A 137,060-nucleotide genomic window follows, 5' to 3' on the forward strand; every position below is an offset into this window, starting at 1 on the left:
TCCTCATGGTGCAGGCATGTCTGCAGGAGTGCTCCTGGGCACATTAACATCTCTGCAGCTGCCTCCTGGAGCACAGCACCAGACCCCCAGGGGACACTGGGAGTCTTCAGTGACCATGGGAAGGCAGCTGGAAGGGGACATGCCCAGGGGGGATCCCTCCCAGTGCTGCAATAACTTTGGGTGTTGGTACAAAACCTTGCACCTTCTTGGCCACTCCAAGTGTCTGTGCCACCCTCCTGCTCTCCTCTGAACATGTTGGTGTGCCCAGCTCCTGCTGCCCCTCCTGCCTGATGGGTGCCTCTCCTCTGGGGCATCTTGGTGTGCCCAGCTGCCCCTCCTGCCCGTTGGATGCCACCAGGCCCATGCCATGTTGCTTTGTGCCACAGGTGCCAGGCTGCTGCGCCTGCTGCCAGCCGACTACGCGGATGGGGTGTACCAGGCGCTGCAGGAGCCGCGAGTGCCCAACGCGCGCCAGCTGAGCCGGGTGGTGGCACAGGGCCCCTCGGGGCTGCCCTCCCGCAGGAACACCACGGTGCTGGCTGTCTTCTTTGGTAAGAGCTGGGGCCTGGCATGGGGGCAAAGCTCACACAACTAGGGAACCGCTTGGGCTGGCAAAAGGCCTCGGGGATCAACGAGTGCGAAGGTTGGCACAATGCCACCATGGCCAGAACAGGGCCAGCGAGGGGCTGAGGGCACTGGGAGAGCTCTGCTATGGGGAGGGGAGCAGGCAGCTGGGGTGGTTACCCTGGGGAAGAAGAGGATGAGTGGCATACAGGTGGTAGGTGTCAGGAGGATGAGGCCAGACTCTGCTCAGTGACAGGTGCTGGGCACAAACCTGACCATAGGAAGTTCCATCTAGCCATGAGGTGGGACTTCCTGACTTTGAGGGTGGCAGAGCCCTGGAGCAGGCTGCCCAGAGAGGTGGTGGAGTCTCCTTCTCTGGAGACTTTCAAGACCCACCTGGATGTGTTCCTGTGTGCCCTGCTCTGGGTGACCCTACCCTGGGTGACCCTGCTCTGGCAGGGGGTTGGACTTCCAACCCCTGACATTCTGTGATTCTGTGGCGGCCACCAAACCATGGCCCCAGGTGCCATGGCCATAGGGTTCTGGAACACCTCCAGCCATGGGGATTCCACCACCTCCCTGGGCAGCCTGTGCCAATCCCTGACCACTCTTGCACTAAAGAAATTTTTTCCTCCTCTCCAACCAAACCCTCCCCTGGCACAATTTCAGGCCAGTTCCTCTCCTTCTAGTCTCTAGTCTCTAGTCTCCCTGAGACTAGGCAGCAGAGCCCAACCCCCACCTGGCTCCAACTGATTCTCAGGGCTGGAGAAGCCCTTTCAGATCCTCCAACCTCACCCTCCCCTGGCACAATCCCAGGCTGTTTCTTCTTGGTCTGGGTAGAAAGTAAGTTGGTTTCTGGCACCCCAAGGGCACAGATCAGAGCATTCCTCAGCTACCTCTTCCTGGCAGACTCACACCCAGGAGATAAGGCCTTGGGTATCTCCATACCAAAGTGCTGTCCAGCCAGGAGGCTTTGCATGAAGCTTCAGTGACTTGTGGCAGGTGCCCCAAGTGCTGCTGTTTGTCCCTTTGGGAAATTCCTCCTTTGTCTGGCAGCAGAGGTGCCCACAGGGCCTGATAAGAGCCATGCCCAAGGGAGTGCTGGGCACCACTGCTGCAGGGCAGCTGGAACAGATCTGCCTTCACCCAGGGACACAGCTGGGGCTTGGTTCTGCAAGCCCAGGGATGTCTCTCTGTGGGCAATAATCACAGAATGCCAGTTTGGAAGGGACCCCAAGGATCATCTGGGCATAGAATCACGGAGTCCTAGAATGGGTTGGGTGGGAAAGGGACCTCAGAGCTCATCCAGCTCCCAGCCCTGCCATGCCCAGGGACACCTCCCACCAGCCCACGTTGCTTGAGGCCTCATCCAGCCTGGCCTTCAGCACCTCCAGGCAAGAGGCAGCCACAGCCTCCCTGGGCAACCTGTGCCAGTGTCTCCCCACCCTCACTGCCAACAATTTCTTCCTCCTCTTCAGTCTCCATCTTCCCTCTCCCAGCTCAAAGCCATTGTCCCTCAGCCTGGCACTCTTAGCCCTTGTCCAAAGTCCCTCCTCACCTCTCCTGGAACCCTTCAGGTCCTGGAAGGCTGCTTTGAGGTCTCCCTGGAGCCTTCTCTTCTCCAGGCTCAACAGCCCCAACACTCCCAGCCTGTCCTCATATAGCAGAGGTTCTGCAGACCTCTGATCATCTTGGTGGCCTTCTCTGGACCCTCTCCAGCAGCTCCAGGTCCTTCACCAGTCCCCCCAGCTGCTGACCTTGTGTCCCTGGCAGGTTTCCATGTGCTGTTGGACATCCTGGGGACAGAGGAGGCTGGCTGCCCTGCTGAGTTCCTGAACATCCACATCCCAGCTGGAGACCCAGTGTTCGACCCTGCAGGCACTGGAGGCGTGGTGCTGCCCTTCCAGCGCATCAGCTGGGCACCAGAGACAGGGCAGAGCCCCAACAGCCCCCGCCAGCAGGTAGGGCACCTCCCCTTTGCTCTTTGCCTTTCAGCTGAAGTCCTCTGCACCCAGCACTGGGCTCTGAAGCAGCCAAAAGGGCAGCTCCAGGGCTGCTTTCCTGCAAAGCAAACCTGTCAGGTGTGTGTGAGCCAAGTGCACAGGGACCACGTGCTGGGCTGCAGCCAGAGGCGTGTGGGCAGAGGGCAGGAGAGGGGATTCTGCCCCTCGGCTCTGCTCTGCTCAGACCTCACCTCCAATCCTGCCTCCAGTTCTGGTGTCCCCAGCAGCAGGAGGACACAGAGCTGTGGAGTGAGTCCAGAGGAGGCCCCAGAGATGATCCCAGGGCTGGAGCAGCTCTGCTGTGAAGCCAGGCTGAGGGAGCTGGGGGTGGTCAGCCTGGAGAGGAGAAGGCTCCAGGGGGACCTCAGAGCTGCCTGCCAGTGCCTGAAGGAATCCTGCAGGAAGGCTGCAGAGGGACTTCTCCTGAGAGTGTCCAGAGCCAGACCAAGGGGGAATAGGTTGGAGCTGAGGTAGAGCAGGGTTAGAAGAAGTTCTTTGGTGTGAGGGTGGTGAGACTCTGGCACAGGATGCCCAGGAAGGCTGTGGCTGCCTCCTGCCTGGGGGTGTTTAAGGCCAGGCTGGATGAGGCCTTGGGCAGCTGAGTCTGGTTGAGAGGTGTCCCTGGGCATGGCAGGGGTTGTATTGGATGACCTCTGAGGACCCTTCCAACCTGAGCCACCCAAGACAACCTCCAAGGTGCTGCTTCACACTCAGCAATCTTTGTGGTTACCCCAGGTCAATGCTTCTCTTGGCCAAAGACACTCTGATGGCACCAGATCTGCCAGTGCCATCTCTTTGAATGCAAGTGTGTGCAGCTGGCAGGGTTTATGGAGGGCCCAAGAGCACAGCAGGAGCAGTTTGCCCTCTTCTTTGCCTGCCAGTTTTTATCATTGCAGTCAAAACAAACAAAGGCCTGGGAGAAAAAAAAAACAGTGACAACTTTGAGTGCAAGTGGTGGTGAACTTCCCTGACCACCTGGGACACTTGGGTGGCTGTGAGGTTAGGACCCACACTGCCAGCCACCACTTCTTAGCCCTGCCAGTCCCTGCAAGGCTGAGCTGGGGTTGCCAGAAAGTTGTACAAAGCTGCTCTGCACTTCAGGCATTCTGGAAAAAAAAAAAAAAAATCCAGATTTTTCCCCCCAGTGCCCTCACAGTTTGCTGTGCTGAGGTTGGATGTCTGCCCAAGCCAACCTTCTTCATGCTGGAGAGCTTCCCAGGTTGAGAACCCAAGCCCATATCATTTCTTCTTCATGCTGGAGAGCTTCCCAACCATGGAATCATAGAAACATAGAATGGTTTGGGTTGGAAGGGACCTCCAAAGGTCACCCAGCCCAAGCACTACACTCACAAGGGACATTTTCCCCTAGAGCAGGTTGCTCACAGCCATCTCCAGCCTCACCTTGAGTATCTCCAAGGATGAAGCCTCAATCACCTCCCTGGGCAACCTGTTGCAGTGTTCCAGCAGCCTCCTGCTGCAGAACTTGTTCCTCACATCCAATCTCAATCTGCTCTGCTCTCATTTCAAACCATTGCCCCTGGTCCTGTCCCTGCAGGCCTTTGGGAACAGTCCCTCTGCAACCTTCAGGTACTGGAAGGCTGCTCTGAGGTCTCCCTGGAGCCTTCTCTTCTCCAGGCTGAACAGCCTCAACTCTCCCAGCCTGTCCCCACGTGGGAGTTTCTCCAGCCCTCTGATCATCTCCATGACCTCCTCTGGACCCTCTCCATCAGCTGCTGCTCTCCCTGCTCTGGCTGCAGCTTAGCACACAGCTGGCTCTGGGCTGCCAGGGACCATTGCTGGCTCCTGGGGAGTTTGTCACCAATTGACACCCCCAAGGTCTTTTCCTGCAGGCTGCTCTCAGCCACTCCTCCCCAGCCTGGATTTGTGCTTGGGACTGCCTTGAGTCACACTGAAAAGACTGACAAAGGCTGTTTCAGACTCAAGAAAAGGCTGTGCCAGACTCCAAAAGGCTGTTTGGTTTGATGAGAGCATTTGGCAGGGGAAGTTGCTCCAGGTGCTGCCAGGGCTGTGGTGCTCCTTGTGGCACAGGTGGTGCTGCCAGGGCTGTGGTGCTCCTTGTGGCACAGATGGTGCTGCCAGGGCTGTGGTGCTCCCTGTGGCACAGGTGGTGCTGCCAGGGGTGCCTTCAAGCCCCTTGCAGCTTGCTCTGCCCTGCATAGGGCCTCCCAGATGGCTGCTTCAGAAAGCAGTTTGGAAGAGCTCAGCCCAAGCTGTCCTTGTGTAAGTGCCATGCCTGCCAACCTGGCACTAATCCCTGCACCCTGCAGATCTGCACCCTGAGAGCTGTCCTCAAAAGAGGGGGTGCAGGGGGAGTGCTGTTTTGCCAGCCCACAAGGCCAGGAGGTGCAGCTTCCCCCTGAGCCCACACTGCCTGCTGATGTCCTCTCCTGTCCTTCCTGCCTGCCCCAGACCAACGCAGTGACAGGCTGGCTGGATGGCAGTGCCATCTATGGCCCCTCACACGCCTGGAGTGATGCCCTGAGGAGCTTCTCCGGGGGACAGCTGGCAGCAGGGCCCGGCAGGCAGCTGCCCAGGCAGACAGACGGCAAGGTGCCCATGTGGAGGGCACTGGATCCATCCACAACACAGGGGGGCCCAAAGGGCATCTACGGTAAGGCTGACATCCCCAGAGGGCATCCAACGCCTTGGCTCCACCCCTGAGTGCCAGAAGGTGGAGAAGAAGGGCACTGGAGATGAGATCAGAGGACGCGTGAAAAAGGGAGGTTGCAGAGGGTGCGCCAGGAAAGGAGGCTACAGAGTGCCCTAGGAAAGGAGGCTGCAGAGTGCCTTTAGGAAAGGAGGCTGCAGAGTACCCTAGGAAAGGAGGCTGCAGAGTGCCTTTAGGAAAGGAGGCTACAGAGTGCCCTAGGAAAGGAGGCTGCAGAGTGCCCTAGGAAAGGAGGCTGCAGAAAGAGGCTGCCCTAGGAAAGGAGGCTGCAGAGTGCCTTTAGGAAAGGAGGCTACAGAGTGCCCTAGGAAAGGAGGCTGCAGAGTGCCCTAAGAAAGGAGGCTGCAGAGTGCCCTAGGAAAGGAGGCTGCAGAGTGCCCTAGGAAAGGAGGCTAGAGAGTGCCTTTAGGAAAGGAGGCTACAGAGTGCCTTTAGGAAAGGAGGCTACAGAGTGCCCTAGGAAAGGAGGCTGAAGAGTGCCCTAGGAAAGGAGGCTGCAGAGTGCCTTTAGGAAAGGAGGCTACAGAGTGCCCTAGGAAAGGAGGCTGCAGAGTGCCTTTAGGAAAGGAGGCTACAGAGTGCCCTAGGAAAGGAGGCTACAGAGTGGCCTAGGAAAGGAGGCTGCAGAGTGCCCTTGGAAAGGAGGCTGCAGAGTGCCCTAGGAAAGGAGGCTGAAGAGTGCCCTAGGAAAGGAGGCTGCAGAGTGCCCTTAGGAAAGGAGGCTGCAGAGTGACCTAGAAAAGGAGGCTGCAGAGTGCCCTAGGAAAGGAGGCTGCAGAATGCCCTAGGAAAGGAGGCTGCAGAGTGCCATTAGGAAAGGAGGCTGCAGAGTGCCCTAGGAAAGGAGGCTGCAGAGTGCCCTAGGAAAGGAGGCTGAAGAGTGCCCTAGGAAAGGAGGCTGCAGAGTGCCTTTAGGAAAGGAGGCTGCAGAGTGCCCTAGGAAAGGAGGCTAAAGAGTGCCCTAGGAAAGGAGGCTGCAGAGTGCCCTTAGGAAAGGAGGCTGCAGAGTGCCCTAGGAAAGGAGGCTGAAGAGTGCCCTAGGAAAGGAGGCTGAAGAGTGCCCTAGGAAAGGAGGCTGCAGAGTGACCTAGAAAAGGAGGCTGCAGAGTGCCCTTAGGAAAGGAGGCTGCAGAGTGCCCTAGGAAAGGAGGCTGCAGAGTGACCTAGAAAAGGAGGCTGCAGAGTGCCCTAGGAAAGGAGGCTGCAGAGTGCCCTAGGAAAGGAGACTGCAGAGTGACCAAGAAAAGGAGGCTGCAGAATGCCCTAGGAAAGGAGGCTGCAGAGTGCCCTAGGAAAGGAGGCTGCAGAGTGCCCTTGGAAAGGAGGCTGCAGAATGCCCTAGGAAAGGAGGCTGCAGAGTGCCCTAGGAAAGGAGGCTGCAGAGTGCTCTAGGAAAGGAGGCTGCAGAGTGCCTAGGAAAGGAGGCTGCAGAGTGCCTTAGGAAAGGAGGCTGCAGAGTGCCTAGGAAAGGAGGCTACAGAGTGCCCTAGGAAAGGAGGCTACAGAGTGCCCTAGGAAAGGAGGCTGAAGAGTGCCCTAGGAAAGGAGGCTACAGAGTGCCCTAGGAAAGGAGGCTGCAGAGTGCCCTAGGAAAGGAGGCTGCAGAGTGCCTTTAGGAAAGGAGGCTACAGAGTGCCCTAGGAAAGGAGGCTACAGAGTGCCCTAGGAAAGGAGGCTGAAGAGTGCCCTAGGAAAGGAGGCTGAAGAGTGCCCTAGGAAAGGAGGCTGCAGTGTGCCCTAGGAAAGGAGGCTGCAGAGTGCCCTAGGAAAGGAGGCTGCAGAGTGCCCTAGGAAAGGAGGCTGCAGAGTGCCCTAGGAAAGGAGGCTGCAGAGTGCCCTAGGAAAGGAGGCTGCAGAGTGCCCTAGGAAAGGAGGCTGCAGAGTGCCCTAGGAAAGGAGGCTGAAGAGTGCCCTAGGAAAGGAGGCTGCAGAGTGCCCTTAGGAAAGGAGGCTGCAGAGTGACCTAGAAAAGGAGGCTGCAGAGTGCCCTAGGAAAGGAGGCTGCAGAATGCCCTAGGAAAGGAGGCTGCAGAGTGCCTTTAGGAAAGGAGGATACAGAGTGGCCTAGGAAAGGAGGCTGCAGAGTGCCCTAGGAAAGGAGGCTGCAGAGTGCCCTAGGAAAGGAGGCTGAAGAGTGCCCTGGGAAAGGAGGCTGCAGAGTGCCCTTAGGAAAGGAGGCTGCAGAGTGACCTAGAAAAGGAGGCTGCAGAGTGCCCTAGGAAAGGAGGCTGCAGAGTGCCCTAGGAAAGGAGGCTGCAGAATGCCCTAGGAAAGGAGGCTACAGAGTGCCCTAGGAAAGGAGGCTGCAGAGTGCCCTAGGAAAGGAGGCTGCAGAGTGCCCTAGGAAAGGAGGCTGCAGAGTGCCTTTAGGAAAGGAGGCTGCAGAGTGCCCTTAGGAAAGGAGGCTGCAGAGTGCCCTTGGAAAGGAGGCTGCAGAGTGGCCTAGGAAAGGAGGCTGAAGAGTGCCCTAGGAAAGGAGGCTGCAGAGTGCCCTAGGAAAGGAGGCTGCAGAGTGCCCTTGGAAAGGAGGCTGCAGAGTGACCTAGGAAAGGAGGCTGCAGAATGCCCTAGGAAAGGAGGCTGAAGAGTGCCCTAGGAAAGGAGGCTGCAGAGTGCCCTTAGGAAAGGAGGCTGCAGAGTGCCCTAGGAAAGGAGGCTGAAGAGTGCCCTACGAAAGGAGGCTGCAGAGTGCCCTTAGGAAAGGAGGCTGCAGAGTGCCCCAGGAAAGGAGGCTGCAGAGTGACCTAGGAAAGGAGGCTGCAGAGTGCCCTAGGAAAGGAGGCTGCAGAGTGCGCTTAGGAAAGGAGGCTGCAGAGTGCCCTTAGGAAAGGAGGCTGCAGAGTGGCCTAGGAAAGGAGGCTGAAGAGTGCCCTAGGAAAGGAGGCTGCAGAGTGCCCCAGGAAAGGAGGCTGCAGAGTGCCCTTAGGAAAGGAGGCTGCAGAGTGACCTAGGAAAGGAGGCTGCAGAATGCCCTAGGAAAGGAGGCTGCAGAGTGCCCTAGGAAAGGAGGCTGCAGAGTGCCCTTAGGAAAGGAGGCTGCAGAGTGCCCTAGGAAAGGAGGCTGCAGAGTGCCCTAGGAAAGGAGGCTGCAGAGTGCCCTAGGAAAGGAGGCTGAAGAGTGCCCTAGGAAAGGAGGCTGCAGAGTGCCCTAGGAAAGGAGGCTGCAGAGTGCCCTAGGAAAGGAGGCTGCAGAGTGCCCTAGGAAAGGAGGCTGCAGAGTGCCCTAGGAAAGGAGGCTGCAGAGTGCCCTAGGAAAGGAGGCTGCAGAGTGCCCTAGGAAAGGAGGCTGCAGAATGCCCTAGGAAAGGAGGCTGCAGAGTGCCCTAGGAAAGGAGGCTGAAGAGTGCCCTAGGAAAGGAGGCTGCAGAGTGCCCTAGGAAAGGAGGCTGAACAGTGCTCTAGGAAAGGAGGCTGAAGAGTGCCCTAGGAAAGGAGGCTGAAGAGTGCCCTAGGAAAGGAGGCTGCAGAGTGCCCTTAGGAAAGGAGGCTGAAGAGTGCCCTAGGAAAGGAGGCTGCAGAGTGCCCTAGGAAAGGAGGCTGAAGAGTGCCCTAGGAAAGGAGGCTGAAGAGTGCCCTAGGAAAGGAGGCTGCAGAGTGCCCTAGGAAAGGAGGCTGCAGAGTGCCCTGGGAAAGGAGGCTGAACAGTGCCCTAGGAAAGGAGGCTGAAGAGTGCCCTGGGAAAGGAGGCTGCAGAGTGCCCTAGGAAAGGAGGCTGCAGAGTGCCCTAGGAAAGGAGGCTGCAGAGTGCCCTAGGAAAGGAGGCTGCAGAGTGCCCTAGGAAAGGAGGCTGCAGAGTGCCCTTAGGAAAGGAGGCTGCAGAGTGCCCTAGGAAAGGAGGCTGCAGAGTGCCCTTGGAAAGGAGGCTGCAGAGTGCCCTAGGAAAGGAGGCTGCAGAGTGCCCTAGGAAAGGAGGCTGCAAAATGCCCTAGGAAAGGAGGCTGCAGAGTGCCCTTGGAAAGGAGGCTGAAGAATGCCCTAGGAAAGGAGGCTGCAGAGTGCCCTAAGAAAGGAGGCTGAAGAATGCCCTAGGAAAGAAGGCTGCAGAGTGCCCTTGGAAAGGAGGCTGAAGAATGCCCTAGGAAAGGAGGCTGCAGAGTGCCCTAGGAAAGGAGGCTGCAGAGTGCCCTTGGAAAGGAGGCTGAAGAATGCCCTAGGAAAGGAGGCTGCAGAGTGCCCTAGGAAAGGAGGCTGCAGAGGGCCCTAGGAAAGGAGGCTGAAGAGTGCCCTTAGGAAAGGAGGCTGAAGAGTGCCCTAGGAAAGGAGGCTGCAGAGTGCCCTAGGAAAGGAGGCTGAAGAGTGCCCTAGGAAAGGAGTCTGCAGAGTGCCCTAGGAAAGGAGGCTGCAGAGTGCCATTAGGAAAGGAGGCTGCAGAGTGCCCTAGGAAAGGAGGCTGCAGAGTGCCCTAGGAAAGGAGGCTGCAGAGTGCCCTAGGAAAGGAGGCTGCAGAGTGCCTAGGAAAGGAGGCTGCAGAGTGCCCTAGGAAAGGAGGCTGCAGAGTGCCCTAGGAAAGGAGGCTGCAGAGTGCCCTAGGAAAGGAGGCTGCAGAGTGCCCTAGGAAAGGAGGCTGCAGAGTGCCCTAGGAAAGGAGGCTGCAGAGTGCCCTAGGAAAGGAGGCTGCAGAGTGCCCTAGGAAAGGAGGCTGCAGAGTGCCTAGGAAAGGAGGCTGCAGAGTGCCCTAGGAAAGGAGGCTGCAGAGTGCCCTAGGAAAGGAGGCTGCAGAGTGCCCTTAGGAAAGGAGGCTGCAGAGTGCCCTAGGAAAGGAGGCTGCAGAGTGCCCTAGGAAAGGAGGCTGCAGAGTGCCCTAGGAAAGGAGGCTGAGAGTGCCTAGGAAAGGAGGCTGCAGATGCCCTAGGAAAGGAGGCTGAAGAGTGCCCTAGGAAAGTAGGCTGCAGAGTGCCCTAGGAAAGGAGGCTGCAGAGTGCCCTTAGGAAAGGAGGCTGCAGATTGCCCTAGGAAAGGAGGCTGCAGAGTGCCCTAGGAAAGGAGGCTGAAGAGTGCCCTAGGAAAGGAGGCTGCAGAGTGCCTAGGAAAGGAGGCTGAAGAGTGCCCTAGGAAAGGAGGCTGCAGAGTGCCCTAGGAAAGGAGGCTGCAGAGTGCCTAGGAAAGGAGGCTGAAGAGTGCCCTAGGAAAGGAGGCTGCAGAGTGCCCTAGGAAAGGAGGCTGCAGAGTGCCCTAGGAAAGGAGGCTACAGAGTGACCTAGGAAAGGAGGCTGCAGAGTGGCCTAGGAAAGGAGGCTGAAGAGTGCCCTAGGAAAGGAGGCTGCAGAGTGCCCTAGGAAAGGAGGCTGAAGAGTGCCCTAGGAAAGGAGGCTGCAGAGTGACCTAGGAAAGGAGGCTGCAGAATGCCCTAGGAAAGGAGGCTGAAGAGTGCCCTAGGAAAGGAGGCTGCAGACTGCCCTAGGAAAGGAGGCTGAAGAGTGCCCTAGGAAAGGAGGCTGCAGAGTGCCCTAGAAAAGGAGGCTGCAGAGTGCCCTAGGAAAGGAGGCTGCAGAGTGGCCTAGGAAAGGAGGCTGCAGAATGCCCTAGGAAAGGAGGCTGCAGAGTGCCCTAGGAAAGGAGGCTGCAGAGTGCCCTAGGAAAGGAGGCTGAAGAGTGCCCTAGGAAAGGAGGCTGAAGAGTGGCCTAGGAAAGGAGGCTGCAGAGTGCCCTAGGAAAGGAGGCTGAAGAGTGCCTAGGAAAGGAGGCTGAAGAGTGCCCTGGGAAAGGAGGCTGAAGAGTGCCCTTAGGAAAGGAGGCTGCAGAGTGCCCTAGGAAAGGAGGCTGAAGAGTGCCCTAGGAAAGGAGGCTGCAGAGTGCCCTAGGAAAGGAGGCTGAACAGTGCCTAGGAAAGGAGGCTGAGAGTGCCCTAGGAAAGGAGGCTGAAGAGTGCCCTAGGAAAGGAGGCTGCAGAGTGCCTAGGAAAGGAGGCTGCAGAGTGCCCTAGGAAAGGAGGCTGAAGAGTGCCCTAGGAAAGGAGGCTGCAGAGTGCCCTTAGGAAAGGAGGCTGAAGAGTGCCCTAGGAAAGGAGGCTGCAGAGTGCCCTAGGAAAGGAGGCTGCAGAGTGCCCTAGGAAAGGAGGCTGCAGAGTGCCCTAGGAAAGGAGGCTGCAGAGTGCCCTAGGAAAGGAGGCTGCAGAATGCCCTAGGAAAGGAGGCTGCAGAGTGCCCTAGGAAAGGAGGCTGAAGAGTGCCCTAGGAAAGGAGGCTGCAGAGTGCCCTAGGAAAGGAGGCTGAAGAGTGCCCTAGGAAAGGAGGCTGCAGAGTGCCCTAGGAAAGGAGGCTGCAGAGTGCCCTTGGAAAGGAGGCTGAAGAATGCCCTAGGAAAGGAGGCTGCAGAGTGCCCTAGGAAAGGAGGCTGCAGAGGGCCCTAGGAAAGGAGGCTGAAGAGTGCCCTAGGAAAGGAGGCTGCAGAGTGCCCTTAGGAAAGGAGGCTGCAGAGTGCCCTTAGGAAAGGAGGCTGCAGAGTGCTCTAGGAAAGGAGGCTGCAGAGTGCCCTAGGAAAGGAGGCTGCAGAGTGCTCTAGGAAAGGAGGCTGCAGAGTGCCCTAGGAAAGGAGGCTGCAGAGTGCCCTAGGAAAGGAGGCTGAAGAGTGCCCTAGGAAAGGAGGCTGAAGAGTGCCCTAGGAAAGGAGGCTGCAGAGTGCCCTAGGAAAGGAGGCTGCAGTGTGCTCTAGGAAAGGAGGCTGCAGAGTGCCCTAGGAAAGGAGGCTGCAGAGTGCCCTAGGAAAGGAGGCTGCAGAGTGCTCTAGGAAAGGAGGCTGCAGAGTGCCCTAGGAAAGGAGGCTGCAGAGTGCCCTAGGAAAGGAGGCTGAAGAGTGCCCTAGGAAAGGAGGCTGCAGAGTGCCCTAGGAAAGGAGGCTGAAGAGTGCCCTAGGAAAGGAGGCTGCAGAGTGCCCTTAGGAAAGGAGGCTGCAGGATGCCCTTAGGAAAGGAGGCTGCAGAGTGCCCTTAGGAAATGAGGCTGCAGAGTGCCCTTAGGAAAGGAGGCTGCAGGATGCCCTCATGAAAGGAGGCTGCAGAGTGCTCTAGGAAAGGAGGCTGAAGAGTGGCCTAGGAAAGGAGGCTGAAGAGTGCCCTAGGAAAGGAGGCTGAAGAGTGCCTTTAGGAAAGGAGGCTGAAGAGTGGCCTAGTAAAGGAGGCTGCAGAGTGGCCTAGGAAAGGAGGCTGCAGAGTGCCCTAGGAAAGGAGGCTCTAGAATGCCCTAGGAAAGGAGGCTGCAGAGTGCCCTAGGAAAGGAGGCTGCAGAGTGCCCTAGGAAAGAAGGCTGCAGAGTGCCCTAGGAAAGGAGGCTGCAGAGTGCCCTAGGAAAGGAGGCTCCAGAATGCCCTAGGAAAGGAGGCTGCAGAGTGCCCTAGGAAAGGAGGCTGCAGAGTGCCCTAGGAAAGGAGGCTGCAGAGTGCCCTAGGAAAGGAGGCTGCAGAGTGCCCTTAGGAAAGGAGGCTGAAGAGTGCCCTTAGGAAAGGAGGCTGCAGAGTGCCCTAGGAAAGGAGGCTGCAGAGTGCCCTAGGAAAGGAGGCTGCAGAGTGCCCTTAGGAAAGGAGGCTGCAGAGTGCCCTAGGAAAGGAGGCTGCAGAGTGCCCTTAGGAAAGGAGGCTGCAGAGTGCCCTTAGGAAAGGAGGCTGAAGAGTGCCCTAGGAAAGGAGGCTGCAGAGTGCTCTAGGAAAGGAGGCTGAAGAGTGCCCTAGGAAAGGAGGCTGCAGAGTGCCCTTAGGAAAGGAGGCTGAAGAGTGCCCTAGGAAAGGAGGCTGCAGAGTGCTCTAGGAAAGGAGACAGCAGAGTGCTCTTAGGCAAGGAGGGTGCAGAATGCCCTAGGAAAGGAGGCTGTGGACATCTGGGACATGTGGGGCAGGAGTTTTGTTGGGGAGTAGGCAGAATCCCAGCCCAGGAAGGAGGAAGATGAGTGCCCTGGGTAAGGCTTCCCAGCAGGGAGGTGCTGTGCCCTTGGGACACTGCATCCCTGGGGTGCAGCAGGTCACCTCCCAGCCAGTTCCCAAAGACCACGCAGTGCTGGTGCAGGCCCAGCTCTGGGGCAAAGGGGCAGCCAGTGATCAACAGCTGCTCAGCTTGCTTGGACCTCTTCACCTGCACAAGCTCTGGTCCATGCTGGGAGCCTGCTGGTGCCCCTCACTCACTCCCTCAGGCTGCTCATCCCCCTGGGGAGGGAGAAAGGCTGACGGGCCAAGAGGATGCTGGGTTGCAGCCACCAAAGGGCTTCCCCAGCCACCAAAGGGCTTCCCCAGCCACCAAAGGGCTTCCTCAGCCACCAAAAGGCCTCCCCATCCACCAAAAGGCTTCCCCAGCCTCCAAAGGGCTTCCCCAGCCACCAAAGGGCTTCCTCAGCCACCAAAAGGCCTCCCCATCCACCAAAAGGCTTCCCCAGCCTCCAAAGGGCTTCCCCAGCCACCAATGGGGTTCCTCAGCCACCAAAGGGCTTCCACAATCACCAAAGGTCTTCCCCAGCCAGCAAAGGGCTTCCTCAAGCACGAAAGGGCTTCTTCAGCCACCAAAGGGCATCTTCAGCCACCAAAGGGCTTCCTCAGCCATCAAAGGGCATCTTCAGCCACCAAAGGGCTTCCTCAGCCATCAAAGGGCTTCCTCAAGCACCAAAGGACTTTTTCAGCCACCAAAGGGCTTCTTCAGCGTCCAAAGGGCTTCCCCAGCCACCAAAGGGCTTCCTCAAGCACCAAAGGTCTTCCTCAGACACCAAAGAGCTTCTCCAGCCTCAAAGGGCTTCCCCAGCCACCAAAGGCCTTCTCCAGCCACAGGCAAAGCTAGAGCCAGGGGTGGCACCCCCCACTGATGGCCCGGTGTCCCTTGTAGACCTGGGCAGCGCCTGGGGGAACGAGAGCCCTTTCCTGCAGGCCCAGGGCATCACCTGGTTTCGCTACCACAACCACCTGGCAGCAGGGCTGGCACGGGCACACCCCTCCTGGAGTGACGAGGACCTCTTCCAGCACGCTCGCAAGCAGGTCATTGCCACCTTCCAGGTGAGGGCTGAGACCCCCCCGGCCCTGCCTGGAGCCCCTACCCCTCTGCTGCCCCTGACCCAGCTGCCCTGTGCTCTAGAACATTGTGCTGTACGAGTGGCTGCCCACCCTGCTGGGGACACGCATCCCAGACTACCCAGGTGAGTGGCATGGTGGGAACAGGGCTGGGGGCAGCAGATGGGGTGGGAGAGAGTCCTGGGCCACCTCTCCCTCCAGCCTGGCTGCTGGACCATGGCTGTTGCCCCCCAGGTTACCAGCAGCACCTGGACCCCAGCCTCTCACCCGAGTTCGTGGTGGCTGCGGGGCAGTTCCTGGCCACCATGGTGCCACCGGGCGTTTACAAGAGGTAGGGCCCCGTGCCAGGGCAGGGGGGTGTCCAGGGTGGGGGTGGTGGCTGGGGATGGTCCCTGTCCCTTCCCCAAGCCAAAAACTGCCACCTTGGCCAGAGGCTGTGGGTGCAGCCCTTCTCTGCTCTTGCAGAACCCCGAGGTGCCAGTTCCAGAGGGTTCCTGGCCCCAGTGGCTCCTTCCCAGCCGTGCGGCTCTGCAACAGCTACTGGAGCAGAGAGGTAGGGGGCAAGGGTCCTGGGGTCCTGAGGATGGGGCAAGCTGGCTGGGGGCTTTCATCCCTTGCCCTGAATCCTGTAGGGGTTGTGAAAGGGAGATGGGGTGCAGAGCATGGCAGCACACCAAGGGGTGTGAGATCCTCCCCATCCAGACATCCCCAGGTGCCACTTCCAGCTGCCTCGAGGCTCAGACCTCCAGGTTGAGCTGGCTTGGAGGAAATGAGCCTGGAAGAAGTCGCCAGGTCCCCCTGCACCCAGGGTCTGCACCCCTGTGGGTAGCAGTGCAGGAGTGTGAGGCTGCCCCATGCCCTCAGCCCTGTGGGAGTCACCTGCTCCTCCCATCTGCCCTCATCTGCAGCAGGGAGACGCCATGGAGGTGGACAATCTGCTGCTGGGGATGAGCTCACAGATCGCAGAGAGGGAGGACCGCATCGTGGTGGAGGATCTGCAAGGTCTGCTGCCCTCCCTTGCCCTGCAGCTGAGACAGGGCCGGGGGGGACCCTCTCTCCCGGGGGTGTGTGGGGGCTGAGGTGGGGACACAGGTCCCAGTACCTATGACAGCAGTCCCCAGCCGCACACCCAGGCCAGCTGCGGGCTGCAGGGCACACCGAAGGTGTCCGTGGGACCACCCTGGCGAGGGCACTGCGGTGGTCTCCGCCTTCAGCGTGGCCCTCAGGAGGGGGAACGAGGCCAGCCCGGCAGCGGTGCTGCTGGGTTTGCTCCTCCAGCTCTGCCTCGGCGCTCAGCACAGCCTCCCCTGCCCCCGCAGATTTCTGGTACGGGCCCCTACGGTACTCCCGCAGCGACCTGGTGGCCAGCAGGCTGCAGCGCGCCCGCGACCTGGGGCTGCCCACCTACGACCGTGCCCGGAGGCACTTCGGCCTCCGGCCCCTCCGCAGCTGGATGGACCTCGGCCCCCACCTGCCGCCGCAGGTAACGGGCAGCAGCCCCGGGCACAGCAGAGCTGGGGGGCAGCAGGCACGGGGGCTGCCAGGTAGCAGCAGGCACTGGGGCTGCCAGGCTGGCTCCGGCAGCAGTGAGGGCAGAGGGACACCAGGGTGCATCCTGTGCCTGCAGGGTTGCTCTCCTGGGGCACCTGCTCATGGATAAAGGTCTCCTGCCCCTGTGATGCCCTAGGGCTGCTGCTCAGCTGCTCCAGTGCAAGCCATGAGCTGCAGGGTGCGTGGGGCTCAGCACCCTCTCGGCACACAGAGGTGGTGCCTGGGAAACAGAATCACAGAACTATCAGGCTTGGAAGGACCCCAAGGCTCATCCAGGTCCAACCCCCCTGCCATGGGCAGGGACACCTCACACCACAGCAGGTTGCTCACAGCCACCTCCAGCCTGGCTGCAAAAACCTCCAGGGCTGAGGCTTCCACCACCTCCCTGGGCAACCTGTGCCAGTCTCTCACCATCCTCATGAGGAAGAACTTCTTCCTAACATCCAATCTGAATCTCCCCACTTCTAGTTTTGCTCCATCCCCCCCAGTCCTATCCCCACCTGACACCCTCAAAAGTCCCTCCCCAGCTTTCCTGTAGCCCCCTTCAGTTACTGGAAAGCCACAAGAAGGTCTCCTTGAGCTCCTGCTGCGGGTCCCCAGGACTGTGCGCTGCCCTGGCAGGGTTGCCTCTGCTCACAGTGTGCGCTGGGTGTCCCTGGGCAGGTCCTGGAGGAGGTGGCTGCCCTGTATGCCAACAACACAGCTGGGCTGGAGCTGCTGCCCGGGGGCATGCTGGAGGCTGACAGTTCCCTCTTCAGCGCCATCATCCTGGAGCAGTTTGTGCGGCTGCGGGACGGTGACAGGTTTTGGTTTGAGAACTCCCAGAACGGGTAAAGGCCTCTCCTCTGGCAGGCAGCCTGCCCACTGCCCTGCCAGCCCCACACAGACTAGAGCCCAGGAGGCCTCCCCTGGCTCCCTGGGCTCCTCAGAGGGTGCAGGGATCGAACCCCTCCTGCTGCCAGGCGGTGACACCCTGGGGCCACTGCCTGGCCCCCGCTGTGTCCCCAGGCTGTTCACGGAGCAGGAGGTCATCAGGATCCGGAACACCTCCTTCCGGGATGTCCTGGCTGTTGTCACCCAGGCAGAGCACAGCCAGCTCCAGGCAAACGTGTTCTCCTGGAGTGGGGGTGAGGGCAGCCTGCAGGGAGCCCACAGCACCAGCAGGCCAGGGGGGAGGGCAGAGTCCTCCTGGCGGGACAGCTGGAGCCTTGGTGACAGTCACAGAGGGGTAGGGGTTGGCAGGGACCCCTAGAGACTTCCACCACTAGGGGCTGGGGCAGCCCTGCCCTTCTCAGATAGGTGAGCTGCAGGGGGCTGTGCCACCCACCAGGCACAGCTGGGATCATGGAGTCACACAATGGGAGGGGGTGGAAGGGACCTCCAGAGATCATCCAGTCCAACCCCTGCCAGAGCAGGGCACCCAGGGCAGGGCACACAGGAACACAGCTGTTGGAAAGCCTCCAGAGAAGGAGACTCCAAACCTCTCTGGGCTGCCCCCTAAGAGCTGGAGTTCATCTGCAGCTCCCCAGTGCTCCCTGGGTCACCTGGTAGTGAGCTCCAACAACAGAGAGGTTCCTGGGGGTGATGGAGGTGAGGTGGGCAGGAGGTCCATGACACTCACAGCTTGTCTCCTCCCATGCAGGGGACCCCTGCCCCCAGCCCCAGCAGCTGACAGCTCAGCACCTGGCCAACTGCACTCCCCTGGTGGTGTTGGACTACTTTGCCGGCAGCGGCGCCGGCTTCGGGCTCACCATTGTCCTGCTCTGCTGCCTGCCTCTAGGTTTGCCTCTGGTTCCTCACCTCTGCTGCTGGGGAAGGGGCTGAGTGCCCACAGACCAAGCACCTCCCAGCAGGGGGTGGGCACTCCCGAAGTCCTTGGGCACCAGGAGGGACCTTTGGTGGAGCAGCCCTGCCTTGAATGAATCCACGGTGGGGCTGGGGAGGGAACAGGACTCTGCCTGCCCTGGCCATGCCAGGGGGGCAGGAGCCCTGGGTTGTCTCAAGCTTTCTTCTCCCCTGTGTCCCCAGTGACCCTCCTGGTGGCCTGGGTGGTTGCTGCTCTCCGCAGGAGGGACTTCCAGAGGCTACAGAAGAGGCACAGCTGCAGCATGCACAGGGAGGTGACCAGCGAGGCCATGCAGGGTGAGGGGGCACTGCCACTCCACTGGTGGCATCTGCTGTGCTGCTGCAGCCAGGCTGCATGGCGAGGCAGGGCTGGGCAGCAGGGCAGGGAGCACAGAGAGGTGCTGCAGCCTCCCTCCTAACCAAGACCTGGCCAGACAAAGCCTTGAGCCTGACCTAGCTAGTCCTGCTTTGGGCAGGGGGTTGGGTGGGAGACCCTTCCAGCCCCAGTCCCTTCCAGCCTGACTATCCTGTGACCCTCTAACCCCAACCCTCTCCACATTCCACCTTCCCTGAGGGAAATCTTCACAGAGCAGTTGCAGCAGCAGCTCCAAGACAGGGACTGCAGGTCCTTCCTCTGGGCACTACAGAAATCCTCCCTCCATGCTCCCTGCTCCATCTCCCTGCTCCCTGCTCCTTGCTCCCTGCTCCTTGCTCCCTGCTGTGTGCTCCTCCTGCACCCCTGGGCTGAGCTCTACTCCTGGCAGACCATCATTTCCCCTCAGCTTGCCTGGCCAGGAAATGCCTCCCGAAGTGCAGCTCAGTGAGGGAGGTGCTGGGGTGCACGGTGCCCAGCTGAGTGCTGTGCTCTCCCCCGGCAGCCATGGAGTGGCACGGCCCCAGGACAGACAGAGCTCTGGTCTACATCCAGCTCCAAGCCGACAGAGTGCTGAAAGTGCTGGACGGGAGAGGCTCAGTGCTGCGCAGCATCAGCCTGGGAGCCCACCCAAGGGTGGAAGTCTTCCTCTCCAGCAACAAAGGCAGCAGAGCTCTGCTGCTGAAGAGCCCCAAGGAGTATGACCTGGTGAATGCCATGGGGCCTGGGCTGGGATTCCTTCCCCTGGAGCCTCCATGACCCCTGCTGCTCATCACAGCCCCCCCAGCAGGGTCACACAGCCCCCCCCCAGCAGGATCACACAGATTCTCCAGCAGGGTCACACAGCCCCCCCCGCCCCGAGCAGAGTCACAGAGCCCCCACAGCAGGGTCACACAGCCCCCCCAGCAGGGTCACACAGATCCTCCAGCAGGGTCACACAGCCCCCCCCCCCAGCAGAGTCACAGAGCCCCCCCAGCAGGGTCACACAGATCCTCCAGCAGGGTCACACAGCCCCCCCCCCCCCAGCAGAGTCACAGAGGCCCCCTAGCAGGGTCACACAGGCCCCCACAGCAGGGTCACACAGCACCCCCAGCAGGGTCACACAGCCCCCCCCAGCAGGGTCACACAGCCCCCCCCCAGCAGGGTCACACAGCCCCCCCCAGCAGGGTCACACAGGCCCCCCCAGCAGGGTCACACAGCCCCCCCCCAGCAGGGTCACACAGCCCCCCCCAGCAGGGTCACACAGGCCCCCCTAGCAGGGTCACACAGCCCCCCCAGCAGGGTCACACAGCCCCCCAGCAGGGTCACACAGACCTTTCACTGTGGTCACACAGACTCTCCTCTGTGGTCACAGACCCTCTGCTGTGGTCTCACCACCCCCTGCACCACCCAGCCCTGGGCACTCTGGGTTCCTGAAGGCCACACCTTGAGTGCTGTGTCCAGTTCTGGGCCCCTCAATTTAAGAAGGACATTGAGAGACTTGAATGTGTCCAGAGGAGGGCAACAAGGCTGGGGAGGGGTCTGGAGCACAAGCCCTATGAGGAGAGGCTGAGGGAGCTGGGACTGTTTAGCCTGGAGAAGAGGAGGCTCAGGGGAGACCTCATTGCTGTCTACAACTACCTGAAGGGAGGTTGTAGCCAGGAGGGGGTTGGTCTCTTCTCCCAGGCAACCAGCACCAGAACAAGAGGACACAGTCTCAAGCTGTGCAGGGGAGGTTTAGGCTGGAGGTGAGGAGAAAGTTCTTCACAGAGAGAGTTGTTAGATGTTGGAATGTGCTGCCTAGGGAGGTGGTGGAGTCACCATCCCTGGAGGTGTTCAAGAGGGAATTGGACGTGGCACTTGGTGGCATGGTTTAGCAGTCATGAGGTCTTGGGTGACAGGTTGGACTTTGATGATCCTTGAGATCTTTTCCAACCTTATTGATTCTGGGATTCTGTGGTGTCTGTGCCCTCCTGATCCCCACCAGGTTTGGCTGGCAGCGTGGAGCTGGTGGTGAGCAGCAGGTCCATCCCATGCCAGCTGAGCCATTTCTGGGGGGGGCCTTTTGCAGGTGCTGTTCTTCAGTCAGGAGGCAGAGAGGAGGATCTTCCTTGGGAAGCTGCAGGGCTGCCTGGAGGGCAGCAGCCTGGAGCTGCAGCTCTTTGAGATGAAGGAGCAGAGCCTGCTGAGGCTGGCAGTCACCCAGCAGCAGAGGAAACAGCTTCTGGAGACTTTCTTCAGGCACCTGTTTGCTCAGGTGTGTGCAGGTGTGGCAGCCCCTGGGGCAGGCAGGGACGTGCTGCTGTGGAGATTCAGCTGTTCCCAAATAGGTGGTCAGACACCCACAAGGAACCTGCCCAAGCCTTGGGGACCAAGGGACCTTTTCCCTTGCAGGGGACAAAGGGAGCTGTGCTCTGGTGGTGAGCTAAGAGCCTGAAGATGCAAAGAGGCTTTGGGGTGATGTCCCTGAGGGCTCCACAAGGATCTGCAGGGCTTAGTGGGGAAGAAGTCACACTGTGCAGGACAGGCAGGGGACTTCCCCCTGGGATCTGCCAGGGGATTGTGCCAGGAGAGCCCCCGGGCTGTGTGCTGGGAATGAATGCCAGCTGCTGTGCCCAGCACTCAGGGCACCTTCTCTGTGGGCACAAACTGCAGGTGCTGGAAATCAACAGGTGTGATGCTGGGGAACTCGACTTGGAGTCCTCCCAGAAGGCCAAGGAGTCCCTGGCGTGCGAGCTGAGCAGGGCTGAGTTTGCTGAGGCCCTGGGCCTCAAAGCCCACTCCATGTTCGTGGACTCCATGTTCTCCCTGGCCGACAAGGATGGCAATGGCTACATCTCCTTCCGGGAGTTCCTGGACATCCTGGTGCTCTTCATGAAAGGTGGGAGCTGCAGCTGGCACTGCCCTCATCTGCTGCCCCACATCATGCTGCCAGGCTCTGGCAGCACTGCCAACAGGGTGAAGGGCAAGGTGCAGCCAGCAAACAACCCCCAAGCTGCAAATGCCCTTCATTGGACACCCCTCAACTGCAGATGCCCTTCATTGGGCACCCCCAGCTGCAAATGCACTTCATTGGGCACCCCCCAGCTGCAAATGCCCTTCATTGGACACCCCCCAGTGCAAATGCCCTTCATTGGACACCCCCCCCAACTGCAAATGCCCTTCATTGGGCACCCCTAGCTGCAAATGCCCTTCATTGGACACCCCCCACTGCAAATGCCCTTCATTAGGCACCCCCCCAGCTGCAGATGCCCTTCATTGGACACCCCCCACTGCAAATGCCCTTCATTGGACACCCCTCAACTGCAAATGCACTTCATTGGGCACCCCCCAACTGCAAATGCCCTTCATTGGACACCCCCCACTGCAAATGCCCTTCATTGGACACCCCTCAACTGCAAATGCCCTTCATTGGACACCCCCCACTGCAAATGCCTTTCATTGGACACCCCTCAACTGCAAATGCCCTTCATTGGGCACCCCCCACTGCAAATGCCCTTCATTGGACACCCCCCAACTGCAAATGCCCTTCATTGGACACCCCCCAACTGCAAATGCCCTTCATTGGGCACCCCTAGCTGCAAATGCCCTTCATTGGGCATCCCCCACTGCAAATGCCCTTCATTGGGCACCTCCCAACTGCAAATGCCCTTCATTGGGCACCCCCCACTGCAAATGCCCTTCATTGGACACCCCCCAACTGCAAATGCCCTTCATTGGGCACCTCCCAACTGCAAATGCCCTTCATTGGGCACCCCCCACTGCAAATGCCCTTCATTGGGCACCTCCCAACTGCAAATGCCCTTCATTGGGCACCCCCCACTGCAAATGGCCTTCCCTTAGGACAGCTGCAGCTGAGCTGTGGGGCAGGACAGTCTGATGATGCCTTCTGAAGGAGTGCCTGTGAGAGGAGCTGCCTCTTGCCCCTCAGACAAGGCTGCTCTGCCTCTTGGGCATACCATGCTCTGTGACCTTGGAATGTGATCAGAGAGTGATTTGGGCTGGAGAAGGGCCCCAAGCTCACCCAGTCCAATCAGCAGCCCACCCCCACCATGGCCACCAAACCATGGCCACAGGTGCCATGGCCACGGGGTTCTGGAACACCTCCAGGCATGGGGATTCCACCACCTCCTGTGCCAATCCCTGACCACTCTGGCACCAAAGAAATTTTTCCTCCTCTCCAACCTAACCCTCCCCTGGCACAATTTCAAGACATTTCCTCTCCTGATATCACCTGAGACTAGGGAGAAGAACCCGACCCCCGCCCGGCTCCAACCTCCTCTCAGGGTTGGAGAAGCCCTTTCAGATCATCCAGTCCCACAGTTCTTTTGCTCTGCCAAGGCTGGGGTAAGCCATGGCCCTCAGCACCACAGCTCTCCCTCTTGGGAACACCTCCAGGGATGGGGAGGCTCCCTGGGAGCCTCTTCTAGGGCTTGGGAACCCTTTTAATCAAGAAGTTTCTTCTCATCTCTGATCTAAACCTCCCCTGGTGCAACTTGAAGCCATTTTCTCTCATCCTATCCCTTGCTCCTTGAGAGATCAGCCCCCAGCTGGCTCCTCTCAGGAGCTGTAGAGAGCAATGAGGTCTCCCTCAGCCTCCTCTTCTCCACACCAAACCCCCCCAGCTCCCTCAGCTGCTCCTCCCCAGCCCTCTTCTCCAGACCCTCCCCCAGCTTTGCTGCTGTCTGACAGCATCTTCACTGATCCCATCAGGATCTTGCTCTTACTTCTCCTCTCTCCCTTTCCCACCAGGCTCCCCAGAGGAGAAGTCCAAGGTGATGTTCAGGATGTATGACATTGATGAGAATGGGTTCCTCTCCAAGGAGGAATTCCTGAGGATGCTCAGGTACCTGTCCTCACCTCTCTGGGTGTAAGCACAGAACAGCTTCCAGAGCTGAGGCCCTTCCTTCCCCCAGGGTGCCCCCCGAGAGCCCAAGGGCTCAGCACTCACAGCCGAGAGCCCAACCCCTCTGCGGCCGCGGGCTGGGGCTCTGCCCTGTGCTAGCTGAGGGAGTGCCCAGTGCCCACCTGCCCTCCCTGCTGCAGGTCCTTCATCGAGATCTCCAACAACTGCCTGTCGAGGGAGCAGGCGGAGCAGGTCACCGAGTCCATGTTCTGCGCCTCGGGCTTCCAGGACCGGGACGAGCTGACCTGGGAGGACTTCCACTACATGCTGCGGGACCACGACAGCGACCTCCGCCTCACCCAGCTCTGCGTCAGAGGTCAGTGCCCCGGCGGCGCTGGGCCAGCCCCGGCCCCGCCGGGCGGCTGCGGCCCTGCTGGGCTGCTCCTGCTGGGCTGCGGCCCCTGCCGGGCTGCGGAGCTGCGTCTGATGGACTGTGGCTGCCGGGCTGCGGTGCCTGCGGGGCTGCACCTGCCGGGCTGCTCCTGCAGGGCTGCACCTGCGGGGCTGCACCTGCCGGGATGCTCCTGCAGGGATTCCCCTGCCGGGCAGCTCCCAGCTCTTGTTCCATCAAGCCCTCCAACCTGACAGCATGGGGCTGTGTCTCCACGTGTGGCACACCTGGGCGGGTTCAGGGCCTCTCCCCACTGCAGCCCTGCCCAGGGCAGGTGTCTGATCCCTGTCCGTGCGTCTGGCACGCTCTGAAGGGACGTTTGTCCTTATGGCTCCCCAAAGGTGTCCCCGAAGTGTTCAAGCAGAACTTGTGCAACCGTGTCTCCTTCATAGAGAGGAAAGAGCCCAGGAGGTAAGCTCTGCTCCTCAGCCCTGCTGCTGCTCCTCCTGCTCAGCTGCTCACCCACCCCTCACTTTGCCCCTCCAGCCGACTGCGCAGACCCCCAGCACTGGGAGCAGGGTGGGGATGACTCTGCTGGGATGTGCCCATGAGCAATCTGGGCACTGCAGTGGGGCTGCTGCCCTTCTTCTTCACTCAAACCCAGGCAAGGGACCTAGCTCCTGCAGAGCCCCCTGCCCTCCACTATGTGGGGATGGGATTCTCTCCTTGGTTCTCAGAGGGCTGGGTTACCTCAGGGAGAATCCAGCCCACGGATGACACAGAGAAAGGCTTGCAGGAGGCAGCTGGGCACCTTCTTGGCTGAGCCTGAGCTGGGAGGTGGAGAAATAGGGGGGATTTTGCCAGGCCCTTCCTGCAAGTTCAGCCTGGGGCCAGATGTGGCTCTGCCTCCAACAGAACCATCTCAGAGGAGGAAGAAACCCCAAGCCCAGTGTCCATGCACAGCTGTGTGGAGCAAGAAGGGCAGGAGCTGAGGAGGAGACCAGGCAGGAGGTGAGCTGTGCCCTCACTGGGTGCCACTCAGGCTGCTGCTGTTTCTCAAGTCTCTGTCAGGCTGGGAAGCCCTCTAGTCAGCTGGCACTGCTGAAAGCAGCCAGCATGCCCATGGTGGTGGTGCAGGGTAGGGAGGGGATAGTGAGACCATCCTGCAGGAGACGCCCTGGCCCTCAGTGCCTGGCAGGGGAGATCAATCCCCTCCCTTGACCTGCAAGGAGATTCTGTCACCCAGCAGCTCTGGAGGCTGTGACTCTGGAGAGTAGTGCTCCTGTCCCCGCAAAGCCTCTGTGCCTGGTGCTCTTTTCTTGCCCTGTCCCTGCCCTTGCCCCTGCCCTTGCCCCTGCCCTGGCCCCTGCCCCTGCTGGGGCACATCATGGCCTCTTGCTGGCCAAGGAGCTATGGGCACAGCCCAGTCCTGGTGCTGCAGCTGGGTCTGGGCAGCCTCCCTCTGTGGAAAACCATCAAGTGGCCAACTCCAGAGCCTAGGGTAGTGGCTTTCAGAGTTCACACTTTGGCCACAGAGAAGGCTTTGCCTGAGCTTCTATGCCCCATGAGATGCTGCTGGTTCACCTGTGGGCTGCCTGCAGAGCCTTCAGGAGAGGCTGTGGTCCCCACAGCTGTGGCAGCAGCAGGGACCTCTACAAGGAAGCGGTTCCATGCCAGGATGTCCTGATTTGACTTAATAGCTCCAGAGACCTTCCCCTACCCCAGGATCTGTTTGGAGGGTTGAGCATTGCTGTGAAGATTATCTCCTGAAGCCCTCAGCCATGGTTATGAGTCACAGAATCACAGAACAGTCAGGGCTGGAAGGGACCTCAGGGCTCATCCAGTTCCAAGCCCCCTGCCATGGGCCAGGACACCTGACACCAGAGCAGGTTGCTCACAGCCACATCCAGCCTGGCCTTAAACACCTCCAGGCTCACTTCTCTGCACGCTTGCTGCCAGCCTGTGTGGCCTGCAGGTGACCTGAGCTCAGTTCTGGAGTTCACCACCATGGGCACGGTGCCGCACGGGGAGCAGGACCCCAGTGTGGGCAGCAGGGTTGGCACAGCTGCCAGTGACCTCAGCCCCCCTGTGCCCACCAGGCTGAAGCAGTACCAGCTGCAGCTGTACACAGAGGCGTGGCGCAAGAGGCTGGAGAGGAGCAGAGCCCAGCAGAAGCTGCAGGAGCTGAAGCGCTTCGTGGAGAACTATCGGCGCCACATTGCCTGCGCCGGCATCTTCTGTGCCCTCACCGCTGGCCTCTTCGCAGAGAGAGCCTACTGTGAGTGCCACACCGGGCACGGGCTTGGCAGGGCCTCCCCAGAGCAGCCACAGCCACCCCCTGCCGCAGCAGCACCACCCAGAGCAGGGCACACAGGGACACAGCCAGGGCAGGCTTGAAAACTCTCCAGAGAAGAAGGCTCCACAACCTCTCTGGGCAGCCTGCTCTGGGCCTCCAGCAGCCTCACACCAAAGAACTTTCTCCTCATAGAATCATAGAATCAGTCAGGGTTGGAAGGGACCACAAGGATCATCCAGTTCCAACCCCCCTGCCATGGGCAGGGACACCTCACACTAGATCAGGCTGGCCAGAGCCTAGACATTGATCAGATTCCCTCTCAGCCTTCTCCTATCCAGCCCCAGGGCTCTCAGCCTGTCCTCACCAGGCAGATCTTCCACTCCCTTCATCATCCTCATAGCCCCAGACATAGAGGGGTGCCTGGGCTTGGCTTCTCAGAGCTGCTGCTCGCATGGGGCATGCTGGGGTCCCAGCACAGCTTTAGGCAATGGCCTTGGTCCTCCTCTGCAATAACCAAAGGGCTGCTGAGGTTGGAAGGGACCCCCAAAGAGGTCTGGTCCAATGCCTTGCTCAGAGCAAGGCTAATTGCAAAGCTGATCTGGGCTGCTGAAGGCCTTGTCTGGAGAAGGTCTGAAGAGCTCTGAGGTTGGAGGTGCCAGCACCAAGCTGGGCCTGTGCTGGTTTCTGTCCATTCTCCCTGTGAGGGGATTTGACTTCCCATCAGCTGGGAGTTTCCTTCAGTGGAGCTCCTGCTGCTGCCTCTCCTCCCTGCTGCTGCCTCTCCTCCCTGCACTCTGCAGCCCTGGGCAGAGTTTGGCTCTCTCCCCTCTCTCACACCCCTTCAGTGCTTGCAGGCAGCCACAGGGTCTCCCCTCACCTGGCTCCTCCAGCCTGCTGAAGCCATTCCCTCAGCCTTTCCTTGAGGACACTCCTCCAGCTCCCACCCATCCTGGTGGCCTCCACTGGGCTGGTTCCACTCTCAGGGTGCCCAGCTGAGGGCACAGTAGCAAGGTGCATGTTCAGGTGCCTGGCAGAGGAGCTCAATCTCCTGCCTTGACCTCCAAGGAGGTTTTGCCACCCAGCAGCTCTGGGGGGGCTCTGAGAATCGTGGCCCCAGCCCCACGCAGCCTCCTTGCCTGCTCCTCTCTTCTGGGTGGAGCCACACAGATGGCTGTGCCCTGGTGCAGGCAGGGTGGTGACCCCCAGCAGCAGGCAGTGTCATAGATCACAGGATCACAGGTCAGAGGATCACAGATCACAGGGTCACAGATCACAGGTCACAGGGTCACAGAGTCACAGATCACAGGGTCACAGGATCACCAGGTCACTGGGTCACTGGGTCACAGATCACAGGATCACTGGGTCATAGGATCACTAGGTCACAGGGTCACAAATCACAGGGTCACAGGATCCCTGGGTCACAGGGTCACAGGATCACTGGTTCACTGGGTCACAGGGTCACAGATCACAGGATCACAGATCACAAGGTCACAGATCACAGGATCACTGGGTCACAGGATCACTAGGTCACAGGGTCACAAATCACAGGGTCACAGGATCCCTGGGTCACAGGATCACAGGTCACAGGATCACAGGGTCAGAGTGTCACAGCTCCCAGGATGTTAGGGGCTGGAAGGGACCTCTGGAGATCTTCCAGTTCAACCCCCTGCCAGAGCAGGAGCATAGAACCCAGCACAGGTCACACAGGAACACATCCAGATGGGGCTGGAAAAGCTCCAGAGAAGGAGACTCCACAACCTCTCTGGGCAGCCTGCTCCAGGGCTCTGTCACCCTCCCAGTGCAGAAGTTCCTCCTCTTGCTGAGCTGGAACCTCCTATGCTGCAGTTTCCATTCACTGCCCCTTCCCTCTGCCCCCAGACTACGCCTTTGCCTCCCCCCGCACCGGCATCTCCCAGGCCACCCTGGTGGGGATCATCATCTCTCGGGGGTCTGCAGCCTGCATCTCCTTCCTCTTCTCCTACCTGCTGCTGACCATGTGCCGCAACCTGCTCACGGCGCTGCGGGAGACCTTCCTCAACCGCTATGTCCCCTTCGACGCCGCCGTCGACTTCCACCGCTGGGTGGCCATGGCAGCCCTGCTCTTCTCGGGTGGGTGGCTGCAGGGGGCTGTGCCACCCACCTGCCACAGCGGGGGCAGGACCACCACCCCCTCAGGGCACAGCATGGAGTCATGGAGGCACAGAATGGGAGGGGGTGGAAGGGACCCCCAGAGATCACCCAGTCCAACCCCTGCCAGAGCAGGGTCACCAGGGCAGGACACACAGGATCACAGCCAGCACCCTCACAACAAAGAAGTTTCTTCTCATGCTGGGGTAGAACCTCCCAGGTTCCAGCCTGTACCCACTGCCCCTTGTCCTGTCCCTAGGCACCACCACACAGAGCCTGGCACCTTCCTCCTGACAACCACCCCTCAGATATCCATAGGCATTGATCAGGTCCCTTCTCAGCCTTCTTCTCAACTAACACCCCCAGGGCTCTCAGCCTCTCTTCCCAGGAGAGATGTTCAGGGCTCCCCCAACCATCCTTATAGCTCTCTGCAGGGCCAGGCAGAAGCTCCAAGTGCCTTATGGAGCCCTCGGAGCAGGGAGGAGGAAGGGGCACTGTGTGGTGGGGCAGGCTGTGCCACACCTGCCTGCCCAGCCAGGTGACACTCTTTGTCCCCCGGCTCCTGTCCCTCGCAGTGCTGCACACCGCAGGCCACGTGGTGAACGTCTACATCTTCTCTGTCACTCCCCTCAGCGTCCTGTCCTGCCTCTTCCCCAGCACCTTCACCAACGATGGGTAGGTGACGTTGCAAACCCAGCCCAGACCGGCCTGGGCCTGGCCAGGGAGGGAAGTGGGCACCAAGCAGCTTTGCTGTGCCATGGGGCACTCAGTCTCCTGCCCCCCTCCAGCTCCCAGTTCCCACAGAAGTACTACTGGTGGTTCTTCCAGACCATCCCAGGTGAGACCAGCCAGCAGGGCAGCCCCGCGGTGCCCACCCCTCTGCCCAGCCCCGTGGGGCTGCCCTGACCCCGCCTGGGGCCTGCCAACCGCGGCTGTGTGTGGCAGGCATGAGCGGGGTGCTTCTGCTGGCGGTGCTGGCTGTCATCTACGTGTTTGCCACCCACCACTTCCGCCGGGTCAGCTTCCAGGCCTTCTGGCTCACTCACCACCTCTACCTGCTGCTCTATGGCCTGGTGAGGCCACCGGGCACTGCCAGCGCCTCCTGGGCACGGCTCAGGGCATGGCAGAGCTGCATGGCTCACAGGGGAGCCAAGGAAGCTGGGTGCTGCCAATAGAGTAGAGTGGTGCTGCCCAGGGAGCTGGGCAGTGCCAAGGGTGCTGGGTGGTCCCAATGGAGCTTGGTGGTCCCAATGGAGCTCAGTGGTCCCAAGAGTGTTGGGTGGTCCCAATGGAGCTGGGTGGTCCCAATGGAGCTCAGTGGTCCCAAGGGTGTTGGGTGGTCCCAATGGAGCTGGGTGGTCCCAATGGAGCTCAGTGGTCCCAAGGGTGTTGGGTGGTCCCAATGGAGCTGGGTGGTCCCAATGGAGCTCAGTGGTCCCAAGGGTGTTGGGTGGTCCCAATGGAGCTGGGTGGTCCCAATGGAGCTGGGTGGTCCCAATGGAGCTCAGTGGTCCCAAGGGTGTTGGGTGGTCCCAATGGAGCTCAGTGGTCCCAAGGGTGTTGGGTGGTCCCAATGGAGCTGGGTGGTCCCAATGGAGCTGGATTGCCCCAAGGGTGTTGGGTGGTCCAAAGGAGTTTGGTAGTGCCAAGGATGTTGGGTAGTGCCAAGGATGTTGGGTAGTGCCAAGAGAGCTGGGTGTTGCCAAGGGAGCTGGGTGGTGCCAGGACAGTTGGGTGGTCTCAAGGGATCTGGGTGGCGCCAAGGGAGCTGGGTGGTCCCAAGCCTGGCCCCCTGCTGCTGGCATGGTGCCAGCAGAGCCGGCAGGGACAGCGCTGGGCAGTTTGTGAGGGCTCTGCTCGGTGCCCAGATCCTGGTCCACGGCAGCTATGCGCTGATCCAGCAACCTCGCTTCCACCTCTACTTCCTGGTGCCAGCCCTCATCTATGGTGCAGACAAACTGCTCAGCCTCAGCAGGAAGAAGGTGGAGATCAGCGTGGTGAAGGCCGAGCTGCTGCCCTCGGGTACTGCCACCCCGCTTGCCCACACAGCCCTGGCACAGAACCCCAGTGGGTGGTGGCGCTGGAGCAGCCTCCCTGGCCCGCTCCAGGCCTCAGCGGTAAGGAGGCCTCCATCCCTGTGTGCCCCAGGGGTCACCCACCTGCGGTTCCAGCGCCCGCAGGGCTTCGACTACAAGTCTGGGCAGTGGGTGCGGGTGGCCTGCACGGCGCTGGGCACCTCCGAGTACCATCCCTTCACGCTCACCTCTGCACCCCATGAGGACACCCTCAGCCTGCACATCCGCGCCGTGGGGCCCTGGACCACCCGGCTGCGGGAGCTGTGCTCCCCCGACAGCCTGGCACTCATGGGCACCCTGCCCAAGGTGAGACCCAGGCCCCTTCCCGAAGGGCAGCTCAGCTCCAGGGCACACCACCCAAGGTGGGCCCTGTGCCCCTTCCCCAGTGGCAGCTCATCCCCAGGGCACCCTGCCCAAGGTGAGCCCTGTGCCCCTTCCCCAGTGGCAGCTCAGTTCCAGGGCACACCACCCAAGGTGAGCCCTGTGCCCCTTCCCCAGTGGCAGCTCATCACCAGGGCACTCTGCCCAAGGTGAGCCCTGTGCCCCTTCCCCAGTGGCAGCTCATCCCCAGGGCACCCTGCCCAAGGTAAGCCCCTGGGCATGATGCCCAAGGTGAGCCCCGTGATGCTTCCCTGGGGGCAGCTCAGTCCTGGGGTCCCGTGCCCAAGGTGAGCCCCATGCCACTTCCCTGGGGACAGTCCAGCCCTCATGGGCACGCTGTCCAAGGTGAGCCCTGTGCCCCTTCCCAGCCCAGGCTTGTGCCCATCCCGAGGCACTTCTCTGGTCCTGAAGGCAGCCAAGGGCTGGGCAGGCAGAGGCAGGAGGTGCTCTGCTGACACTGGGTCCCTTGCAGCTCTATCTGGATGGGCCCTTTGGGGAAGGGCACCAGGAGTGGCACAAGTTCGAGGTGTCGGTGCTGGTGGGAGGGGGCATCGGGGTGACGCCCTTCGCCTCCATCCTCAAGGACTTGGCCTTCAAGTCGTCCATCAGCTGCAGGCTGCTGTGCAAGAAGGTAAGGGGCAGCATGCGGGAGACAGGAGCCCTGCCCAGACGCCTCCTCCTCAGGGGCTCCACTCCTCCGCGATCCCCCTGGGGAGGAGCATCCCCCCCGGGCAGCCCGTGAGCCTGGCACCCCCCTGGCGCAGATCTACTTCATCTGGGTGACTCGCACCCAGCGGCAGTTCGAGTGGCTGGCAGACATCATCCGCGAGGTGGAGGAGACCGACCGGCAGCAGCTGGTGTCGGTGCACATCTACATCACGCAGCTGCCCGAGAAGTTCGACCTGCGCACAACCATGCTGGTGAGCCCGGCCCCGGGAGGCGCCGTGCCGGGCCGTGCCGAGCCCAGCCGGGCCGTGCCGAGCCGGGCCGTGCCGTGCCGGGCCCCCCTGACCCGCCCTGGTGTCTCCCGCAGTACATCTGCGAGCGGCACTTCCAGAAGGTGCTGAACCGGAGCCTGTTCACCGGCCTGCGCTCCATCACCCACTTCGGGCGCCCACCCTTCGTGCCCTTCTTCAGCTCCCTGCAGGAGGTGTACCCCGAGGTCAGTGCCGTGCTGGGCACAGGATGTGGGGCAGGCACCCAGCGCGGGGGACTGGTGCCAGCCTGTCCCCGAGGTCCTGGGGACCTTAGTGGCATCCACACCGAGGAGCAGGGCAGAAGGGGCATGAACCCCACAGTCCCTCTGGAGCCAGGAGGAGCTGCCAGGGTCGGCAATGCCCTGTCACCAACCACCCACCTCCTGCTCTGGCAAGGCCCACAGCTGGCAGACACCGGGGGGGACCCCATCCTTCCTCCATGGCCCCAGCAGCTGTGTGGGGAGGTGACAGCCTCCCCAAAAGATTCCTCAGGCTGGGAAGGACTTTCCAGGCAGTACCCATGCCCAAAGCTGCCAGAGAGCAAGGGGCCAGGAGGGTTGGAGCTTGGAGGAGAGCTGGTAGTGCTGGGTGCCAGTGGTTTGGGTGCCCCCTTGGCCAGGGGGTTTGGTTGGGAGGAGAGCTGGTGGTGCTGGGTGCCAGTGGTTTAGGTGCCCCCTTGGCCAGGGGGTTTGGTTGGGAGGAGAGCTGGTGGTGCTGGGTGCCAGTGGTTTGGGTACCCCTTGGCCAGGTGCAGAAGATCGGAGTGTTCAGCTGCGGGCCACCCGCAATGACGAAGAGTGTGGAGAAGGCCTGCAGGCAGCTCAACAGGAAGGACCAAACCTACTTTGCACACCACTATGAGAACTTTTGACCCCCCCAGGCTGCTTTACCCCTGCTGCAGGCTTTGTGGGAGCTGTGCCCTCACCCCCAGCACCTCTGCAGCAACGCTTCGGGTGGCTGTGGGCCTGGGATCCCACCCCCCCACCACCCCCAGCTGCAAGCCTGGATGCCAAGGCCAACACAGGGCACACCACTTGGCATCCCTAGTGTGAGCCCTTGAGCCCAGGACATCTTGCTCCCACCCACCCAGGCTGCCCAGAGAGGTTATGAAGTCTCCTTCTCTGGAGACTTTCCAGCCTGGCTGTGTTCCTGTGTGACCTTGCCCTGGGTCTTGCTCTGGCACTCTGGACTCAATGGTCTCCAGAGGTCTCTTCCACCCCTTAACATCCTCTGATCCTGTGATTGCCTCAGCCCTGTGCACAGCTGTGGGCTGCTGGCTCCCATTCCAGAGAACCCAGTGCTTCAGTTAAGCTCCTGGCAGTCTCGACAGGGCTCTGAGCAACCTGCTCCAGGGGAGGATGTCCCTGCTGAGTGCAGGGGGCTGGACTGGGTGACCTTTGGAGGTCCCTTCCAACCCAACCCAACCCAACCCATTCTATAATCTCTGCAAGACAGAGCTTGAGCTCTGCCAGCTGGTTTGGGGAGTGTCTCTCGAAGGGCTTTTGGGAACAGCTCGGTGCCTGCACAACCTCTGCCCCATGGCCTGGTGGCACACACGTGGGATGGGCTCCCCAGTGTCCCTCTCCAGCTTCCCTGGGTGTGCCCCAGGCCCTCTCTGTGCCCCAGGCCCTGCCTGTGCCTGCACTGGCTGATGCTGCTGCCAGCATCACCGTCCTGCAGCCAGGGCTCACTCTGCTGGTGGCGCTGGGCTGCCCTTGCTGCAGGCTCAATAAAGCTGATTGACCTCTTGAGACACCTCCTGGGCTCCTGCTCCTGGCTCTGGCTCACCTGGAGGCTTGCAGGTGGCCTCCTCCCTCACACCAGAGTGTCCACAGCCCATGGGGAAATGGTTAAACAGGAGCACAGCTCCCCTGCTCTGCTGAGGAAGGTGAGGTGCAGGTGCATGAGGAGGAACTTCTGCACTGTGAGGTCCCAGAGCCCTGGAGCAGGCTGTCCAGAGAGGTTGTGGAGTCTCCTTCTCTGGAGCCTTTCCAGCCCTGTCTGGATGTGTTCCTGTGTGACCTGTGCTGGGTTCTACGCTCCTGCTCTTGAAGATCACTAGAGGTTCCTTCCAGCCCCTAACACCCTGTGTGTGTGTGACACAGGCTGGAGCCCATGCACAGCCCCATGGACTGTGTCCTACCAGCCCCAGCACCCCCAGCAGTGCCCCCACAGGGACACTGGCACCAGCTCCAGTGTATGAACCGTAGGAATGACTTTGGCCCTTGGAGCCCCCAGCAGCACAGGGAGGTCTCTGTGTCCCAGTCACAGCAGGGGCTTGCAGTGGGCAGGGCCCCCCCAGCAGGGGACTCAGTGGCACAGAGTCCCAGGTGTCAGTAAGGCCTGGGTGATGCTGCCAGCAGCTGGGCAGCCCTCCCTGCCCAGCCAGGCAGCCACAGAATTGCTTTGGTTGGAAGAGATCTCCAAGGTCTTACCTAACACTGCCAAGTCCACCACCAAGCCCTGTCCCTCAGCACCACACCTACAGGTCTCCCAAATCCTTCAGGGCTGGGGACTCCACCATTTCCCTGGGCACCACATGCCAGGCATTGGCAACCCTTTTGGGGATCAAATTGTCCCTCCTGGACAGTCTGGACCCTTTCTGGCACAACTTGAGGCCATTTCCACTTGCCCTGTCCCTTTCTACTTAGGAGGAGACCAATCCCCACCTGGCTCCAGCCTCCTCTCTGGGAACTCTAGAGAGCAATGAGGTCTCCCCTCAGCCTCCTCCTCTGCAGGCTGAACACCCCCAGCTCCCTCAGCTGCTCCTCCCCATCCCTCTTCTCCAGACCCTTCCCCAGCTCTGTTGCCCTTTTCTGGACCTGCTCCAGCCCTCAGTGTCCTTCCTGCAGTGAGAGGCCAGCACAGAGCTCTCAGCAAAGGGGATCCCAGCAGCTCCCAGCCAGGCTCTGCTCACCCTCACCCCAGTGTGGGGCCATGCTCCTGGGGGGCTCTCCCAGCCCAGGCTGTCAGGACACCTCCCCAGCTCCCTCCCAGCAGGACTTTGGCCGCTTTCCCTCCTGCCTCTGGGAAGTGCCCCTGGGCTGTGCCAGTGTGGCCCTGCTGCTTTCTACCTCTGCCAAGGCTCCTTGGGACACCTCTGCAATAAACCCAGGTGTTGGTCTCCACCTGCCTGGGTCATTAAAGGCTTCATGGTCTCAGCAGCAAGGAGCTCACCCGCAGCCTGGGGAGACCCCACAGGTCAACAGCTGTGCAGAGTCATAGAGAAAGGGATGGGCTGGAAGGGACCTGATCTGGTTGAGGATGTCCCTGCTTGGTGCAGAGGGGCTTGGTCTGGATGACCTTCAGAGGTCCCTTCCAACCCAGACCATTCTGTGATTCTATGACTCTGTGACCTCAAAGCTCATCCAGCTCCAACCCCTGCCCTGGGCAGGGACACCTCCCACCAGCCCAGGCTGCTCAAGGCCTCATCCAGCCTGGCCTTCAACACCTCCAGGCAGGAGACAGCCACAGCCTCCCTGGGCAACCTGTGCCAGTCTCTCCCCGCCCTCACTGCCAACAATTTCTTCCTTCTCTCCAGTCTCCATCTCCCCTCTCCCAGCTCAAAGCCATTATCCCTCCTCCTGGCACTCTCAGCCCTTGTCCAAAGTCCCTCCCCAGCTCTCCTGGAGCCCTTCAGGCACTGGAAGGCTGCTCTGAGGTTTCCCTGCAGCCTTCTCTTCTCCAGGCTTGAACAGCCCCAACTTTCCCAGCCTGGCCCCACAGGGGAGGTTCTCCAGCCTCTGACCATCTTGGTGGCCTCCTCTGGACCTTCTCCAACAGATCCAGGTCCCAGGGCCCAACACCACAGAGCCCTCCAAAGCCTCCCCCTGCCCCAAGGCTCTGCTGGACACAGGCAGCAGGTGAGTTGTGTTTATTGAGGACAGCTCAGTACCGGCCCGAGGGAGGGAATGATCTCAGTGCTAAAATTAAAGTGCCTGTAATCAAAGGTCAGATCTGCAACCTCCTATCTCATTAGTACCTTGTTAGTACCCTGTTAGGACCTCCTTAGGACCTCTTCATGGCTCACAAGCTCAGCAGGAAGGCCTGACAGCCCCAGTCAGTGGTACAACCCTTGAGTGATTCTGGCCCTTCTCAGCCCTGCTCCCCTCCATGTACGCTGCAAGCTTTGGTCCCCAAGAGCAGCTCCAGCTTGGGGGCCATGCAAGGACAGGGTCTCTGTGGTCCCAGTTTCCCTGCAGACACACAGCAGCCTGCTCTGCAGTGGAGCTGCTGGGCTGGGGATGACAGAGCAGGGATGACAAGTCCCAGGCCCTGGGCTTTGGAGCTGCAGTTTGCTAGCAGCAAAGAGCATGCAGGGAATGAGCCAAACGTGCAGGCTTTGTTCCACACGCTGGTCCACAGGCCCTGAGATCCTGGGACCAAGGGCAGGTGCAGCTGGAAGGTGCAGTACTCATGCAGAGCTACCCCAAGATCAGGGATTGCCAGGTGGGGAGAGGTGCAGCAAGCACAGCCCCAGGGCAGCGCTGGGGCAGGAAGGTGGAGTGCCAGCAGCTCCATCCTCCCTTCACCCCTGCAGCTGCTGACAACCTCCTGCAGCACACCCACCGTGAGGTGGACAAAGCTGGTGGGCACACAGGTGGTTTTGCCCCAGAGATGCCAGGCTCCTCTGTGCCTGGAGTCTGCTGGGGGGAGCCAGTTGTGTGCACCATCACCTAACCACCACCACCTGCAGCACTCTGATTCCAATCGTTCCCTATTGGTTCTCCCACCCCAATTAGCCACTGATTTCCCAGCTCTGTTAGAGGGCAGCCCCTGCCTGAGGTGGCGTGGGCACACCTTGGCCTCCCAGGGCCTCACGCTTCCCATCCCAGGCAGGTGGAGTCAGGGGAGGGAGGGGCTGGCACCGTGGGCACTTCAGGGGTTCAGGTCAGTGGGGTCACACTTCAGCATGACCTTGACCCCCTCACCCCTGCGGGTGGTCTCGAAGGCCTCCAGAGCCCTCTCCAGGGGGAAGCGGTGTGTGACCAGGGGCCGCAGGTCGATGCGCTTGGATGCCAGCAGGGCAATGGCCACAGGCCACCTGCCAGGGACACACAGGTCACACCATCAGCACAGGCCCCACAGAGGAACTGCAAGGGACCTCTGGAGCTCACCCACTCCATACCCCCTGCTCCAGCAGGGCACCCACAGCAGCTTGCCCAGAAGCACAATGCTCCTGGCTCTCCAGAGAAGGAGACTCCACAACCTCTCTGGGAAGCCTGCCCCAGGCCTCCAGCACCCTCACGCCAAAGAAGTTTCTCTTCCTGCTCAGCTGGAACCTCCTGGGTTCCAGTTTGTGTCCCTTGCCCCTTGTCCTGTCCCTGGGTACCACTGAGCAGAGTCTGGCCCCAGCCTCTTGTTCCCCACCCTTTAGCTCTTGCTGATCACTGCTCAGTTTCCCTCTGGGGTTGCTCTTCTGCAGGCTCTCAGCCCCAGGACTCTCAGCCTTTGCTCCTCACAGAACTGCTCCAGGCCCCCCAGGAGCTTTGTAGCAGTCACCATCTTGGAGCCCCAAAGAAAGGGCATAGAGGAGCCTGGAGGAGCCTGGTTTCACCACAGTCACTGCCTCAGCCCAGCTCAAAGGGACACAAGGGGCTGGAGCAGCCAATCTGATTCCCAAACTGCCCAACTTCATGTTAAGAAGGAGCCTAACTGCATCCCATGAATCCTTACTGGAAACCACCCTCTGCAGACCAAGCAAAGATTCTTGCCCCAGTAGCAAGGAGCTGCAGCACTAAGAGGAGCAGAAGCCAAGCTGCAAAGGTCCAGTGCTGAATCTCAAGCCCTGGCCATGGAGTGCAAGATCCAAATGAGGACAGCTGAGCTTCTCCTCCCTGCAGGAGCTGAGCCTCTCCTCCCTGCAGGAGCTGAGCTTCTCCTGCCTGCAGGAGCTGAGCTGTTCCTGCCTGCAGGAGCTGAGCTTCTCCTCCCTGCAGGAGCTGAGCTTCTCCTGCCTGCAGGAGCTGAGCTGCTCCTGCCTCCATGAGCTGAGCTTCTCCTGCCTGCAGGAGCTGAGCCTCTCCTCCCTGCAGGAGCTGAGCTTCTCCTCCCTGCAGGAGCTGAGCTTCTCCTGCCTGCAGGAGCTGAGCTTCTCCTGCCTGCAGGAGCTGAGCTTCTCCTGCCTGCAGGAGCTGAGCTGTTCCTGCCTGCAGGAGCTGAGCTTCTCCTGCCTGCAGGAGCTGAGCTTCTCCTGTCTTCAGGAGCTGAGCTTCTCCTGCCTGCAGGAGCTGAGCTTCTCCTGTCTTCAGGAGCTGAGCGTCTCCTGCCTGCAGGAGCTGAGCTTCTCCTGCCTCCAGGACAAGGCCAGCTGGTGACAGACCTCAAAGAGGTCCCTGTCCATGAGGTGAGGGTTGCCCTCACTGCTGGTGATAAAGATGTGCAGGGCAGTGTGGGGAGGATGGAGCCAGGCTCTGCTCAGGGATGTCCAAGGACAGCACAAGGGGCACTGGGGGCAAGCTGGAGCAGAAGAGACGCCACAGGAACAGATGGGAAAACTTTGTCCCTGTGAGTGTGCTGAGGCCTGGAGCAGGCTGCCCAGAGAGGCTGTGGAGTCTCCTGCTCTGCAGACTTTCCAACCCCACCTGGATGTGTTCCTGTGTGACCTCCATGGGTGACCCTGCCCTGGTTGACCCTGCTCTGGGTGACCCTCCCCTGGGTGACCATCCCCTGGGTGACCCTCCCCTGGGTGACCTTGCTCTGGGTGACCCTCCCCTGGGTGACCCTCCCCTGGGTGACCTTGCTCTGGGTGACCCTTCCCTGGGTGACCCCATAGTAGGTGACCCTCCCCTGGGTGACCCTGCTATGTGTGCCCCTGCCCTGGGTGACTGCTCTGTATGACCTTACGCTGTGTGATGCTGCCCAGTGTGCCCCTGCCCCGGTGCCCCTGTCCCATGTTCCCCAGTCCCGTGTTCCCCTGCCCTGTGTACCCGTCCCGTGTACCCGTCCCGTGTGCCCCTGTCCCATGTTCCCCTGCCCTGTCTTCCCCTGTCCCGTGTGCCCCTGTCCCAAGTTCCCCTGCCCCGTGTGCCCCTGTCCCATGTGCCCTTGTCCCATGTTAACCTGCCCCATGTTCCCCTGCCCCGTGTTCCCCTGTCCCGTGTTCCCGTCCCGTGTTCACCTGCCCCATGTGCCCCTGTCCCGTGTTCCCCTGTCCCATGTTCCCCTGTCCCGTGTTCTCCTGCACTGTGTGCCCCTGCCCTGTGTTCCCGTCTCGTGTGCCCCTGCCCCGTGTTCCCCTGCCCCGTGTTCCCCTGCCCCGTGTTCCCCTGCCCCGTGTGCCCCTGTCCCGTGTTCCCCTGCCCTGTGTTCCCCTGCCCCGTGTGCCCCTGTCCCAAGTTCCCCTGCCCCGTGTGCCCCTGTCCCATGTGCCCTTGTCCCATGTTAACCTGCCCCATGTTCCCCTGCCCCGTGTTCCCCTGTCCCGTGTTCCCGTCCCGTGTTCTCCTGCACTGTGTGCCCCTGCCCTGTGTTCCCGTCTCGTGTGCCCCTGCCCCGTGTTCCCCTGCCCCGTGTTCCCCTGCCCCGTGTGCCCCTGCCCCGTGTGCCCGTCCCGTGTGCCCCTGCCCCGTGTTCCCCTGACTCGTGTGCCCCTGCCCCGTGTGCCCCTGCACTGTGTGCCCCTGCCCTGTGTTCCCGTCCCGTGTGCCCCTGTCCCCTGTTCCCCTGTCCCGCATGCCCCAGTCCCATTCCCCTGTCCCGTGTTCCCCTGCCCCATGTGCCCCTGTCCCGTGTTCCCCTGCCCCTTGTGCCCCTGTACCCATGTTCCCGTCCCGTGTTCCCGTCCCGTGTGCCCCTGTCCCGTGTTCCCCTACCACGAGTTCCCCTGCCCCATCTACCCCTGTCCCACGTTCCCCTGCCCTCTGTTCCCCTGTCCCGTGTGCCCCTGCCCTGTGTTCCCCTGTCCCGTGTTCCCCTGTCCCGTGTTCCCGTCCCGTGTTCACCTGCCCCAGTGCCCCTGTCCCATGTTCCCTGGTCCCGTGTTCCCCTGCCCTGTGTACCCGTCCCGTGTGCCCCTGTCCCATGTTCCCCTGTCCCGTGTGCCCCTGTCCCGTGTTCCCCTGTCCCGTGTTCCCCTGTCCCCTGTTCCCCTGTCCCGTGTTCCCCTGCCCCATGTGCCCCTGTCCCGTGTTCCCCTGCCCCTTGTGCCCCTGTACCTATGTTCCCGTCCCGTGTTCCCGTCCCGTGTGCCCCTGTCCCGTGTTCCCCCACCACGAGTTCCCCTGCCCCATCTACTCCTGTCCCACGTTCCCCTGCCCTCTGTTCCCCTGTCCCGTGTGCCCCTGCCCTGTGTGCCCCTGCCCTGTGTTCCTGTCCCGTGTGCTCCTGTCCCGTGTGCCCCTGTCCTGAGTGCACCTGCCATGTGTTCCCCTGTCCCGTGTTCACCTGCACTGTGTGCCCCTGTCCCGTGTTCCCGTCCCGTGTTCACCTGCCCCATGTGCCCCTGCCCCGTGTTCCCCTGCCCTGTGTTCACCTGCCCCGTGTTCCCCTGTCCCGTGTTCTCCTGCACTGTGTGCCCCTGCCCTGTGTTCCCGTCTCGTGTTCCCCTGCCCCATGTGCCCCTGTCCCGTGTTCCCCTGTCCCGTGTTCACCTGCACTGTGTGCCCCTGCCCTGTGTTCCCCTGCCCTGTGTACCCGTCCCGTGTTCCCGTCCCGTGTGCCCCTGTCCCGTGTTCCCCTGCCCGTGTTCCCATCCCGTGTTCCCCTGTCCCGTGTGCCCCTGCCCTGTGTGCCCCTGCCCTGTGTTCCTGTCCCGTGTTCCCCTGTCCTGAGTGCCCCTGCCATGTGTTCCCCTGTCCCGTGTTCACCTGCCCCGTGTGCCCCTGCCCTGTGTTCCCCTGCCCTGTGTACCCGTCCCGTGTACCCGTCCCGTGTGCCCCTGTCCCATGTTCCCCTGCCCGTGTGCCCCTGTCCCGTGTGCCCTTGTCCCATGTTCACCTGCCCCATGTGCCCCTGTCCCGTGTGCCCCTGTCCCATGTTCCCCTGTCCCGTGTTCCCCTGTCCCGTGTTCCCCTGCCCCATGTGCCCCTGTCCCGTGTGCCCCTGCCCCATGTGCCCCTGTCCCGTGTTCCCCTGCCCCTTGTGCCCCTGTCCCATGTTCCCATCCCATGTGCCCCTGTCCCATGTTCCCCTACCACGAGTTCCCCTGCCCCATCTACCCCTGTCCCACGTTCCCCTACCCTCTGTTCCCCTGTCCCGTGTGCCTCTGCCCTGTGTGCCCCTGCCCTGTCTTCCTGTCCCGTGTGCTCCTGTCCCGTGTTCCCCTGTCCTGAGTGCCCCTGCCATGTGTTCCCCTGTCCCGTGTTCCCCTGCTCCGTGTTCCCCTGTCCCGTGTTCCCCTACCCTGTGTTCCCGTCCCGTGTTTCCCTGCCCCGTGTTTCCCTGTCCAGTATGCTCCTGCCCTGTGTTCCCCTGTCCTGTGTGCCCCTGCCCTGTGTGCCCCTGCCCCGTGTTCCCCTGTCCTGTGTGCCCCTGTCCTGTGTTCCCGTCTCATGTGCCCCTGTCCCGTGTGCCCCTGTCCTGTGTTCCCCTGTCCCGTGCTCCCCTGTCCCGTGCTCCCCTGTCCCGTGTTCCCGTCCCGTGTGCCCCTGCCCTGTGTGCCCCTGCCCTGTGTTCCCCTGCCCTGTGTTCCCCTGTCCTGTGTTCCCCTGCCCTGTGTTCCCCTGTCCCGTGTGCCCCTGTCCCGTGTTCCCTTGCCCCATGTGACCCTGTCCCCTGTTCTCCTTCCCTGTGTTCCCGTCCCGTGTTCCCATGTCCCATGTTCCCCTGTCCTGTATGACTCTGCCCTGTGTTTCCCTAACCCGTGTGCCCCTGTCCCGTGTTCCCGTCCCGTCTTCCCCTGCCCCCTGTTCCCGTCTTGTGTTCCCCTGTCCCGTGTTCCTGTTCCATGTGCCCCTGTCCCATGTTCCCCTGTCCCATGTTCCCCTGTCCCATGTTCCCCTGCCCCGTGTTCCCCTGCCCCGTGTTCCCCTGCCCTGTATTCCCCTTCCCTGTGTTCCCGTCCCGTGTTGCCCTGTCCCATGTGCCCGTCCCGTGTTCCCCTGCCCCGTGTGCCCCTGTCCCATGTTCCCCTGTCCCGTGTTCCCCTGCCCAGTGTTCCCCTGCCCCGTGCGCCCCTGCCCCGTGTGACCCTGCACCATGTTCCCCTGTCCCATGTTCCCCTCCCCCGTGTAGCCCTGCCCTGTGATCTCCTGCCCTGTGTGCCCCTGTCCCATGTTCCTGTCCTGTCTTCCCGTCCTGTGTGCCCCTGCCCCGTGTGCCCCTGCCCCTTGTGCCCCTGTCCAATGTTCCCCTGCCCCGTGTGCCCCTGCTCTGTGTTCCCCTGTCCCATGTTCCCCTGTCCCGTGTGCCCCTGTCCCATGGTCCCGTCCCGTGTTCCCCTGCCCCATGTGCCCCTGTCCCATGTGCCCCTGTCCCGTGTGCCCCTTCCTTGTGTTCCCCTGTCCCGTGTTCCCCTGTCCCGTGTTCCCCTGTCTCGTGTGCCCGTCTCGTGTGGCCCTGCCCTGTGTTCCCCTGTCCCGTGTTCCCCTGTCTCGTGTGCCTGTCTCGTGTGGCCCTGCCCTGTGTTCCCCTGTCCCGTGTTCCCCTGTCTCGTGTGCCCGTCTCGTGTGGCCCTGCCCTGTGTTCCCCTGTCCCGTGTTCCCCTGTCTCGTGTGCCTGTCTCGTGTGGCCCTGCCCTGTGTTCCCCTGTCCCGTGTGCCCCTGTCCCGTGTTCCCCTGCCCCGGGTGCCCCTTCCCCGTGTTCCCCTGTCCAGTGTGCCCCTGCCCCGGTGCCCCTGTCCTGTGTTTCCCTGTCCTGTGTTCCCCTGTCCTCATTCCCCTGACCCGTATGCCCCTGCCCCGTGTGCCCAGCTGTGCAGGGTGCCCAGGCTGCAGGCCTCACGTGTTGCTGTAGCGGAAGATTCCGCGGATGTCGACCTCCCTCACGGCCGCATTCACGATGGGCACCGTCACCATCTCAGGGCCCAGCCCCACCAGCACCAGGGTCCCACCTGAGCGAGTGGCCTGCAGGGCAAACACACAGAGCTGTCAGCCTGCAGCAAACGCTGCCCCCAGAGCCCAGGAAGCACAGGAAGGCACAAGGTGTGCCTGCAGCAGGCAGCCTGGGGCTGGGCAGGGAAGCTGCAAGAGAGGCAGGACCCTGCCAGCAGCTCCTGAGCATGAAGCATGCAACGATCAAGGCTTGGGAAGCAACCTCTGCAACACCTCTGGAGGCTTCTGGTGTCCACAGCTCATTCTGAGTAGTGGCTGGCACCCAGGAGGGCAAAAATCACTTCTGGATTTTGAGGGGGGGGATTTGAAGCTCAGAGCCTGCTGCTCTGCTGGGATTTCTCCTTGTGCAGCTCATCCCATGTGTGCTCCTCTCCCTTCACTGTGGAACTCTGCACCACGTCCTCCAACCCTCCCACAGCAGAACATGCCTCCTTAACCTGCTGGAAGTCATCATCCTCCTAGTTTGGACCTAACTGCAGCTCAGTGCCAGGTGCTGGACTACCTTCACCAGCTCCCCAATGCTGCTGTGCAGCCACAGTTGGGGCCTGAGGTCTTCCTATGGCCTCTGGGAGGTGATCAAGCCCCTGAGCAGCAAATCACAGACTCATGGAATGGTTTAGGTTGGAAGGGATCTTAAAGCTCAGCCACTCCAACCCCCTGCCATGGGCAGGGACACCTCCCACCAGCCCAGGCTGCTCAAGGCCTCATCCAGCCTGGCCTTCAACACCTCCAGGCAGGAGGCAGCCACAGCCTCCCTGGGCAACCTGTGCCAGTGTTTCCCCACCCTCACTGCCAACAATTTCTTCCTTCTCTCCACTCTCCATCTCCCCTCTCCCAGCTCAAAGCCATTGTCCCTCATCCTGGCACTCTCAGCCCTTGTCCAAAGTCCCTCCCCAGCTCTCCTGGAGCCCTTCAGAAACTGGAAGGCTGCTTTGAGGTCTCCCTGGAACCTTCTCTTCTCCAGGCTGAACAGCCCCAACTCTCCCAGCCTGGCCCCACAGGGGAGGTTCTCCAGCCTCTGATCATTTTGGTGGCCTCCTATGGACCCTCTCTAGCAGCTCAGGTCCCTCTGGTGCCAGGGGCCCCAGAGCTGGAGGCAATGCTGCAGGTGGGGTCTGAGCAGAGCAGAGCAGAGGGGCAGAATCCCTTCCCTGTGCTGCTGCTCTCCCTGCTCTGGCTGCAGCTCAGCACACAGCTGGCTCTGGGCTGCCAGGGACCATTGCTGGCTCCTGGGGAGTTTGTCACCAGCTGACATCCCCAAGGCCTTCTCCTGCAGGCAGCTCTCAACCACTCCTTCCCATGCTGCCTGCAGAGCTGTTACCTCTGTGTCTCTCTTAGCCTGCTGCCTTCAGGAGCACCTTCTGCCCCCCATCCCAATCCCACTGAACCTAAGTGCTGTGGGAGCCAAGTCCCCCACTCAGGGTGGCAGCCAGGACAGGCAGAGCCCCCGGCAGGGCTGCCCCTCCTCAGGGGCCAGTGGTACTCACATAAATGCCAGCCTGGATGCAGGCCTCTGCTCCTGTGCACTCCACTGTGATCTCAGGCTTGCAGCCCAGCAGGGCTTCCACTTTGGAGGCCACCTCCTGTGGGCTCTCCTTCTTCACCTGGATGGTGAAGTCTGCCCCCACCTCCTTGGCCTTCTGCAGGCGGGAGGCTGACAGGTCTGGGGAGAGAGCAAACAAGGAGCTGCAGATGGGGCCCTGTGTGGGGGAGAGAGGACCTGGGCCTGGCACCACAGTGGGGTTGTATATTCTTTCCGTCTCTCTTTCCAGCTTCCCTGCTCCAGCAGACACTAGGCTCTGGCTTCTGCTTGGCTTTGCTGACCTTGGCTGTGTTCTTTGTTGTGGCTGAGTACAACAAAATAACTCTCAGCTCTTTTCTCTTGTCCCTTTGTGTCCAGGGGAATAAGGAGGCGGGCAGGGAGTTGGGAAGCTCTTAGCAGCTTCCCTGGTTTTGGGCCAGGGGGGTTCTTGTACTATTTCTCAATTGCAAATCCCTGTAAACATTGTCAGTCCTCTCTATGCTGTATATACATGGATTGCATTTCATTGTAGATTGCAGTTCTCTTTGTAACTACAGCTTCCTTTGCTTCCAACCTGGGCTGCTCTGGCAATTCAATGCTGGGGGGAATTTTCAACTCACCACAGCAGCCCCCCAGCAAGGAGGCCTCATGGAAGCACAGCCAGCTGTGGCCTGAAGCAGGAGAGCAAAGGCTCTGCTTGCCCTCCCCCTCCCCCAGTCACACAGCTCTTGGTGAGGAGGCAAGGAGAAGTCCTGCTCCCTTTTCTGGGCAGGCAGAGTAGGGTGAGTGATGAGGACTCCTTGAAGGCATGGCAGATGCCAAGGGCTTTCAAACTCACTGACTGAGTGAAGGACAAGCTGCCACCACTAGGCTTAAGAGGTATCTGCTAGGACAAGCACTTTGCAGACCTCTCAGTTTCTCTTTGCTGCTGCAGCACACCACCAGTGTGCCAAGGCAGGCGAGGAGGCTAAGCTTAACTCCAAGGGGCATGCACATGGATGCCACCAGCAGCACCCACAGCAGGAAGAGCTGTGGCCAAGCACTTCTGTGCTGCTCTCTCAGCACTGCAGAGCAGAGGAAGCTCAGTGCAGGCAAAAGCAGAAGCAGCAGGAGGGCAGCAAGCCCAGGGCAGTGCTGAGCTGGAGCAGCAGGGTTGTGCCCCTGGGACTGCCCTGCCCAGTGTCTTTCCAGCAGTGACTCTTTGCTGAAGCAGCTTCACCACTCCACGCACTGCAAATGGGCTGCAAACACCTCCCCCACTCAGCCACTTCACCCAGGGAGGGGCCTCCGAGCAGGCCAAGCCCCACCAATGCCTTCTGCATTGCCACCCTGGCACCTCAAGATGCTTTGCTGCTGATCACACCCTCAAGCACATCTCTCACAGGGTGCTATGGACACAAGGCTGCTCTGATCTCACTCCCTGGGGGCCCAGCAGCAGCCTGGCTATGGACAGCACAGCACCATGAAGCCTTTCAATGCCAGGAGACATCAGGATCAGTGTGGCCACTCCTCTTCTAATGGTACCAGAGGAGAGCAGATCGCAGCTCTCCCAGGGCCTTCTCAGTGAGCCATCAGCAGACACTGGCTGAGCAAAGTGCAGTGAGTGAGCTGTCAGCGCTAAGTGCACCCCTGCTGTGCACCCCTCCCACCCTCCCAAAACACTTCCTCCTGCTCCTCAAACTGCTGAGCACCTCCCGAGCACGGCCAAGTGAGCAGCCAAGGCCAGGAAACCCCAGAGAGCGAATCTGGTGGAGCCCAGTGGAAGAGCCTCAATCTTGTCTCTCTCGTGTGAATCAACAGACATAGAATCACCTTTGTTCCTCTCCCAGACAACTGCTGCCCAGGGAGGGGCTGGTGAGAAGGCAGAAATGTGTCATGGGGGAGTGGTACCCACTCCACACAACGGATTCACAGAGTCACAGGATTCACGGGGTTGGAAAAGACCTTTGAGATCATCAGGTCCAACCTAGCACCCAGCACCACCTGATCAACTAATCCATGGCACTGAGTGCCTCATTCACCAGCTGGCAGGGTAAGCCCTGATGTGTACTACGAGGAGGCAGAACAGCCCCACTCCCCTGCCCCCTTCTTGCCAGACCCCTGTCCCCTTGCCAGACCCCTGCCCTCTTGCCAGACCCCTGTCTCCTTGCCAGCTCCCTGTAAGCACACAGGAAGATTCCCTGGGGACAATACCTGGACACATACCTAAAAAACCCAATGTAACTAGAAAACTGTATAAAAGGCCTGAGTGAAGCCTGCTCAGGAGGAGAAAATACACAGAGGGAAAAGGACAGACAGACACAGAGAGAAAAAGACATCCCCAGGCAGCCTGGAAGCAGAGCAGGAGCCCTCTCTCTGTGCCCCAAGTCACAGAATCACAGAATCCATCCACCAGGTTGGAAGAGACCTCCAAGATCATCAGTCAACCCCAACTGACCAAGCAGACCATGGCACCCAGTGCCTCATCCAGGATTTGCTTGCACACCTCCAGGGGTGCTGACTCCACCCCCTCCCTGGGCAGCACATGCCAAGGGCAATCTCTGTGAAGAACTTCTAAGACCAAGCCTAAGTTCTGTCTGCTGTACTCCTGGAGAAGACAAAAGACATCTGGCTTTTGATCACAGAGTCACAGAATGTCAGGGGCTGGAAGGGACCTCGAGAGCTCATCCAGTCCAAGGGCAGGGAACACAGAACACAGCCAGGCAGGTCTTGGGTATCTCCAGAGAGGGAGACTCCACAACCCCCCTGGGCAGCCTGCTCCAGGGCTCTGTCACCCTCACTGTGAAAAGATTTTTCCTCCTGTTTCCATGGAACTTTCTCTGCCTCAGCTTCCACCACTGCCCCTTGTGCTGGCATTGGGCATCACCCAGCAGAGCCTGGCTCCAGCCTCTGGGCACTCCCCCTGCACATCTTTAGCACCAGCAATGAGGTCACCCCCAGGCTCCTCCTCTCCAAGCTACAGAGCCCTCAGCTCCCTCAGGCTCTCCTCATGAGGAAGATGTTCCACTGCCTGCAGCAGCTTTGGGGCTCTGTGCTGGACTCTCCCAAGCAGTTCCCTGAGGTCCTTCTTGAGCTGAGGGCCCAGAACTGGACAGAATATTCCAGATGTGGCCTCAGCAGGGCAGAGTAGAGAGGGAGGAGAACCTCTCCGGACCTACTGACCACAGCCCTTCTAATCCACCCCAGGCTGCCCTTGGCCTTCTTGGCCACCAGAGCAATTGCTGGCTCATGGTCAACCTCCCCATCCACCAGCACCCCAAGGCCCTTTTCCCTTTCCCTGCTCTCCAGCAGGTCAGTCCCCAGCCTCTCCTGCTCTATGGGGTTGTTCTTCCCCAGGTGCAAGACTCTCCCCCTGCCCTTGTTGAACTTCATTCAGTTTCTCCTTGCCCAGCTCTCAGCCTGCCCAGGTCTGGCTGAATGGCAACACAACCCTCCTGTGTCACCACTGCACCCAGCTTGGTGTCATCAGCAAACTTGCTGAGAGCGCTCTCTGTGCCCTCAGCGAGGTCCTTGATGAATATATTGAACAGCTCTGGTCCCAGTACTGACCCCTGAGGGTCTCCAGCAGACACAGGCCTCCAACTAGACTCTGTCCCACTGACCACAACTCTCTGACTTCCTCCCTTCAGCCAGTTCCCATCCACCTCACTCCCTGATCCCCCAGACCACACTGCCTCAGCTTAGCTGTGAGGATGTGGGAGATGGTGTCAGATGTCTTACTGAAATCAAGATAGACCACATGCACTGCTCTGCCATCCTCTGTCCACCTGACATTTTGGCCTGGTTTGTGCCTTCAATTCCATACACAGGAATGGTCACAAAGCACCAAGTCCCTCTTCCCTCCCAACAGACACCCAGATGGCACTCAGTCAGGTGGCAGTGCTGATGTGCTGGAGGGCAGGAAGGCTCTGCAGGAGCATCTGGCCAGGCTGGATCCATGGGCTGAGGTCAGCTGTGTGAGGTTCAAGCAGACTAAGTGCTGGAAAGCGGGGGCAGCACCACCCTGAAGGCCTGGAGGTGGCTGCAGAAGGCATCAGTCTGGTGGCGCTGGGCACAGTGCCTGGGCCAGAGGGCATGGTCCTACCTGCCCTGCTGCAAGCTCAGCTGCACTCAGACGCCTCCCATGCAGCAAGAACGTGGGCAGGGGCATTGCTGAGGGCATCTCAAGTGCTGAGAAATGCTTCTGCCTGGCCTGGCTGCTGTCTCCCAAACCCCAGGGCACAGCAGGACAAGTGCTCCCAGCAAACCCCCCTGAGGCTTGGGCTCCAAACACCAGGCTGCAGCAGGCAGGGCTGGATTCAGCCACTCCTGGCATCTGCCCAGTCCCAGGCAGAGCATTTCAAAGTGCCCACAGAAGGCAGGGGAGACACTGGAACAGGCTGTTCAGGGAGGCTGTGGCTGCCTCCTGCCTGGAGGTGTTCCAGGCCAGGCTGGATGAGGCCTTGAGCAAGCTGGGCTGGTGGGAGGTGTCCCTGCCCATGGCAGGGGCTTGGAGCTGGATGAGCTCTGAGCTCCCGTCCAACCCAACCCAACCCATCCCATGGCTCTGTGAGGTCACACTCAGGCCCCTGGCTGCTGACCTGCTCATGGCAGAGTCACAGAGGACACAGCAGCAATGCCACCAGACCTGCTCAGGCTGAGCTAACATCTTGGTCCTGCTGGCCTAGGGGAGTCACCACTCAGCCCCAGCTCAAGCTGAGAGAGCTGCAGGTGATCAGGAGAAGGTGCCTGGATGGTTTAGAGCTGCCTGGACTCAGCACTCCCTGTGCCAGGCCACAGCTTGAGTGCTGGGGGCAGTTTTGGGTCCCTCACTCCAGGAAGGACATTGAGAGGCTGGAGCAGGTGCAGAGAAGGGCAAGAAAGGTGGGGAAGGGTCTGGAGAAGAGGGCTGGGGAGGAGCAGCTGAGGGAGCTGGGGGGGCTTGGTGTGAGGAAGAGGACGCTGAGGGTGACTTCATTGCTCTCTGCAGCTCCTGAGGAGGCTGGAGCCAGGTGGGGGTTGGGCTCTCAAGGATCAACAGATAGGATGAGAGAAAATGGCTTCAAGCTGCACCAGGGGAGGTTTAGATTGGAGATGAGAAGAAACTTCTTCACTAAAAGGGTTCCCAAGCCCTAGAAGAGGCTCCCAGGGAGCCTCCCCATCCCTGGAGGTGTTCCCAATAGGGAGAGCTGTGGTGCTGAGGGCCATGGCTTACCCCAGCCTTGGCAGAGCAAGAGAACTGTGGGACTGGATGATCTGAAAGGGCTTCTCCAGCCCAAACAATTCCATGGTTCTGTGATTCCAGGCACCTGTGGGTCTTGAGAAGAACCAAGTCCCTCAGATTTTGATCCTCACTGTAGCTGAACCTGGCACAGCCCTTGGGAGGTTGGTGAGTGCCCCAGCTGGAGGGCTGTATGCTCTTGTCAGAAGTTAGCTCTCACTTCCTGGCTGGTGGCAGGGGTTTTGGCTGCCAGACTAGAAGCAGCCTATCTTCTGCTTCCACAGGAGCTACCACATTGTACTGAAGCTCCTGGTAATGCCTCATCAGCCAGTTCCACAGGCAGAGTCTCCCCAGGCTGTCACACTTTCCTTGGTGACCTTTCCCAAAGCAGCACCCAGGCCTCCAGAGTCAGACAGCCCAAGGCGAAAGCACTTTTGACAAGGGCTGGGAGTGACAGGACAAGAGGGAGTGGATGGCAGCTTGAGGAGGGCAGATTTAGACTGGAGATGAGTAAGAAATTGTTGGCAGTGAGGGTGGGGAGAGACTGGCGCAGGTTTCCCAGGGAGGCTGTGGCTGCCTCCTGCCTGGAGGTGTTGAAGGCCAGGCTGGATGAGGCCTTGAGCAGCCTGGGCTGGTGGGAGGGGTCCCTGCCCATGGCAGGGGGTTGGAGCTGGCTGTGCTCCGAGGTCCCTTCCCACCCAACCCATTCTGTGAGTCTCTTGCTCTGATGTGCCTGTTGCTAACATCCAGTTGTGCTTTCCTGTGCCTGATCCCTTCTTGACTCTTCCATGATGCTCTTGAGACACTGAATGAGGACCTGCCATGGCCTGGTGCAGGGGGCTGAAGCTGGATGTCCTTTGGGGTCCCTTCCAATCCATTCCATGGATCTCTCAATGGTTTCCCTTAAGCAGGGATTACTAAGCGCACCTCCAGTGCTAGGGCAAGACAAGGCAGCCCAACACCACTCTCCAAGCAGCCAAGGCAGAAGGCTGCTCCTGTAGATGTCCTCAAGGAGGAAAGCAGCAGCAGAGCTACAGCAATGCCAACAGCAATGCAAAAAGGGCAGCAGAAGGTCCCCCAGAAATACAACCACTGCCACTCAGTGGACTGGAGAAAGCCACAGAACCTTTAGCAAGACTAGATGAGGACCCAGGAAACAAAGCTACCTGCAGGCCACTAAACACAGCCAGCCCCTGCCCTTCCCCAGGAGGAAGAGGATCAGACTTCCAGGAAGAAAGCACAGTCAGAAGAGCCAAGGTGAGCAGGAGCACTCTGGTCAGGGAAGCTGCTGCACCTGGCATGAAAGGCAAACTCTGGTGCACAGAGACCTGAGGAAGGACAGGGGTGAGACACTCTCCAGGAGTCCCAGAGAATGGACCCAAGCCTTTGGTGGGGCCATAACTATCCAAACTCCATTCACTGACTCCAGGTGTGCCAAAGACACCACCACAGCAGCTGTCAGCTCCTCCCAGGGCACCAAAAAGCTCTTCCAGTTACTGCTGCATTTGTGTGTGTCTGTCTCCACATAAAGCCTGAGGTGCTGCTGCCTTCCAGTGCCTGAAGGGATCCTGCAGGAAGGCTACAGAGGGACTTCTCCTGAGGGTGTCTAGAGCCAGGCCAAGGGGGAATGGTTTGAAGCTGAAACAGAGCAGGGTCAGACTGGAGCTGAGGAAGTTCTGCGGTACAACAATGGTGAGACTGGCACAGGCTGCCCAGGGAGGCTGCAGATGCCTCCTGCCTTGGGATGTTCAAGGCCAGGCTGGATGAGGCCTTGGGCAGCTGAGTCTAGTTGAGAGGAGAGGTGTCCCTGGGCATGGCAGGGGTTGGAGGAGATGAACTCTGAGGTCCCTTCCAACCTGAGCCATTCTGGGATTCTCTTCACAAAGACATCAGAAAACCTCCAGGCAAGGAATGCAGAGAAGCTGGCAGCAAGGCCCAGGAGGAGCCTTTTGTGGGCAGACACCTCTCAGGCACTGGCTGCCCAAAGGAAATGCAAGAAGCAGTTCCTCAAGGAGGGCAGCAAAAGCCCCAGGGGCAAGGAGCCAACCTGAACCCACCCTCAGCTCACAGCAGGGGCAAATACTTGACTGGGGCAGCACCTCCAGGGGTGGCTCTGAGGACCTCAGCCAAGGGTCTCTCAGGTGGGAGAGGTCTGTGAGTCAGGGTCATCACCCAGGCCAAGGCAGGAAGGTAAGAAGGTTAATTCCATGCAGCCAAGCATGGTGACCCTGCAAACCAAGAGCTTCCCATGGCCACACGCTACACAGCCCTGCTGCCTGCAGGGCCCCAGCAGCAGGCACAGGCAGGGGCAAGCAGCTCCCAGTGCTACAGGGAGGAGTGCAGGCAGACAGCAGCGGGGATGGAGTGCAGGCAGCACCAGGGATGGGATGCAGGCAGCATTGGGAATGAAGTGCAGGCAGCACCAGGGATGGAGTGCAGGCAGCATTGGGAATGGAGTGCAGGCAGCACCAGGGATGGAGTGCAGGCAGCAGCGGGGATGGGGTACAGGCAGCATCAGGGATGGGGTGCAGGCAGCACCGGGGATGGGGTGCAGGCAGCATTGGGGATGGGGTACAGGCTGCATCAGGGATGGGGTACAGGCAGCACCAGGGATGGGGTGCAGGCTGCATCAGGGATGGGGTACAGGCAGCACCAGGGATGGGGTGCAGGCTGCATCGGGGATGGGGTGCAGGGAGCATTGGGGATGGGGTACAGGCAGCACCAGGGATGGGGTGCAGGCTGCATCGGGGATGGGGTGCAGGGAGCATTGGGGATGGGGTACAGGCAGCATTGGGGATGGGGTACAGGCAGCACCAGGGATGGGGTGCAGGCAGCACTGGGGATGGAGTGCAGGTTGCACCGGGGATGGGGTGCAGGCAGCACTGGGGTTGGGGTGCAGGTTGCACTGGGGATGGAGTGCAGGTTGCACTGGGGATGGGGTGCAGGCAGCACTGGGGTTGGGGTGCAGGTTGCACCGGGGATGGGGTGCAGGCTGCACCGGGGATGGGGTGCAGGCAGCACTGGGGTTGGGGTGCAGGTTGCACTGGGGATGGGGTGCAGACAGCACTGGGGTTGGGGTGCAGGTTGCACTGGGGATGGGGTGCAGGCAGCACTGGGGATGGGGTGCAGGTTGCACTGGGGATGGGGTGCAGGCAGCACTGGGGATGGGGTGCAGGTTGCACCAGGGATGGGGTGCAGGCAACATCAGCTGCCTCAGCCTCCCCACCCCTTGCCAGCTCAGACTTCCCCACCCAAGGAGCAGCTCACTTCCAGCCCCTGCACCAGCTCAGGATTCCTCACAGGTGATTCAGGAGGCAGAGCTGCTCTTCCTGCTGCAGCAACAACAACCTCCATCCTCACATGACTCCCCAGAGCCTGAGGCCTGCACTGCTCACCTCCCCAAGCCCAGGCCTGCAGGCTGGGGCCAGCCCTGCACTTAGCAGCCAGAGGCTTGAGGGAGGAGAAGGCAAGGACCTGCCCTAGGCTCTGCCATGAGCCACCACTGAGGGATGCTCCCACAAAGGCGAGAGGGTGGCACCTGCATTCTCTTAGCCCAAAGATGGCAATACAGTGATCAAGAGGTCAAAAAAGACACCTGGCACAGAGGGCAGGCCCTGGCATGGACTGCAGCCCCTGGCATGGGGTGCAGGGCCTGCCATGGAGGACCTGGGGTTGTTTAACATAGAGAAGAGGAGGCTCAGGGGAGACCTCATTGCTCTCTACAACTACCTGAAGGGAGGCTGTAGCCAGGTGGGGGTTGGGCTCTGCTCCCAGGCACCCAGCACCAGAACAAGAGGACACAGTCTCAAGCTGTGCAGGGGAAGTTTAGGCAGGAGGTGAGGAGAAAGCTCTTCCCAGAAAGAGTAATTGGCCTTGGGATGTGCTGCCCAGGGAGGTGGTGGAGTCACCATCCCTGGAGGTATCAACAAAAACTTTGCTGTGGCACTTGGAGCCAGGGTTTAGTTGTCAGGAGGGGTTAGGTGTTAGGTAACAGGTTGGATTTGATGATCTTTGAGGTCTTTTCCAACCTGGTTTGATTTTGTGATTCTGTTACCCCCTGAGAGGGGCCAGCCTGAGGCTTAGGCACAAAACCACTGCAGCAACCTGTGCCCCCTGTCCAGCTGTACCTGGCAGCTGCTCCTCCTGGCCACCACCACTCAGGGGGGAGCAAAGAGAAGCAGCAGCAGCTGGAAGCATCACTGCCAGGCCCTGCTCAAATCTCAGTGGACATTTCAACCAGGGAACAGCCTGAGCTCACTCCACCTCTCTCTCCACTCTGCTGGGCAAGCCACACAGAGCAGAAACTTTGAAGACAGGTGGAGGAGCTGTGCTGGGATGGCACAGCAAAGAGAAGGGTGGATTAAATGGGCAAGCAGAAGGGCAGCTGCCAAGATGCTGAGGACTTGTTCCAGTTGATGCAGACAAGGGGAAATGTCCCCAGAAAAAGCTTCTTCATTAAGAGATGGTGCAGGCCTGGGACAGCTACCCAGAAAGGAACCTCCATCCTCAGGGTCTTCCAGACAAAAGCAAGGCCCAGCCAGCTCCAGGACACAGGTCTGCAGGGAAGGCCCAGCTCTGAAATGCAGAGACTCTGGAAAGACCACTTCAGTCACTGCAGATGATGAGGGAAAACAACCCCAGAGCAGGAGAGCAGGAAGAGCAGCAAAGGAGGTCTGGAGAGTGTAGGAAAGGACAACACAAACAAGGTGTCCAGGACACCATCGAGCTCTCCAAGGGGGTCATGCTCAGAGCAGAGCTCCCAAGAAGAGCTCCAGCAGGGTGGAGCACACACTGTGGTGTCTGCTCTGTGAGCCTGGAGTGAAGAGCAGGCTAGAAGCAGAAACCACCAAGCTCTGTGAACATTCCAGGGAAGACCAAACCTGATCCTCAAGGCTTCATCTCAGCCAAAGGCAAAACACAAAGACAAGGTCAGAAAAGCTCAAACCAGGTAGTAAAGAAGCCAGCAGTCAGTGATCAGAGACACCAGGAGCAAGGGCAGCTGCTTTACCTTGGAGTTCACACAAGGCACTGCCCCTTCCCAAAAGACCTGCTCAAAGGCTGGAGAAGTCTCCAGGCTTCATCCAAGGGCCACTCTGGTTTCCTCTGCTTGAAACCCTGCACAGCTTGTCTGGGCTAGGAAGCAGAAGTCACTACCCTGGTCTGCTACCCTAGCAGAGAAGCATCAGCTGCAACCTGCATCTTCTTAAGAGATCCCAAATGGTGTACAGATCCCAAGTGGTACACAGATCCCAAGTAGTGCACAGATCCCAAGGAGGCTCTTAGGATGCCCTCCAGGTGCCTGCTGCTACTCAATGCATGGAAGAAGTTCAGCAAGGCCCATGGGCCCTGATGGGCTGCACCCACAAGCACTGCAGGAGCTGGCTGAGGTTACAGCTAAGCCACTCTCCAGCATTTCTGAAAGGTCCTGGAGAAGGGAGGAGGTGCCTGAGGGGAAGGACTCCTTCTCCCTGGCCAGAGGGACTCACCTGTGATCACCACAGAGGCTGCTCCCATCATCTTGGCAACCAGCACATTGACAAGGCCAATGGGTCCTGGGTACAGAGGGCAGAAAGAGGACAGCAGTAAGGGACAGGTAGCACCAGTCACAGGCTCTGGCTCTGCCTGCAGCTCGGTCCCCTCTAGCCTAAAGGGGGCTCCGATGTGTCTGCAGATCCCAGCACCACCAGGACCTCACAGGGGTGACAGCAGCTGCTGGGGGAGCACCAGCAGCCTCAGCAGCCCTGCCACTGGGCTGGAGCTGCCTTAGGGTGGTGCAGGAGCAGAGCAGGAGCTGTAGTTGTGGAGTGACAGAGTCAGTTTGGGACACAGACAGGGAGGGGACTCTGATCCTCTGCTGTGCTCTGCTGAGAACTCCCCTGCAGTGCTGGGGCAGCTCTGGAGCCCACAGCACAGACAGGGACCTGGTGGAGCAAGGCCAGAGGAGGCCACAACAATGCTGGCAGGGCTGGAAGGGCTCTGCTGTGAGGCCAGGCTGGGAGAGTTGGGCTTGGTCAGATCCAGGGAGACCTTCTGGTGGCCTTCCAGTGCTTAAAGAGGGCACTGAAAAAGCTGGGGATGGACTTTTTAGCAGGGCCTGATGTGACAGGACAAGAGGTGATGGTTTGAACTGGGAAGAAGGCTCTGGGGAGACCTTACTGAGCCCTTCCATTACATAAAGAGGGCCTACAGGAAGCTGGAGAAGGACTTTTTCAAGGGCATGTAGTGAGAGGAGAAGAGGTAACAGTTGTAGACCAGAAATGTTCAGATGCCAGCAAGAACTCCTTCACTGTGAGGGTGCTGAGACTGGTGCACAGGTCTGCCCAGAGAGCTTGGGGATGCTCTCTCCATGGAAGTGTTCAGGGCTGGACAGGTCTTTGTGAAACCTGATCCAGCTGAAGGTGTCCCTGCTGGCTGCAAAGGAGGGGAACCAGATGATCTCTAAGGTGCCTTCCAACCCAAACGCTTCTGTGATTCTCTGAGTGCAGCTCTGCACGCCCTGCTGTGCAGACTCCCTGCAGCTGGCAGGTTCAGCACACCCAGGCACTGCCCTCTTCATCTGGGCTGCTCCAAATGCAGCAGTGCAGGGCAGCACAGGCAAGGACTGCCCCAAGGTCCCCCTCTGTGTGCAGTCTGCAGAAAGGGGAAGGAGGAGGACCCAGGAAACTACAGCCTCACCTCCATCCCTCCAAAGGGCATCGAGCAGCTCCTTCTGGAGGTCATGCTGAAGGGACTGGAGGAGGAGAGGCTGACAGCCTGAGAGGCTGCCCTGTGAGGAGAGGCTGCGAGCCCTGGAGCTTTTTAATCTGGGGAAGAGAAAACTGAGAGGGGATTTATTATATGTTTATAAATATCTGAGGGCTAGGGGTCAGGAGGGAAGGGACAGCCTCCTCTCAATGGCACCCTGTGACAGGACAAGGGGTAATGGATATATAAACTACAGCATAGGAGGTTCCACTCAACATGAGGAGGAACTTCTACACTGTGAGGGTCCCAGAGCCCTGGAGCAGGCTGCCCAGAGAGGTTGTGGAGTCTCCTTCTCTGGAGCCTTTCCAGCCCTGTCTGGATGTGTTCCTGTGTGACCTGCCCTGGATTCTATGCTCCTGCTCTGGCAGGGGGGGCTTGGATTTGATGATCTTCGAAGGTCCCTTCCAACCCCTAACATCCTGGGATCTGTGATCCTATGATCTCTCAGTATGAGGAGCAGAAGAGTAGTATCAGGAGTAGTCAGCACAGGTTCACCAAGAAGAACTCGTGCTAGACCAGTCTGATAGCCTTCCCTGACAGGGTGCCAGTTCAGTAGATGAGGGGAGAACAGTCACGGTGTCCACCTTGACTTCCGCAGACCTTCTGACACTGCATCTCATAACATCCTCACAGATAAGCTTAGGAAGTGTGGTCAGAGGAGTGGACAGTGAGGTGGGTAAGAACTGCCTGAAGAACAGAGCTCAGAGGGTTGTGATCCGTGGGGCAGGGTCTAGCTGGAAGCCTGTGGTCAGTGGCATTCCCCAGGGGTCAGTGCTGGGTCCAGTCTTGTTTTACATCTTCATCAACGACTTGGATGAAGAGTGCACCCTCAGCCAGTTTGCTGATGACACCAAAGTGGCTGACACCTGTCAGGCTGTGCTGCCATGCAGACAGAGCTGGACAGGATGAGAGCTGGGCAGAGGAACCTCCAGAAGCTCAACAAGGGTGAGTGCAGGGTCCTGCCCCTGGGAAGGAACAACCCTAGGCACCAGGACAGGGGAGGGGGGACCTGCTGGGAAGCAGCTCCAAGGAGAAGGGGCTGGGAGTGCTGGGGGACAAGAAGTTCCCCATGAGCCCAGGCCCAGGCTTACAGCAGAGCCCAGCAGCAGGGCTTGCAGCCTTGCCCCTTACTCCACGTTGGGGCAGGCAGAGAAGCCCAGGGCTGGACATGGTCACTGTACCAGAGCCAGAGATGAAGACTTTGCTGCCCAGGGTGACTCCTGCCCTCCTGCAGGCATGGATCCCCACTGAGAGAGGCTCAATCAGGGCTCCTTCCTCAAAGGTGACATTGTCTGGAAGCCTGCAAGAAACAGACACAAGCAGCTTGTCACCAAAGAGATTTCTGAAGGGGATGAACAAAGACATGACACTCAAAGACCAAACATCACAGTGGCAAAACACAATTTCCCCCCTGCTCTGAGCACCTCCTGGAACCCTCCTGTCAGGAGAACTGCTCCTCTGTCTCCTCTGCAGCACCAGGTGAGGTGCACCTAAACCAGGGAGGTTTGCTCAAGCATCCAGCACAGGGACCTATAAACTTCCCTTGGTGAGTCCACCTGAAGACTCCTTTGTTCCTCATTCCCTCTGGAAGAAGCCCCCCAGCTGTGTAGGCACCACCCCAAAGGCTGCCGTTTGTCTGGGAGCCATTAGTGAGCTCCCAGAGCCCTCATCTAGGTGAAAGCACTCAGAGAGCACATCCTGCTGCCAGTGCTGATGCCCCACAAAGCAAAGGCAGCCAGATCCAGGGCTCCTCACCGTGCCCTGAATGCCCTCCCTGAGGAACCAAGTGTTTCATGCAGGGGTCCCAGCACCACCCTCCCATCAGGCAGGGAGCAGAGTGGAGATCAGACAGCTCTGGGACAAAACCAGCACTGCCCTGAGCGGTCAGGGATTGGCACAGGCTGCCCAGGGAGGTGGTGGAGTCCCCATCCCTGGAGGTGTTCCAGAACCCTGTGGCCATGGGACTGGGGGCCATGGTGGGGTTGGGTTGGTGGTAGGACTGGATGAGCTTGGAGGCCTTCTCCAGCCCAAACCAGTCCATGGCTCCACAAATGAAGACCATGCTTGAGGTTGCTGAGCTGGGTCAGAGAAGAGCTGGATAATCCTGGGGGCCTACAGGGGCTACTCAAGGCCACCCAAACCCCCTCTGAGCAGGGACACTGCTCTCTGCCCCTGTCCTGCTCCAAGCAAGATGACTTTGTTCTAAAGGACAGAGCAAGCTGCTAGCAGTCCGTGAGGTGCTTCCTGAACACCAGCAGCACAAGAGGCCTTCAGGCACCATCCTGAGCAGGTGAGGACACAAAAGGACAGCAGAAAGGAAACCAAGAGCAGGGAGTAAAGGGGAGAAGAACTGAAGGGTAAGCCAGAGGGGATACTCCAGAAATCACAGAATCAAGAGTCCTAGAATCATAGAGTCCTAGAGTCATAGAGACATAGAGGCATAGAGACACAGAGACATAGAGTCACAGAGACATAGAGTCATAGAGACATAAAGACACAGTCATAGAGACAGAGACAGAGTCATAGAGACATAGAGTCATAGAGACAGAGTCATAGAGACAGAGAGTCATAGAGACAGAGAGTCATAGAGACAGAGAGTCATAGAGACAGAGAGACATAGTCATAGAGTCATAGAGAAATAGAGACATAGTCATAGAGTCATAGTCATAGAGTCATAGAGACAGAGTCACAGAGACATAGAGTCATAGAGACATTGAGTCATAGAGACATAGAGTCATAGAGTCATGGAGACATAGAGACATAGCCATAAAGTCATAGAGACAGAGTGACACAGAGACATAGAGTCATAGAGTCATAGAGACATAGAGACATAGCCATAGAGTCATAGAGACAGAGTGACACAGAGACATAGAGTCATAGAGTCATAGAGACATAGAGTCATAGAGTCATAGAGACATAGAGTCATAGAGACATAGCCATAGAGTCATAGAGTCATAGAGACAGTGACACAGAGACATAGAGTCATAGAGACATAGAGTCATAGAGACATAGAGACATAGAGACATAGAGACATAGAGACATAGAGACAGAGACATAGAGACAGAGACATAGAGACATAGAGTCATAGAGACATAGAGACAGAGACATAGAGACATAGAGTCACAGAGACAGAGACATAGAGTCATAGAGTCATAGAGTCATAGAGACATAGAGTCATAGAGACATAGAGACATAGAGACATAGAGACATAGAGACAGAGACATAGAGACAGAGACATAGAGACATAGAGTCATAGAGACATAGAGACAGAGACATAGAGACATAGAGTCACAGAGACAGAGACATAGAGTCATAGAGTCATAGAGTCATAGAGACATAGAGTCATAGAGACATAGAGACATAGAGACATAGAGACATAGAGACATAGAGACAGAGAGTCATAGAGACATAGAGACAGAGACATAGAGACATAGAGTCACAGAGACAGAGACATAGTCATAGAGTCATAGAGTCATAGAGACATAGCCATAGAGTCATAGAGACATAGAGTCATAGAGACATAGAGTCATAGAGTCATAGAGTCATAGAGACATAGAGACATAGAGACATAGAGACATAGAGACATAGAGACAGAGACATAGAGACAGAGACATAGAGACATAGAGTCATAGAGACATAGAGACAGAGACATAGAGACATAGAGTCACAGAGACAGAGACATAGAGTCATAGAGTCATAGAGTCATAGAGACATAGAGACATAGAGACATAGCCATAGTCATAGAGACAGTGACACAGAGACATAGAGTCATAGAGACATAGAGTCATAGAGACATAAATACATACAGAGACATAGAGACATACAGTCATAGAGACATAGAGTCATAGAGACATAGAGACATAGAGACAGAGAGACATAGAGACAGAGAGACATAGAGACAGAGAGACAGAGAGACAGAGAGTCATAGAGTCATAGAGACATAGAGTCAGAGACATAGAGACATAGAGACATAGAGACATAGAGTCATAGAGACATAGAGTCAGAGACATAGAGTCATAGAGACATAGAGACATAGCCATAGAGTCATAGTCATAGAGTCATAGAGACAGAGTTGTAGAGACATAGAGTCATAGAGACGTAGAGACAGAGACATAGAGTCATAGAGACGTAGAGACAGAGACATAGAGACATAGAGTCATAGAGACAGAGTCATAGAGACAGAGTCATAGAGTCATAGAGTCATAGTCATAGAGTCATAGTCATAGAGTCATAGTCATAGAGTCATAGAGACAGAGTCATAGAGACGTAGATACATAGAGACACAGAGTCGTAGAGTCATAGAGACATAGAGACAGAGAGACATAGAGACATAGAGACAGAGAGACAGAGAGTCATAGAGTCATAGAGACATAGAGACATAGAGACACAGAGACAGAGCGTCATAGAGACATAGAGACAGAGTCATAGAGACATAGAGTCATAGAGACATAGAGACATATCCATAGAGTCATAGAGGCAGAGAGTCATAGAGACATAGAGTCATAGAGACAGAGTCATAGAGACAGAGTCAGAGTCATAGAGTCATAGAGACAGTCAGAGACATACATACATAGACATAGAGTCAGAGTAATATAGAGTCAGAAAAATAGAGATATAGAAAATAGAGATATAGAGACCTAGAGACATAGAGTCAGAGAATCATAGAGTCCAGGTGAAATAGAATCATAGAGTCGTAGAGTCAGAGAATCATAGAGTCAGAGAATCATAGAGTCCAGGTGAAATAGAATCATAGAGTCGCAGAGTCAGAGAATCATCGAAATAGAATCATAGAGTCGTAGAGTCAGAGAATCATCGAAATAGAATCATAGAGTCGTAGAGTCAGAGAATCATAGAGTCATAGGATCATAAAGTCATAGAGTCATAGTCACAGAGTCACAGTCATAGAGTCCTGGTGTCATAGCGTCATAGAGTCACAGAGACACAGAGTCATAGAGTCATAGGGTCATAGAGTCATGTAGTCAGAGAGTTATAGAATCATAGAGACATAGAGTCATAGAGACATAGAGTCATAGAGTCAGAGAGTTGTAGAGTCATAGAGTCCTGGTGTCATAGTCAGAGTATCAGAGAGTCAGAGAGCAGAGGCAGAGAGTCACAGACCCCTCTGTGGGGGATGAGCTAGAGAGGTGTCCCCTTGGCCCTCTTCTGCCTGTGCAAGAGGAAGCAGCACTGACTTGTAGCAGTAGGCAGCACTGTGCTTGTAGTAGTGGCAGAGGTTGCCGTCGTCGGGCGGCGTGGCGCAGAAGAAGATGGTAGGGGACAGGTTGTAGCGGCCACCCTTGCAGAACTCATCCACCTCCCGTGGCACCCCTGGTTCAATGGCCACACGGTCACCTGGCAGGGGCAAGCACACTCTGTTAGTCAGGAGGAACCTGGGTCAGAATGGCAGGGGCTGGAAGGGAGCTCTAGAGATCATCAGAGCAGAGGCACCCAGGGCAGGGCACACAGGAACACAGCCAGGTGGGGTTGGAAGCTTTCCAGAGAAGGAGGCTCCACAGCCTCTCCGGGCAGCCTGCTCCAGACCTCCAGCACCCTCACAGTTGAGGTTGAACTTCCTCTGTTGCACTGTGCGTCCATTGCCCCTTGTCCTGTCCCTGGGCATCACCACACAGAGCCTGGCACCTTCATCCTGACACCCACCCCTCAGATATCCATAGACATTGATCAGGTCCCCTCTCAGCCTTCTCCTCTCCACACTAAACACCCCCAGGGCTCTCAGCCTCTCTTCCCAGCAGAGATGTTCCAGTCCCTTCATCACCCCCACAGCCTCCCTTGGACTCTCTCCAGCAGGTCTCTGTCTCCCTTGCCCTGGGGAGCCCAGAACTGGACACAGGATTGCAGTGTGGGCTCAGCAGGGCAGAACAGAGGGGCAGCAGAACCAACCGACCACAGGAGACGCATGAAAGGCTGGCACAGGAGAAACAGGAGGAACACCTGCAAATCACACTGCACACTCCAGGCAGGTTCCTTCATGGCAGCCTCATCACCAACATCCTCAATCACTGCCCTGGTCCTGCTTGTCCCAACCCCCACCTGGCTCCAGCCTCCTCTCAGGAGCTGCAGAGAGCAATGAGGTCTCCCTCAGCCTCCTCTTCCTCACACCAAACCCCCCCAGCTCCTTCAGCTGCTCCTCCCCAGCCCTCTTCTCCAGACCCTTCCCCACCTTTCTTGCCCTTCTCTGCACCTGCTGCAGCCTCTCAATGTCCTTCTGGCAGTGAGGAGCCCAGAGCTGAACCCAGCACTCAAGCTGTGGCCTCAGCAGTGCCCAGCCCAGGGGCACAATCCCTGCCCTGCTCACACCATTGCTGCTCCAGGCCAGGCTGATGGTGGCCTCCTTGCCCACTTGGGCACACTGCTGGCTCAGCTCCAGCTGCTGGCACCCAGCACACCCAGGGCCTTCTCTGCTGGGCAGTTTCCAGCTGCTCTGCCCCAGCCTGCAGCCTCCATGGGGTTGTTGTGATCCAAGTGCAGAATCCAGCACTTGGCCTTGGTGAACCTCATCCCACTGGCCCCAGGCCATGGATGCAGCCTGGCCAGGTCCCTGTGCAGAGCCTTCCTGCCCTCCAACAGATCAACACTGCCACCCAACTGAGTCATCTGCAACTGACTGAGGCTGCCTCAATCCCCTCCCCCTGATACTGATAAAGGCATTCAATAGAACTGCCCCCAGCACTGAGCCTGGGGAGCACCACTGGTAAGCAGCCACCAACTGCAGCTAACTCCAGCCCCCACCACTTCCTCAGCTGTGGGGCCTCCCCAGGTGCCTGTGGTTCCTTGGCATTTAGGAACTCTGGACAATTTCTCCTCCATCTTCCACCATGTGGACTTTCAGCATCCATCACATCCTCTGCCAAGGAGGCCTGCAGCTCTCTGCTGTGTCTAAGGTGAATGCTGTCCCTGGCTCCCTCAGGAAGCAGAGAAGCAGCCACCTGTAAGTGCCCTCTCCTTGCTCCCCATGAGCATCCAAACCTCTCCTGGAGCTATCTCTCCAGCTCAAGCCTCTAACTTAGTTATTTGCCACAGAAATGCTGCTCCACATCTTGTCTTCTGCTTGTTCTCCTCTGAAACCTTCACTTCTTTTCCATCCCTTTGGGAAGGAGAGCAGAAGTGCATGCAGAGCTCCAGATGAGCAGAGATGTCCTCTGACTGAGTTTCTGATTTCCATTTTTCACCAGGACTGATCCAACCTTCCTGAAGGCCTCACTCCTCAGTACTCATGATTTCAGATCTGAGGCTGGTTTGATTTCTTCTGTCACAGAAACCTTCTCTGCTTTGAATTTCATCTGTGACTTCCTGCCCAGGCATGTCAAGGCTTCTCTGGAACTCTTACCAGCTCCTGTGTCATCTCCACCCTCAATTAAGTTGCTACCATCAGCAACTCTGCAAAATTCAGTGCCCAGCCCATGTCCTGGGACATGCCTGAACGCAGTGAACTTAAGATTTCATAGAACCACAGAATGGCTTAGGATAGATCATCTCCTCCAACCTCCTGCCATGGGCAGGGACACCTCTCAACCAGCCCAGGTTGCTCAAGGCCTCATCCAATCTGGCCTTGAACACTCCCAGGGAGGAGGCATCTACAGCCTCCCTGGGCAGCCTGTGCCAGTCTCACCACCCTGGTACTTCCTCAGCTCCACTCTAACCCTGCTCTGCCTCAGCTCCAAACCATTCCCCCTTGGCCTGGCTCTAGACACCCTCAGGAGAAGTCCCTCTGCAGCCTTCCTGCAGGATCCCTTCAGGCACTGGCAAGCAGCTCTGAGGTCCCCCTGGAGCCTTCTCCTCTCCAGGCTGACCACCCCCAGCTCCCTCAGCCTGGCTTCACAGCAGAGCTGCTCCAGCCCTAGGATCATCTCTGGGGCTTCCTCTGGACTCACTCCACAGCTCTGTGTCCTCCTGCTGCTGGGGACACCAGAACTGGAGGCAGGATTGGAGGTGAGGTCTGAGCAGAGCAGAGCCAAGGGGCAGAATCCCCTCTCCTGCCCTGCTGCCCACACTCCTCTGCCTGCAGCCCAACACACAGCTGCCTGCTGGGCTGCAGGAGGGCACTGCTGGCTCCTGGGGAGCTGCTCAGGACCCAGCACCCCCAAGGCTCTTTCTTCAGGGCTGCTCTCACTCCACTCTGCACCCAGCCTGGATTTGTGCCTGGCCTTGGCCCGACCCAGCTGCAGGACCCTGCCCTGTGACTTGTTGAGCCTCTTGCAGCTGGCACTGGGCCACTTCTCCAGCCTGTCAAGAGCCTTCTCGATGAAGGCTCTTCAGGTGAGTCCATGGAACCACACAGCTTAGTGCCATCACCAACCTGCTGAGGTCACACCATGAGGCCTGGTACAGTTGCCCCAGTGACCTCTCTCCACTGCAGGAGAGTTGCTGGCCACAACCTCAAGTGGCACTCACCACTGCTGTTGGCAAGAGCCCAGTGTAATGTTTCTGAAGCTTTATCTAGCTTCTCCACAAGCCCCCTTGTACCAGCACACCCTCTGAGTTACAATTAAGTGAGCCCAACTGAAGACATGCCAGGAGACACCTAAGGAATACCCCAAAGCATCCAGGCCCAGCTGGGTGATCAAAGCCTCTCTGCAGGAGAGATGACAGCGAGCAGAGCTCAGCACACAGCATCGGACACCCAACCACAGCCTCTCCCCAGCAGGGGCTCAGGAGCCAGCCACAGGGCCAGTCCTGCTCCCACTTACCTGGTCTCAAGTGAGTCACCCCTGAGCCAACTTTGATGACAGTGCCAGCAGCTTCATGGCCCAGCACCATGGGGCTCTTCACCACAAAGTCCCCAATCCGGCCGTGCTGCCAGTAGTGGACGTCGGAGCCGCAGATCCCCACCGAGTGCATCCGCAGCAGGACCTCTGCCAGGAGAGGAAGGATCATCCTTGTGGAAAATTCACCTTCCTGGGCACCAGCAGAACCACACTTGCCCTCTCCAGCTGGCCCAGGTCTTATGGGTTGGATTGGATTCTCTCCCCTCCTCTCCCCCCAATAACTTTTGTTGGTGATCTGCCCCAGAGAGCAAATTCACCACACTCAAAATTTGGAAGCGAAAATGGATTTGTGTTTACAAAGGAGACTAAAGGTAGAAGTGTAGCCAGCAATAAAGGCGTACAAAGTATATTTACATATAGATATATTCAACTTAACAGCAGCACAGGGTCCCCTGTGCCTTCATTCAGATCTTCTGTCCCCAGGAAGGGATAAAAGGGCCTCCCCCAAAAAACTACAGTCACACAGGCTCCCTCTCCACCCACCCTGTGCCCCAGACAAACCAAAACAGAGAAGCCACCAAGGTCAAATGGAGAACAGCAGCAGCCCAAAACCCAAAACAGAGCAGGAGGAGAGAGCAGCCAAGAGCACAAACTGTGCTGCACAGCGTAAGGTTTTCACCACACCAATGGGATGGTATTAACCTCCCTGTTGTGGTCACTCCGTGTCCAATCCCTACGTCGTTTATTTTTTCCTCAAAAGACTGCAAATTTCCTGTTCACAGTTAGTGTTTAAGCCAGGGAGCAGCTCAAAGTGCCACAAGAGGCCAGGCCAGTGCTGGGACATCTGCATTTGCTAGCACTGAGCAGCTGCACCAAGCCAGGCAGGCACCTGGTGGGTGACAGGTCCAGGAAATAGCTGCTGAGGGACACAACTCCAGGGGCTCTACAAACCAGGAGAGCTTCAAACACCACAGAATCACAGCATGGCTTGGGAAAGATCATCCAGTCCAACCACTGACCCAACACCATCATGGCTATCAAACCATGGCCCCAACGTTTCTGGAACACCTCCAGGCTGAGGGCAGACCTCATTGCTCTCTACAGCTCCATGAGAGGAAGCTGCAGTGAGGTGGGGGTTGGGTTCTGCTCCCTAGTCTCAGGTAATAGAAGGAGAGGAAATGACCTGAAATTGCACCAGGGGAGGGAGATGGAGATGAGGAAAAAATTCTTTGCTGCAAGAGCGGTGAGGGATTGGCACAGGCTGCCCAGGGAGGTGGTGGAGTCCCCATTCCTGGAGGTGTGGCCATGGCCTCTGGGGCCATGGGTTGGTGGCCACGGTAGTCTCTTGCTAGTTGGACTGGATGATCCTGGAGGGCTATTCCAACCCAAACAATCCTCTGATTCCATGATCCTAAGACCATCTGAGGTGTCCAAAGAGCTGTTGGATGTGCAGTACAGGAATGGATGAAAGAAGAAGCAAAAGAAGGCAGCTGAGTGCTGTGCCTGCTGCAGCTCTGCCCACCCAGGGCACCTGCAGCATGACCTCCTCCAGCCTCTTGGGCTTCTTTGGGTTATTTTAGGCTTTCTCAGCAATATCTTCTCCCTTTATCGTGTCAAGGAGAGACAAAAGAGGATGAGAAAAGAAAGAGATTACCAAGGGAAGTGAACAGCAGCAGCCACCTCCAGACCTACCATTGGGCCCTGGCTCTGGGATGGGACGGTTCTCCTGTGGGCAAAGAGAGAAAAAAGCAATCAGCTGCCTGTGCCCAGCCATGGGAACAGCTCAGCCACAGACCCACTGAACTGCTGGGCTAGAAAAGCCCTGCAGGATCCTCCAGCCCAACCTTCAACCCAACCCCACCATGGCCACCAAACCATGGCCACAGGGTTCTGAACACCTCCAGCCATGGGGTCTCCACCACCTCCTTGGGCAACCTCTGCCAATCCCTGACCACTCTGGCACCAAAGAAATTTTTTCCTCCTCTCCAACCTAACCCTCCCCTGGCACAATTTCAGGTCAGTTCCTCTCCTTCTATCACTTGAGACAGGCAGCAGCGCCCAACCCCCACCTGGCTCCAGCCTCCTCTCAGGAGCTGCAGAGAGCAATGAGGTCTCCCTCAGCCTCCTCTTCCTCACACCAAACCCCCCCAGCTCCTTCAGCTGCTCCTCCCCAGCCCTCTTCTCCAGACCCTTCCCCACCTTTCTTGCCCTTCTCTGCACCTGCTGCAGCCTCTCAATGTCCTTCTGGCAGTGAGGAGCCCAGAGCTGAACCCAGCACTCAAGCTGTGGCCTCAGCAGTGCCCAGCCCAGGGGCACAATCCCTGCCCTGCTCACACCATTGCTGCTCCAGGCCAGGCTGATGGTGGCCTCCTTGCCCACTTGGGCACACTGCTGGCTCAGCTCCAGCTGCTAGCACCCAGCACACCCAGGGCCTTCTCTGCTGGGCAGTTTCCAGCCGCTCTGCCCCAGCCTGCAGCCTCCATGGGGTTGTTGTGATCCAAGTGCAGAATCCAGCACTTGGCCTTGGTGAACCTCATCCCACTGGCCCCAGGCCATGGATGCAGCCTGGCCAGGTCCCTGTGCAGAGCCTTCCTGCCCTCCAACAGATCAACACTGCCACCCAACTGAGTCATCTGCAACTGACTGAGGCTGCCTCAATCCCCTCCCCCTGATACTGATAAAGGCATTCAATAGAACTGCCCCCAGCACTGAGCCTGGGGAGCACCACTGGTAAGCAGCCACCAACTGCAGCTAACTCCAGCCCCCACCACTTCCTCAGCTGTGGGGCCTCCCCAGGTGCCTGTGGTTCCTTGGCATTTAGGAACTCTGGACAATTTCTCCTCCATCTTCCACCATGTGGACTTTCAGCATCCATCACATCCTCTGCCAAGGAGGCCTGGGGAGCACCACTGGTGAGCAGCCACCAACTGCAGCTAACTCCATTCCCCACCACTCTTTGGGCCAGTTCTCAACCCAGCAAAGCCTCCACCCATGCCAGCCACGAGCAGCCAGGCTCTCCAGTTTCTCACCAGTCCAGTTGTATCAGGGCTTTGACTCTGGCTGTGCAACAGGGAGGGCCAGCAGTGTGGTGCCCACCCTTCCTCCCTGAGCCCACCTCCTCCTGTGTGCCCAGTGCAGCCACAGGGGCACCACACAGGGAGCTGCAAAGCCACTCCCCACTCAGTCTGCACCCCCCTGGAAGGAGGCTGCAGGGAGCTGGGGGTTGGTCTCTTCTCCCTAGTACCAAGTGACAGGACAAGCAGAAATTGCCTCAAGTTGTGCCAGGAAAGGGTTCAGATTGGCCATGAGGAACAATTTCTTCCCCAAAAGGGTGGTCAAGGCCTGGCCCAGGCTGCTCAGGGCAGTGAGGTAGTCCCCAGCCCTGGAGGGAGTTAAAAGCTGTGGAGATGTGGTGCTGAGGGCCATGGTCTAGTGGTGGACTTGGCAGTGCTGGGTTAAGGGTTGGACTCCATGCTCTCAAAGGTCTCTCCCAACCCAAGGGACTCTGTGGTTCTCCAGAACAATCCCCTGTGGTTTGAAGCCACAACTGCTTGTACCTGGCAGAGCCCTGCTTTATGGGATGAATGACAAAGCCAGAGCTACAAAAGCAGCCACCCTTCCACTCCAAGTGTCTGCAGGCCTCTTGCCTTGCCTGAGCTCCCTCAGCTGCCCCAGAAGACAACACCAAGGCAGTCTGACACCCACCCAGCACTCACCTCTAGGATCATGTCTCACCAAGGCACTCAGTGGTCACAGCCAACCCAGCTACTGCTCAAATATTCATGCATCTCAGGCCTCTTTACTCACAACTTCTTCACTCAAAGGGTTCTCAAGCACTGGCCCAGGCTGCCCAGGGAGGTGGCTGAAGCCCCACCCCTGGAAGGGTTTCAGAGGCAGAGATTTGGTGCTGAGGGACCTGGTTTAGCACCAGCTAGAGAATGGTCTCAATGGTCTTAAAGCAACCACCCAAGATCAAGGAAAGAGTCAACAAAAATGAACCAAACACACTTTGGGGCTCCCCAGTTCAAGAGAGACAGGGAACTGCTGGAGAGAGTCCAGGGGAGAACTGTGAGGATCACTGGGGGAATGCAACATCTCTGCTGGGAAGAAAGGCCCTGGGGGTGTTTAGCCTGAAAATGAGAATGCTGAGAGGGGACCTGATCAATGTCTATGGATATCTGAGGGGTGGGGGTCAGGAGGAAGGTGCCAGGCTCTGTGTGGTGGTGCCCAGGGACAGGACAAGGACCAACGACTACAGGCTGGAAGCCAGGAGGTTCCACCTCAGCATGAGGAGAAACTTCTTTGTTGTGAGGCTGCTGGAGGCCTGGGGGAGGCTGCCCAGAGAGGTTGTGGAGTGTCCTTCTCTGGAGAGCTTCCAGCCCCACCTGGCTGTGTTCCTGTGTGCCCTGCCCTAGGTGACCCTGCTCTGGGAGGGGTTGGACTCTCCAGGGGTCCCTTCCAAGCCCTGACACTGTAATTCTTGACTCACTCATAATGCAGGTCAGCTATTGGAGTCCCAGTGAGTGTCCCCATGAGAAACACATCTGCAAGAGTCAGGAAGGGTGTGGGGATTGCTGGGAAGAGGATCTGACCTGACTTTAGGTATCTGCACAATTCAGAGTTCACTGCCTAGACTCTGATGTGGGCAGTGGGGCAATGCAATGAGTGCCACTCACATTTAGAGAAGCCCAGAGGGGTTGCCAGTAAGGCCAGGGGGGAGCACTGAGGAACATCTCCAATGTCTCCAGCACAAGTCTCCCAAGGAGTCTCCCACATCTGGCTGTAAGCCAGATCAAAGACCACAGCAAGCCAGCAAGCCAGCAGCCACCCCCACAGGGCTCACACAGCTCTGAACCAGAGGGGTTCCTGAACCAGAAGGACCATCCCAGTTCTCACTCAATGTGGTGAATCCTCTCTATTAAGTCCTCAAGGAAAGGCCTTGGGGGTGCTGGTGGAGGAGAAGCTCAGCAGGAGCCAGCAGTGAGTACTTGCAGCCCAGAGAGCCAAGCAGAGCCTGGGCTGCATCCAGAGAAGTGTGGCCAGCAGGGCCAGGGAGGGGATTCTCCCCCTCTGCTCCACTCTGCTCAGACCACACCTGGAGCTCTGGGTCCAGTTCTGGAGCCTCTGTTCCACGAAGGATCTGGAGGTGCTGGAAGGTGTCCAGAGAAGGGCCACGAGGAGGAGCAGAGGGCTGGAGCTGCTCTGCTCTGGAGACAGCCTGAGAGAGTTGGGGTTGTGCAGTGTGGAGAGGAGAAGGCTCCCAGGAGACCTTCTGGTGGCCTTCCAGGATCTTGGCGGGGGCTCCAAGAAAGCTGGGGAAGGACTGTTGAGGGTGTGAGGGAGTGATAGGACTGGGGGGGATGGAGCAAAACTAGAAGTGAGGAGACTCAGATTGGATGTTGGGAAGAGATTCTTGCCCATGAGGGTGGTGAGAGCCTGGCACAGGTTGCCCAGGGAGGTGGTGGAAGCCTCAGCCCTGGAGGTTTTTGCAGTCAGGCTGGAGGTGGCTGTGAGCAGCCTGCTGTGGTGTGAGGTGTCCCTGCCCATGGCAGGGGGATTGGACCTGGATGATCCTTGAGGTCCCTTCCAACCCTGACAATTCCATGATTCTAAGTCAGGCTGCACAGGCTTCTAGTGAAGCTGGAGTTGCATCAGAGGTAACTGGGAGCCCCCCAACAATCTCCCAGACACTGCTCAGCCTCTCGAACCTGCTGCTTGGGCTGTGCAGGAATGGTGCAATGCCAGCTGCCTCCCTATGAGCAGCCCCCAGATGGGCTGCTGCTGCTGCAGCTATCCAAAGTCTTGCATGCTCCCAAGAACTGTTTGTTCAAGAAAGCTCCCTGCCAGTGTTTGCCCCTGGTAAATCTTCCCTGGCAGCTGCCAAACAAACCTCCAGCAGCACTCAATGGTGCACCCCCTGAAACGCCCCAGCACTCCCAGAGGCATTATCAGCCTGAAGCACCGACTGAGAGCAAAGGTCCTGCTCTCCACCACAGCACTCCAGCATGAACACAGCTGTGACCAGCCAGGCTGCTCCCTCTCAACCCTCCCTCCAGCTCCCCACTTGGCCTCTCAGCAGCCCAAACCCATCACCCTCCACGGAGTCACAGAATGCACTGGGTTGGAATTGATCCTTAAAGTCATACAATTGTTTTGGCTGGAAAAGCCCTGCAGGATCATCCAGTCCAACTATCAACCCAACCCCACCATAGCCACCAATCCATGGCCACAGGTGCCATGGCCATAGATTTCTGGAACACCTCCAGGGATGGGGACTCACCACCTTCCTGAGTAGCCTGTGCCAGTATCTTGTCCAACCCCCTACAGTGAGCAGGGACATCCTGCTCTGGCAGGGGGGTTGGACTCGATGATCTTTCGCGGTCCTTTCCAGCCCCCAACATTCTGTGTAACCTTTAACTAGAGCAGGCTGCTCAGGGCCCCATGAATTTGACCTTGAACGTCTCCAGGGATGGAGCCTCCACCACCTCTCTGGGCAACCTGTGCCAGCATTTCACTACCCTACTTTTGAGCTTCCTCTTGGTTGATGCCCAGGCTCGATCTGCCCTGCTCCGGTTTCTTCTGCTTTCTGGGAACGCCTGGTTCACGGCACCGGCCACCGAAAAGCACCGGCTCCCGGCCCCTCCACTCCCTGACCCCTCCTTCCCCCGACAGGGCCTAAAGAGGTGCCCGGGCAGCAGCCCCGAGCTTTCGCTTACCCCCACGGCCAGGCCCACCCCGCGCACGGGGGCTCACTGACCAGGCTCCGGTGGGAGGACCGGGACAGCCTGGCGGCCCAGCTCCCGGTGCCGGGGGCCAGCCCCACCGAGCTCTCGGCTTCGCGGGGAGCTGACGGCGCTGCCCGGCTCCCCCTTACCCGCGGCCCGGCCGCCCCGAGCCGCAGCGCCGCCGCCGAGCGCAGCCCTTCCCCCGGCCCCCTCCGCCCGGAGCCGAGCCGCGGCGGTCCCGGGCCGGCCCGTTCCCCCCGGCCCGTACCAGGCGCAGGTCCCCGGCTCGGTGCACCACCACGGCCAGGTTCTGCCCCGCCGCGGCCATAGCTCGACCGGGCTCGGCTCGGCGCCCGGGTCCAAGGGCCGGCGGCGGCGGGGCCGCCCCTCTGCCTCCGGCCGCCCTCCGCGCCGGGCCCGGCACCGCCCCCGCGCCACAGAGCGGGGCTGGGCCGCAGCCCCCGCGGCTCAGGCCTGGAAGCAGGCCCTAGAGGCAGGCTGCAGGCCCCGGCCTCAGGTTCCAGCGCCAGCCTCATGCCCCGGCTACCCTCATGCCCAGGCTCCCCTCATGCCTCGTATCCAGGCCCCTGCGCCGGGTCAAGCCCAGGCCCCAAAGCCAGGCCCTGGCGCAGCTGTGCCTCCCGGGCAGGGCCTCAGGCCTCAGCAGCCTCCTGCTGGCACTCGCAGTGCCCTGGGGAGCAGCTTCAGCTGGGGGCCCAGTGGCTGCTACCCTGCACACACACACACCCCCCTCAGGTGCATGGTGCTGCTATGCTAAATAGAGTGGCTTGGCTCAGAGCACTGCTGGTGTGGAGCTGGGGGCAATGCTGCACTGTGCACATTGGCTAAAGTTCAACAAAATACAGAATCACAGAGCTGTTTGGGCTGGGAAAGCCCTCTGAGATCACCCAGTCCAACCATCAGTCCAACACCAACCCAGTCCCACCATGGCCACCAAACCATGGCCACAGCTGCCATGGCCACAGGGTTCTGGAACACTTCCAGCCATGGGGACTGCACCACCTCCCTGGGCAGCCTCTGCCAATCCCTGACCACTCTTGCAGGAAAGAAAATTTTCTAATCTCCAACCTAACCCTCCCCTGGCACAATTGCAGGACATTCCCTTTCCTTCTATCACCTGAGACTAGGCAGCAGAGCCCAACCCCCACCTGGCTCCAGCCTCCTCTCAGGAGCTGCAGAGAGCAATGAGGTCTCCCTCAGCCTCCTCTTCCTCACACCAAACCCCCCCCAGCTCCTTCAGCTGCTCCTCCCCAACCCTCTTCTCCAGACCCTTCCCCACCTTTCTTGCCCTTCTCTGCACCTGCTGCAGCCTCTCAATGTCCTTCTGGCAGTGAGGAGCCCAGAGCTGAACCCAGCACTCAAGCTGTGGCCTCAGCAGTGCCCAGCCCAGGGGCACAATCCCTGCTCCTGCTGGGAAGTGACCCTGCCCCTGTACTGAGCTCTGGTGAGGCTGGGGCTGGGCTTGCCTGGACCCAACTGGACACAGCATCACTGGGATGTGGATACCTCCAGCTGTGAGAATGGCTTTTGGGAAGGGGGTGGGGGGTGGAAAATTGAGATTTTTGGTAATTCTGGGTTTCAGGGATAAGAGGTTTTCCACCCAAACAGAGCTGGCAAAGTGTGGTGGTAGGCCATGACACAGTACAAATCCAGACAGGCCTTAAGATGTCTAGACAGGTCCTTTCTCTCCCCTCCTTCCTGCCACAACAACAGGGCAAGGCGGGAAAAGGAGCAAAGGGGACAGGACCTTGCCTGTCTGGTGAACAAGATGTTGATCTGGGCTCCTAAGCTCCCCCAGATACGAGGTCCTGGCCTCTGCCTTGTCTGGTCATAGCCTGGCAGAAGGCTTCCCATTGGGTGGCTGCATGTTAGCTTTAGTGCCCCATTGGCCCAAGTGACCTCTGGCATTTGGTATATATGCAAGTGGCTGGGGAGCATGGGAGCTTGCTAAGCTCCACCTTGCTCAGATCCACCTTGCTCAGATCCTGCTCGCTCACATCTGCCTTGCTGTTGCTTGCTCAAGCCATGCTCAAGCCTTGCTCACATCTCCTGAAGCCTGTCCTCACTTCAAGCCTTGTTGTCTCCAGTGTCCTGCCTTTCTTCCAGTGCCTGGTCCAGAGCCCTGGGATAAAGTCTGAGCCTCCAACTGGATTACAAACCAACAGTTTCTGGAGCCTGCCAGCAGAGAGAGCAAGCCAGGGACCATCTCCAAATTCCCACTGTAATCCTCCTGAGTAAGCCCTGGCCTGCTCAGATCTTCCTAAAGGTTATTGGTTGGCCTTGGGTTTATAAGTGGGTGAAGCTATTTGTATCATTGCTTTTTCAGTCTCTGAACTCTCTAAATTGTGTCCAAATTGCCATAAGCATCCTGGAAGAATTCATGACCCAATAGAACCTGTAAATAATTCTATCAGTTTTGTACATAGCTTTGGGGTGGAGGTTTGGGAAAATAAAAATAACTATATTTTATAATTCCCACCTCATTAATTTAACTCAAAACTAATACACAAAGATCTCAAGCAGATTAAGCAGTCTCCCTTAAAAGTCTTCTGAAACTGAACCATTCCCAAGCTTGACTCCCTTGTAAATGTAGAGGCCATGTCCTGCAAGGTTGCCAGACCCAGCTAAAAATAGGCAGCATGTCTAATATTATTGCTTCCTGCTGCTGGCATTAATGGCAGGATCTATGGATTGCCTTTTCCTTCTGGGACGAGTCTTTCCCCTTGCAGGCAGAGCAGGGCTGGTGCATTTATTTCCCTCCTGTCAGCGTCATTCCCTGTCACATTTCTATCTGGGTGAGAATTAGCAGCCAGTGGGTGGTTGTGAGCTGCCCCCGGGGTTACTCAGAGGGCAGGGGAAGGAGCCTGCCTGAGAGGGGAGCTCAGACAGAATTGCCTTACTCAGTGTTTACACAGCAGTGCAATTCCTGCCTGCCCACTGCCTCTCTGGATGGAGCAGGAATGGCTAAACACAGACGAGGAGAGGCTGTCTCCTGCTGGACTCACTCCTCTTCTTCAAGGCACCCACTTGTGCAGCTCCTCTTATGAAGTGTTTGCAGCTAACCCCCAGGCTTCACTTACTGCTCAGGTTCTCTCTCTGCATCCCAGCATGGGAGCCACAGAATGGCCTGGGTTGGAAGGGACCTCAGAGGTCATCCAGCTCCAACCCTGCTGCCATGGACAGGGACACCTCTCAGCAAGATTTGGTTACTCAAGGCCTCATCCAGCCTGGCCTTCAACACCTCCACAGAGCAGGGATCCACAGCCTCCCTGGGCAGCCTGTGCCAGAGTCGCACCACCCTTATATTGCAGAACTTCTTCCTCAGCTCCACTCTAATCCTGCTCTGCCTCAGCTTCAAACCATTCCCCCTTGGCCTGGCTCTAGACACCCTCAGGAGAAGTCCCTTTGCAGCTTTCCTGTAGGATCCCTTCAGGCACTGGCAGGCAGCTCTGAGGTCCCCCTGGAGCCTTCTCCTCTCCAGGCTGAACACCCCCAGCTCCCTTAGCCTGGCCTCACAGCAGAGCTGCTTCAGCCTCTGATCATCTCTGTGGCCTCCTCTGGAGCCTCTCCAGCAGCTCCAGGTCCTTCCTGTGCTGGGGACCCCAGAGCTGGAGGCAGTGCTGCAGGTGGGGTCTGAGCAGAGCAGAGCAGAGGGGCAGAATCCCCTCCCTGTGCTGCTGCTCTCCCTGCTCTGGCTGCAGCTCAGCACACAGCTGGCTCTGGGCTGCCAGGGACCATTGCTGGCTCCTGGGCACTTTGTCACCAACTGACACTCCCAAGGCCTTCTCCTGCAGGCTGCTCTCAGCCACTCCTCCCCCAGCCTGGATTTGTGCTTGGGGCTGCCCTGACCCAGCTGCAGGACCTTGCCCTTGGCCTTGTTGAATTCTATCTGCTCTTGGCCATGACAGTGCTGTGGCCACACAGCCTCTGCTGCTGCCCTGCAGGAGGGGGGGGTGTGAAGGTGGTTCCTTGCTAGCATCAGTGGCTGTTTGTTGGGGCAGGAGGGTTGGTTGCTTTCTGCTCCTCCCTGCCATGACTGCCAGCACTATGTCTTCTGTTCTCTCCCCTTCTCTTTCCCTCTTTCCTTCTGGATCAGATCCACTCAACAGTTTCCCCTCTGTGTTTCCTCTGCCTGTGTTTGCTGCCTGGCAGCTGGCTGCAGCATGCAGCCTGAGTCAACTCCTTGGCATCACAGAGGCTGCATATCCTCTGTGTTTTGATGCTCTTGCCATGGTTCTTTTCTCATTCTGTTCCTCCAGCACTGCCTGGCAAGCTTTTTTTTTTTTTTTTTTTTTTTTTTTTTTTTTTTTTTTTTTTTTAACTGCCAGCCACAGAAAGGTCTAAAATGCCTTTGACACCTTTTCCCACAGAGTTCTCATGCACAAACTGGCTGCTCATAGCTTGGCTGAGCAATGCCCTGCTGGATACAGCACTGGCTGGGCAGAAGGGCCCAAGGAGTGGTGCTCAATGGAGTTAAATCCAGCTGGCAGGTGCTCACAAGTGGTGTTCCTCAGGGCTCAGTGTTGGGACCACTTCTGTTTAACATCTTTATTGATGACCTTGATGAAGACACAGAGTGTGTCAGCAGTAAGCTTGCAGATGGCACCAAGCTGAGTGGCAGTGTTGATCTGCACCAGGGTAGGGAGGCTCTGCAGAGGGACCTGGATAGACTGGATCCATGGCCAAAGTTACCACGAGGAGCTTCAACATGGCCAAGTGCCAGGTCCTGCACTTGGGGCACAACAACCCCAAGCAGTGCTGCAGGCTTGGGGCAGTGTGGCTGGAAAGCTGCTGGCAGAAAGGGACCTGGGGGTGCTGATGGACAGGCAGCTGAATAGGAGCCAGCAGTGTGCCCAGGTGGCCAAGAAAGCCAAAGGCATCCTGGCTGGGATCAGCAATGCTGTGTCCAGCAGGAGCAGGAAGGGGATTGTCCCCTGGGACTCAGCTCTGGGGAGGCCACACCTGGAGTGTTGTGTCCAGTTTTGGGCACCTCAGTCCAAGAGAGATGTGGAGGTGCTGGAGCCAGGGCAGAGGAGGGCAAGGAAACTGTGAAGGGCCTGGAGAATGAATCTGATGAAGAGAGACTGAAGGAGCTGGGGATGGTTAGTGTGAAACAGAGGAGGCTGAGAGGAAACCTCATGGCTGTCTACAGCTACCTCAAAGGAGGTTGTGGAGAGGCTGCTGCTGGTCTCTTCTCACAGGGAATTAGTGATAGAACAAGAGGGAACAGCCTCAGGCTGTGACTAGGTAGGTTTAGACTGGACAGTAGGAAACATTTTTCCCAGCAAGAGTGGTCAGGAACTGGAATGAGCTGCCCAGGGAAGTGGTGGAGTCATCATCCCTGGCTGTGTTTAAAGATGGTTTGAATGTGGTGCTTGGGGATATGTTTTAGGGGTGAGCCTTGTAGAGTAGGGTTCTGGTTTGGACTTGATGACCCTGAGGCTCTTTCTCAACCTGAATGTTTCTGTGATTCTGTGATTCAAACCAAAACACACTTAGGCCTTAGCTGCACATTCCTTTGTCTTCACTGAAGCATCCAATTTCTTTACTGACCACAGAGGCCTTTCAAGCCCTCAGCAGGGCTGCTGTGAAGATCAGGTCTTTAACCATAAGGTGTGGCCCTGCCAACCAGTCTCTTCCAAACAAGAGCTTCCCTTTGCATCAGCTCATGAGGAGCCCTTGTTTGCCTTTTAACTCAGCAGTCAGGACAGTTGCTGCCTCCTGGGTAAGAAGGTAGCTGCTTTGTTGACCTGCCTCTTACTTCACTAATAGCAGTGAGCTTGGTGTGTGGCTTCCTTGTTGGCAAGTTATGAAACACCTATCTGGACCATTTTGGGTGGCATGGCCTCAGGGGGACTCCACTGTCCCCCCAGCAGAAGGAACCTCAGGGGGACTCTCCTCTCCCCCAATAGAGGGAGCCTCAGGGGGACTCCCCTCTCCCCCAGCAGAAGGAGCCTCAGGGGGACTCCCCTCTCCCCCCAGCAGAAGGAGCACCATGGTAGGCTGCACACCCACTGGCTCCCCGTGGAGGGTGAGGACAGTGGTTTGCACCCCAGGCTCCTTGCAGTGAGCCTTCAGCAGTCCCCCAGGGTGCAGAAAGCTTCAGGGGTAGTGTTGGCTTGAGGGTCCTGTGTGGAGCAGCCACATAGATGCTGTAAGCATCAAATTCATAGCTTCACAGCTTCATGGCAGAGTTTAGAGGTGGAGTCAGTGGTGACAAGGAGCAGGGGCAAGCTCTGGGGTCCTGCACTCAGAGATCCAAACCACAGAAGGGTTTGGGTTGGAAGGGACCTCAAAGCTCATCCAGTTCCAACTCTGGAACACTGGACAGGTAGCCCAGGGAGGCTGTGGCTGCCTCTTCCCTGGAGATGCTGAAGGCCAGGCTGGATGAGGCCTTGAGCAAGCTGTGCCGGTGGGAGGTGTCCCTGCCCATGGCAAGGAGTTGGAGGTGGATGAGCTTCGAGGTCCCTTCCAACCCAAACCCCTCTGTGATTCTGTGGTTTGGGTTTCTGAGCCAGCACTGACCTCACCTCTTCTGGAGGTGCCAGATTTATCACTGAGCTATTTCACAGAGCTATTGGCACAGCCTGGCGGTCACCATTTTCTCACAAGCCATTCTCAGTTGCTGGCTTCCTGGTCCACACCTCTCCATGTCCTACTAATGCCCTTCCCACAAAACATCTCCCTTCACCAAATCAAGCCCTAGTTAACATCCTGTTCCCCAGAAGAGCAGAGCCCAGGGGAGCCTCTGAGGTGAGGTGTTCCATGGGGGTCTGTCAGCTTCTTCAGAGCAGGAGGCACAGAATTAGAGAACTGATCTGGTTGGAAGAGACCTCTCAGATCCTTGACTCTAACCCCAGCATTACCAGGGCACCACTAAGCCCTGTCCCTCAGCACCACGTCTACACAGCTTTGGAACCTCCAGGGGTGGGGACTCCACCACTGCCCTGGGCAGCCTGGGCAAGGCCTTGGCAACCCTTTTGGGGAAGAAATTGTTCCTCATGGCCAATCTGAACCTCCCCTGGTGCAACTTGAGGCGATTTCCTCTTGGCCTATCATGCACTCCCCCTTTCTGGGAGAGTTGGTTGTACCTTCACAGCAACCATCCAGGGCTGTCCTGCCCCAAGCCTGAGGCAGGACCACAGAGTCCAACAGAGGCTGTTAGGCCAAGGGGGAAGGGTCTGAAGCTGATGGTTAGCTGGTTAGCTTCAGCAGGGTTAGACTGGAGCTTAGGAAGAAGTTCTTCAGGATGAGGGTGGAGAGAGACTGGAACAGGCTGCCCAGGGAGGCTGTGGATGCCTCTTCCCTGGGGGTGTTGAAGGCCAGGCTGGATGAGACCTTGAGCAAGCTGGGCTGGTGGGAGGTGTCCCTGCCCATGGCAGGAGGTTGGAGTGGATGATCTTGAAGGTCCCTTCCAACCCAACCCATCCCATGAATCTATGAATCCATGATTTCATGATTCCATAATTCTGTGATTCTGTGGTTCTATGACTCTATGGTTCTATGACTCAATGATCCTATGGTTCTGTGACTCAATGATTCTATGGTTCTATGACTCCATGGTTCTATGGTTCTGTGACTCAATGATTCTATGGTTCTGTGACTCCGTGGTTCTGTGGTTCTATGTTTCTATGACTCTATGGTTCTATGACTCCATGGTTCTATGACTCCATGGTTCTATGGTTTTATGACTCTATGGTTCTATGGTTCCATGACTCTATGGTTCTATGATTCCATGATTTTATGATTCTGTGACTCAATCATTCTATGGTTCTATGACTCTGTGGTTTTATGGTTCTATGACTCCATGATTCTATGATTCTGTGATTCAATGATTCTATGGTTCTGTGACTCCATGATTCTATGGTTCTATGACTCTGTGGTTCTATGACTCCATGGTTGTATGACTCCATGACTCTGTGGTTCTATGACTCTATTGTTCTGTGGTTCTATGACTCTGTGGTTCTATGACTCTATGGTTCTATGACTCTATGGTTCTGTGGTTCTATGACTCTGTGGTTCTATGACTCTGTTGTTCTGTGGTTCTATGACTCTATGGTTCTATGACTCTATTGTTCTGTGGTTCTATGACTCTATGGTTCTATGACTCCATGGTTCTGTGATTCTATGAATCTGTGGTTCTATGACGCCATGATTCTATGGTTCTATGGTTCTATGACTCCATGATTCTGTGGTTCTATAACTCCATGACAATGATTCCATGACTCCATGATTCTGACTCCACAGTTCTGACTGATTCCATGACTGATTCCATGGCTGCACACAGGCATGAAGCTGTAAGGAGGGTCCAGCTGCTTCTCAGCAGAATCAGTACAGCAAGATAGGCTCTGGCTGTTAGGAGGTTGCTGCTCTCTGTGCCTGGCTCATTCCCCACCCTGCTTCCTCGAGGCATTTGGCTATTTTTAGCACCAGTGGCACAGGGCTTTGTGTTGCAGCCATATCTGACCCCCCAGCTGCATCATCCCCCACTGAGATCAATGCCAGGACTGCCACAAAGCACCCCCCACGCCCCTGCAGGCATCTCAAACAGCAGGGTGGAGTGAACCATAAACCCTCCAGAGATGAGGAAGCAGAGGGAAACAAAACCCATCAAGGGCAGCAAAGAAGCCTGGTTCTGGCCTTGCCCCTCCAGCTTTGTTTGGGGAGGGAATCAAAGTCTGTTGACATTATTGCTTGTTCACCAAGGCCACCACCCACCCAGGGCTGAAAATCAATGCTAGGGCTCAGAGAGGAGCAACTTTCCCTTGTTTCTGAGGTGACATTGACTCCAGGTATGAGACAGGTGTGAGGAGGAGGGCAAGCCCTGTCCCCAGTGGCATCACAGAATGGTTGGAAAGGACCTCATCTGCTCCAACCCCTTGCCATGTGCAGAGACACCTTCCACCAGCCCAGGTTGCCCAAGGCCTCATCCAGCCTGGTCTTGAACACCCCCAGGCAGGAGGCAGCCACAGCCTCCCTGGGCATCCTGTGGCAGAGTCTCACCACCCTCACACCAAAGAACTTCTTCCTCAGCTCCACTCTAACCCTGCTCTGCCTCAGCTCCAAACCATTCCCCCTTGGCCTGGCTCTAGACACCCTCAGGAGAAGTCCCTCTGCAGCCTTCCTGCAGGGTCCCTTCAGGCACTGGCAGGCAGCTCTGAGGTCCCCCTGGAGCCTTCTCCTCTCCAGGCTGACCACCCCCAGCTCCCTCAGCCTGGCTTCACAGCAGAGCTGCTCCAGCCCTGGGATCATCTCTGGGGCTTCCTCTGGACTCACTCCACAGCTCTGTGTCCTCCTGCTGCTGGGGACACCAGAACTGGAGGTAGGATTGGAGGTGATGTCTGAGCAGAGCAGAGCCAAGGGGCAGAATCCCCTCTCCTGCCCTGCTGCCCACACTCCTCTGCCTGCAGCCCAACACACAGCTGCCTGCTGGGCTGCAGGAGGGCACTGCTGGCTCCTGGGGAGCTGCTCAGGACCCAGCACCCCCAAGGCTCTTTCTTCAGGGCTGCTCTCACTCCCCTCTGCACCCAGCCTGGATTTGTGCCTGGCCCGACCCAGCTGCAGGACCCTGCCCTGTGACTTTTTTAGCCTCTTACAGCTGGCACTGGGCCACTTCTCCAGCCTGTCAAGAGCCTTCTGGATGCCATCCCTGCCCTCAGGTGACTGAAGTGCACCACACAGCTTGGTGCCATCAGCAAACCTGCTGAGGGTGCCTCAGTGCTACTGCCCATGGCTGTGACAGAGATGTTAAAGAGCACTGGACTCAGGACTCACCCCACAGAGGTGGTGGAAACCCCATCCCTGGAGACATTTAAGGTCAACCTTGATGCGGCCCTGAGCAAACTGATCTGGTTGGAGGTGTCCCAGCTCCCTGCAGGGGGGGTTGGACAAGATGACCTACGAGGCTCCCTCCAAACCTGATGCACTCTATGATTCCCAGGGGGACTCCAGCTTCAGGGGGTTCCCAGGCTCCTGGACTAAGCCACAGGTGGCCTGAGTCAGTGCTGGTCCCACACCACAGCAGGCGGGGCTGTGGGCAGCTCTCCCCAGGAAGCTCCCTGGGATTTTCTGCTGCAGCCGACCAGAGAAGTCCAAAGATTTTCCTTTGTTCTCTCAAGGCAGAGATTCTTTCTCTAAACACCTTCACTCTCCGCATCCCAAGGGGGAGAGGAAGGTGCAGGACAAAAATATAACCCTGCTTTCTGCACTGTCCCAGGCTGCAGCCTTCTGCTCGGTTCCTCCTCGGGAGCGTCTCGGGTCCATGTGCTCAGGTCGCGATTGCCACCTCCTGGCTTTGTGCCGGTACTGTGCCTTAAGGCGTGGGGCCAGGAGGACCTTTCTTCTGGCCACAGGCTGTGGCTGGGCTGGGGGCTCTACAGAGCTGGTACCACGGCTGACCTGCTCCGCGTTCATCTCCACGGGGCTGGACCGCACGCATTTGCCAGGGATGTCTCAGCAACACCACGGGAAGGCAGCTGGGAGCAGCAGCAGCTAGAGCCTGGTGCAGCATAGAATCACAGAACTGTCAGGGTTGGAAGGGACCTCAAGGATCACCCAGGTCCAACCCCCCTGCCATGGGCAGGGACACCTCACACCACAGCAGGCTGCTCACAGCCACCTCCAGCCTGACTGCAAAAACTTCCAGGGATGAAGCTTCTACCACCTCCCTGGGCAACCTGTGCCAGGCTCTCACCACCCTCATGGGGAAGAACTTCTTCCTAACATCCAATCTGAGTCTCCTCACTTCTAGTTTTGCTCCATCCCCCCCAGTCCTATCACTCCCTCACACCCTCAAAAGTCCCTCCCCAGCTTTCTTAGAGCCCCCCCCCAAGATCCTGGAAGGCCACCAGACGGTCTCCCGGGAGCCTTCTCCTCTCCACACTGTACAACCCCAACTCTCTCAGGCTGTCTCCAGAGCAGAGCAGCTCCAGCCCTCTGCTCCTCCTCGTAGCCCTTCTCTGGACACCTTCCAGCCCCTCCAGAGCCTTCCTGTAAGAGAGGCTCCAGAAGTGGGCTCTGCTCCAGGCTGGGTCTCAGCAGAAGCATGGACCTGGAGCTGAGGCATCTCCCCGCGGCTGTGGCCCTTGGTGTCTGTCCGGTGGACAAAAAACCTGGGTGCACATCAGTAATCTTCCAAATGGTCTTCAACCAGGAAAGGTTTCATCCAGAGAGGGAAGGGATGAGGTGGGAGGAAAGGAGTGGGGGCAGAGGCTGCTCTGCCTGCGCTGCTGGCGCGGACCAGCAGATGGAAGCAGCTGCGGTGTGCGGGAGCTGTTGGGAGCCTCTGGAGCAGCTGTTTGGATCATTCCCGATTGCAGCTGATAAAGAAATGAACTGAAGGCCCCAGATCGTGCAGCTCGCACGATTGAGCTGCACCTGGGTCCCCTCAGTCATCAGCAAAGGTGTGCAGGGCCATCAAGAGAGCATCAGCACCGTTAGGTACCCCTGAGCTCAGGGCTGGAGCTCCATGGCCCTCATGAGCAGCAAGTGCTGCTGGACCTGCCTGCTCCCCTGTGTCTCTGGATTTAAGCAGGGACTGAGCTTTCTGTTTCTGTCTTTTCCCTGGCTCTGATCACTTCACGGAGGCGGGGGGGGGGGGGGGGGGGGGGGGGGGGGGGGCAAGTCAGCTCTCTGCAGCTTGCCCAGCATGGCCACCCCAAGAAGCCTTTTGGCATCAGGGCAGCTGAGTTTGCTGTCCCCACAGGGTTCCTTGTTGCAGTGCCTGGCTTCACCTCACCACCCATCAGGGACATTCTGTGTCCCCAGATAGCCTACACCTGCATCAGGGCAGCCCCAAGAACAAATCCAGGCTGGGGGAGGAGTGGCTGAGAGCAGCCTGCAGGAGAAGGCCTTGGGGATGTCAGTTGGTGACAAACTCCCCAGGAGCCAGCAATGGTCCCTGGCAGCCCAGAGCCAGCTGTGTGCTGAGCTGCAGCCAGAGCAGGGAGAGCAGCAGCACAGGGAGGGGATTCTGCCCCTCTGCTCTGCTCTGCTCAGACCCCACCTGCAGCACTGCCTCCAGCTCTGGGGCCCTCAGCACAGGAAGGACCTGGACCTGATGGAGAGGGTCCAGAGGAAGCCACCAAAATGATCAGAGGGTTGGAGAACCTCCCCTGTGGGGACAGGCTGGGAGAGTTGTTGAGCCTGGAGAAGGCTGCAGGGAGACCTCAGAGCAGCCTTCCAGTACCTGAAGGGCTCCAGGAGAGCTGGGGAGGGACTTTGGACAAGGGCTGGGAGTGCCAGGCCAAAGGACAGTGGCTTTGAGCTGGGAGAGGGGAGATGGAGACTGGAGATGAGGAAGAATTTCTTGCCAGTGAGGGTGGAAAGACACTGGCACAGGTTGCCCAGGTGGATGCCTCCTGCCAGGAGGTGTTGAAGGCCAGGCTGGATGAGGCCTTGAGCAGCCTGGGCTGGTGGGAGGTGTCCCTGCCCATGGCTCCAAGAGCTGGCTGAGCTTTGGGGTCCCTTCCCAGCCAGCCCATTCCATGCCTGTATGAATCCATGGCTGCCCAGCAGGGTCCCTTTGCACAGACAGAAGCATGGGAGGGGCAGGGCCGTGGCAGAGCCGGGAGCAGGCAGGGACTGGGGCAAGAGTCCCGCACTCAGCACCGGGCGGCACCGCGCCCGGCCCAGGCCCGCCGAGGACCCTTGGTGCGGCCGTGACCTACTTTGGGTGGGAGGGGAGCCGGCGGCTGCCGGCGCAGGAGCTCAGCAGAATCGGTGTCAATAATTGATGGCCTGGCTGTGTTCATGCTCTGCTGAAGGCTTTTTACTTCCACGCACAAATCTCCTCCATAATTTAGAGCCTCGCACAGCTCCGGCCCCGGCCCCGCGCCCCGGCCGCTCCCCAGGTTGCTTCCGCTCAGGTGAGCAGAGCTGAGATGAGGATGGACCCAGCGGGAGATGGGATGGAGGCAGGAGACAGGAACCAGGCAGGAGCTGGGATGTGAGCAGGAGCTGAGGATGGGGCAGGAGCTGGGGATATGGGCAGGAGCTTGGATACAGCTAGGATTGGGTCAGAAACTGGCTTCCAGGCAAGAGCTGGGGATGGGGCAGGAACTGCAATACGAGCAGGAGCTGGAAGTGGGGCAGGAGCCAGAACCGGAGCAGAAGCCGAGATCCGGGCAAGAGCCAAGATCTGGGCAGGAGCCAGAATTCATTCAGGAGCTCGTATGGGGGCAGGGACTGGAATTGAGGCAGGAGCTGGGACTGGGTCAGAAACTGGGTTCCAGGCAAGAGCTGCGGATGGGGGCAGGAGCTGGGCTTGGGACAGGAACTTGGATACAGGCAACAGCTGGGACTGGCTTAGAAACAGGGTTCCAGGCACGAGCTGGGGATGGGACAGGAGCTGCTATGGGGGCAGGAGCTGGGACCGGGGCACGAACCGGGATTCAGGCAGGAGCTGGGATTGGGGCAGGAGCCGAGATCCAGGCATGAGCTAGGATTCAGGCAGAAGCTGGGATTGGGGCAGAAGCCAGCTTTGCCTGGCCCGTGGGCTGGGAATGCCACAAGGAGGGGGCTGGCAGCACTGCTCCGGCTCGGGCAGCCCCCGGGCCCCTGGCAGGTCACTTCCCAGAGCAGCACTGCCTGTTCCCAGGCACGGTGGCCAGCAGTGCTATTTTTAGCACAGCCTTTGGCTTTTTTTTTTACATTGTTTTTGTCTTTTTCCGCCTCTCCTTTCTTTCTTTCTTGCCCTTTGCCTTTGCTCAGCACTGCCCTGGGAGAAAACCACTGAGCCCTAGGGTGGGAAGCTGCATAGGCACCCCATGTCAGAGCCAGATCTCCCCCCCTCCAAGGCCATCCCAGTGGGATGTAGGCAAGGTACCCCTAGTGATGCCACCACAGACCCGTCCCTATCATCCATCCGGGACACCCACATCTGGCCCCAGGGCTGCAGTTCCCACAGCTGCTTTTGCAGCTCTAGATAGGGCCACAAGAAGGTGCTGGCAGCCCCGGGCAGGGCGTCCTGCAGCAGAGGAGGAGCTGGGCGGGTGCCGGGCGCTGCTGCAGCTGCAGAGGATGTTTGCCTTCTATGGACATCTCTGCTCCGTCGCTGCACCACGGACAGGGAACAACAGTGCTGGCACGCAGCAGGGGCCCTCAACCACTGCAGGAGCTGGGAGCAGGGAGATAAAAACCACCCAAAGAAAGCTCAGAGTTGCCCTGGCTGAGATCTCAGCATCAGCAGATGCCCATGGAGGCAAGGACTTGCTCTTCTCCTGTAGGGAGACTCAGAATGCTTGGGGTTGGGAGAGACCTCCAGTCCAAACCCCCTGCCAGAGAAGTGTCACCCAGGGCAGGGCACACAGGAACACATCCAGGTGGGGCTGGAAGCTCTCCAGAGAAGGAGATTCCACAACCTCTCTGGGCAGCCCGCTCCAGGCCTCCAGCACCCTCACAGTAAGTTTTGTCTCACATTGAGGTGGAAGTTCCTGTGACTGAATTTGTGTCCACTACCCCTCATCCTGTCACTGGGCAGCACTGAGTAGAGCCTGGTCCCATCCTGCTGACAGCTACCCCTCAGATACTGATAGACATGGATCAGGTCCCCTCTCAGCCTTCTCCTCTCCAGCCTCAACAGGCCCAGGACTCTGAGTTTGATGAAGCCCCAACCCCAAGTGCTGCTCATGCCCCCTGCACCCTTCCAGGGAGCACAGGAAAACACGGCTGGAGTTAACCCCAAAGATGAAGCCCCAGAAGATGACACAACAGACCATACACACACAAAAAAGAGTCACAGCAGCCTCTGGGTATTTTTTTTTTTCTTGGTTGCATTTCATATATTATCCAGTTTCACATTCTCAATAGGATCAGCAATGATTAGAGCAACTTATTCTCAAACCTTTTGATACAAGCAAGACAGCCATGGTCAGGTTAATACTCAAAGCACTTCAAATACCAAGCAAGAAGATGCTGGAAATAAAACCAAAACACAACAAAAAACAACCAAATCCCAACAAAACAAAAATCAAATTGCACAAAGTTCTCATTGCCTATTGCCTGACTGAGCCATGGGTACAAGACGACAAACCCCTTCTCTGTTCAAGCTTTAACTAAACTATTAACTTATCTTACAAGGTTACAATTTCTCTTTCGTCATCATAATTAATAATAATTAATTGCACACAAAACACACCAGAAATCCTTTAGGATGCATAAATATTTCCTTAATTCCACATGGTACAAAAATACTCCTAAACTTTTATTATTATTTGTATTATTTTCTTTTGTTTTCCTGTTGCTGTTCAGTATTCCCAGAAGGATGTGGCTGATTATTTGGCAGGACTGGATGCTCTCCAATCAATCAGAGGGATAGGGGGGGGAAACCCTAACAGTAACAAAAACCCCACCCCCAAAAGATTACATTTTACAGCTGTTTCGATAGAGAGAGTAGAGGCTGAAGGAGGAGGGAAGAGCAAACCCCACCCCCACCCCTCTAATCAAAGCAGAGGAGGAGGAGGGATGAGAACTGAAACCCAATGCAGCAAACGTGGAGGGCGGAGAAAACAGAACCAAGGAAAAGAAAGAATTCTCAGATTATTTTCTCTCTTTTTTTTTCCTCCGGTTGCACCGGGGAGAGGCAGTGCAGAGGTGGGAGAAAGGGTGAGACAAGGACAGGGAGTTCTGAAAGCCAAAATCTTCACCAAAGCAGGAGGAGCAGCCTCGCTGGGTCGAGCCCAGGGAGCCAAGGCCTGTTGCTAACGGTTACACAAACGCTAGGACAAACAAACTCTACACTCACACAGACACAAGTTAAGTGTTTTAATTCATGCCAGAAAACATGCAAAAAAAAAAAAAAAAATCCCATTTTTGCCTTTCGATTGCCTTCAGCCCAGCCCCCACCTCCCCACCCTTCCCTCCCCCGGGGACAGTCTGAGCCCCTGGGAGAGCCCCGGACCCTGCACCGCCGCTCCGCAGTGGCTTGGAGTCAGCGAAGCTCCGCTGGGGAGGAGATCCTGGGGATGGAGGTTGGATGGATGAGGGATGGTTGGATGGAGGCAGCACACAGCCCATGGCAGGGGGGCCGTGGCAGCTTCACAGTCTGGGAGGGGGGATGCTGGCAGCCCCGTCGGGAGCACGCAGGGCTGGGTGCTTCGTCCGCTGGCCACAAACCACACCGAGAGGAGTCCGAGCGATCGTCCCCGGCACATCCCTCGGGAGAGCAGGGAGGAGGAACACAAGCCGAGGGGTGATGCTGTGGGAGAGGAGCAGTGCTGAGCAGGGCTGCAGGGATCTGCCTCCTGGCAGGGGCACTTGCAGCCCTGCTCCCCAGCCCAGGGCTCCGTGAGGCTTCTGCTCCCACCAGGGTGGATCTGTTCCTGTCACCCATCCACGTAACCCAACCACATCCTCCAGGGGGTGACCTCAAGGTGCCTTCCCTCCTCCCCACAAGAGCCCAGAGACAAGAAGACAAGGAACCAGCTGCAGGAGCCATGAATTACTTACTAACAAACTAACAAAACTGCCGAGACTTCCATCCTTGCTGGGTGGCTTCAGAGGGAGGGTACCAGCGCATCTGGAAGAGAAAGCCACGCCAGGGGCCATCAGCCACAGGCCCAAACCTCCTGCTGCTTCAGGAGAGGGACAAGGTCCACCCAGCAGAGAAGTCTCCAAGCACAGGAGGTGAGGCTCCTGGGTGACCTCAAACTGCCACCATGCTGGCACTACCTGGTGCCTCACACTGGTGGGTCATGCAAGGACAGGTTTAGGCTCACCAGGCACTGAGACCCAGCAAGGTCCTCCCTTGAAGACCCCAGCAGGACCCTACACACCTAAGCAGCAAGCTGGCATCCATCTCAGAACCTTCCTCAACTACTTTCTGCTTATTGGCACAACCAGAAGATGACCTCCCCCAAGACTCACACCCACACCTGGCCCTGGCTCACTGCCACGCAGGACAGCACTGCTCAGGCTTGGGGAGCTGCTCACCACCAAGCTCCCTGTGAAGTTCAGCCACTGTGGCAGAGCACAAGGAGGGGCTGTTCCCAGCACCCTCCCACACACTCTCCAAGGTCACATCTCTCCCCCCACCCAGGCAGGGCAGAGGCACTTGAGGCATGCAGCATCCAAAGGTGGTGGCTGCTCTGCCCTCAGATCTGCAGGAGGAGGCATTGACACCACACCTTTAAAGGAGAGCAGGTCTGTGGGAGATGCCTGGGGTGAGAACTGCCTCATCAACCGCAGAGGGGATTGATGAAGGTCTCTACACCACAGCCCAGCCACCAGAAGAGGCTCCCCAGGCACACAACATCGTGGGAAGGACTCAGTAGAGCTGAGAGCCAGCAAGACCAGGAGGCTTCCCTGGCAGGTCACTGCTGCCACAGCTACTTCCCAGGCCTGCTTCTTGCCCAGGCAGGACTGGATGGAGACACAAGAGAGTTAGCAGAGGGAGGGAGCTGGCAACGTCCAGGAGAACAGCAGCAGCCATGCAACTGCTCTCACCTAGGCCAGAAGATGGGTAGGGCAGGCTGGGAGCAGCAGGAGCCAGTTCTGTGCCACTCCACTGAGCAGGGCTGCAGCAACAGGAGCTCTTTGCACAGGAAGCTGAAACACAGCAGCCACCCCTCCCACCCCCCCTTCCTCCCTCCCCAGCCTCCCTGCAGCAGGCACCTGCAGGGCTCTGGGTACCAGCAGGACAATGGACATGGCTCTAAATGGGTAGGAAAAAAAGGCAGAAGGCCCCTGGAGCCCAGCAGGAGTTGTTCTCCTTGCCAGGCTACAGTGGCAGGGCTGTCCCCTTGCATGAACAAAGTCATCCGGGAGGGGAGATGCAGACCTGTGTTCCAAACCCCAGCAGCATCAGACCTTCAGAAGCTGCACACAGGTCTTCAGAAGAAACAAAGGTGAAGACCAGGACGCCCAAAGACTCTGTGGCAGCCCCTGGCCTGCTCTCCAAGACAGGCACACACAGCAGATCCCTTCCAGCCCTGCTCCCTCTGGGGCTGGGAGAAGCCATCTGATGCTGGGAGGTGCAAGGCTCCAGGCAGAGACATGCAGCAGGCTGCCAAGGCCTTGACACTGCAGCTTCCCTGCAGCAGCTGCAGCACACAGCCAGCCCACACCTCCCAGCAAGCACAGCTGCCTGCTCCCCTCCCCCCACCAGCACACAGGGCTGGGATGCCAGCAGCTGAACAGCCCCAGGCTCAGGGACCTCAAGTCCTGTTTCTTGAGATGGCTCCTGCAGGGAGGAGCTCTGCAGAAGCATCACAGAATCAAGCAGCTTGGAAGAGACCTCCAAGATCATCAAGTCCAACTGATCACCCAACCCAACTAATCAACCAGACCATGGCACCAAGTGCCTCATCCAGGCTTTGCTCACACACCTCCAGGGATGCCAACCCCATCCTCTCCCTGGGCAGCACATTCCAAGGGCAATCTGTCTGTGAAGAACTAAGACCAAGCCTAAATTTCCCCAGGCACAGCTTGAGACTGTGTCCTCTTGTTCTGCTGCTAGGTGCCTGGGAGCAGAGCCCAACCCCCACCTGGCTACAACCTCCCTTCAGGTAGTTGTAGACAGCAATGAGGTCTGCCCTGAGCCTCCTCTTCTCCAGGCTGAACACCTCCAGCTCTCCTCATAGGGCTGTGCTCCAGACCTCTCCCCACCTTTGGTACCTTTCTCTAGACACATTTGAGCAACTCCATACCCTTCTTGAGGGCCCCAGAGCTGGACACAGGGTGGATCTGGGCCACCAGCACCACACCTGAGGCAGCCATCCACACTCAGGCACCCTGGGCTGGTTGGACTCCTCAGCCAGACACCCTCCCAAGCCAAGCAGCTGCCACCAAGCCAGCTGAGCTCCCAGCTCCATCCCACACCACAGCCAGTTGCAACCCAGTCAGTCCAGCTCTGGGCAGGGGGACTGGAGGGCACAGCCATCACCAGGACCCTCTTTCCTCAGCAAGAGGTCCCACATAGGAAGGGCACAGCTCAGCTGCACCCTTGCTCACCAGCCTGGGGCCACCACACTGCTCTGGGGCACTGCCACAGGCCAGGGATGCTTCAGCACCACTGGCACCTTATGGGGCACCACAGCAGCTGCCAGTGCAAGGCCAGGGGCTCCTTGCTTCTCCCAGCCCTGGCACTGGGAGGGAGGGAAGTGCTTGCTCAGCAGAGTCACAGCTCCTCAGCAGCCAGCAGTCCCCCTCCAGCACTCCTCCCTCCACAGCTGGGAGCAGTTGCTCCTGCCCAGCAGCAGCAGGAAACTGCCCCTGCAAGGCCTGCAGCACTTCACCCCAAGGGCTGCCTCCACCCCAGACTGGCCCTGGCACAGGCAGTGGCTGCAGGACAGCCACCCCCTGCTCCACTGCCCCAGCCTCCTGGCTTCTCATTCACTGCTCAGGGGGCCTGAGGCAGGTTCTGCCCCACATGCACAGCCCACCCCAGAGCCTCCAGCACCTCCAGCTGCACAGCAGTGCTGTTTCTCTCCCCAGCCAGGCACTGCTTGTAGCTCTGGCACCAAAAAACCTCCACACTCCTGACAGACCTCTTCTTTCCTCCCTCCTGGAGGTGCCCAGCAGCAGCAGAGCCAGAGAGGCTCAGCCTGGAGGCTGGCAGGAGCTGGTGCAGGTGATCCTGGGTGCAAGCCAAGGCTCTGGTATGATGGCAGAGCTAGGGGATGAGACCTGCCAGGACTTTCAGGCCACTGAAAGATCAAGAGCTTGATGGGCTGAGGCAGGAGCAGCCCCTAGGGAGAAGGGAGGCTTCTGAAACAAAAGGAAGCACTGGAAGCAGCAGGGTGGAGGCAGAAGCCAGGCCAGAGGACTATGCCCTTCAGGACAGTGGCACTACCAGGGCAGGTTTCTCTTCACATCCCTCAAAGGGTCTCCCTGGCAAAAATCAAGCTCCCTGAGCAGAGAGGCTCTGCAAAAATGGAGGTTCCCTGAGCCATCAGGAACAGGAGATCAGCACCACAGGAGACTGCAGAGAGTTGTCCCAAGAGGACTGAACCTGGCAGGCCCAGCCAGAGCACTTCTTCTTGGGGAGCAGATTGCTGAGGCTTTCCCTTCTCTCCCAAAGTGTTCAGTCAAGGAGGAAGCTTCGAGTGGAGACACCCAGCAGTGCCTGAGGAAAGCAGAGCAGGGGAAGCCTTCCCTGCCAGAGCTGCCTTAGCTCAGGGCTGGAAAGGAGCTTGGCCACACCACTGCAAACACCTCCTGCCCTTGGGGGCAAGGCAAGCAGTGCCAGCCTCACACTGCTGCACTCAACATCTGTCCCAGAGCACAGCTGGAGAAGAGATTTGTGCCTCTGCTGGCTACCTTCCAGGGGAAGCACCCAGAAGGGCAGAGCCCTTCCCTTTCTGCAGCTCAAGACCAGGGAGGGCTGAGTCCACAGAGCCACCCTCAGGTCACCCTTGGCTTGGGTGGAATCTCCTCCTCAGGTCCTTCCAGGCCTGCTCATCTCTGCTCTGCAATCATCACCAGCACCTTCTGGAGCTCAGGGCTGCCCCTACAGCTGGCATGGAGCCAGCCAGCCACCTCCCCATGTGTGGAAAGGTTCCTGTGCAGGCTGGCAGACAGCACCTGGTATGTTCCTGGGAGCTGGTAGGACCTCAGCCAGCAAGTCCTAGACCTGCATCTAGCCACCAGCTGCTGAGGTGCAGGTCTTCAGCTGCACTGCTGGGAGGGGCTCACCTGGGAAAGCCAGGAGCACCTGGAATCATAGAACTGTTTGGGCTGGAGAAGGCCTCCAAGCTCACCCAGTCCAACATCAACCCAATCCCACCATGGCCACAGCTGCCATGGCCACAGGGTTCTGAACACCTCCAGCCATGGGGACTCCACCACCTCCCTGGGCAGCCTCTGCCAACCCCTGACCACTCTTGCACCAAAGAAATTTTCCTCCTCTCCAACCTAACCCTCCCCTGGCACAATTTCAGGTCAGTTCCTCTCCTTCTATCACCTGAGACCAGGCAGCAGAGCCCAACCCCCACCTGGCTCCAGCCTCCTCTCAGGAGCTGCAGAGAGCAATGAGGTCTCCCTCAGCCTCCTCTTCCTCACACCAGACCCCCCCAGCTCCCTCAGCTGCTCCTCCCCAGCCCTCTTCTCCAGACCCTTCCCCACCTTTCTTGCCCTTCTCTGCACCTGCTCCAGCCTCTCAATGTCCTTCCTGGAGTGAGGGACCCAAAACTGCCCCCAGCACTCAAGCTGTGGCCTGGCACAGGGAGTGCTGAGTCCAGGCAGCTCTAAACCATCCAGGCACCTTCTCCTGATCACCTGCAGCTCTCTCAGCTTGAGCTGGGGCTGAGTGGTGACTCCCCTAGGCCAGCAAGACCAAGATGTTAGCTCAGCCTGAGCAGGTCTGGTGGCATTGCTGCTGTGTCCTCTGTGACTCTGCCATGAGCAGGTCAGCAGCCAGGGGCCTGAGTGTGACCTCACAGAGCCATGGGATGGGTTGGGTTGGAAGGGAGCTCAGAGCTCATCCAGCTCCAAGCCCCTGCCATGGGCAGGGACACCTCCCACCAGCCCAGCTTGCTCAAGGTCTCATCCAGCCTGGCCTGGAACACCTCCAGGCAGGAGGCAGCCACAGCCTCCCTGGGCAACCTGTGCCAGTCTCTCCCCTGCCCTCTGTGGTCCCTCAGCTGCTCCTCCCCAGCCCTGTTCTCCAGACCCTTTCCCAGCTTCATTGCTTTTCTCTGTACCTGCTCCAGCTTCTCAGTGTCCTCTTTGGAGCGAGGGCCCCAAAACTGACCTCAGGATTCGAGGTGCAGCCCCAGCAGTGTCCAGCACAAGGGCATTTCAGTCACCTCTTCCCCCAGGCTGCAGGCCACTGGGTGCAAGCCTTGGGCACACTCCTGTGGTGGTTGGCAGAGGCTGGAAACAGCTGATGGGAGCTCAGCCCAGGGCAGGCAAGGACAGGTGCCCACAAGGCACTATCATCATCCAGCAGCCCTACCTGGACACACATCTGCAGCCCCAGCAGCAGGCACTTCACCCAGGGCAGAAGCTCTTCACCATGAAGGTGGTGAGACACTGGCACAGGTTGCCCAGGGAGGCTGTGGCTGCCCCCTCCCTGGAGGTGTTGAAGGCCAGGCTGGATGAGGCCTTGAGCAGCCTGGGCTGGTGGGAGGTGTCCCTGCCCATGGCAGGGGTTGGAGGTGGATGAGCTTTGAGCTCCCTTCCAACCCAACCCATTCAGTGATTCTGTGCTATGCCACCTACTTGCTGGGCCCTTCATGGGGCTAGGCTGAGCAGATGCCAGTGCCCAGCCCCCCTCTGGAGCTCATGGAGACAAACCCATCCTGAAGAACACAGCAAAGGAGCATTTCTCCTTCCCCCCAGAGTGCAGGGGAGCTCTGCTGCTGTCCTTTGGACTGAGGTAGGACTTCCACATCAGGAAGTCACTTCTGATGCCACGTTGGTCCAATTCATTCCTCATGCAATTTAACAAGAATGGCTGCTCAGGAGGTACCTGGAGGAGCTGAGAGCATCTCCTGCCTGCCTGGGGGGAACATCTGGCTTGGGAGAGCTTGCTCAGGGCTGCTCAGACAGCTACACCAGCATGAAGGCACTGGAGCTCAGGAGGACACCATAACCATGAAGGTCTTGAGGACTGCTTCACATCTCTGCCCAGAAAAGAGCCCTCCTGGGAAGTCCTACACAGCAGCCCCAGACAGGTCACCAGGCACAGAAAATCCATCCACCAGTCCCCAGCACCTCAGCCCATGGGGGGGTCTACCATGGAATCCAGGACAGTTTGCAGAGGAGCCAGGACAAGGCCAGCAGTCAGTGGTGCACAAGGGCAGGAGTTCCCTGCTCCAGCAGATCCACCAGGGAGGCCATCTGGGACTCCAGGGCTCAGCCAGGCTGGTGGCACCTGGGTGGTCAGACAGTAGCAGCCCAGCAGAAAGCAGCACTGGAGAAGGAGCACAGCCCAGCCCCTGCTGCCCAGAGCACAGCCACTGAGGTCTGCCTCATGCTCATCCCAAGAGCAGCCAAGGCTCAGGAGATGCAACCTGCCCTGAGCCAGTCCAGGCAGCAGAGGGGAAGAGGTTTATGGAGCAGTGACCTCCACCAGCAGGCTCTGCCCCAGCTCAGTGCTGGGAACCTCAGGGGTCTGCTGGACTCCTGCACCACAGCACAGCCACCAGCCAGGACTGCTCCTTCCACCCAGTGCTCACTGGGGCAGGTCCCAGCTTTGAGGCCCAACCTCCACCACCTTCTCAAAGCCTCCAGTCAAGGCTGCTCCTAGCAGCCTTGGATGCTGAGGGCACCTTGGGCAGCCCAGCCCCAAAAGGCCTTTCATGACCTGCTCCCTGCCTTGGCAGCATCTCCCACAGAGCCTCCTAGGCTCTGGGCACCCAACATCAGCCTCACCTCCTGCAAGCTCCATGTGGTGCCCACCACCAGCACCACGGTCCCTGTTCTTATGAAACAGTCCTGTACCCAGCCACTGCTTCCCAGGGCAAGTTCTGCCCACAGCAGGTTCCTGTCCACCACATGTCCCCAGGGATGCTGCCACAGCTGGAGGCATCTCCTTGCAGAGGAGCTCCAGGAGCACTGGCAGTCCCTGGTGCCTCCTGCTGCCCACTCAGAGCCTTGCTTCAAGGCACTGCAGTGCAAGTGGCTTCACACTAGAGACACCACACAGCCCAAGTCCATCCCACAGCAAGAGCTGGAGCTGTGCAGCTGCTGCAGGCAGAGCAGGCCAGGCTGCAGCACTGTCTCTGTGCTGTGTCAAGCCTTCCTCACCCTCCCAGGGCACCAACTCCTTGCACCTCTACCTTCCAAGAGGCAAAGGCAGGCCTGGGCCCCCAGCCTCAATGCCTTTCCCCTCACATCAGTACCACACAGAGGGGAAAACATTCTCCCCAGAAACACTGCAAGAAAAGCTGAGCCAGGACTGTTCCTTCAGCAGGCAGAGCTGGCACAGCCCCAGGCCCCCTCCCCGAGCCCCCAGTTGGGCTCCATCTCTCCCCCCTGGTCTCAGCACCCAAGCCCCATGCCCTGCCTGCCCTCTCAGGTGACAGGAGAGAGGCCAAGCTGCAGGCAGGACCCTGCTCTGCTTCCAGCAGCTAGGGAGGAAAGAGGTGAGGTTAGCCCCCGGCCGAGGGCAGGCTCTGTCCCCGGGTGCCCGGCGGTGCTGATGCCTACGGTGCCCGCTAGGATTTAGTCATGTGTCGGCCGCTGCCACGTCACTCACCTCCCCCACCGTGTGCCAGGAGTGAGGTCAAGGTGGATGTCTGGTTGCCCTCAAGAGGTTCTGTGGTGGGGGAGAAACCAGGTTTGTCTCTCGTGCCCAAGCAGCAGGGCTGGCCCTGCCCTGGCTGCTCCCCTGCCACCGGCGGTGCCCAGCTGAGGCCGGCCCAGCTGGGAGGAGGAGTTGCTGTAAGATGGTGCCATGCTGTGTGTGCCATGTCATGTGCTGCCAGGTTGGAGATGTGGGTTAGAGGGCCTGGTGTCTCTCATTCCCCAGGCTCTGGTGGGTGGGTAGCGTGAGGCCCATGCACTGGGTTGCCAAGGAGGTTGGGGCAACAGAGATGGGCAGAAGCTTGCAAACCCCAGGGTGCAGCTTGGAGGAGAGGTGGGTACCTTACCAGTCTTCCCAGACGGGGCTGCCATCATGCTCTACACTCCTAGGAATGCAGCTGCAGTACAGCCACTCCACTAGCTGCAGTGGGGCAGCACTAGGGGGTCCCATGTCCAGGGCCAGCTCTGAGCTCCAGGGCTAGCCTGCGCTGGCATCATGGCTGGAGTTCACTAGGGACATCAAAGGAGGGGGTTGAGAGAGGGAGGGAAGGCAGGTAGGACAGTCTTCAGGTCACTGCAGTCCCCCACAGGGAGAAGCTTCCAGCAGGGCAGGGGCAGGCCCTGGGCACATCTCCAGCAGCCTGGTGCCTGCTGGCAGCACCACCAGGGCAGGGCAGCTCACTGGCACCAGTGCCCTCCACCAGTGCCATCCTCCAGCAGCTTACCAACGGCTCCTTGAGGCCGGCCAGCCTCATGGCACCTCCTGCCCGTCCATTGCTGCTGCCAGCCCTCTGGGCAGCTTGTCAGGGGGTGCAGAGGGTGGCTGCCTCCTCACCCATTCACTACCAGGGGACAGGCACTCCAGGTTTGAGTCTTCTGCAACAAGCTCTTGGCTCAGCTACAGCCTCCAGCTCCAGGCCTGCCTGCCAGGGAGCTGCTACAGCTCTGGCCAGCCTCAGGAACATCTTCCAGCCAAAGCTAACCTCAGGGGGCACAGCTGCAGCTGCCCTGGAGACCAACCTGTGTGCCCAGCACCTCACCAGCAAGGCAAACCAGCCCCTGGCAGCGAGAGCAGAGGGCTCAGCACAGCAGGACCAAGGTTACAGCTCTGAGCACAGGCTGTGGGCAAAAGTCATCTCCCTGCCTCACTCCTGCCAGGGAGAGGGCTCCAGCCCAGGACCAGAGCAGCCCTGAGCTGCCAGCCTGAGTAACGTTTAACCCCATACAACTTTATTGGGAACAGAGTGCCCCAGAATGTCCCTGGTGAGGTTGCTGCCAGCTCCAGGACAGGGTAGCAGCTGTACCAGCTTGGCCAGCTCCCCTCAGAGCCACAGGCCTGGGGGCGCTCAGGAGCATGTCACCACTTGTAGACCTCCTTAGGCAGAGTCCTAACCATACACAGAGCTCCCTGGAGCCTCAGGGTCATTCTGCAGGCCAGAAGACCTCTTTGAACGCCAGCAGCTTGCCAGCTGGAAGACAGGAACTAAGAGCCCAGTGGAAAAAGGTCTAGCTGAAGGCCTCCTTAGTGGGAGGGTTTTGCTCCCCCACCATGCACCACAGTTTTGGTGCCTACCCCTCACACTTCAGGTCCCCATGCAGTCACTGATGGCCATCCCTGAAGGAACTGCAGCAATGGTTTCACCTCCCTCAGCCAGGCCAGAGGCTTTGTCCCTGGCCCCTGCCTGCCAGCAGCAACTCGACCAGCAGCAGCCCTTGGCTCCACCACCCCACACCCAAAGGGCAGGGTAAGGAAGGCAACTGCTCTCCTGGGCTCCCCAGGAGCAGACCACACTCCTGCAGCTGTGAGCACCATCAATAGCTTCTGAAGAACACCAGCAGGCAGAGCCCTCAGAGAAGTACCAGGCAGTGCTTGGTCCTCCCCTGAACCCCACATCCCTACTGCCCACCCTGCAGGAGCCTCAGCCCAGCACCAGCTCAAGAGAAGGATGAAAGCAGCAGAGGCCTGCAGGCAGGTGAGGGACAGGACAGGAACCTGGACAAGCCAGGACCCTTCACTGGCACCATGCTGCACTTGGGCAAAAGCTTTGTGTTGAAGCTGGGCAGCTGCAATCTAGCCACTGGGGAAGTGAGAGGATGCCAGAGGGTTGGCATCAGCCAGGTGGGCAAGGGGAGGGCACACAGCTGCTTCCTCCCCATTTCAGCAGGGAAGAGCAAAGCTAAGCCCCATGCTTGGGGGGGCAGAGGGTAAGCTCCAACACTCTGAGGACTAGACCCAGAGTGCCACTGCCCCAGTGCCCCATGGCACAGGGGGAGCACAGCTGCTGTCACACCAAGCAGGGCAGGGCCAGGGCACCAGGGTCTCCTGTACTACCCAGAACTAGGAGACTGCTTCTGTCTTGGCTTCCCTTTGCATTCCCATGGGACCTCATGTGGAAGCAGGGGGGTTAGTCTCAGCACACTGCAGCACTCCAGGATCAGACCCACACCTGCAGCTCTCAGCCAGCTTATTGTGGAACACCAGGCAGCTGGGCACCACCACCAGCACTGCCAGAGGCTCTCACAGAGGCAGCCTCCTCTCTAACCTGCAGTCAGGGTAGCTCCCACCACAGCTCCTCACTGGGGCAAGCTCCTGATCACTCATCTCCTGCAAGATGACCTTCCCCCAGCTGTAGAAGTTCCTGAGTCACTTGGCCCAAGGGGGGCCCAGGCCCTCTGCTTTTGCACCAAGCTAAGCCTACTGCCTTCACTGGGACTTCAAGGAAGAGGTTTTGTAGCTGGTTCCTCCCAGCAGCCCCATCAGATGGCTTCCAGCCACAAGGACCAGCAAAGCCTGCCAGAAACTGAGCCCTGACCTTCTCCTACCTGCCTGTCTCCCATGGGGAAGCAGCTGGACCTGCAGGGTCAGAGATCACCACCCAGCCCTGACTGCCCTTGGCCAGGGACACCTCTCCCAGGGTCAGAGATCACCACCCAGCCCTGACTGCCCTTGGCCAGGGACACCTCTCCCATGCAGTTTGCTCAGGGCTGTGAGCCCTCCATGAGCTTCAGCTGGGAGGAGGCTTTGCCCAGGAGCCGAGGTGCAGCAGGCAGAGTGAGAGCAGCCCAGAGGAGGTGGTTGGCAGGGCAGGGAGGCAGCAGCTCACCTGGGCATGCAGGGCGGCGGCAGCGGCGGCAGCTGCTGGGTAGGTGAAGGCAGCGTGGGGGATGGCAGGGGTCAGCTCTGTGGTGTACAAGGGGTAGGGAGCCCACGCCTCCGGGGACGCTGGGATCAGAGCTGCTCCAGTCAGGTCATCTAGGCAGGAGGAGACAAAGGGGACAGCAGCTCAGGGGCTGGCCCAGCAGCTGCTGCGGGGACAGGCTCCGGCTGTTCCACCCCATAGGAAAGCTCTTGCTGCACTGCTGGGGCTGGAGGAGACCTTTGAGGTCAAGTCCAACACTCAGCCACAGCTCACAGTCCCACCACTGCCTCTGAACCCCAGCACCTCTCAGCACCACGTCCAGGGGGCTTTTATACACCCCCAGGAATGGGGACCCCACCACCCACCCTGGGACAGTGCCTGAGAACCCTTGCTGGGAAGAAATTTCTCCTAATACCCAACCTTGGCACAACTTGAGGCCCTTTCCTCTTGTCCTGTTGCTTGTTGCATGTAAGAGACCAACCCCACCCCAACCTCCTTTCAGGGAGGTCTCCCCTCAGCTATACCTCCCCAGTTCCCTCAGCTGCTCTCACAAGACCTCTGTTCAAGGCTCTTCACCAGCCACCTCCTGTGCCCTCTGCACAGCCACCTTGGTGAGGTGCAACAGCCCTGCAGCATCTCTGTGACCAGCTGCTCCCCTGGGCTCCCAGCCCTGTCCAGAGGCCAGGAACAGGCTCCCATCTCTGCTGGTCACACACTGAGCAGCAGGGCAGTTCACACACAGCACAGGGCTGGTGGCACAGGATGGTAGGACAGAGGACAGGGCTCTCAGCACCCCCTGAGGGTCTGCAAGGCTGCTTGGCCAACCAGGGTACCCCAAGCGTGCATGGCACAGGATTCACCCCTCCTGCCTTGCAGCTAGAGAGGATTTGAAGGAGTACTGGCATCACTTGAGCTGCCAACCCCAGCTCTGCCCTCCCACCACTTCTAGTGCTGGCCAGAAGCCTGAGCAGAGGCACCAGGCAGCTCTCAGCCAGGGCACACACGGCTGTATGGTTTCCTTTCCAGCTTGGCAGCACTGCTAGGGTTCAGCATCTCCCAGGCTGGCCCAGCCCCAAGCCCCTCCAAGCATACTCACAGGGGTCCCGTGCAATGAAGTGTGCCCCCAGGGCAGGGTGGATGTTGGTGGGGTTTGGTGTGGCCATCAGCTTGCTCTTGGCCATCTTAGTGTTGGCTTTGGCAAACTCTAGCCGCAGGGTCTGGGGGTTCTCGGGGTCAAAGCGGATGCCCTGGCACAGAAGGAAGCACAGGAGGCTCTCAGAGGGTTTGGGGCAAGCACAGCCTGTCTACTCATGGAGCAGAACCCAGATGGAGCTCCCTTGCCCCCTGGCACCTTTCTGCTGGAGCTCGCATAGCCCCACCTGTACTAGAGCTCCTGTATGTGCTGCTGCTGTGCCTACTCCCAGCCTGGGCAGTCACAAGTGCTTGGCCCCATGCCCAGGGCAAGTTCTCCAGCAGAGCGGAACTGGACCAGCAGCTCTTGCTGCCTACATCCCACTAACTCCTGCAGGCCCACCCAGGAATGGAGATGGTTCTGGCTTTGCCCACCACGATGCCCAGCCTCAAGGTGGGCAGTGCTGTGAGCCTGCTGCAGAGCCTGTCCCAGGCAGCTGGGGCCCTGCCATGGGAACAGCAGTGTGAGAGCCTCCCAACGCCCCGAGGCTGCCGCCCAGCCCTGAGCCTCCCAACACCCGGAGGCTGCTGCTCTACCCAAGCTGAGCTCCACATCCCTCAAAGCACCACAGGGAGTCAGCTGGGTCTCATCCTCTCATCTGTGTGCTAAGGTTGGTTCCCCAGACCTGCCTGCTCTGGGTCACCCCAAGCCAGGCTCAGGTCAAGCTGGCAGCTAGGATGAGTCCCCAGCTCGGTGTAAACAGCAGGAGGGGAAGGTCCTGGCAGAGCAGCTCTGGCCACACATGGACACAGGTAGGGAATCCACACTCTTGGAACAAGAGCTGGGTCTCAGTCACAGCTTTTCAGGGAGCTGTGGACAAGAATCAGAACTCATGGCCTGCATCCCATCATCAGGGGCCATCTACTGAGAAAGGAGGTGCAGGGGCAAGTCAAGAAGCTGCTGCCCTCTCCCCACACCATCAGAGGTCCTGAAGCAGTCTTCCAGTGGTGAGAAGCTGCCCTTCCAGTGAGCCTGGGGCACTTTGCTCAGGCTGCTGTCAGCTCTGGGGGGATGCTGCAGGACCTCCACACTTAGGGGCACAGCTGAGACCCTTTCTGTGCTTTGGATGAGCTAAGCACCACTCCCCCCTCCAGCTGCAGGGCTGCCCCAGCAGGGTGCAGGGCTCCTGCCCCCCGGGGCCTCCCATCACACCAGGTACTCACATTCAAGGCATTCTTGGCTGCTTCTGCACCAGCTCGGCTGTCAAAGGTCACAAACCCAACTGGCTACAAGAAATGATGCTGAGTTCAGCTGGGATCCTCATCCAGCTCCCTAGAGCACCCTGCCACCCCCTGTGACCCACACAGAATCAGAATCTCAGCAGGGAGCAGGTTGGAAAGGACCTCTGCAGATCAAGTCCAAGCCCCCTCCCCAGAGCAGGGTCACCCAGAGCAGGGCACACACAACACATCCAGGTGGGGTCTGAAAGGCTCCAGAGAAGGAGACTCCACAACCTCTGGGCAGCCTGCTCCAGGCCTCCAGCACCCTCACACCAAACAAGCTTCTCCTCCTGTTCAGGTGGAACCTCCTGGGTTCCAGCTTGTACCCACTGCCCCTTGCCCTGGTCCCTGGGCACCAGTGACAAGAGCCTGGCACCTTCTTGCCACCCACACTTAAAGTATTTGTAAGGCAGCTTGCAGCAAGCAGAAAACCTCTAAAGCAGGAGGATACCTTCAAGCAGAGCATGATGGATCTGGACTCACCACCCAAGGGTCCTGCTCTGTGCCTTCTCCCACCCCACCAAAGGGCTTTGGCATTGCCACTCATGGGTGCACCACTCCCCCTGGATGCCCCCAGCAAGGCTGCCCTTTGCCCACATGTGGAACTGCTGCCAGGACTGGGATGGGCCTGGGGAAGGCTTCTGGCAGCACAGGGTACAGCAGGTCTCACCCACCCCATGTGGCCCTGGGCAGAGCCAAGGAGCCACAGAACCATTCAGCACATACTGAGGGCTTGGTGCCAGCAGGACAGCAGGGCCCAGCCATGGACATGGTGCTGGATGCAGTGAGTGGCATCTGAACCCCCTCCCCTCCTGGCATGTCTGTGGCTCCCTAGCAAAAGCCAGACACCCAAAGTGGAAGGAGGAGGTACCTGCTTTGAAGTCAGCTTGATCAGTGATCCCTCATAACCCTGCAGAAGGGAAGGGAGAAGTCAGTGCCAGGTTACAGCTGAGATGTGGTGTGACAGCTCCAGGAGCTCCTCCAGCACCAAACCCTGCAGCAGGCAGGGACATTACCACTGCTCTTCTTGCCACCAAAGGAGAAGACTGAGGTTAGACTAAGGCCAGAGCAGGTCTCTCAGCCAGAACATTCTGGCTCATTTTCCTGCTCCACATCAACTCCCAGGAGGAGCACCTGGTCTGGAAGGCTGCAAAGCAGAGAAGCCAACTTGCCCCAGGGCCAGCCTATGTGGTTACCATGGTTGGAGGCTGGGTGCCTTGAAGAACCAGGAGGTTACAGACCTCCAGAGGCTAGAGAGGTCCAGGGGGAAACTGGAAATTGTAATTTTGTATTTCATTCCCAGAATGCCTGCATCCAGCCTTTATATAAGGGATAGCACAAGCTGCCTCTGCCCCTTCCCCTCTCCCAGCTCCCTTCCATCTCCTGTTTGGTGTGCGGGAGGGTCTCAACCTTGAGCAGCCTGGACAAGGCTAATTTATATCTCTGGGGGGAAGTAGAGAGGTATGGTGGAAGGGGGCATTGAGGCCTGGGGTTTTGGCCTGGTTTGGAGGGAGTTTTGGAGAACCTCAGCCTATGGCTCTCTCTGTATTTGCTGTGCTTTGCAGTGTAGTTTGAGTGACATTTCCATTTTAAACTTTCTCATTCCAGCCAGTCCTGAGGGGGAGGGTTTTCCCTTCAACTACTTTGAGTTAGGGAGCTCTGTCTTGCTCCTTAAACCAAGACAGTGGTGATCTAGTGAAGGATGGGCAGAAGGATCAGGACACCTCCAGAGGCAGGGCTGGTCCAGCTGGGCAGCAGGGCTGAGCAAGCACAGCCTGGGCACAGCAGGATTGCTGCAACAGGCTCCAGCCATGGGTGACCAGGCTGGTTTCAGAGCAGCTTCTCCAGAGAGGGCCTAGCTTCACAGAATGGCAGGGGCTAAAGGGACCTCCAGAGATCATCCAGTCCAGCCCCCCTGCCAGAGCAGGGTCATCTAGAGCAGGTCACACAGGAACACAGCCAGGTGGGAGATCTTGAATAGGATTCCTTAAGTCCTCCTGCTTAAGCCTGGGGTTTGTGCCTCTCCCCTGCTCCTTGTGCCTTCCTATGGTGGCAGCTCTGTGCAGGAGGCATTTGTCACCAACCCTGTCAGCATGCTGCCAACTGCACTTTAACCACAGCCCTGCACTGCCTTGGTGCCCACCACAGCTCACAGTTCAGCATTTGGGACAATGTTCCTCATAGCCTTTGCCTCATCAACAGGGCAAGTCAAAAAAGCCAGACAGGAGAACTACAGCTCTGTGTGCTCCCTGCCTGCTCCACTCATGGGACTTAGGTCCCGAGAGGAACTCCAAGGAAGCGGAGCTGCTCTCCTACAGAATTCCATCACATGTAGAACTCCAAGGCAGTGAAGCTGCTCCCCTAAAGAATTCCATCATAAGTAGAATCAGTCCTTAACTCTCAGTTGTGGCCTTCAAAACAGCTACTACACCACCTTGGTTTAATTTTGGTTTAATTTATAGCCAAGAATCCCAATTGTCCTGCTCTCAGGAACACCAAATTGCTCCAGCTGAGTTTCAAGGGAGCATTCCTCCCTCCTCCCCACATTCCCTGGGCTGCCACTTCTCTGGCTCAGGGAGCTGATCCCCCTAAAGGAAAATTGGGCCTGGAAGTTGAATTCTCAGCTCCCCCTCAGGCAGGCTGGCAGCCCCTCCCCCACCACAGCCCACCTCTGGAAAGCTTCTTACCTTGAAAGGTCTGAAGAGCAGGTAGAGCTCCCTGGGCTTGATGTCCACAGGAAGACCACTGACAAACAGTGTCCGGACCTAGGGGAGAGGCAAGCAGGGCAGCTGCAGGGAAAGGCTCAGCAGCACTAAAAGCAGGAGACCCTGCCCCACAGGTAGCCTTGCAGGCTTCTCCATGCTAGAAGAGATAAAACACACCCAAGCCCTGCCCTGCCCTCCCCTCCCTGCCACCAAGGCTGGCAAACCTCCCCTGCACCACCTGTCCCTGGGGCAGCCCTGTGTGGGTGAGGCCATGGACAGCAGCCTTAGGCTGACTGCACCTCCATCACCAAAGCTTGGGCTGCTGGAAGAGCAAACACTGCCAACAGCACTACCAGAGAGTGAGACAGAAGAGAGCATGACCCACACCAGCTGCATCTCCAGCTCTTCCTATAGACCCCAACCCTGAGCTCCTTCCCTCAGCCTACCCTGGCACTGCCCTTCAGCCACCAGCTCCAAGCCAGCCCTCAGCTCTGCAGGATCCTTCACTGCCATTCTGGCAGCTTTGGACTTCTGCAAGAGCCCCAGAACATGAGAATGGGTTGGGTTGGAAGGGACTTCCAAAGGTCACCCAGCCCAAGCCCTGCACTCAGCAGGGACATCCTCCCCTAGAGCAGGTTGCTCACAGCCCTGTCCAGCCTCACCTTGAGTATCTCCAGGGATGAAGCCTCAACCACCTCCCTGGGCAACCTGTTGCAGTGATCCAGCAGCCTCCTGCTGCAGAACTTGTTCCTCACATCCAATCTCAATCTGCTCTGCTCTCATTTCAAACCACTGCCCCTGGTCCTGTCCCTGCAGGCCTTTGGGAACAGTCCCTCTGCAGCCTGCTTGGAGCCCCTTCAGCTACTGGCAGGCTGCTGTTAGGTCTCACTGGGAAGATGATTTTGGGTTCATCCAAGCTCCTTCAGCACACATCAGCCCCTCAGGGGCTGCTCCCAGCCCAGCTCTTGCAGTGCTTGCAGCTGAGCTGCACCATCCCCCTGTGGCTGCTACAAACCCACACTCAGTGTGCCAGAGCACAAACACAGCAGCAGAGGGAGGCTGCAGCAGGTAGGCTGTGGGAGTTATCTACAACAATTGACATCAACAGCCAGGAGGAAGAAACAGTGCTGAAGGCCACTGGCCTGGGAGAGCTCTGCTCAACAGCCAGACCACCAAGGCCACCTTCTCCCCGCACTGGGGGATGTTGGCAAGCAGCCTATTGCCATAGGAAGCAGCAGGAGGCTGTGAAGACTTCTTGTAAGGCAGCAGAGAGCTGGGAAGAGACCATGCACACAACAGAGGTCACCCAGAGTGGTCACCACATACAGCAAGAAGGACCAGACCACCACAAACAGAGCCCAGCCAGCACTGACAGCCCAGGGGGGACAGAAGGTTGTGGGAACAAGATCCTAGGATGGCTCAGGATGGAAGGGACCTCGGAGCTCATCTCCTCCAACCCCTGCCATGCCCAGGAACACCTGTCAGCCATACTCAGCTGCCCAAGGCCTCATCCAGCCTGGCCTTCAACACCCCCAGGCAGGAGGCAGCCACAGGCTCCCTGGGCATCCTGTGGCAGAGTCTCACCACCCTCACACCAAAGAACTTCTTCCTCAGCTCCACTCTAACCCTGCTCTGCCTCAGCTCCAAACCATTCCCCCTTGGCCTGGCTCTGGACACCCTCAGGAGAAGTCCCTCTGCAGCCTTCCTGCAGGATCCCTTCAGGCACTGGCAGGCAGCTCTGAGGTCCCCCTGGAGCCTTCTCCTCTCCAGGCTGAACCTCCCCAGCTGTGTTCATGGTGTGGGGATGCTGCTCATTGAGTTACTGCCACACAAGCCATGAGAAGAGAAGGCTCCCAGGAGACCTCCTTATGGCCTTCCAGGATCTTGGGGGGGGCTCCAAGAAAGCTGGGGAGGGACTTTTGAGGGTGTGAGGGAGTGATAGGACTGGGGGGATGGAACAAAACTAGAAGTGGGGAGATTGAGATGGGATGTTAGGAAGAAGTTCTTCCCCATGAGCGTGGTGAGAGACTGGCACAGGTTGCCCAGGGAGGTGGTAGAAGCCTCAGCCCTGGAGGTTTTTGCAGCCAGGCTGGAGGTGGCTGTGAGCAACCTGCTGTGGTGTGAGGTGTCCCTGCCCATGGCAGGGGGATTGGACCTGGATGAGCCTTGGGGTCCCTCTTCCAGCCCTGACAATTCTCTGACTATGATTTTATGGCACAGCTCTGATGCCCAGATTGGCATCCAACAGTGCCAGCTGCTTTTGAGCTGCAAAACACCCAGGACAAGGAGCGGGAGGCCAAAAGCCATCTCCTGGCCCTGCTTCCTGCCTGCAGTGACCCTGTCCCATTGGCAGGGCAGCAGCATTCTGGTCCCACACTTCACCACCTGCTCAGCCACTTCCCTTGGCCAACAGCAGCTGGTAGCCTACACCTCACTAAACATCTCTGGCCACCAAAGCAAGGAGTACCCAGGGGCTCCTGGGCTGGAGCACAGAAGCATGCAGCAGAGCCTCTGTACCCTGGGCCAGATTCAGGCCTCTCCAGAAGGGGAGGGTCTCCTACCTACAGGAGCACACACAGCTCCTCAGGCTTCTGCGCCCAGGACAGCTCCACCAGCACACAGATAACCTTCACATCAGCTCAGAGGGCAGCTTGAGCCCTACAGGATGGGCAGCAATCAGGAAAGTCTTGGGGTCCTCTGCCCCCCTCTTGCTCTCCATGCAAGCTGGGCTAAGGGCTGCCACCATGGTGAATGCTTCAGGGAGTTGCTACCACCCTGTAGTAGTGTGGAGCCCTGGTGCAGAATGCTACCACTGGGCACCCTTCCCTGTGGCATGGCCACCCTTCCCACACCCTCCTTCTCTCTCAGCACCCACAGCCCAACCTCTCCTGCCAGCTTTTGCTTTGCTCTGCCTGTGGAAGCAGGATGCTTGTTCCTCCAGCCCCTCACCTGCTGCACCCATCCCAGGCCAGCTGATGCCCAGCCAAGGGCAGGCAGTGGCTGCCCACAGCCCCCTCCCTGCAGGGTGTGGTGGCACACATGTGCTTGAGCCACGTGGCAGCACCATCCACCCCTCTTCAATATTTCAGGAGGTGAGCCTGCCCAGCCCCCAGGATGGATGTTCCTTGCAAGAAGGCAGCAATCTGCCTCTGTGCTGGGCCTCCCACTGGTCCCCTGATGGCTCTCTGAGTAAGTCCTTGTGACAGACAGAGGGGGATGGAGGTGCCCTGGCTGCTCAGGGGAGGAGAAGTCAGCTGCCCAAGCAGCCTCCCAGCAGCCTGAGCAGAGCAAGGCAGCTGCCTGGCACAGCTCTTTGTCAGAGGCAGCGAGCTCCTCAGGCCAGCCCCATCAGCTGCCACCAAGGGTGGAGGCAGGAGACATTCTCTGGGAAGCCAAAGGTCTTCCCCTTGGCACCCAGGCCCCAGTCTGTCACCAGATGGGGCACTGGAAAGGGGATGCCAACCAGCTCACAGCACCCACCAAGGGCTGGCAGCACAGAATCAGCACAGAATTGTTAGGGCTGGAAGGGACCTCAAGGATCATCCAGATCTAACGCCCCTGCCATGGGCAAGGACACTTCACACTAGATCAGGCTGCTCAGAGCCACATCCAGCCTGGCCTCAGCAACCCAAAGAAACCCTGGACAGCCCCAAATGCCCCCAGCTAGTACCTTCAAACAAGGTTTCCTCAAGGGTCTCAAGACAGATTAGGGAAGGTCCAGGCTGAGAGCAGCTCCTTAGAAGCAATGAGGCCACCTGGATGGTTCTGTGAGGTTTCTGCCATGCAGCACATTCCACACATGGAACCCAGCAGGGAGAGGGCAAAGGGAGACCAAGGCACAGAGGGCAGGGAGGGTGAGGATGGTGAGAGACATCTGTGGGGCAGAGTGAGGCAAGGCATAGGGAGCCTGCTTCTGAGACCAGGTACAGGCAGGGGAGCAGCAGCAGTCAGAGATCTGAGGTACCCCCAGCAGAAGGCAACTTGCCAGCCCAGGCATCCTATGGGCTGTGGGCAGCCCTGGCCCAGCCTCCTCCCTCCCCTGCCCCCTGAGGGCAGCAGGACCTGGACGGACATCTTCAGTGGATTAACCAAAGTGGGACTCTGCAGTCAGCCCTTTGCAGCCACAGCTGCTGGCTCTGAGAGGCCACCAGCCCCCAGTGCTGCTGAGTCCAGGCTGCCAGCCCTGGCACTCAGCATGCCAGGACAGGGCTGGCTTCTGCCCAGCTCCAGCTCCCTGCCACCACACACCAGCCCCACACAGATATTCTGCCTCCCCACAGAGCAGCTGGAAGGGCCACAGGACACAGAGGATCCACCCAGGGCTAGCTCAGGGCTGCCTTGGCCACACCACACATTCAGCAGGAGCTTGGAGAAGCCACAGCAGCCCTCCAGGAGCACCTTGCTCTTATGCTCACTCTTAGACTCTGCTGCCAGCCACTCAGAAGGAGATGGAAGCAGCCTCAGCTCACCCAGGATGGCTGAGCTCACCCAGCAGGGTGGAAGGGGTCTAGAACAGCCCAGCAGGGCCACACTGCTGGAGGCCCTGCAGGAAACACCTTCCCTTCCCCATCCCTGCCCCCTCTGGGGATGCCCCCACTCCAAACACCCAGCAGAGATGGAGCAGCGCCATGGAAAACAGGATTGGTGCCAGGAGGGATGAGACCACCTCAGCCACCTCCTGCAGAGGGAGGATCCCAGCATGGAGCTTCCCATGCAGGAGGGAGAGACAGTGACAACCCACAGAGTGCTCCAGTCCTTGGTGGCTCTAAAGCAGACCTTGCACAGCTGCACCTCCCAGAGGAGGCAGAGCACAGCCATGTGCCCAGCACCAAGGCTTTCAAGAAGCCAAGCAGCAGCACCTGCCACAGCCCCAGCTCTGCCAGGAGGTCAACATGGGTCCTGCATCTCCACAGCTGTCTCTCACTAAGGGCTCTTGAAAGGAAGCCCTTGGCAGAGCCAGGCCCTGCCCTGCAGCCCAGCCAGGGGCAGGTGGGAAGCCCTGCTCCAGCAGGCTCCAGCAGAGCTGCTCTGGGGGGTCTCCAGCCCTGGGCTTCTGTTAGGAGCCTGCTCTGGATCCCCCCAGCAGCCAGCAAGCCTGCCCCTGCCCTTCTGCAGAACCAGCCCCTCCTCAGCTGTCCCCACAGCCCCTCAGCTGTCCCCCACAGCACTGCCTCTGCACAGCTGGGGCCACTCCAGCCCCCGGCAAGTAGCCAAGCCCCGGGGCCATGCTCCCAGAGCCTGCAGCACAGAAGCCTTTGCCAGGGCTGGTGAGGAGACATCTGAGGACAGCTACAGCAGGGATACACTCTGGTGCCTCACCCACACTGTGCCACTGGATGTCCCCCCTGCCCAGGGAGCCACCCCCAGCTGCAAGCCCTTGTTTGCTGGGCACAAGCCACCTCCCAGCTGTTCACATCGACAGGGCCACCCAGCCCCGTCCTGTGCCACCAGCAGGAGGGACCCCCCCCAGCATTCTGCTGAGGGGAGGACCAAGCTCTGCCACAGCATCCCCAAGGCAGGTCCCCCTCCAGGCAGCTACCCCCAGCAGCTCTTCCCATGGGAGGAAGGTCATCCCATCCCAGCAGGGCTCCTCTCAGGCACCCAGAGCCACCAGCAGAGATGCAGGGGAGAGACAGAGAGCCCCTGGGCCACCAGCCATGCAGCCACAGCCACTTGGCATGAGGCCACTGAAGACAGCAAGGCTGCCCTGGGAGCCAGGACATACGGCAGGGAGCTGAGCCTGCAGCCAGAGCAGTGCTGAGGAGCCCAGCCCCAGGGCTGAGCAGTGGGACAGCAGCCTTGTGCCCCTGCTCCACAGGGGATGTGGGGCTGTAGGGCTCCTGCTGCTGTGCCAGCTGGGCCCAGACCAGGGCAGCTCTGCTCCTCTGCACAAGCTCCCAGGAGACAAGGGGAAAGCTGGGTGAGAGGTGGCTGGGCACTGCTAGGGACAGCTGGGCAGGAAAGCAGCCTCACCATGCCCCCTCCCGAGGGAAGGGGCTTGCCAACAGGCTCTTCCACCCCTGCCTCAGTTTCCCCACCACCACCAGCAGAGAGGCTGCAGGAGCTGGCTGCTTGCCTCCAGCCCCAGCGCAGCTCTGATCTCCTTGAGCAGCTCACGGGGCCCCAGGGCAGGAGCAGAGCAGGAACTGCTCCAGTCCTGGGACATCCCCAACCCCTCCATCCCCAGAGATGAAAGAGGGCCTTGAACCCCCCCCCCCCAGCACTGGAGGCAAGGAGGGCTGCAGGCATTTCCCTCTGCAGTCAGCCTCTTGCACAAAAGACACCCAAGGAGCAACATCCTGCTTGGGCAGGGGGAGGGAGGGAGGCAGGCAGCCTGGCCACAAGGCAGCCCAAGTGCACAGCTCCTTGTCCCCAGGGCTGCAGCATGTCACATGTGACACTCCCCAGCTGGGCCAGCCCCTCCCCAGCACTGCTCTTCCCCCCTGTCAGGCAGGGGAGATGTCACCAGGCTCGGCCACCCCTGCGGTCAGGGCAGGAAGGTGCCGGAGCCGGGGGGAGCCAGAGAGGAGGCAGCAGCAGCACTGCCCCGGGGGGCAGGAAGCACATGGGAGCAGATAAGTCCAGGGCAGCACCCAAAAATAGCCTCTGGCCCCGGGGGAGGAAGCACTGCTGGGATGGCTCTGCAGCGGAGCCCCTGCCTGCTGCCCCAACCCAGTGCCTGCAGGGTCTCATGGGCAGGGACCTGGGCACAGCAAGGGTTCAAAGCTGCTGAACCACTTGAGCAGGCCAGCCCCAGGAGATTGCTGTCCAGAGCAGCTCCCCAGTTCAAGGAGGTGCTGGCTGCTCATCCCCAGGCAGCCTCCCACCCTCCGCCAAGCTGCAGGAGGCAATGACAGGTGCCACAGCCAGCACGCTGAAGGATGCTCACATCCATGCATGCACTACCCAGCCCCTGGCTCCAGAGACCCAGCAGCACATCTGGGGACCTCTCACCATCCACTGGAACCATGGACCTTACCTGCAGGGCAGCTCTCACAGCAGGCGAGCCTGCTGCAGCCCAGCTGCTCCTGCCTGCATGCAGGCATTTGCCCTCCTAGCTCACAGAGGTGAGCTGAGTTCCTGCCAGCCTCTCCACCCTGAGCAGGAGACACTGGTGTGGATGTAGGACCCCACAAGGGCCCTTCTCACCTCAGGTCCTAAAGCAAGCACACCTGCTACTGCTGCAGCCCTCCTGAGCATAGGAACTACTGCTCTCCACAGAGCCAGCCCCCATCCCCATGGAGCTGCTCAAACCAGCCCAGCTCAGGGCAGCACCCTCCTGGCCACACCACAGCCCCGTGGAGCACAGCTGGAACCTCCACAGGCCAGCTGCAAGCAGCTCTGCCACACAGCCCCTGGAGACAGAGCTGCAAGCCTGCTGCAGCTCTGCTGCTGACAGCTGCAGTGTCACCACAGGCACAGGGAGACCTCTGGGGACACCAGAACTGAACCACCTCCAGGATCTCCCAGGCAAGCTGAGTGCTCTCTCCAAGGCCACAGCTTGCTCTGCCCTCCAAGCCACTGCTGTGGGCGACCCAAGGGAGACACTGTCAGACAGACACTGGTGTCCTGCCCTTGGAAAGCAGGTGGGAGGGACACAGATCCCCAGACCAACAGGTTCTGACACACAGGGATGTACCAAGAGCCAGCCACACATCCCTCGAGGGCTGGAGGGGATGCACCATCCCAACCCACCCCACCGGGCTGTGGAGCAGGGCTGGAGATCCTCCGCATGGCTCAGACTGCCCTGCAGGGTCCTGGGCTTTCCACAACCACAGCCTGTGCTCAGTGCCCAAGGAGAGCAATGTGCAAGCTTCATGCAGTTGCCCTCTAGAGAAGCCCATCCCAGGAGCCACCAGGCTGGCTGGAGCCAGGATCTTGGATCTGTGTTCTGCCACCCTGCCCCACTACAGGACAACCACCAGCCAGGTGGGCTTGAGGCTGTTCCTTCCTGTAGGGCACACAGCAGAGGCCAACATCTTGTCCCTGCCCACAGGGCTGGGTGCAGGAGATGCTGTTCACCAGACAGGTGACCAGAGCAAGCCTCAGCACCAGCCCTGCTCCCAGTGAGTGAGCCCTGAGGTCAAAGAAAGCCTCACGAGAGGAGTCCACTCCTTGTGTCACCTCCTACCTCCATCCTCACCTACCACAGGAGCTGCACCCCCCAAACCACCCCAGCACCCCTCTCTGCTGGGGCTGAGGGCAGCAGCGCTGGGACAGGCAGCAGCCTCTCAGCCACACCACAACCCTGCAGTGCTCCAAAGTGTCCTTGCCAAGCCTGCAGCACCCACTCCTGCCATGCCAAGGGCAGGGTCACCTGGCACACATCTCTGCACAGAGCTGGGACCAGTCTGCCCTGGGGCCCATCCTCCTCAGACACTCTGGGCTGGCTTGGCATCACAGCTAGGCTGAGGCACCTTGGCACAGCAGGCTCCAGCAGCCCCACTGCCCTGCTCCCCCACCAGGACCAGCCTCATTGCGCTCGGCACACAGGAGGAGCTCAGCTGCAGCCATCCCAGGTGGTGCAGAGTCCTTCTGAAGCACAGATTAATTCTTTCCACATGCAGCCACCCCAGCCATCCTTGGGTAATGGTGGCTGCTGCTGCAGAAGGCCTTCCCTGCTCCAGGCATGGCCCACAGAGGTCAGGCACCCCTGGGAACATGCTTTTGAGACTGCTCACCTCCAGATCTGGGTCTCAGCTAGTGCCTGGCATGCCTGGAGAGAAGGAGGTGAGCACTGCAGGGGAGGTCCTGCCCACCTCACTGCCATGCTGCCTGGGGGTCCAGAACAGGCAGCAGCACAGCTCCAGGACCCAAGCAGCAAACCCTTCATGGCTTGGCATGACCAACACCAGCACAGGCAAAGGATCTTGGAGCTTCCAAAAGCCTTCCACAGCAGTTCCAGCAAGAGCCATGCTTGGCCCCCCACAGTGCCAGTTCCTCTAGTAGAGGCACAAGGAAGGACAGCAAAGCCTGAAGCACTCTTAGCTACCTTCCAGGCACCTCCAAGGGCATCCTTCTTGGTTTTGTGTTGGGAAAGCAGAGTCCCTGGCTAGCAAGGGGGCCTTTGGCACTTCATAACTTCCACAAGCACCACCACAACCACTTCATTTTGAGGCCAAGCAGGGAAGGCTCCACTCAGCAACTCCTCAGATTACAGCAGAGCAGATTGAGATTGGATGTGAGGAACAAGTTCTGCAGCAGGAGGCTGCTGGGACTCTGCAACAGGTTGCCCAGGGAGGTGGTTGAGGCTCCATCCCTGGAGATACTCAAGGTGAGGCTGGACAGGGCTGTGAGCAACCTGCTCTAGGAGAGGATGTCCCTGCTGAGTGACCTTTGGTCCAACCCAAACCATTCTATGATGAGCCAAGGGGGAAGACTCATTTCTGAAGCTGGGTCTCGCATCAAGGCAGCAGCAGCAGGAACCCCACCAAGGAGGTCTAGTTGGGATAGTGATGCTCAACACAACTTAGACTCATGTCTAAGAAACTTAGAGCTGGAAGATGAAGGGGAGTGAAGGTCCTTCAGAGGATACTCAGAGGCAACAGGACCTGAGGAGATAAGAGGGAGATTCCCACACCCTCCCTTCACTGATAGGCCAAGAGCAGCTCTGGGAACACACAAGTTCCCAGAACCTCTGCCTGCGTGGTGACACCAGGGTGTCAGCTCAGCCAACAATCTGTCACTGACAGCAAGCTGCAGCTAACACTGAGGGGCCTCCTGCAATGCATGGAAACAGCTCTGCAGCCCCATCCTGGCTGAGCCAGGCCAAGCATAAGAGCTTAGCAAATGGTGACCACAGCTGGAAAGAACTTGAGGTTGTAGCAGTCAAGAGCAGCAGCAGTCAGTTGACTTCAGAGATTACACGAAGCTGATTTGTTTCAGGCCAGAGCACCAGAATCCCTGCCTGCAGGAGTATCCAGGTCCACTCAGGCAGGGATTACAGCAGTCAAGAGATGCCTGGCACCACTCCATCCAGTGCTCCAGGCATCCAGCACAGAGCAGCAGCAGCACTCCTGGTATCCCTGGCCTGCAGCAGCTATCAAAGGCCAGGGATGAAACAAGGAGCCTGTCTGGGAGCTGAGAGCCTTCTGCCTCCGATCAGGCTAACACCACAGCCTTGCCATGGACCCACAGGGAAGAGGATCCTCTTCTGGCAAAGCTCAGCCAAGTAGTTTCTTCTGGCCCTCAGGCTGGCTCTGCCCACCCAATACAACCTCATAGAAAGGTTTAGGTTGGAAGGGACCTTGAAGATCATCCAGCTCCAACTCCCCCTGCCACAGGCAGGGACATCTCCCACTAGACCTTGTTTGCTGCTCTCCAGTTACAGCAGCCCAGGCTGTCCAAGTCCTACCATGACACTAGCAGCCCCCACCCACAGAGATGCAAGGAGGCTCTTGCCAAGGGAAGGGGGCCAAGGGGACACGAGACAACCACAGACTTTAACCACCTGCTTAGGGCATCCAGACAGTCAGCTCCAGATCCACCACGCTCCCCATGGACCTACAACTTTCCAGCAACCTCCTGAGTGAGCAAAGATGAACTTCAGAGTAGAAGCCACGTTTCTGCACCAGCCAGCGTGAAACCAGAGGGTCCTTACTGCAGTACAGCTGCAAAGAAGAGTGTCCACGGCAAGCAAGGCAGCTCCTCCAGCTGCCAGCAGCAGCTCCGCCTGCAGCAGGGGACACCTAGGCAGCTGCCCGCCTGGCAGGGCACCGGGGGGCGCAGGGACGTGGCTGTCACACAGGCTGCCGGCAAAGCTAAACAGGAGATAGCGGCGAGCAGGCAGGGATTGAGTTCGGGGAGGTGTCTGGTGAGGAACAGCAGGGACTGACACTCGGCCCATGTTTGTTTAACATTCCCGTTAAGGACCTCGAGAGGAGCAGGAGGAGCAGCGGCGGCATTCCTGTCCTCCGCATGTCACCGGGCAGGAAGCGGCGGCGGCGAGAGCCGGGGGCTCGCAAAGGAGATAAAGGGAAAGGCTGGACCTGGGAGGCAGCCCGGCCCCGCCCCGGGCAGGGGCACACAACCGCTTGGGGAAGAGGCGAAGGAGGGAATGGAGGAGCATCTGCGGCACCAGGAGCCAGCAGCGTGGGAACAGAGCCTCCCGGGCCGGCACCGGAGGGGTCCCGTTCATCACTCTGCATCGAGGGGAGCTCCAGACAAGGGTCCTGGATGGGTTGGATGGGCAGGAAGCCCCACAGACCATGCACACAAGGTCACTCCTTCAGCCACCTTCCACTGCTTCTCTGGCAAGAAGTGGTTCCTGCTCGGCCAGGAGGACGCAGCAAAAACGAACTTCAGGGGGCTCCCAGAGGCTGAGTGACCACCACAGAGCCCACCCAGCAGCTTCATCACCCCCAGCATCGTTTGTGATGGCTGCTGGCAGAGAGGGGACTTGCCAACAGCAATCCCACCAGGGCTGGGGACGACCCCCGGGGGCAGCAGTCCCAGCTCAGCCACCTCCAGCATGGGGTCAGCTCTTTGCTGCACCTCTGGACACCAGGTGACAAATGCACCCAGTGAGGCCATAGACCACCTAGCAGGGTGGTCTGGGCTGTCCTTCTCCCTGCATACACCCAGAGGAGGCCCACTGGAAAGGGGGGGTAACCACTTGTGTTCAGCTGCTCCGTAGGGATACAGCATTTCACGTGGTTTTCCCAGCCTGACTCCAGGAAGGCCTGGCCTGGCGTCTGCACAGGGCTGCCACTTCCAGCCCCCCCAAAGGCAGCAGCTTCCAGCAGCCACTCTGCCAAAGCACCACCCAGCAGTGGGGAGGGAGTCAGCTCTGCCCCAGCACCGAGAGCTCACCCAACCACCCTCCACAAGGCACCAGCCCCGTTGGGATGTGCCAAGCGCCATGGATCTCTGGGAGCTCCTGCAGGCCTGGCCTGAGGAGCCACATTCAGTCTCCTGTGTGCAGCCTTTCTACCCCTGGGGACCAAGCCTCCCCTCAGCAGGGAAGGGGCACAGGGCCCCAGGTGCTCTATCTCTACCCACCCCCACCAGTGCCCCCCCAGCAGCACCACAGCCACCTGCCAGCACATCACCCAAGCCCCGCTCTGCACCAGGGAAGGAAAAGGCTTCGGCCACCACCTGCCAATCCCTCCCACCCCATTACCTAGGTCCCCTGGGCCAGGGCTGCAGGGCAGGAGCCCAGGCAAGGCAGGAGCCCAGGCAGTGCCATGGCGGGTGGTGGGGAGAGCCTGGCGCCATGTTGCGGCAGAGCAAGCGCACGGCGCGCGGGAGGAGGGCTGCGGGGAGGGGGCCACAGCACCTCCCTGCTCCCCAGGGCTGGGCGTGGAGGACTGCAGCAAAAGGCTGCCGAGAGCCAGGCACTTCCCCTGCCCCCTCCACAAGGGTGGGCAGCTGGGGACCGGCTGTGCCAACAGAATCAATCAACCAGGTTGGGAGAGACCTCCGAGACCATCAAGTCCAACTGATCACCCAGCCCTAACTAATCAACCACACCATGGCACCAAGTGCCTCATCCAGGCTTTGCTTACACACCTCCAGGGACACCAACCCCACCACCTCCCTGGGCAGCCCATCCCAATGGGCAATCACTGTCTGTGAACACCTGCTTGAGGGGCACCACAGGAGAGGCTTTGTGCTGGCGGTGATGCCACCACCCAGCCAGCGGCTCCAGCAGCTGTGCAAGGCTGCAAGCTTGGCTTCAGCATAGGGCTATGGTCAAGTGACCCTTGAGAGCCCACCCAGAGTTCAACAGCACCCAGACTCTGGCTCAGCACAGCCACCCAGGGGAAAGGGACCACCGGCAGGGCAGCTCACAGCCCTGCTCCAGTGCCAGCCAGGCTGCTCTCCACCACTGTGCTCCCAGTGTGTCCTTATAAGCCTACACGGGCTGAGCAGTGCCTGCTGCAGGAACCTGGTGCCCTGCAGCCGCTAGGACTTGGGGGCAGGACGCCATGGTCACAGGCACTGCCTGGACTGGAGGGAGCAGGCACCCACCAGTCCCCTGCTCCGCGGGGCTGCACCGAGCAGAGAAGAAGCCTTCCAGCTGGCAACTGGGGCTCGCCCTGCCCGGCCCCTGTCCCCTCCAGCTGCGATGCCTCAGCTCCCTGACGCCTCTGTACTCCGGCTCCCACAGCCCAGCCTGGGCTCTCCACCTGGGGCCGACCCCAGCACCCCATCTCCGGTCCCCCGACGACCCAAACGTCAAGCCGCGCCACCGTGTCCTCGGTTCCCCGACCACAGCCCTGCGCTCCGGTCCCGGTTCCGCAACACTGCATCCCCGCCGTCCCACTCCCACGACGTCCCGGGGCTGCGTCCCAACCGCCCCAGCCTCGGTTCCCCGACGCCCCCCTGCTTCATCCCCGCTTTCCCGGTGTCCCTTCCTCGACGCCGCACCGCCGGTGCCTCGCCGCCGCCGTTCCCCATCCCCGTTGCCCCGAAGCGCGGCCCCGCCGCCGCTCCCCTGCCCACCTCCTCCTCGACGTTGGCGCTGCCGTTGGTGTGCTCGGTGTCTTTGTTGAGGTTGCTCATGGTGGGGTGCCGGGGACGAGTGGGGTAGGTGAGGGTGTCGGTACCGACTGCTCCGGAGCTCGGCGGAACCGGGGTGGAGGTGCCGGTGCGGTGCCGGTGCGCGGGGGCGGTGCGGGGCGGTGAGGCGCTGCCCTCCCGGCTCACATGCGGCGTCCCGGGACCGCGCCGCTGTTAAGGGCTGGGCCGGGCCGGGCCGGGCGGAGCGGAGCGCAACGAGCGGCAGCTGTGGGGCCGACGCGCCCCAGCCCCCGCCGCTCCCGGTGCCGCCGCCGCCGCCGCGCACGGAGCAGCGGGGCCGGGACCCGCCCGCCCGCGCCCCGCCTGCCCGGGGCCGCCCCCGGGCCGCCCGCCGCCAATCCCGGCCCTGCCCGGCCCGGCCCCCCCCGCCCTTGGGGGGTGCTGGACATTTTTGTGTTGTTGTTGCCGTGGGGTCAGGACGGCTTGAGTCGCCTGCTCCTCTTCCCTTCCTTTCCGCCAAAAACTTTCCCAACTTCCATCAACTTCTACTTCCTTAAAGGGGCCGCCGGGCTTCGGGCGCGGCCGGGCTGCGCCGCCCCGGGCACCCCCGCGGCGGGGGGGAGGTGGCAGAATGCCGCGGGGGTGGTCCAGCGCCCAGGGACTGCAGCCCCACGGCCCTGGGATGACAGCTCCGTGACACCCCCGTGAAAGCCCCGAGCTCCAGGAGCTCGAGATGTGGGTTCAGTTACCCTGGGGTAGCAGCTCCAGAAACCCCGGGACAGCAGCCACACTTTTCCCAGGACAGCAGCTCCAGGAGCTCGGGATGTGGGTTCTGTAACCCTGGGACAGCCCCCGGGACAGCAGCCCCATATCTACTGGGGCAGGAGCCCCACATCCTCCCGGGCAGGAGCCCCAACATGCCTCAGGACAGTGACTTTAAGGCCGCAGGAGTGCAGCCCCAAACCCCTGGAACAGCAGTTCACTGGGCACAGGACCCCAATTCCTCCTGCTGCTGCAACCCCATGCCCCTGCAGGCAGCCAGTGGTGCCAGTGGTGCCCCTGCTCTCAGGCCTAGGAGGAGCTGCAGGGTTGGGGTATCTCCACTTCCTGCCCTTCTCCCTGCCCGTACCAGTGCCTCACCAGCCTCGTCCTAACAAAGCAGGCAGGGAGGTTGGTGTGGGTTGAAGCCAGGCTCTGGCAGGGTTCTTGGCCCCCAGATCCTGGTTCCCACTATACCCAGGGAGCAGCCTGACCCACCCCCATCTCCACTCTGGAACTTGGAGAGGATGAAGAGAGTCCTGCCACTGCAAACGGACAGATGCTGGTTGGGGATATGCAGTGGGAGCAGAAAAGGGAGTATGTGGCTTGTCCCTGCCCGCTGCACCCCACAGCCTGGTACCCATGCAAGGCAAACAGGCAAGACCCCAAGAGTTTAGGGTCACCCACCAGGAGGGAGATGTTGAGGGGTCTGAGCCACAGTAGCTTAACCAGCATTGCTTGTGCCCAGTCCCTGCTGCTCCACCCAGCACTGAGGCTGGCTGAAAGTGAGGGGAAGCATCAGCCTTCCCCTGCCCTGGTGGTCCCACAGCCCTCCTGAGCTAGGGCAGCAGCTTGTGCTCCCAGGCCTGGGCTGTGCTGCACCCCTGGCCCATGCTGTCCCAGCTGCATGTAATGTCACTTGCAAACCAACCTGAGCCCATGACTGGCTCTGACTGACTCCCTGCTCCAGCAGCAGCTCAGGGGCAGCCTTTTGCTCCTGTGCACCTTGTGAAGAGCTGTGAGCCCGGCTGGAGCCAGCCCCATGGATTTTTTTCATCACACCTGGGGTTGCTGCCCTCTTCGAAGCCCAGCTTCTGCCTTGCTTTGCCTACACAGAGTCGTGCCATGAAAATTCAGCCTAAACTCAGCCCTCCCCATGCCCAAGCATCATCCAGCACAGCCCAAGGAGCTCTGTGCCCAGCACCAGCGAGGACACATAGGCAGTGCCATCACTGAGGGGGGTCCCAGAGTCAGGTGCCTGTGTGGCTGTGGATTCATGCAAACATAGAACTGTCAGGGTTGGAAGAGACCCCAAGGCTCATCCAGTTCCAAACCCCTGCCATGGGCAGGAACACCTCACACCACAGCAGGTTGCTCACAGCCACCTCCAGCCTGGCCTTGAACACCTCCAGGGATGAGGCTTCCACCACCTCCCTGGGAAACCTGTGCCAGGCTCTCACCACCTTCATGGGGAAGAATTCTTCCTAACATCCAATCTCAATCTCCTCACTTCTAGTTTTGCTCCAGCCACACCCCCCCCCCCCCCAGTCCTATCACTCCCTCACACCCTCAAAAGTCCCTCCCCAGCTTTCTTGGAGCCCCCCAAGATCCTGGAAGGCCACAAGAAGGTCTCCTGGGAGCCTTCTCCTCTCCACACTGCACAACCCCAACTCTCTCAGGCTGTCTCCAGAACAGAGCAGCTCCAGCCCTCTGCTCCTCCTCGTGGTCCTTCTCTGGACACCTTCCAGTACCTCCAAAGCCTTCGTGGAACAGAGGCTCCAGAACTGGACCCAGAGCTCCAGGTGTGGTCTCAGCAGAGCTGAGCAGAGGGGCAGAATCCCCTCCCTGGCCCTGCTGGCCACACTTCTCTGGATGCAGCCCAGGCTCTGCTTGGCTCTCTGGGCACAAGTGCTCACTGCTGGCTCCTGCTGAGCTTTTCCTCCACCAGCACTCCCAAGGCCTTTTCTCCAGGGCTGCTCTCCAGCCAGTCCCTGCCAGCCTACATCAGTGCTGTATCATGGCAGGAGATGTGCTGGAGGAGGGGATACCTCCTCCTGGGAGTGAGTGTTGCCTTTGCATGGCCTGGCTTTCTGGGTTGAGGCTTGCAGCAGCAGCAGCGGTGTGCATGCAGCACTGCAGCTGTGCCTGGAGCTCAGCAAGGAGGCCACCTCCTTATGCAAGGCTGCGTCGGAAGCTGCCAAGCCAGAGAGCCCAAACCCTGCCAGGTCCCCACCAGCTTCCTAGGGGGTGGTTTGGAAGAGCCTCTCCACACATGCAGCCCTGCAACAGCACAGCAGAGCCGCTCAGCTCAGCCCTGCAGCGCGGCACAGCCACACCTGCAGGGCCAGCTGCGGTCTCAGCGCTGCTGTGCTGCTCCCCAGTGCGAGGCCAGCAAGCAGTGACGGCCAGGAGCAGCCCTGCCTGCCGAGAGGAGGGGAGAGGGCTGGCAGCAGGAGCCTTTGCTGCCTGTGCTAGCCCAGCAAACCCTGCTTCTGCCTCACACAGCACTCTCAGGGCTTTCCCCACTTCTAGAGGCTTTGAGATAAGGGCTGTGGAACCTGCAGCGAGCAGAGGAAGACACAAAAGTGTGGAAGTCAGGAGCAGCAGCAGGTCTTCCCCAGACTCCCAAGGAAGCTGTACTGGGGAGCTGGAAACAGCCTGCCCTGCCCACAGCAGAACCTGCTGTGCCCTTCACGCTGGAGCCCTCACATCACTGCCAGCCTGGGGACCCCCAACCTGTGCTTTCTTCTGGAGGCAAGGCCATCGTGCTGCTGCTGGGCAAGAGAGAAGCATCCCCCTGCTCAGAGCTGCATCTGCTGGCAGCATCCCTGCATCCCAGCATCCTGTGGCTCCTAAGTCCCTTTGATATCTCCATAAACATCACAGCCCTGCAGCTTCTTCCCTCCCAGAGCTCTGTGAAGCTCCTGATGGTTCACAGAATGGGTTGGGTGGGAAGGGACCTCTAAGCTCAGCCAGCTCCAACCCCTGCCATGGGCAGGGACACCTCCCACCAGCCCAGCTTGCTCAAGGCCTCATCCAGCCTGGCCTTCAGCACCTCCAGGCAGGAGGCAGCCACAGCCTCCCTGGGCAACCTGTGCCAGTGTCTCCCCAGTTGGTGCAGCCTGCTGCACAGGAGGAGATGTTTCCTGCTTGCAGGAGCTCACGAGGTTGGACAACTGAAGCAGCCACTGCCACCAGCTTGTGCAGGTGACCAGGCCACCAGGCCTGGTGATGTCTTAGCAGTGCCTTTGGCTGAGGACTTCTTCCTTTGGGTGGTTCTCCACACCCAGGTGGAGATCAGCTTTCGGTGTGTGCCCAGAGGCCTCCCCAGCAGGGCAGGGTGACTCTCTGCTCTGGACCCTGCTTACCCAGGCTTGAGAGCCAAGTGTTCTGACACCAACACTTGGCACTGCCCACCCAACAGCTTCTGCCTCTGCAGCCCAGCCAAGGTGTGCACCACAGGCCCTGGCTTTGCCATACCACATCCACTGCCCAGAAGTGCAGAGGTGGTGCCTGCACCCACCAGCCTCTGCCACACTGGCTCCTCTTCAGGGTGGATCAGCTGGCATGAAGCCAAACTCCCCTAATCAAAAGCACCCAAGGGAGACCAAAAAGTGGCTCCTAAGCCCAAGGTGCCCTGTGGTGGCCTGTGGTGCCCTGTGGTGGCCTGTAGTGCCCTGTGGTGCCCTGTGCTCCTTCAAACTGCCCTTCACTTGCAGCATTGTGACCACCTTGGCTTGCAGCAGCAAGCCTGGGGTAACAGTATCAGTGCCTACCTAAAGACAGCCCTGCTGGGGTGGGCACAGAAAGCAGCTTCCTGGGGAGACCTCCAAGTTGTGAGCATCAGCCAGGCCACTGCCAGCTGACAAACAGCATCCTCACCTCCAGAGCCACTTCCAGGCCTCCTCCATGCTCCTTCACACGTGGGGGTGGGCAGCATGTACCTGTGCCTGGCTGCCCTGCCACTATGCCCTGTGCAGGCAGCTCCCACCACGCTCTCCTGCCCACAAATCACAGACCAGGGAATCTTTTTGATTGGAAAAGACCTTTAAGATGATGAGTCCAACCAGTCTCTGACTCTACCAAGTCTCTCAGCACCACAGCTCTGCCTCTTTGGAAGATCTCCTGGCACACGGATTGAGCCCCCTGCCAGGGCAGCCTGTGCCAGGGTGTGCTGAGTGATGGGAACAGCAGTGCCTCACCAAGCTGTGAGCTGCTCACCAGCATCAGGCAGGGCCCAGCAAGGCTGTTGCTTGTGCACTGCAGAGAGGAACAGGTTGTAATCACCTGAGAAATCAAGGCTGGGACTGCAAAGAGCAACCACCTGGTAGACAACCTTGTGTCTCAGTTTAACCTTCCCCAAGGGCTCTTTCTCACTTCTGAACAAGTAGGTCACCAGCCAGGAGAGCCAAGAGCTAGCCTGTCCAGCTGCCTACAGGTGGTCATGGAGGGATGGTGCCTCTCCAGCTGAGTTCCTGCTACCATTCATGATCCACTCACTCATTCACCCATCTGCAGAGAGGGAGGCGACACATTTCATGTCCAGGATCATGGTGGTTGTCACAGGGGACACTTTGGGTCTCTGCTACCTCCAAGCCCATGGCAGCTGTGCCAGGCTGGGTGCTAGTGTCACCAAAGACACTTTGCAGGACTTCAGATGAATCCTCAGAGACCTTCCTAGCCACCTGCAGGGGCTGAGGTGCTGGTATGGACTGGCATGCAAACATAGAATCACAGAACTGTCAGGGTTGGAAGGGACCCCAAGGCTCATCCAGTTCCAACCCCCTGCCATGGGCAGGGACACCTCACACCACAGCAGGTTGCTCACAGCCACCTCCAGCCTGGCTGCAAAAACCTCCAGGGATGAGGCTTCCACCACCTCCCTGGGCAACCTGTGCCAGGCTCTCACCACCCTCATGGGGAACAACTTCTTCCTAACATCCAATCTCAATCTCCTCACTTCTAGTATTGCTCCATCCCCCCCAGTCCTATCACTCCCTCACACCCTCAAAAGTCCCTCCCCAGCTTTCTTGGAGCCCCCCCAAGATCCTGGAAGGCCACAAGAAGGTCTCCTCAGACTTTTCCTCTGCAGAGAAGGATCTGGGGGTGCTGGTGGGGGAGAAGCTGCCCAGGAGCCAGCAATGGGCACTGGCAGCCCAGAAGCTCAGCTCAGCTCAGCTGCCATTGGCCTTCTGGGCTGGCAGTGCCCATTGCCAGGGATGGAGAGAGAGCTGCTGGAGAGGGTCCAGAGGAGCCCCCCAAGATCCTGGAAGGCCACAAGAAGGTCTTCTGGGAGCCTTCTCCTCTCCAGATTGCACAACCCCAACTCTCTCAGGCTGTCTCCAGAGCAGCTCCACCTGGAGCACAGTGAGGATGGGAAGGGACCAACGACTGCAGCACTGTCACCAGGACCATCTGCTTGGTCCTGCCTTGAAGAGCCCCAAGGATGGAGCAACCTCACCTCTGCAGGTGCTTATCCCAAGGCTGCATCCTGCAGGGAAGATATCTTCCCAAGCACTCAACCTGACCTCCCCAAGCCATTGTCTGTGGCCATTGCCCCACATTATGTCTGCTGCTGCTGCCAAGGCAAGTGTAGCTCCACCACCTCTGTAACCACCCCTTCAGGAGCTGTAAACTGCAGCAGACCCCCTTTGGACCTCCTTTTGGCCAGAGAAACCCAGCTTGGCTCCTTGGTGACCCCTCACTGGCCCTTTCTGTGGCTCCTCCACCTCCCAGCCCCATTCCTACCCAATGCAGACCCTACCCAGCCACTCCTCCCAGGCCCAGAGCCTCTTTTGGCCCAGCTGGCCTCAGTAGTAGGGATGGCACTTGGCCAAGACCAGGCTGAATAGCAGCTCCCAACCCCTTCCACAGATTGGATCAAATGCTACACTGGTCCTAAGCACAGGTGCAGGTGGGGGAGGGCAGCTGCTGCCCTCTCTAACCATTCAGCTTCCTCACTGGTCCCAGTTCTTTTGCTGTGGTTGACTGTGATAGCTGCAGGATGTGTCACTCCTCCTGGGAGAAGGGGATGGGCAGCCCTGGAGCTGCCCAGCTAGAGGCAAGACCATTACCAGGATGACCAAAGGATTCCAGAGCAACAGGAGGAGCTCAAAGGCAGGAGAGCAGCAGGTCACCCTGTGCAAGGGCCACAACCACCTCCCAGGGCATTCTCTGCATGCTCCAAAAACACCCCCAGAGGCACTGCCAGTCCCTTCCCCTCTGAAACCCAGCACATCCCCAGCACTGCTGTGCTACCACCACTAACAGGCAGGGGAGCAAAGTCATGGCAGGAAGGAAGACTGGCACCAAGGACCAAAAGTGGAATGCAAATAGCCCCATCCCTGGTGCCACACAGGCTGGGAGGGTGCTGGGCAGGGATGAGGAGCAGGGACCAGGGGTTTTGAGTGGCTGGGAGAGTGCTGGGCACAGATGAGGAGCAGGGACCCAGGGTTTGGGGTGGCTGGGAGGGTGCTGGGCAGGGATGAGGAGCAGGGACCCAGGGTTTGGGGTGACTGGGAAGGTGCTGGGTGCAGATGAGGAGCAGGGACCCAGGGGTTTGGGGTGGCTGGGAGGGTGCTGGGCAGGGACGAGGAGCAGGGACCCAGGGTTTGGGGTGACTGGGAAGGTGCTGGGTGCAGATGAGGAGCAGGGACCCAGGGGTTTGGGTGGCTGGGAGGGTGCTGTGCAGGAATGAGGAGCGAGGGAGCGGCAGGGCTCGTCGGTGATCACATGCCTGGAGAGGCTGCTCGGAGGCTGGTGCGGAGTGCTTTCAAACTTTAATTCCTTTCCGTACGTCACTGCTCATCTTCTCCCGCCCTGCCTCCCCCCGGGAGGACGAGCTGAAGCTAACCAAGCAGGACAGGGGCTGGGAGGTGTGTGCGGATGTTTGCTCAGGGGCATCGCACCGCCGCAGCGCTGCTTTTATGGGCATTTGGCGGCGGCTCCCGGCGGTGCCACCCACAGCCCAGCTCTCAGGACATTCGCTGCACCCCGCGACTGAACCCACCGAGGGGGCTTCGAAAAGGGGTGAGGGGAGCTCCTCTTTACAAGAATTCGAATTAAAACCGGCCGCCAAACTGAGACGGGTGCTCGGAGCCGGCAGGGAGGGCAGCAGAGCCCCGGCAGCGCCTGCCGCGGATGGGCTGCAGGGGCAGTGAACTAGCAACCTCCCGCCGGGCAAGGGCACCGCTGCAGGGAGGGCTTCGGCCATCTGCTCATCCAGGACATGGAGATGGGACTTCAGTCTGTCCCGAAACTCTTTGTTTCCTTGCCTTGAAGATGAAATGTGGAGGCGAGAAGGGCGCTGCCCCTCCTTGCCTGTGAAGTGCTGGGAGAGCTGTGTCCTGAGGTTCATCCTGAACGTCCCAATTGCACTGCCCGGGTAACATCAGCCATGGGGGAACAAACCCGGGGGAATCCTCTCTGCAGGACTTGTCACAGGCCCCAGAGCCAGCCCAGTGCCAGGCAAGTCTGGCTCCAACACTTGCTTCACCCAGAACTGCTGCCGAGGGGACATCAGCCCTTGGTGGAGGCTGGAACCTGGCACTGCTGAGTGTGGGGCAAGGGCTGACTCCCTGCAATGTCCCCAGGCCATGCAGCATAAGAAGGACATCGAACTGCAGCTGCAGGTCCACAGGAGGCCATGAAGATGATCAGAGGCTGGAGAACCTCCCCTGTGGGGCCAGGCTGGGAGAGTTGGGGCTGTTCAGCCTGGAGAAGAGAAGGCTCCAGAGAGACCTCAGAGCAGCCTTCCAGGACCTGAAGGGCTCCAGGAGAGCTGTGAAGGGACTTTGGACAAGAGCTGGGAGTGCCAGGATGAGGGACAATGGCTTTGAGCTGAGAGAGGGGAGATGGAGACTGGAGAGGAGGAAGATATTGTTGGCAGTGAGGAGGGGAGACACTGGCACAGGTTGCCCAGGGAGGCTGTGGCTGCCTCCTGCCTGGAGGTGCTGAAGGCCAGGCTGGATGAGGCCTTGAGCAGCCTGGGCTGGTGGGAGGTGTCCCTGCCCATGGCAGGGCATTTGGAACTGGCTGATCTTTGAGGTCCCATCCAGCCCAACCCATTCCATGAATTTATGACATGCCTGAGCACCCCTGCCTGCCCCCTGCAGCTCCTTCCACCACTGTTCAGCCAGGAGAGCAGCTGAAGCAACCATGGTGCTCTCAAGGGCCAAAATTCCCCCCATGCTGCAGCAGGACCTCACTGATCAGTGTCCTGCTTCATCCACAGAGGAGCTGGGAGCCACCTGGGGCTGCTGTGGTCCCACCCAGGCCATAGTGGAGAGATTTCTGCTCTTGGCTCTTTCCCTCTTCACCTGAGCCATCACAGGACCTGCCTTGCTGGAAGGACAGGCTTCCAGCTCCCCCCAGCCCTGCTGTCACCACCTCCACCAGCAGCCACAGCTCTGCTGCAGCACCCAGCACTCAGCACTGACAATGTGGACAACCCATTCCAGGCTCTCACCACTCTCATGGGGAAGAACTTCTTCCTCACATCCAGCCTGAATCAGTCTGAATTAATTACTCACAGCACACATGGGGAATGCTGCTGCTGCTGCTGCTGTGTTAACCGTGAGGCTTTGGGGCACTCTCATGTGGCTCTGGCACAGCAGGTTGCCAGCATGAAGGGTGCCACGTTGTCCCAGGCTGATCTGGCTGCAGCAGACAGCGGGCAGTTAATGACGCTTCTCATGACAGGCACTCGCTTGGTGCCTGGGTAAACTGAGGCACAGCATGACTCTAGTGGCAAGGGGAAGCAGGCTCAGCTGACCCAACTTCCACACTCATGGCTTCTCCAGCTTGCTGTGTATGGCTCATGGCTATATCCCAGGCTCTGGGACCAGGTGCTCGAGGCAGGGCAGGTGTGCTGGGTTACACCCATCCTGGATGGGGCTGAAGGAACCCAGCCCCCTAGGTGGACAAAAGAAACTTAATCCAGGTGGGACTTGGTTCCTTCCCTGCCAGGAGAAGTGATGCCCTGTCTCAAAGGTGTCTATTCCACTCCCCCTTCCTGGCCAGCAGGCCTATCACAGGGCAGACATCTCACTGCTTGCTCTTTCCTGCTTCGTCCACTTGAAGGAACATCGCTGCTGCTGCTGCTGCTGCTGCTGCTGCTTCCTCCTGCACTGACCCCAGGGCTGGGGCCTGCTTCTGCCAACTGCATCCACTGGCATCCAGGGGAACACAACACAATGCCATCCAGGGGAACCCAAGGCCATCCAGCAGAACCCAAGGCCATCCAGGCTTGGGTTTGTGTATTTTCCCACTTACCCTCATTCCTTACCTTTGTGAACCCTCCCCGTTACTGATACAGATTTTTTCCTTTGGAAAAAATTTACCTCTTCTACTTCCAAACCAATTCCAGACTATTTCTTTCATGAATTTACTTCTTCTCTCCCCTACCCTTTTTTTTTTTCCTTTCCTCCCTCTCTACCTTGCCAGAAAAAAAGGGAGGGGGGAGGAATCTCAATCTGTTATCATTTGAGCTCCTAAACTCCAGTCAGATCTCAAACCAGCAACTCGAAGCAGCTTCAACAAGATGGTCCAAGTAGGCTTGAAAGCAGGGCTTAAGAGCAAGGCTTGAAAGCAAGGTTTAAGAGCAAGCCTTGCAAGCAGGGCTTAAGAGCAAAGGTTGAAAGCAAGGTTTAAGAGCAAGACTTGCAAGCAGGGCTTAAGAGCAAGACTTGAAAGCAAGGTTTAAGAGCAAGGCTTGCAAGCACGGCTTAAGAGCAAGGCTTGAAAGCAGGGCTTAAGAGCAAGGCTTGAAAGCAAGGTTTAAGAGCAAGGCTTGCAAGCAGGGCTTAAGAGCAAGACTTGAAAGCAGGGCTTAAGAGCAAGGCTTGCAAGCAAGGTTTAAGAGCAAGGCTTGAAAGCAGGGCTTAAGAGCAAGTCTTGAAGCAAGGCTTGAAAGCAAGGCTTAAGAAAGGGGAAAGCAACTACCCAGTCAGCCTGTATATATGCCTGGCCCGAGATCCATTTGGGCCAATAGGGCAACTGAAGCCAGCACATAGCTGCCTGATGAAAATGGTTCTGCCAGGCTACAACCATCAAAGGCAAGAGCAAAGGCCTTGTGTCTGGGGGAGCAGTGGTCAGCAGCACGCCTGCTCTTACCACAGGTAAACAACTTGTGACCAGACAGCCAGGGGTCCTGTCCCCTCTGTTCCTTTCCCCGTGTTGCCCTGACTCTCTGCAGGAAGGAGGGGAGAGAGGGGGACCATGTTGAGACACCTTAGGGCCTGTCTGGGTTTGTACTGGGCCATGTCATGCCCTGTCCCAGGTCATGGCAGAAAGCACCCCCCAAAGTCCCCTGGGGGACAAGGCCTTCCATTCTCACCATGGTCACTAAAGTCCAGCCCTGCTGCACACCAGGGCCCTCGTCAAGCCCAGAACAAAGGCCTTGTTGTGGAGGCCCCCTTGGCAACATGACCAATAAACCCAGGGCCTCCTGCTGTGGCACACCCAAGCCAGCAGTCCCCCTGCATGCAGCTCCTCTGCTGCCAGCCCCAGAGCCAGAGGGGACATATGGCAAGAGCATTGCTCCAGCTGGGATGTGGCACTTCCAATCATAGCAGCCGCAGGTCTGCGGGATCTCTTTACTGGCTCCTTTGTCACCTCCTTTCCCCTGCTCCCATGGGTCCCCATCAGCCAGCCCTCTGCACCTCAGCAATGTGGCCATGGGTAGCCTCAAGGGTAGGAAGATGGCTCCTTGCAGGCTCCTTCCTCCCCCTCACTGTTCTCCAGGCCCTGCTGTGCTGAGCACCATGGAGGACAGCCTGGGACACCTCCGTCATCAGCCCCTGCATGCTGCTGCCCAGCACGGGGGGACCTCAGCCTGTCAAGCACGGAGGAGATCTCCTGCTGGCTCCAGCCTCCCACCTTCCCAGGTCAAGCAGGAGCCAGGCTCTCCTTCTGGAGGTGACACTTCCTGGCCAGGGGTGCAGCCTGCTCTGTAGAAGCCGTTGGTAGCACTCTGGAGGCTGCCCCTGGGTCATGTGGATAATGAGAGGGATTAGCATGTCAGGGGAGGAGGAGAGTTAAATGAAGCAGCACCTTGCAGGAGCCTGCTCCATCCACCCCACTCCTCTTGGGGCACTGCTGACGGGCAGGCCAGGCATGGCCCCACAGCCCTCCTGGAGTTGGGGCTACAACCCCAGTGGGCCACAGCAGGACCCTTCCAGTGCCCTGCCCGCACAGAGGATGCTCAGCTTGGCAAAGCCAAGCCTGGGGTTCCCCATGGGCACAGTGAGGGGCCTGCCCCTGACCCCAGGGCACCCCAAAGTCTCACCCCAAGGAGTCTGGAGCCTTAGCAGCAAACAAGGCAGTATCTCTTGCCAATGCTCAGTGCCAGGAATGCCAGGCTTGTTTAAACTGCACTGTTTAGATGAGTCTGTGGACACCCAGCAGGAAAGACTTCAGCTCAAGATGAAAGTTTGGCAAAGCCCTAAAACCACAGAAAACAGAGTGTGATGATGGGAAGCCCTGGGCCCCAGCATGAGCTATGATTCCTTCTGTCTGTAATTCCTTCTGTCCTGCTTCTACCACGGTGAGTGAACACCAAGAGCAGGCAGGAGCAAGGGCCTGATTCCAGAGCTGGCAGTCACCAGGCACTGCTCCAGATGGGCTCCTGGACAGGGACCTGATGGAGAGGGTATAAGGGAGGGCCATGAAAATGATTGGGGGGCTGGAGAACCTCTGCTCTGGGGACAGGATGAGGGAGCTGGGGGTGTTCAGCCTGGAGAAGAGAAGGCTCCAGGGAGACCTCAGAGCAGCCTGCCAGTACCTGAAGGTTGCAGAGGGACTGTTCCCAAAGGCCTGCAGGGACAGGACCAGGGGCAATGGTTTGAAATTAGAGCAGAGCAGATTGAGATTGCATGTGAGGAATAAGTTCTGCAGCAGGAGGCTGCTGGATCACTGCAAGGTTGCCCAGGGAGGTGGTTGAGGCTCCATCCCTGGAGATATTCAAGGTGAGGCTGGACAGGGCTGTGAGCAACCTGCTCTAGGGGAGGATGTCCCTGCTGAGTGCAGGGCTTGGGCTGGGTGATCTTTGGAGGTCCCTTCCAACCCAGACCATGCTGCGATTCTGTGACAGCTTTTCCAGCCTTAGTGATTCCATGATTCCATGGATCCATGACAGGATGGGAGAGGACACCCTGTGGAGCAAAGCACCCACATCCCTGCAACCCCCATGCTGGGCTCACCCCTGCCCAGCACCCACGACACTGCCACCCAGCACCCAAAGCATCACCACCCAGCACCCACGGCATCGCCACCCAGCACCCACGGCATCGCCACCCAGCACCCATGGCATTGCCACCCAGCACCTATGGCATCACCAAGCAGATCCCATGGCATCATCAACCAGCACCCATGGCATCGCCACCCAGCACCCATGGCATCACCGCCAGCACCCATGGCATCACCCATCAACACCCATGGCATCGCCACCCAGCACCCACGGCACTGCCACCCAGCACCCACCAGGAGAAGTTCCCTTCGAGGGAAGGAGCCTGGCCTGGCACCTCCCAGGCTGGGTGGGGAATGATGAGCAGAGGGCTGTGATGGAAACTGCTTTGCAGCTGTGATGATTTCGCCCCCACCGCCGGCAGCCTGGCAGTGCCTCTCCCCCAGCAGTGTCTTTGGCATGCTTGGGAACGGCTGCCCCACCAGAGCCCCTCCTGTGGATCCCCCTCTGTGCCTGCCTCACCCCAGCTCCACACGATGGCTCAGGCCTCAGGAGCCCCCCATGAAGGCTGGGGCCTGGGGAGCCCCTGCAAAGGCCAGGGGCTGGGGAGCAACCCATGAAAGCCAGGGCCCGGCGACCCCCGTGCAGGGCCGGCCCCAGCAGGCGCTGATTGATGGGGCGGCGCCTCGCCGTGTTTACGCCTGGCGAGTTATTCCCGAGGAGGAGAGCAAGAGCAGCCTGGCTTTGTTTAAAAGTCCAGCCAGGAGATTTGCCTTAAATAGGCAAGAGCTGAGCCCTGGAGGGGAGGCCGCCCGGCAGCCCAGACCTCCGGGGTGGGAGCGGAGCTGGCAGCCGCGGCCGGCGCTGGCTGGCTGGAGGAGAAGTGGCAGGAGGCTCCCGTGCGGCCCCAGGCATTCGGCCGCCCTGGGCCTTGCTTCGCCCGGCCTGTGGCGGCGGAGGCTGAGGTCACCTCCCCGCCCGGGGTGCGCCGCACGGCAGCACGGCCCCAGGCCTGGCGAGCCAGCGTTCAGTCTGAACCCCAGTGGTGGCAAAGCAGAGAACTGCTCCGCTGCCAGCACGGCTGCAGACATCCCGAAGGAAGCCAGCCCCGGCCTGGCACAGCCCCAGCTGTGTACCCTCCACGCAGCCCCCCAGCGGCCCTGGAGGCCTCCTCCTTAGGGACAAGGCTAAAGGTGAAGCCACGCTGATGTCAAAGCCTCCCGGGGCAGGGGGACAGGCCAGGAGCTCGCTTGGCTGGGTGCTGAGCACGGAGCTGCTCTCTATAAATACATCCGGGGTCAGCGGCAGGGACGGGGCAGAGCTATTTAAACTCAAGGGGGACGCTGGCAAAAACAAAAGGCTATATTTAAACTTTCCATGAGCAACACCAGGCTGGAGGGAACCTCTTAACTCCTGGAGTGGGGAGGGGGATGGAGAAGGAGCCCCCCAAGGAGTGGGATGAGGCAGTGGGATGGGGCCAGGCACGTTCCTTGCTGTCCCCAGGGTGGGCAGCCCCCAGTTTCCCTCCATCTCCCATCTCTGAGAGCACCAAAGTCAGTGGAGGGGCTGGCACCCAGCCTTGGCACTAGAGTGATAGCTCCCAGCCCCGCCCCAGGCAAGGACAGCAGAGGGGCAAGAAGCTCTTCAGATATTTTTCCACTTTCTTGACTTATTTGGTCAAAATTGCTGAGGAGTTAATCAGACTAATGAGTAACTTGGGTGCCTCAGAGCGCCCAGCAGCAGAGCTGTTGTGCAAAACCTGGCAGCCTTTGCCAACCCTTGCATCACTGCTGACGCCTGCCCCCCCCACCCCAATACCTGTTCCTCCTGCTCCTCCGTGCACCCCTGCAAGGTCGTGCTCAGCCTCAGCTGCTCAGCTCTAATCCTTCCAGCCTTGCCCATCCCTGCAGCCTGCCTGATCCTCATGCTCTACCTCCCTGACTGACATCTGCACCCCACCACCCCCAAATGCACCCTGGGCAGCACCCAGTGGGGCTGGCAGAGGTGCCCTCACCCCAGCAGCACTGCCAGGGTGGGGTGAGCTCTTGGTGTCCCCCATTGAGTCCTGCTGTCCTTGAATGCCAACTGTTCCACATGGGCTCAAGAAAGATGGGAGGTGGACAGCACGTAGAAGCGGGGAAGAAGGGGGTGGGCAAGCTGGTGCCATGGCCCCTGTGGGTCGCCAGCCTGCCTGGCTCTGACAGCTTCTCTCAGAGGGATCTGAGCTCAGGGATGTTGCCAGCTCCAGCAGAACAGCAGAGCCACTCATGGGGCCAGGGGTGAAATATTCAGAGAGGTTGGTGTCTCCCATGAACCACCCTGATGCTTTTTTCAGGACTAGGGGTTGGCTGAGCTCTTGGGCTGGCTGCCACCCCAGAGCCACACTGGCTGTGTGTGGTGTGGCCTGGCAGGGATGCTGCTGGGAATGGATTGGCCATGCCTGCAGGGATGCCTGACAGAGCAGAGCTGTGGGACAGCCCAAAACCAGCCAGCTGGGGCAGTGACCGAGGAGGACATCTCTTCTAGGGGTGTCTGCTGGCTTCCCACTCTGCTCCCAGTGTGGTGAGAGCAGAGAGAGCTTGTTCCCATACAGGTGCCCACCCAGGCATCAGTGTTCCTAGGTCACTCCAGAGCTGCTTCACAGCAAACACCAAGACAGGCTCCACCTTCCCCGTTCCTCCCAGCTGAACCCTGCCTCATCCACCCCTCCCAAGCAGCCTGGACACTGCGTTCCTACAGCCACCCCACATTTTAGGCTCACTGCAGGAGGAAAGGGACAGCATTTGGTACGGAGGGCACGCAGCCCATCACGGGCAACCCCTCTCCCGGCACCAGCCCATGGCAATATGGTCCTTTCTAGGCTGTAAGAGGGGGAGGCCAACCACCACAGAGACATGCAGGCACCTTATGAGGTCAAACACATTTGCCACCATAAATTAGAAGAAAGCTGCGACGTCTGCCATGCTCCCAAATCCCCTCAGCCACAGCCCCGAGAGCAGCCCCAGCGGAGCCAGCGGAGTGTGTGGAGTCACGGCCCGGGGAAAAAGGTCAGCTCCGAGCTGGGGGAACCTCCCGGCCAGAGTAAAGGCTGCAGGGTTTGAGATGCAGCACCCAGGGACGCGCTGGCACCTCGCTGCCCCTGACCCAGCATGGGCCTGGCTGCAGGCCACCGCCGAACGAGTGCCCTCTGTGCTGCCAGCGAAGCCTGCGCAGGGCAGGACCTCTGGCGTGCTGTGAGGGAGCTGTAACTCCTGCTGCACCCCCGGGCTGCGGCCGCGCTGGGCTCCGGAGCTGGTGCAGCAGGGAGGCGGCCAGCTGAGGGGAGGATTTGGAGCAGCAGGAGGGGAGGGGAGGGAAGGGAGGCAGCAGAAGGAGAGGGAAGGGAGGTAACAGGAGGGAAGAGAAGGGAGGCAGCAGGAGGGGAGGGAAGGGAGGCAGCAGAAGGGAATGGAAGGGAGGCAGCAGGAGGGAATGGAAGGGAGGCAGCAGAAGGGAAGGGAGGCAGCAGGAGGGAAGGGAAGGGAAGCAGCAGGAGAGAAGGGAAGAGAGGCAGCAGGAGAGAAGGGAAGAGAGGCAGCAGGAGAGAAGGGAAGAGAGGCAGCAGGAGGGAAGGGAAGAGAGGCAGCAGGGTGGAAGGGAGGCAGCAGGAGGGAAGGGAAGGGAAGCAGCAGGAGGGAAGGGAAGGGAAGCAGCAGGAGAGAAGGGAAGAGAGGCAGCAGGAGAGAAGGGAAGAGAGGCAGCAGAAGGAAAGGGAGGCAGCAGAAGGGAAGGGAGGCAGCAGAAGGGAAGGGAGGCAGCAGGAGAGAAGGGAAGAGAGGCAGCAGGGTGGAAGGGAGGCAGCAGGAGGGAAGGGAAGGGAGGCAGCAGGAGAGAAGGGAAGGGAGGCAGCAGGGCTGCCGGCAGTGGCGGCAGGGGCCCTAGCGGCGCGGGGGCTGCATTCCCCGGGGCCAGATAAAAGCTGCCGTAAAAGGGAGCCCTGTCAGCGGGGCCGCCTGGCTTGTCTCAGCGCGGGCAGCGCTCAGCCTGCCGGTGCCACCGCAGCGCCGGCGGCTGACGGCCACCTTATCGGCCACATGCCACAGGCCCCCTGGGGCACCTGCCAGGGACGCCACTGGGACACCTCTGAGCCGCCCCCGCCCCCTGTGGTGCCAACCTCCGGCACACCTGTCTGCAGTGCCACATCCCAGCGGGCGCCACCCAGCCCCTGCTGGATCCCCCGGACACTGCGGCCCTTTGGTGGCAAGCCAGGAGAGCTGACAGGGGAGCAGGGGGCAGTGGTGAGGAAGGCTGGTGGAGGAGAAGCTGCTTTTCACAGAAGCAGAGAGTGGTTTGGGTTGGAAAAGCTCTCCAAGCTCATTTAGTCCAACCACCAACCCAACCCCACCATGGCCACCGAACCATGGCCACAGCTGCCATGGCCACAGGATTCTGGAACACCTTCAGGGATAGGGACTCCACCACCTCCCTGGGCAGCCTATGCCAATCCCTGACCACTCTTGCACCAAAGAAATTTTTCTTCCTCTCCAACCTAACCCTCCGGAGTTTCCAGGAGCACAGCCCATGCCTGGTGCCCTCCATCACCTTGGCAAACCTAAAGGAGTGGGGGAGCTCGGGCAAAGGGAGGGCAGGAGAGAGCAGCCCCTCCTCAAGAGCAAGAAATGTGACCCTCAGACGGCTTCTGCTTGTGATGGGCAAACCCGCTGGAGATCCAAGAGCAGGAAGAGGCTCTTGTGGAGAGAACTGCAAAATATTGTCTTTGCACGGCTCAACTCCCCCGCCCCTGCCTTCTCCTGGAAGCCTCGGCAGCTCTCGGAGAGAAGGTTTCCTCCCTCCTCCCTCCTCCTCAAACGGCCAATTAGTGAGATGGGGGCAGGGGGCAGGGGGCTTCCCGAGTTCATGCCGATAATCGCCAAACCGAGCCCACGGAATTGCCGAGCACCCACAGGGCGGCCCTCCCCCCCCCCATGCTCATCCCTGGGACACCCTGGGGACCACCAAGTCCCCCCCAGCAACGCCTTCTAATTTCCCCCCTTCGGCACCACCCACAGGGTCCCCCTCGCCTCCCGCGCCCAGCTCCCTGCTTCGTCCCTTCCTCGACCTGACAGCCTCCAGCTGCTGCCCGGCCCCCACACATCTCCTCTGCGCGGAGCCCCCACGCTGCTGGCGAGCTCTGCAGGGCTTCAGGAGGTGCCCCCGGCTCTTCGGCCCCATCCCGCCACAGCCAGGCTGGGCCGGGCAGCCCCGCTCCGTGCCAGCCCCACGGCGGGCAGCCCCCCAGCAGCCGCCTGGCTGAGCCGGGCGCCGTGCCGCGGCGGGCCGGGGGCCAGCATCAAATATTGATGGCCCCGGGTGGGGAATCAGCATTACCAATTCATGACCTGCTGAATTAAACAAGCGCCGGCTCGGGCCCACTGCCGCTGCGGGTGCCGGGCGGAAGGAACGGCGGCGCTGCCGGCACCCGCAGCGGCCAAGGCTGCCAGGACGGCCCCGAAAGCCAAACCCGGCCCCGGGACAGGCTTTGGGCACATCCAGAGCACGGCAGCCCCACAGAGCTCCTGCCAGGGCTCCTTCACATCCTGCAAAGCCTTCGCTGCCCTCTGCACTTTGGCTGCCCCCAGGGCACCAGAGGCTGCAAACGTCCCCTCCACAGAGCCACAGCACCACAGAGCCTCAGCACCACAGACACAGAGCCACAGCACCACAGACACAGCACCACAGAGCCACAGCACAACAGACACAAACACAGCGCCACAGCACCACAGAACCACAGCACCACAGCACCACAGAGCCACAGCACCACAGAGAAGAAAGGAGAGAGCAAAGCACAGCTGGGTCCATGTGTTTAAGGAACCTTCATTGCAGCACTGCAGCTGTGGAGAAGCAGGTTCATGAGTGACACAGGGAGTGTGGATCCCAGTGGGAAAGGAGCACAAAATGCTTCTGCTCAGCACACAAAAGCCAGTGCCGGGTCACCTGCTGAAGCCCCAGGCAGCTGGGGGCAGGAGACACAGCCAGCCCAAGGAGAACGTGGCGCAGCTGGGGACTGGAGCCTGCTCTCCTCTCCAGGGGATGCTCAGGTGTCCTTGTGAACATCTTCAGGAGAGGGGAGATGCAGGGATGGGATGGAGGGAAGAGAGACAGGATGAGCACTGCAGCAGCATCTGGCCTGGGCCAGGGGTGTAAATCAGAATCACAGAACCACAGAATTATTTGGCTTGGAGAAGGCCTCCAAGCCCACCCAGTCCAACCATCAACCCAACCCTACCACAGCCACCAAACCATGGCCCCAGGTGCCAGGGCCACAGGGTTCTGGAACACCTCCAGGGATGGGGACTCTACCACCTCCCTGGGCAGCCTCTTCCCCTGGCACAATTTCAGTCCAGGTCTGTCACCAGGTACTATGGGGAAGAGCCCAACCCCCACCTCCCTGCAACCTTCTCTCAGGGAGCTGTAGAGAGCAAGGTGGTCTCCCCCCAGCCTCCTCCTGTCCAAATACCAAAGGAATAGGCAGGGGATGGGATTCCAGGGTGGGCACAACAGGGAGCACAGGGAAACAGGTCAAGAGCAGCATGAGAGGCTCCCTGCCAGCAGCACCTCCCAGGGGAGCACCTTCCAGGGCTGCCCTGTGTAAGGATCAAATCCAGAGGGGAAAACGTTTTTGGCCAAGCAAATCTGGCACCTCCCTGCCACACTGCAAGGCCAGCATCCAGCCAAAGCTGTGGAGGGTGCAAGCTTCCCCTCCACAGAGGCACAGCACCTTGGACACAGAGACACAGCACCACAGACACAGAGACACAGCACCACAGAGATACAGCACCACAGACACAGAGCCACAGCACCTCAGACCATGTATTGGCCATCCAGCAAGGCCTAGGACATCGCCAATGCCATGTCCCCTATGATGTGGTGTCACCAGGCTTGAGTGGTCCCCACAGTCATCAGATGAGACCTTCACCCTCATGTTAATGAAGCAAATTATCTTCTCATGGCTACCTTGTGGTGCCAGGCCAGGCCTGTCTCACCAGCACTGGGCACAGCCTCCAAGCAGCAACACTGTGGAGGCACTGCCCTGGAACAGTGGAGTGCCCTGTGCATGGGCACTCTGTGATTGGGCACTCTGCCTCCCCTGTACTTGGGCACTCTGCCTCCCCTGTGCTTGGGCACTCTGCCTCCCCTGCTCTTGGGCGCTCTGCCTCCCCTGCTC

The 137,060-nt window shown here is 59.1% G+C and overlaps 3 protein-coding genes across 3 annotated transcripts in view; 1 reads left to right on the forward strand and 2 right to left on the reverse strand.

Moving 5' to 3' along the window:
- The window catches only part of LOC128972411 (dual oxidase 1-like), a 39,830-nt gene extending 7,883 nt beyond the window's left edge, over window positions 1–31,947 (forward strand). The window contains exons 3-33 of the mRNA XM_054388403.1: window positions 387–551; window positions 2,338–2,525; window positions 4,998–5,199; window positions 14,054–14,220; window positions 14,300–14,360; window positions 14,470–14,566; window positions 14,701–14,809; window positions 15,144–15,237; window positions 15,555–15,718; window positions 16,450–16,616; window positions 16,795–16,913; window positions 17,429–17,566; window positions 17,815–17,928; window positions 18,510–18,712; window positions 20,055–20,240; window positions 20,639–20,864; window positions 22,736–22,829; window positions 23,030–23,205; window positions 23,622–23,691; window positions 24,136–24,231; window positions 25,320–25,498; window positions 27,395–27,625; window positions 28,219–28,318; window positions 28,432–28,481; window positions 28,589–28,716; window positions 29,512–29,665; window positions 29,792–30,024; window positions 30,572–30,730; window positions 30,864–31,019; window positions 31,133–31,261; window positions 31,825–31,947. Of these exons, the coding sequence (XP_054244378.1) occupies window positions 387–551; window positions 2,338–2,525; window positions 4,998–5,199; window positions 14,054–14,220; window positions 14,300–14,360; window positions 14,470–14,566; window positions 14,701–14,809; window positions 15,144–15,237; window positions 15,555–15,718; window positions 16,450–16,616; window positions 16,795–16,913; window positions 17,429–17,566; window positions 17,815–17,928; window positions 18,510–18,712; window positions 20,055–20,240; window positions 20,639–20,864; window positions 22,736–22,829; window positions 23,030–23,205; window positions 23,622–23,691; window positions 24,136–24,231; window positions 25,320–25,498; window positions 27,395–27,625; window positions 28,219–28,318; window positions 28,432–28,481; window positions 28,589–28,716; window positions 29,512–29,665; window positions 29,792–30,024; window positions 30,572–30,730; window positions 30,864–31,019; window positions 31,133–31,261; window positions 31,825–31,947 (4,478 nt within the window). The remainder of the gene's footprint in view (window positions 1–386; window positions 552–2,337; window positions 2,526–4,997; window positions 5,200–14,053; window positions 14,221–14,299; window positions 14,361–14,469; window positions 14,567–14,700; window positions 14,810–15,143; window positions 15,238–15,554; window positions 15,719–16,449; window positions 16,617–16,794; window positions 16,914–17,428; window positions 17,567–17,814; window positions 17,929–18,509; window positions 18,713–20,054; window positions 20,241–20,638; window positions 20,865–22,735; window positions 22,830–23,029; window positions 23,206–23,621; window positions 23,692–24,135; window positions 24,232–25,319; window positions 25,499–27,394; window positions 27,626–28,218; window positions 28,319–28,431; window positions 28,482–28,588; window positions 28,717–29,511; window positions 29,666–29,791; window positions 30,025–30,571; window positions 30,731–30,863; window positions 31,020–31,132; window positions 31,262–31,824) is intronic.
- A 4,007-nt stretch (window positions 31,948–35,954) lies between these two features.
- On the reverse strand, window positions 35,955–71,313 carry SORD (sorbitol dehydrogenase). Its single transcript, XM_054388023.1, has 9 exons — window positions 71,254–71,313; window positions 65,953–65,986; window positions 64,243–64,407; window positions 60,727–60,886; window positions 56,716–56,834; window positions 54,277–54,342; window positions 43,556–43,731; window positions 41,959–42,080; window positions 35,955–36,120 (listed from the first exon to the last, which is right to left on the reverse strand). The coding sequence occupies exons 1-9, from the start codon at window positions 71,311–71,313 to the stop codon at window positions 35,955–35,957; spliced, it is 1,068 nt and encodes a 355-aa protein (XP_054243998.1).
- Window positions 71,314–87,135: 15,822 nt separating this feature from the next.
- RBPMS2 (RNA binding protein, mRNA processing factor 2) lies at window positions 87,136–116,955 on the reverse strand. Its single transcript, XM_054388083.1, has 8 exons — window positions 116,896–116,955; window positions 103,432–103,509; window positions 101,616–101,654; window positions 100,688–100,750; window positions 99,429–99,579; window positions 98,297–98,445; window positions 87,453–87,522; window positions 87,136–87,201 (listed from the first exon to the last, which is right to left on the reverse strand). The coding sequence occupies exons 1-7, from the start codon at window positions 116,953–116,955 to the stop codon at window positions 87,460–87,462; spliced, it is 603 nt and encodes a 200-aa protein (XP_054244058.1). The 3' UTR covers window positions 87,136–87,201; window positions 87,453–87,459.
- Between the last annotated feature and the right edge of the window lie 20,105 nt (window positions 116,956–137,060).

Source organism: Indicator indicator, chromosome 16, assembly GCF_027791375.1.
Source record: "Indicator indicator isolate 239-I01 chromosome 16, UM_Iind_1.1, whole genome shotgun sequence".
Taxonomy (NCBI): domain Eukaryota; kingdom Metazoa; phylum Chordata; class Aves; order Piciformes; family Indicatoridae; genus Indicator; species Indicator indicator.

Coding starts and splice junctions, on each gene's coding strand:
- SORD (XM_054388023.1), bottom strand. CDS start 71,313: ATGGCCGCGGCGGGGCAGAACCTGGCCGTGGTGGTGCACCGAGCCGGG. Junction 60,887..64,242: donor GGTGACTCACTTGAGACCAG/GTAAGTGGGAGC, acceptor TGCCCCTGCCAG/GTGACCGTGTGGCCATTGAA. Junction 54,343..56,715: donor AGTCTTCATCTCTGGCTCTG/GTACAGTGACCA, acceptor CTCTGTACCCAG/GACCCATTGGCCTTGTCAAT.
- RBPMS2 (XM_054388083.1), bottom strand. CDS start 116,955: ATGAGCAACCTCAACAAAGACACCGAGCACACCAACGGCAGCGCCAAC. Junction 101,655..103,431: donor TGCTCTTCAGACCTTTCAAG/GTAAGAAGCTTT, acceptor TCCCTTCTGCAG/GGTTATGAGGGATCACTGAT. Junction 100,751..101,615: donor TCAAGCTGACTTCAAAGCAG/GTACCTCCTCCT, acceptor CATTTCTTGTAG/CCAGTTGGGTTTGTGACCTT.